Genomic DNA, 144179 nt, shown 5'->3' with positions numbered 1-144179 from the left:
ATTCACAATTGGTTGAGAGAATGGGGTCGTCGACATGTAAGTTAAAATCTCCCAATATTATAGCGGGGTGTTCCAGATTTAAGTATGTTGTTGTTAATTCTAGAATGGGTGATGCATCGGATTCCAGAAGGCCTGGAGGAGCGTTTTAGATTAGAAGGATTTGCAGACTGTCAGATTTGAATAGGCCTGATTCTATTTTGACGGGAGGTTAATTGTGAATTGAGTGATTTTTAGCTCTTTTTTGGCTGCTAGAAGGATACCTCCACCCCTTTTCTTCTTTCTAGGGATAGAGAAGATATCGTAGCTTTGAGTTGGAAGTTGGTTTAAGTAGTGCGGTGTCCGTGTGTTTAAGCCACGTTTCAGTTATGGCGCAGAAGTCAGGATTTTTGTCCAAGAGAATGTCATTGAGAATTAGGGTTTTCTTGGAGAGAGATTGTGCATTGAATAGTATCAAAGAAAAAAGAGCTAGGCCTAAAGTTTGGGTAAACGGTGAAATCATGATGGGGATAAGAGATTTGTTGGTGGGTGGGCGTGATGAAATCAAGGAGTGTTTTGCTGTGAGAAAGGTTCTGTGTTGGAGGATTGGAATTGGGAGGCCCGTGTGCATTTTGGTCTGTTTGATGAAGAATGGAAGAGTGGCTGCTGGATGACGATTGGATGGGAGGTTGCTGGATGACGATTGGATGGGAGGTTGCTGGATGACGATTGGATGAGAGGTTGCTGGATGACGATAGGATTATAATATACAGCACTGTTTGGAATTTACTCATCCATTTTCACAATTAAAGTGGACCATTTTAGAACAAATCATCTACAAATCATGTGGGGGGGATCAAGCAGCGCATCTGAATCTCAGAGAGAAATTCTGGATCTTTAAACTACAAACTAGCTCTCCAAAGAGTCTCAACAAATCTTTAGCGCGGGACTCAGTAATCTGATAAGATCGTGGTTACTTTTTGATTGTTGTGTACTTAAATGGCTGATATGACTAAATGTGACTTGCATTTAGAACAGATATTACCTAATGGGTAATCCATAGGTTGTGCTGATGCATATCAAAGGTGAGAAGGGACATCAGCAATTTAAATATCCTGATTCAAGAAGCAGCAGAATATAGGGATAGTGTCCCTGAAGAAGAGAAATTTGAAATGTGGCTCTTGAGATCGGAACACTTGACTTTATACACTGCAGCTCTGACAAGATAAGTTTTACTTGCATTTTGAAAAAATATTTATAAAAGAAGATACTGTCAGACGTTTGAACAGTGAGGTGGAAGTGATGATTACAACCAAGTACTAGCAGAAGCTGGCGGGTTAGGGAGCAAAATGTTATATCCACCAATTTATGCTGGTGGCAGACAAAGCTTTCTTAAGATTCCATACCGAGATTTCCAGTAGGAGGGTGTAGATATTGTATGCTTACAACTCAGTACTGCAGAAACTATGTATGAACTTCTCCCCTCATTTCAAAATACTTTAGTATGCAGATATTAGTGCATACAGAGGTGATTATTCCATTGTTTGTATTTACATCTATTCACATCTAGGAGTAATGTTAAATATAAGGTAGGCTAAGGATGTACATTTGTGTAAAATGAAACAAATGAGGCCATTTTTGGTTCATTTCAAATGAAAAAACAGAAAATAGCATCTTACTAAAATAGCCAGAAAGTTTTCGGCATTTTTTTTATTCATGCATTTAAAAAAAAAAAAAAAAATCAGGCCTCCATAAGAAACATAAGAAATTGTCATACTGGGTCAGAGCAAGGGTCCATCAAGCCCAGCATCCTGTTTCCAACAGTGGCCAATCCAGGCTACAAGTACCTGGCAAATACCCAAAAACTAAGTATATCCCACACTACTGATGCTAGTAATAGCAGTGGCTATTTTCCAAGTCAACTTAATTAATAGCAGGTAATGGACTACTCCTTCAAGAACTTATCCAAACCTTTTTTAAACCCAGCTACACTAATTGCACTAACCATATCCCCTGGCAACCAATTCCAGAGTTTAATTGTGCATTGAGTGAAAAAGAACTTTCTCCGATTAGTTTTAAATGTGCTACATGCTAACTTCATGGAGTGCCCCCTAGTCCTATTATCTAAAAGAGTAAATAAGCGATTCACATTTACCTGTTCTAGACCTTTCATGATTTTAAACACCTCTATCATATCCCCGCTCAGCATTCTCTTCTCCAGCTGAACAGCCCTAACCTCTTTAATCTTCCCCCATAGGGGAAAAGTTCCATCCCCTTTATCATTTTGGTCACCCTTCTCTGTACTTTCTCCATTGCAACTATATCTTTCTTGAGATGCGGTTACCAGAATTGTACACAGTATTCAAGGTGTGGTCTCACCATGGAGTGATACAGAGGCATTATGACATTTTCCGTTTTATTCACCATTCCCTTTCTAATAATTCCCAACATTCTGTTTGCTTTTTCGACTGCTGCAGCACATTGAGCTGATGATTTCAATGTATTATCCACTATGACGCCTAGATCTCTTTCCTGGGTGGTAGCTCCTAATATGAACCTAACATCGTGTAACTACAACAAGGGTTATTTTTCCCTATATGCATCACCTTGCACTTATCCACATTAAATTTCATCTGCCATTTGGATGCCCAGTTTTCCAGTCTCACAAGATCCTCCTGCAATTTATCACAATCCTCTTGTGATTTAACTACTCTGAATAATTTTGTATCATCTGCAAATTTGATTACCTCACTCATCGTATTCTTTTCCATATCAATTATAAATATATTGAAAAACACGGGTCCAAGTACAGATCCATGAGGCACTCCATTGTTTACCCTTTTCCAGTGAGAAAATTGACCTTTTAATCCTACTCTCTGTTTCCTGTCTTTTAACCAGTTTGTAATCCAAGGACATTGCTACCTATCCCATGACTTTCTACTTTTCCTAGAAGCCTCTCATGAGGAACTTTGTCAATGCCTTCTGAAAATCCAAATACATGATATCTACCTGTTCACCTATATCTACATGTTTATTAACCCCCTTCAAAAAAGTGAAGCAGATTTGTGAGGCAAGACTTCCCTTGGGTAAATCCATGCTGACTTTGTTCCATTAAACCATGTCTTTCTATATGTTCTGTGATTTTGATCTTTAGAACAATTTCCACTATTTTTCTTGGCACTGAAGTCAGGATAACTGGTCTGTAGTTTCCCAGATCGCCCCTGGAGCCCTTTTTAAATATTGGGGTTACATTAGCCACCCTCCAGTCTTCAGTCTTCAAGGAACAGGCCATGGCCTGGGCTAAGCTCAATTGTGGGATATAGCCCGGATGTCTGGTCCCGTCACTGCAGCCTAGTCCCATTGCCGAGGCTTAGGTTGGGACCAATGCTGGGGCCTAACCTGGAGACTTGGTTTCATCGCTGAGGCCTAGGCCCAGCACCAGGGAACAGGGCAAGGCCTGATCCCATTGCCAAAGCCTGGTCCCATCACAGAGACCAAGGCCTGGTCCTATTGCTGAGGCCTAGGCCCAATGCGGGGACCTGACCCAGAGGCCTCGTTCCAGCACTGGAGCCCAGTACTGGGACCAGGCCTCAGGTTTTGCTTTTGTGCCAGGACCAGGTTTTGAACTTGGCCCCAATGCAGGGACCAGGCCTTCGGGTCGGGCTTTGGCACCAGGACCAAGCCTCGGGTTGGGACCAGATGCTGGAACCAGGCCTTGGCTCGAGTCTCAATCCCAGGACCAGGCCTTGTGCCATACCCCAGCACTTAGACTTCAGCAATGGAACCAGGCCTTGGAACACACTTTGTTGCTGGGCCTAGGCTCAGCAATGGGATCTGGTGACAGGAACAGCGCTTGGGCTGGGTCCCAGAATCAGAACTTGGCCTCAGGTTGGGCCTTGACACTGGTCCTAAGCCTTGGTGATGGGCCTCAACACCAAGGCTTGATCCTATCCTAGAGGAGGCCCATTTTGTTTACATTTTGAGGTTTTTAAAATTTAGGTGGGGGTAGGCTTGTTTAAATTTTTTTCGGTTTCAAAAATAAACTGAACTCAAAAAAAATTAAAGTGACCAAATCTTATCAAAAAAAAACTGAACCAAGCTGAAAATTTTGAGACTACATCTCCCTTCCGTGGATTCCAGCAAAATGCAGAATGGTTCAGCCTGATAAGTCTGTGTACTCCAGGGAAATGCTGAATGCAGGGGGATGTAAATGTCGGAGACTATAACACAATAAAGAAGGCATGTAGTGAAAATTCTGAGGAGAGGGAGGGGGAACATGAAGGTCAAGAATACCAGTCCAAAAATGCAGGGAACATCACCCACATGGGAGACCTTGGGAGGGCATAGGTGTGTAGGGCTTCAACACTAAAGAAGATATCATTTTGTGCTGATTGCGTGAGAGCCTTGTGGCTGTTCAACTTAATTGCTGTTAAAAAAAAAAATCTCTTTTGTAATGAATGTCATTATGATTGCTAATATTGCCTATTATGCTGTTGAAAGGCATCTGGGAATTTTGCCATTTTTACAGCTGGTGCTTTCCCATCTTATTAAAAGAAGCCTACCCTCTACTACCATTCCTGAGGGCTCATTGTGCTCCAAGAAGGCACATGGCACTAAAGTCGTCCAGACTTCTAGTGATTTTATAACATTCATCCATGCATGTGCCTGTCTATGTGTGGACATTCATCCTAACAAAATTCATCTTCCGCACTAAAGCGGATGGGAGGGGGGTTATATTGTACTCTATTTATTTATTTTATTTATTTAGTGCTTTTTTTATACCGGCATTCATGACAATGTCATATCATGTCGGTTTACAGGAAACTGGGGTACAAAAAAACCTTTAAACATTGAAGTAAAAAAGTTACAATAAAACAGGGAGAAAAACACTGGGGGAAGAAGAATACAGAGCATAGGTAACACAGAAATAATGCCAGTTATTTGGCGAGTTCTGAGAGTTCAAGAAAATATTTGTTGTGGTGCATCAGCGACCTTAGCTTTAGGGAATCAGTGAATTTATGTAAAGGCTTGTTTAAATAGCCAAGTCTTAAGCCTTTTTCTGAAAGTCTGTGGGCATGGTTCTTGTCTGAGTTCGAGGGGAATTATATTCCAAATGGTTGGACCCGCTGTAGAAAAGGCCTGTTCTCTTGTGGTTATGTGGCGAGTTGCTTTGGTTGGAAGGGCATGTAGGGATCCTCTGTAGACTTCTCTGATCGGTCTGTATGAGATGTGTAGTCTAAGTGGGATTTGGAAGTTAAGAGGTGCTTGATTGTGGATTGTTTTGAGGATAATTGTGAGGGATTTGTGTAGAATTCTGTAACGTATTGGTAGCCAGTGAAGATTTTTTAGGATTGGGGAGATGTGTTCTCTTCTGCCAGAGTTTGTCAGTATTCTGGCTGCCGCATTTTGAAGCATCTGGAGCGGTTTAGTTGAAGAGGTAGGTAGACCTAGCAAAATGGCATTGTAGTAGTCTATCTTGGAGAATAGGACGGCTTGAAGGACCGTTCTGAAGTCATGAAAGTGTAGGAGGGGTTTAATTCTTTTTAGTACTTGCAGTTTATGGAAGCAGTTCTTAGTTGTGTTGTTGATGAATGTTTTTAGATTCAGATGGTTGTCTATTAATACTCCCAAGTCTCTTGCTTGAGTGACAAAGGTATTTTTGAGTGACTTTTGAGGTGTGTTGCTGTCGTCCGGTGAAATGAGGAGGATTTCAGTCTTGGCTGAATTGAGTATAAGATTTAGGCTAGAGAGGAGGAGGTTGATCTCTTGGAGGCAATTTTCCCAGTATTTGAGTGTTTTTGTGATGGATTCTGTTATTGGGATCAGGATTTGTACGTCGTCAGCGTATAGGAAATGTTTTAGTTTTAGATTGGTTTAGCAGTTGGCACAAGGGTAGTAGGTATATATTGAAAAGGGTAGGGGACAAGGAGGAGCCCTGAGGAACTCCTAGGGAGGAGTTGATATGAGGGGACTCTTTGTTGTGAGAAAAGATTTGAACCAGCTAAAGGCAGTTCCCGTTATTCCGATGTTTGCTAGTCGGTCGAGGAGGATGGAATGGTTTACGGTATCGAAGGCAGCAGAGAGGTCAAGAAGAATTAGTAAGAAGGACTGTCCTTTGTCCAAACCCATAATGAGGTGGTCAGTCAGTGAGATGAGAAGGGTTTTGGTGCTTAGTGCCTTGCGGAACCCATATTGGGTAGAGTGGAGTATTTTATGATCTTCAAGATAGTCCGAGAGTTGAGAGTTGACTAATTTCTCCATAATCTTGGCTACAAAAGGTAAGTTAGAGATCGGGCGGAAGTTATTGGGTTCATTAGGATCTAAGTTGGGTTTTTTTAGAAGAGGTTTAAGAGAGGCGAGTTTGGGCGTCTGGGAAGATTCCTTGTGAAAAGGAGCAGTTAATGATATCCGCCAGAGGTTTGGAGATGGTGTCAGGTATCAGCAAGAGTAGTTTAGAAGGAATTTGGTCATTAGGGTGGGTAGAGGGTTTCATTTTCTTCAGCAGAGTTTGAATCTCCAGAGCGGTAGTGGGTTCAAACTTTTCGAGCAAAATCTCATTGGAAGATGGTAGGAGCTAGGAGCGGAGGACGGGCATGGAGGTATAAGAGTTAAGAGGTTCGAGATTTTGCTTTGGAAGAAGAGTGCCAATTCGTCAGCTTTGGATTGTGCTTGGTCGATGGGAATGGGTGGGATGCTGGTTTATGTTAGATTGGATACGTAGGAGAATAGTGCTTTAGTGTCGAAGGCAAGGTTGTGGATCCTTTGTGCATAGAAATCTCTTTTTGATCGTATGGTTGAATTCCTGTAGAGATGGAGGGAAGATTTGTAAGCAGATAGTGTGCTAGGTGATGGGGCCTTACGCCATTTATTTTCTTTCTGTCTGAGATTTTGTTTGAGGATTCGTAGTTCGTTTGTAAACCACGGTTGTTTTCTGTGCAAGGTAGTATTGATTTTTTTGGTTGATAGTGGACATAATGCATTTGCTACTGTCTCTGTGATATTGCTCCAGGAAAGGAGAGCTGAGTTGGGATTTGAGAGGTCTAAGTGAGGAAGTTCTTTGGCTAGGTGATTGCTGAGGACATCAGAAGGGCATGTTCTCCTGTAGTGAAAAGAGGAATGAAGGGGTTGTGTATTGTGGGTTTCTTCCATAGTGAAGGTAGCAGAGATTAATGAGTGGTATCGGGGTGCATTTGGGGGTGTGAGTGTGTGTGAGGCCGGAGTTTATGAAAATAAGGTCCAGGGTGTATCCAGCTTTGTGGGTGAGGGTATCGGGGTGCATTTGGGGGTGTGAGTGTGTGTGTGAGGCCGGAGTTTATGAAAATAAGGTCCAGGGTGTATCCAGCTTTGTGGGTGGGGTTGTTGATGATCTGATTGAAGCCCATGGCTGTGAGGGAGGTGAGAAATGCCTCACAGTTGGTGGTGCATGGGATATTATCAACATGAAGGTTGAAATCCCCTAGGATAATGGAGGGGGAATCCAGATTTATGTGTTTAGCGATGAATTCTATAATGGGGAGGCGTCTGAATCAATTAGTCCAGGTGGGGCGTAAGTGAGGAGGATTTGGAGTTGGTTGGTTTTGAATAGGCCTAATTCAATTTTGGAATCAAGTTTGCTTTGGAGTTGGGATAGTCTCAGCTCTTTTATGGCTGCAATGAGAAGGCCACCACCTCTTTTCTTATGTCTGGGAAGTGAAAAATGTCATAGATATGTGTGGGGAGTTGATTTATCAGGGCTGTATCTGTTGGTTTAAACCATGTTTCCGTTATGGCGCAGATGTCAGGCTTTGAGTCTAGGAGGTAATCGTTGAGGATAAGTGATTTCTTGGCAAGGGATTGAGCATTGAAGAGAGTTAAGAAGAATAATGCGAGTCCTAGGAGTTGAGTAAAAAGTGATGTCATGATTGGGAAGAGAGTCTTGATGGAGCGTGATCGAGGTTGCATGACTGTTTTTCCAGTGGTGAAGAGACTGTGGTGTAGGATGGGTATTGGGAATCCTGATGTCATTTTGATTTTGTTATGAAGAAGAGAAAGGAGTGGGTGCTGGGCGAGGCTGGGCAGATGCTGGATGACTGCTGGAAGAGAGGAGTGCTGGATGACTGCTGGAAGAGGCAAAATGCTTTGAGAGTAGGGAATGGGTTAGGATCATAGGCTGGCACCCATGAGACCTGGGATCAAATTAGGCTTCTACCACTGACACTTGTGATTTTAGGCGAATCACTTTATCTCCCATTGCCTCGGGTACCTGTATAACTTGGAAGCTCTGTGGGGCAGGGACTCAATGTATCTTTATGTAATGTATTACAAAGTGCCATGGCTTAGGTCATCTTATAAATGCTGGAAAAACACTAGCCAAGTGCAGGAAGCCATGAGTGGTGTGGACTGAAAGGCTGCCCCTCGTGGCGTATGATCCTTATTGTTGATTTTGTTGTTCTTTCTCCCTACAAAGCCATCTTCCCATCTGGCTGACTGAAGGAAGTTGTCAGGCACTGCCTTAGTGCCTCCAGTGTTTCTTTTCCACCCATCTAGAGTTGTAATATACTAAAAAAAAAAAAAGCAACTTTATGCCCGCTTTGCTGTGTCAAATCATTCCAATACAATTTTTTGCTAGACCTCAGAAGTGACTTCTACAAATATGCATATCTGCCTCAGATTGAAATCTGTGGTAGCGCAGCTTTGGATTTTACTCGGATCCGCTAAAACAAATAAATTAAAAAAAACCAAACACGATAGATTTCCTCAACAGTGATTTATGTCTATTCTTTTTTATTTGCCAGCTCTGAGCTTTATTTGGTTCACAACGTCTGAAAATCAAGCTTGGGTATGAAATCAAGACATTTTTTTTCTGGTTCAGAACTCCAGCTGCCGGTCGAGGGAGCATTGCAAATTCACAGTGTTCAGAAAATCGAAAACAAATAGTTAACGAAAAGCGACTGAAGCGTGACTGATGGTGTTACCCTGCTGCAAGAGCATCTCCTCTCAGGCAACCCAGGTCCTCACCAGCAGTCTGACAGCGCTTAAAAAAAACAAAACACATTCGGACTGGCTACTGAGCAAATAAAGAAATTAGTCACACCTTCTTCCCTACTCGACTGGATTAGGGAGAAGGATAGCGTGTTGTCACAAGATGACCAGGGGAGACAAGCATGCATGGTGCTGTCCATTAAAACATGCCTGAGGCAAGCAGCTGTGGTACAGGCAGCATGCATGGTGCTGTCATGTTAATGCTGTGAAAAGCATGCATGGTGCTGTCCCGCTAACGCTGTAACAAGCATGCATGGTGCTGTCCGCTAAAACATGCCTGAGGAAAGCAGCTGTGGTACAGGCAGCATGCATGGTGCTGTCCCGCTAATGCTGTGAAAGCATGCATGGTGCTGTCCCGCTAACGCTGTAACAAGCATGCATGGTGCTGTCCGCTAAAACATGCCTGAGGAAAGCAGCTGTGGTGTAGGCAGTCGGGACCAGTCCCAGTGAAATTGAACGTTGTCCATGCATGGGGGTGTGCCAATACCTAGCAGATGGCACAGGCAAAGCTGCTAGGACTCTTGGTTGCTCTGGGCACACTCTCTGGCTGGAGCCTGTTGAGGCGCTCCCGTGCCAGTCGGCTGAATGCTAGGCTGCATGTTGAATAGCTGTCAGGTGCCAGCATTCCCCTTCTGGGGGGACTTGTTAACTTCCTCTCTGACACCATTAAACATGGCTTAGGGAGAGTGATTTTCCAAAGGACTTCTCCAGGTGAAACAATGTTTAATGCTCAGACCAGGCCTTTTATAAAATTGCCCGCGTAATGTGTGGGTAAACTTAGACACATATGACATGTTCGTACATAAGTTTACATGGACTGAACAGAAGAGTTAGGATTTAGGTGCATACTTTTGGATTTTAAAAAGCATGAATGTAAATTTAGACTGAAAATGTGTGTGGATAGTTTAGCAGGTATAAATTATGGAAGTAGGTTTAGTGGGATAATTTTCAAAGCAGAATTCTGTGCAATTTTTTTATTGTGTTGGGGAAAAAGAAGAACGAGATAAATCAACAGAATATACAACAAAATGAAATGAGTGATATAACTGCCTTTCTGGAACAGACAATGTCTGAACAAATAGAATATCGTGGTACCTTGTGTGTAAAATTTATGAATAGTGGAGATAGAGACAAGATATTAAAACTGGCATTAAAGAATAGGGAAAAATTGTATTTAAATCAGAAAGTTTGGACTTTTCCCGATATAACTAGGGTGACTCAAATTCGTAGAAGGAATTTCCTTCAAATGAATTCGGAAGTGAAATCTATAGGAGCACAGTGTATGATATATGCCCAAGTAATGTGTGGTAAAATACCAACAGGAAAGGTTTGTGTTCTATGAACCAATTGAGTTACACAAGTTTCTTGATGCAAGATTGCCTGATACTGAATCCTAGTCCGAGTTATATAGAAATTGAACCACAGTGTTTCCTATATTTAAAGATTGCCTAATTTGCTCATATTCAGTCCACCTTAGATCTAATTTTTACTTTATAACGGGGATAATTACTGTAATTACTCTTCCCCTCTCACCTCCCCTTTCATCGCCCTCGTTCCTTATGCAACCTTATCAAGTCTTTACCTGAAACCACCTAACATACCCCGAGCTCCTTCCCAGACCCATTTCATACATTATCCCTCCCCTGCTCAGATTGCTATTTGTTCCACATAATAGCTAATGAATATCATATATTATATCTTCGTATAGATTATCTCCTGTATATAATTTTCCCATTTAATATGTTAAATAAGGTTCTACTCTTTGAATGTTAAAGATAGTTATAAGATATCTGTATGTATTACGTTGTTATCCTGTAAACCGGAGTGAAGGCAAAACGCTATACTTCGGTATATAAAAAACCCCAAATAAATAAATAAAATAAATAAATGTTTGCTTAGTTGAATTCTTAGGTTGGCCAGACTGGAATTACTGTTGGATAGGGATATGCATTTATTTATTTAATACTTTTGTATGCCGACATTCATTAGAAACATCACATCGGTTTCCAGATAACAGTAACCGCAGCATAGGACCTTTACAATGAAACTCATTTAAAACTGGGGAGAGTGAAAACTACGTATACAAACTAAATGGTGTTAGGAAGAACAGGTGAGAATTTACAAATTTATATACATTATATACAGAAGCTACATATACTAAATAATAGATATTGGGAAGAACTGGAGTTTAAATACAAATAATACAAGGTAAATACAAAATAAGTATAGGAGACTGGGACAAGAAATAGAAGGAGGGAAAAAGGAGATGAGCGGGTAGATGTAAGGAGGGAAATAAAATATGTAACGATAAAGGAGGTTATGAAAATCGAGTTCCAAATAATAGAGTCCGAACTATATGGTAACATAAGGAATGAAAAAGAAAAAGAGAGATAAAAGGAGTAAAATATAGGAGGAAGGGGGGAGCTGTTTGCAGGAAAAGAAGATAACCTGAAACTATCAAGAGGAATGATATTTTACATACAATCAGAATTCTTAGAGCTTAGCAATGGTAAAAGGAAGGGGAGGAAAAGAGAACTGAATGGAAGCGAGAGAGTCAGGGGAATGCTTGCCTAAACAACCAAGTTTTAAGTTTTTGCTTAAACTTCTTTGGACAAAGCTCTTGGCGCAAATCAGTAGGCATAGAGTTCCATAGGGCTGGACCAGCAGTAGAGAGTGAATGATATTTCGTGGAGGTGTGGTGAGTAAGTTTAGGGGAGGGTGTGAGTAGAGTTGCTAGATATTGTGTTCTAGTGGGTCTAGTGGAGGAACGAAACTGTAGGGAGTTGTTGAACCAGAGGAAACTGGGGTTGTGGATGGCTTTGTGTATGAGTGAGAGTATTTTAAAGTGGATTCTGGAGGTGATGGGGAACCAGTGACATTATCGGAGGATGGGGGTAATATGCTCTTTTCTGCAGGTACTAGTGAGTATACGCGCAGCAGCATTTTGTAGTAATTGCAGCGGGGCAATGGTGTTTTTCGGAAGGCCCAAGAGTAAGGCATTAGAGTAGTCTAATTTGGACAGGATGAGGGACTGTAGACCTGCTCTGAAATCGTTTAGGTGCAGAAGGGGCTTTAAGAACATAAGAACATAAGAACATGCCATACTGGGTCAGACCAAGGATCCATCAAGCCCAGCATCCTGTCTCCAACAATGGCCAATCCAGGCCATAGGTCTATTCCATGTTACTGTTGCTACTAATAGCAGTGGCTATTTTCTAAGTCAACTTAATTAATAGCAGGTAATGGACTTCTCCTCCAAGAACTTATCCAATCCTTTTTTAAACCCAGCTACACTAATTCCACTAACCACATCCTCTGGCAACAAATTCCAGAGTTTAATTGTGCGTTGAGTGAAAAAGAACTTTCTCTGATTAGTTTTAAATGTGCCACATGCTAACTTCATGGATTGCCCCCAGGTTCTATTATCCGAAAGAGTAAATAACTGATTCACATTAACTCGTTCTAGACTTCTCATGATTTTAAACACCTCTATCCCCCTCAGCCGTCTCTTCTCCAAGCTGAAACGTCCTAATCTCTTTAGTTTTTCCTCACAGGAGAGCTGTTCCATTCCCTTTATCATTTTGGTCGCCCTTCTCTGTACCTTCTCTATCGCAACTATATTTTTTTTTTAGAGTATGCAGCTTGAAATGCATTCTCTTAGGGTAGAGCTGATGATTTTTTTTTGTTAAATTGTGGGTCTAGGGTGACACCTAGATCCCATACGTGTTGGGAGAAAGAGAGGGGGAAGGTTGGGGAGCTAGGGGATGGGTGATTGAGGTTGTGGTGATCGGGTGCAATAATCATGAGTTCTGTTTTCATGGTGTTTAAAGCAAGTTTAAGTTTTGTAAGGAGGGTGTTGATGGAGGAAAGGGCGGTTTCCCAAATTTTAAGAGCATGGGGAATAGTGTGGGTGATGAGAATGAGCACAACGTCAGTGTATATGAAGTAAGGGAGATTGAGATCAGAGAGGAGAAGGCAGAGGGGCCTTAGGTAAATGTTAAAGAGTGTGGAAGATAGCAAAGAGTCTTGCCCTGGATTCATGGTTTCCTATTTTGACTTTAAATTGCCTATTGCTGAGATAGGATTTGAACCAGAGGAGTGGGATTCCTGATATGCCAATATCGGATAACTTATCGATTAGAATACTGTGGCTGATGGTGTTGAAGGCTGCAGATATGTCTAGTAAAGCTAAGATGTATGATTGGCCCCTGTCAAGGCCTTTGAGTATGTAATCTGAAAGGAAGGTCAAGAGTGTTTCCGTGCTAAAGTGTTTACGGAAGCTGTGTTCGAATGGGAAAAGAAGGTGTTGTTGTTCCAAGTAGTCTGTTAATTGCCGGTTGACAGTCTTTTCAAGAATTTTTGCTATAAATGGTAAATTAGATATGGGGCGGTAGTTGGCCAATTCTAGTGGATTAAGTTTTGGTTTCTTTAGTATAGGCTTGACAATAGCTTGTTTAAGAGGGTTAGGAACAATTCCAAGAGTCATAGATTTATTGACAATATCAGCTATGTGTTGCGAGATAGTGTTAGGGATGGATAGGAGGGCTTTGGTGGGGTTTGTATCAGATGGGTGTGTGGCAGGTCTCATTTTCCTTAGTATAGATTCTATCTCAGTGGCTGCCGTGGTCTCAAAAGTATGAAAGTTAGTGTTGTGCTTTTTTGGAGGTATTTTGTCAGGTGATGATGAGGTGGGAAAACGAGTTGTGAGGTTGGTTATCTTATTATGGAAATAATGCGCAAGTTCATTACATTTGGTTTCAGCGTCCTTGCAAGGTATAGGGTTAAGTGACGTTTTTGTGAGGTCAGAGACGAATGAAAAAAGGAATTAAATTGTATGTTATGTATTCTATGGGCATAGAAGTCCCATTTAGTTTTAAGAGTGTTTTCACGGTATGTGTGGAGGAGAGTTCTGAACCTCGCTAATTGTGTTGGAGAGGGATCTTTACGCCATTTCTTTTCTTGTGTTCTGAGGTGGTGCTTTAAGGTTTTTAATTCGGGAGTGTACCAAGGTTTTTTTGTAGTTAATAAGGGTCTATTACTTTTGTATTTACTGGGCATAATTTATTAGCAATATTGTTGGTGATGAGATTCCAGGAAGAAAGAGCAGATTCGGGATCGGTTAGGTCTAATTTGTTGAGATTGTCAGTAAGGGCGTCTATAAGGTCATCTCTAGGGCAAGGTTTTCTAAATTGGATGGTTGTTTTTGTCTTAGCACGAGTTAGTGTGTTTTTTATGGAGCAATTACCTTTAATGAGTAAGTGGTTGGACCAGGGTACTGGTGTATACATGGGAGTGTCTAGGAGGAGTAGGGAATTAATGAAAATTAAGTCGAGGGAGTGTCCTGCTTTGTGAGTGGGATTTGATATAATCTGTTGGAAGCCCATGGCCTTAAAGGAGGTTAGGAGAGATTTGCAGGTGGGGGAGAGTGGAAGGGTGTCAATATGGAGATTAAAATCTCCAAGGATGATGGCTGGTATGTCAAGTGAGATGTTGGCAGCAATGAATTCAATGAGGGAAGATGCATTTGCATCTAGGGTACCTGGGGGAGTATAGACAAGACAAATTTGTAGTTGAGTAAATTTAAAGAGCCCTATTTCAAATTTGGGAGGGAGGTTGCCTAGATGTTGTGTCAGCTTAAGGTCTTTTTTAGCGGCGAGGAGGAGGCCACTACCTCTTTTTTTCTGTCTGGGAATAGAGAAAATATCATACACGTGAGTAGGGAGTTGATTAAGGAGGACTGAATCTGTATCTCTAAGCCAGGTCTCTGTTATGGCACAGATGTCAGGTTTTTCATCGAGGAGTAAGTCGTTGAGAATAGGGGTTTTTTTGGCTAGGGATTGGGAGTTGAATAGAATCAGGGTAAATGCCGTAATGCCAAGTAGTTGTGTGAGAGGGGTTAACATGATTGGGAGGAGTGATCTAGGGTGAGGGAATGAGAGGGTGGATATGGGAGTGTTGTGCTTGTGGTGGTAGTGTTTAAGTATTGGTATCTGGCGTGCATGTTGTAAGAACAGAGGGGACCTCGGGGGAGTGAGGAACAATTAAAGAGATTAAAGAAATGCAAAGTGTATTGGACAGGTAGGGAAATGTATAAAAGGGGAGAGGGAGTACAGAGGTGAGTACAAGGGAAATACAGAGGGAACACAAAGGGGCACACCAAGGGGCAGGCTCCTTAGTCGCGGTCCTTTTGCGCATGACGCCGCAGGCCGTCGGAGCCTTTTAAATAGAGCTTGCCTGGGCCAGAAGTGATGCGTTGAAGAGGGCGGTCCTGGATTGGCGGGTTCCTGCAATGGACTCCGGTGAGTGGGGCGCGACAAGGGCTCTACGGCTCGGGCCCCGATGGGCCTAGACATCGACTGTGTCAGGCCTGGTGGAAGAGCGAGTCAGCGTGTGCATCCGGCCAGGAAAGGGAAGCCGCAGGCCGTCGGAGCCTTTTAAATAGAGCTTGCCTTGGCCGGAAGTGATGCGTCAAAGACGGCGGTCCGGGATCGGCGGGTTCCTGTGATGGAGTCCAGTGAGTGGGGCGCGACAAGTGCTCTATGGCTTGAGCCCCGATGGGCCGAGACACCGACTGTGTCAAGCCTGGTGGAAGAGCGAGTCGACGTGCGCATCCAGCCAGGAAAGGGAAGCCAACTACACATTTAGTTGCTACATAACACTGAAGTGAATAAAAATAATAGCAACACTTCTTGCTTTCCTGCATCTTCAATGTCTGTAAATCCAACAAATGGACAAGTAAACAGTAAAAACATTCCAATACAATCCAAAAACCTTTTTTTTGTTTCATTTGTGGACCCCTGCAATGAATTTAAGCACATTTAAATAAACATTTTTGTTTCATTCATTTATGTTTCCCATTCAAGATTATGGCCCATCCAAGTATTTAGCAAACAGCAGGTCAGGCAGGAACTAAATGGTAACTATAGCAACCGACTCTTGCCTATGTGACATAGCAGCCTCATCAGTGCCAAGGCAGGACAAATTGGCAAGGAGACCATACAGATGACAAATCATTGTGAAGTATCTTTTAAAGTAGCCTATAGCTATCATCTGGATCAAGTGATACTGATGTTCTCCCACTGAAAGGTGTGAGCATATGCAAAGAAACTCCATTTGCTCTATTAGAACTTGCAGAGAAGGCTCTCTGTGAGTTAAAGCAAAGCTTTAAAAAGTAGGCATTGGCATTCTCAAAGGGGGTTTTCTGTTCTTCTCTACTGCACTCAGTGGTCTCTCACTCACTGTGACAGAAAGTCCGAGACAGTGGCACTGCTTTCCAAGTTCATTGGGGTCAGGGTAGGAGTGGAGTGGTGAAGTGCATATTGAAGCAATACCAGCAATTTTATGTCTCTGTCTGATGCAGCACAGTGTAGTGTAGTGCAGTCCAGTGCAGTGAAATTACCTGCAGAGACTGATGTGAAGAGAAGCACAGCCTTGCCAGCCTTCTTTGTTCTCTTTCTAACAGTTTTTTTTGTGTGCAAAAGGAGTCAGTCAGTAGTGTACACGTATGTACTGTATATGTATCTGTGTGTGAGTGAGACATTTTTGCTTACACTGTGAGAGATAGTTCTAGAAAACAGAGATTGAACTTATGCAAGCTACTAATTCTGTCTGGCACATTGGCAGTACTTGCAAAGCACTGAAGTAAACTCAGTCTGTAAATTTGATTGAGTGTGTGTGATAGACACACTCATCAATATTAGAATGATACTGTGAATGCTGGTACAATATCAATACATTATTTTGAGATATCAAAACTCCCAGTAGGCACTTCAAATTCAATCATGTCTCTGTGAGAGAAGGACAGAAGAGAGAAGCCATGGGGAGAAGATTTGCTGCAGAGTCAGCCCAGCCTGTGAGAAATATAAGCAGTAATAGTAGCAGCAAGAAAAAAGAGAGTCCTGCCCCTAAAATTAAAAAACATTTTTTAACCACAGAAAGTAAGGATTGGAAGCCAGCTCAAGCCAGAAGAAATTGAAATTAGGAGACAATGTGTAACTGTCGCTTGTTACACTCACACCTGTTTTGAAGCAAGGGCACAAGGTGGGAGAGTCATCAGAGGCTTGTGTTAGCAGGACAGAGACAAGGACTGGGGCAGCAGAATTGCTGTAACCAAAGCCAGCAGTGCATTCCTCCATGATTACCATTTCTGAAGTAATGGAGGCAGTTCTTTCAACAACTGATTCTGAGGAAGAATCTTCTCCGAGATTTCCTGAATCAGATGCTACTGAAGAGCAATAGCTGAACAAAATTTAGGACATCTAGTCTGTACCATTTTAGCTTCCAGGGAGATGATGGAGGAGAATCATAATACTGATGATGTTGAGATCAACTCCCAGGAAGAGCAGGCAGTGCAGATAGAGTTTGTGAGCAACATCCATGGCCCTTTCCCTCATGGTACACCCTCAACCTCAATTCCAGTGCCAGTATCAGCACCCAAGGTTGCAGAGAAGAGATTGTACAAGATAACTCTAGTCAAGAATCATTTTAAATTGAGAGAGGACCCATTTGCTCAATGTGTTCACTGCAGTAAGGCCAGGGCCCGTAGTCTCCTCCTATTCCACAACCACAATAAGGATTGCAAATTTCAGCCCTTGCCATGAAATTGGTCAATCTTGGCCAAATTGCCATGGGAGCTCAGTGGCCCTCTAAGAAAGGAAGCATTAGTGAAGGTGGCACATGGCTCCTCCAATGGTCCCTCTCCCTTCCCAGAAGATAAGCATTGGTGGAAGTTAGACAACATTATCTTTCCCTTATGTCCCTACCCTGGATCCCTTCATTCATCCACTTCGTTCATAAAACAGGAAGAGGAGGATGGGAGTCTTGCAGCTCCTCCAGGGTGTTCTCCCTCCTCCTCTGCTGGGCCTGAATGGCATACTTTGAACCAACATGGTACAAAGCACGAAGCTTGGACTCCAGAAGGGGAGAAGTGAACAGGGTGAGTGAGTGTTTATTTGAGCAAGGCAGGGAGGGAGCCAGGGTTTGTGAGGAGTGTGGGATGGAGGACATGGAAGAGGAAGAGTGAGGGGATGATGAGAAAAGGAAATGAAAGAGGGAACAGTGAGGGAAAGGTGGATAAGGGAAAGAGGGGATGGGATGGGGGATGGCGTGTAATTTGGAGTGTTCCCTCTGCCTACTTTCTATACCCTAGACCCTACACCTTGGGGGTCTTCCTGCCACTCTGCCTAGCTGCCATGCCCCTGATGCTATACCTTCGGGGTCTTCCTGCCGCTCTTGTTGTAGGCTATCAAAATAAACACTTAATACCTGCAGTTAAAAGATAAGGGGTCGATTTTAAAAGGAGCGTGCGCGCGTCCATGTGCACGCGGTTCCCGACACACGCACATGGAAGTGCCGATTTTATAACATGCATGCACTGGCTCGCATGTTATAAAATCTGATGACCGCGCACGCATGTGTGGGCGGCCTGTGACTCGCGCGTGCAGGGGGGAATTTTACAAAGCAACACACGGCGACGCAATCAGGCCTCCCTCAGTTCCCTCCTCCCAGTTCACTGCAATTAAGGAGCGGACTGGGAGGAAACTTTCCTACTCCTTACTCTATCCTTCCTCCCCTCTACCCCGCTCCCCTAACTATCCCTAATTTTTTTATTTTAATACTTACCGCTCATCCGGAGCAGAAGTAATCTGCGCGCGCTGGCCGCCAGCTGCCGGCTTGCACTTAGCCATATCATTGCTTGAAGAGAGATTGTTAGAACATCCCTTAGGGTGCCACAATAAACCCTTAACAAAGTAAATAGTTCTAACGATTTGTTGAAAGAATTACTTTTAAAAGTTGAACAATATTTCTTTTTTGTTGGATTTAACAACACTTTATAAAATGCCAAGGCAGAATCATATACCTGTTTATTTGCATCTGACATAACTCTATGCCACTTTTCTTCACTATTGTATAATATGTACCAGGGTGCATACTTTTGTTGGATTTTCCTTTGCACTGATTTAGTTGGGGCTACTATATCCATAGAGTTGTTGCAATGTATTATTCCACCAAATCAACCATTTGATCAATAGGGCTAGTTGGCGCTTCTATTTTATCTTTCTTCCATAAAGTCCTAAATAATTCCATATTGAGTTACTTACATATTAAGGACTATCTAATACCTCCCCAAAATGTAATGTAGTAGATAGATAACAACCTATGATTCGAGCCTGGAATGTATATATTTTCAATGGCAGATAGGCAGTTATCTTGTACCAACTGTTTAGTCTTTATAATGAAATCAATAGTATGCCCTGCCTGGTGCGAAGGGGTGGTAATCAATTGATATAAACCCATTGCAGCAATAGATGTTTTAAAATGCCTAATGAGATTGGATTCATCATTGTTGTAATGAAATGAGTACTAAAATCTCCCAAAATGAGTAATTTGTTGTATTGTAAATGCAAAGTTGCAATTAAGTCCAACAATTCATTCATAACAGAACGGCACAAATTAGAGGAATATAAACAAGCAAAACACCCATGTATGAAGTTTCAATAATGGAATTTTTACCATCCCTAATGGTTTGTTAAAGAGAGCTAAAACATCTCCTCCCCTGCTCATACTATGGGAAACTCCCTCATAGGTATAGTTTGAAGGATGTAAGTTAAAGAAATGACATCACTATCAAGATGCCCCAATTCAGTACAGAAAAAAAATGTCAGCCTGAGTATGCAATAAAACTTCAGAAATTTCTACATGCTTATGCTTAACTGAGCATGCATTAATATAAGCTAATTTTAAAGATGTGGTATTTTCAACATCAATAGACAGAACTGGGATATATGTATATATATAAGACTTCTCTCAAAAAACAACCAGAAGTATGGGCTGATGGTGCCAGAAGCCCATGTTGGCCCTGGCCAATAATCACAAGAATAAAAGAATTGAAACTATTGGCCATCAAAAGTAGAAAAGATAACACATACCTTCAGATGCCTGAAAGGTTTCAGTGATGCTCAATCATCAAACCTTTTCCATTGGAAAGAAATCAATAGAACTAGAGGTCATGAAATGAAACTCCAGGGAGGACGACTCAGAACCAATGTCAGGAAATGTTTCTTCATGGAGAGGGTGGTGAATGCCTGGAATGCCCTTCTGAAGGATGTGGTGAAGACAAAAACAGTGAAAGAATTCAAAGCAGTATGGATAAACCCTGTGGCTAGAGGATGGAAATAAAGAAAAGAGTGCATGGGGGTAACTTGCTGGTGTGGCAGTTGCTACCCTTAACAAATAAGCCTTGATATTGTTAATGCAACTCGTTTGACCCAGTATCTAAGAACATAAGACATTGCCATGCTGGGTCTGACCAAGGGTCCATCAAGCCCAACATCCTGTTTCCAACAGTGGCTAATCCAGGCCATAAGAACCTGGCGGGTACCCAAAAACTAAGTTTATCCCATGCTACTGTTGCTAATAAGAACATAAGAAATTGCCATGCTGGGTCAGACCAAGGATCCATGAAGCCCAGCATCCTGTTTCCAACAGAGGCCAAACCAGGCCACAAGAACCTGGCAATTACCCAAACTCTAAGAAGATCCCATGCTACTGATGCCAGTAACAGTAGAGGTCATTCCCTAAGTTTCTTAAATTGCTTCCTATTTGCTGTTCATCTTCAGGTGCGTCTGCTCTGTTGCAGATCTCAGTTTCATCCGCAAAAAGGCAAACTTTTCCTTCTAACCTTTGTACAATGTCGCTCACAAAGAAATTGAACAGAAAGGGCCCCAGAACCAAACCCTGAGGTGCTCCACGTATAACTCTTCTCTTTTCAGAGTAGGTTCCAGTTATCACTTTGCATTGTTGTCTGTCCATCAATCAATTTGTAATCCATCGCCACCACCTTGAATCCACTCCCAGGCTTTTCATGTTGATCATCAGGCTCATATGCAGGACTGTATCAAAAGCTTTGCTGAAATTCAGGTAATTCACATCAAGTGCTTGTCTTTGATCTAATTCTTTGGTCACCCAGTCAAAAAATTCATGTTTGACAAGACCTTCCTTTAGTAAAAGCATGTTGCCTTGGATCCAACAACCCATCGGATTATAGATAGTTGATTATCGTTTCCTTCAGCAGAGTCTTCATTAATTTTCCCACCACCAAACATAAGGCTTATTGGCCTGTAGTTTCCAGTCTCTTCCCTACTACCATTTTTGTGAAGCGGGAACACAATCACTGTTCTCCAATCTCGTGGCACCACTCTCGTCTCCCAGGATCTATTGATCAGTGGACCCGCCAGGACATCCTGGGTTGCAATTCATCTGATACCATAGTTTTATCCACTTTCAGTTTTGCTAGTGACTCCCAAATACTCTCCTCTGTAAATGGGGTGGTATGTACCCCACCCCCATTGGTACTCTTGCCAACCTTCAAGGTCATCCTTAGTGAACACTGAGCTGAATTTTTTATTTAACATTTTTGCTATTTCTTCATCTTTCGCCACTCATTGCTCTATATTTCCTTTCAGTATTACAATACCACCTCTGGCTTTTCTCCTTTCTCTGATATATCTGCAAAATGTTTGCTCACCACCAATTTTACCTCATTGGCAATCCTCTCTTCTAGCTGAGTCTTTGCTATCCTGATTTCTTTCCTCGTCTCTTTCAGCTTCTCCAGATATTCTTCCCTGTGCTCCTCTATTGGAGTTTCTTTGTAGTTTTTGAATGCTGGCCTTTATTTTTTCAGCCACCTTCTTGGAGAACCAGATCAGTTTCCTTTTCTTTATATTTTTTTTCCTTTTGTAACATAAAGATTTGTTGTTATAGCTCCTTTCAATTTGATACGCTAAGGGTGTGAATCGTGTGATCGATCGTCTTAACGATCGATTTTGGCTGGGGGGGGGAGGGAAATCTGATCGTCGTGGGGTGTTTTTTTTTTTTTTTTTTTAAATCGTTAAAAATCGTAAATCGGGGGAGGGCAGGAAAACCGGCACACCAAAACAACCCTAAAACCGAGCCCGAACCTTTAAAACAAATCCCCCACCCTCCCGAACCCCCCCAAAATGTTTTAAATTACCTGGGGTCCAGTGGGGGGCCCGGCGCGATCTCCAGCTCTCTGGCCACGGCTGCGTTGAGAAATGGCGCCGGTGGCCCTTTGCCCTTATCATGTGACGGGCAAAGGTAGCGCCGGCGCCATTTTGGTTCCTGGCTCCCGATGTCACGCGTGCAGGAGATCGCTCCCGGACCCCCACTGGACCCCCAGGGACTTTTGGCCAGCTTGGGTGGGCCTCCTGATCCCCACAAGACTTGCCAAAAGTCCAGCGGGGGTCCGGGAGCGACCTCCTGCACGCGGGCCGTATTGCCAATCTTCAAAATGGCGCCGGCGCTACCTTTGCCCTCATATGTCATACGGGTGACCGTCGCCCGTATGACATAGTGAGGGCAAAGGTAGCGCCGTGTGTCAGTGAGGTGGTTGCGAAGCACGGACTGGGTGCAAATCCCTCTTATACTCCATTGTTTCCACACAAAGAGCCCCTTTCCACCTATTTTTGAACTTACAATGTGTTATTTTTATAACTTACTTTTCCAGCCTGCCAAGAGAAAAGCACGGCTCATGGTGCATCCTTTTCCGTAGAGGTCCAGGGCAGGCCAGTTCCAGTGCAGTGAAAAGTAACAATGACGTGGATGCGCCGGCGCGGATATTACAAGGGCCTCATATACACACATGCAGCAATCAGCTTGAGAAACGAAAGAGCCAGGCTCTCCATAAACGCCACAATTTCATTTAATAGCAGCCACAATCTGGCGACCTTCACCGGGGGTCTAAAACGCAGAACGCAGGCCTTTTTTTTTCCTTTTGCATCCCCCCTTCTGTAGATAACATCGCGCAGTAATAAGATAGCCACAGTCTAATGCGTTCAGATCATTGTCCGATAGCATCAACTACTGAGCTAATCCATTCCAGGCCTTGCACTTTTGGTTTCTTTTGGAAAGCCCAAAAAAATAGGTAGCTTTCACCAGGAGCCTAAGCAAGCACTGAGCTGGCATAGGCCAGAGAACGGTCGCAGGCACACAACCTGCACATGGAGGCTTTTTCCGCTAGCAAAGCATTCTTAATGATTGTGGAGAAGATCGCGGCAGGAAAACAAAATGACCCCAAACCGCAAAAAGACATTTTTAGACACGTGAGACGCTTACCTTGGGTCTCAGAGTCTGGTGCTAAATAGCTACTGAAATAACAGTTAAGCTGAACATTTCCCCGAGCCAGCCAAGCTTGCACGTATCCCAAAGAAATCCTTTGTTTTATCTTTCTCTGGGTGGGGAAGAGAGGAGTTTGGGGAATTCTGTTTCGCAAGGGGAGATATAAAAAGGAAATGAATGGAACGATTGTAAGTTGCTAATCTGTTTTAAGCAGGGCATGCAAAAGGAGCACTTATGTGCTCTGCTGTTTTGTTTTGTTCGTCTTTCAACACAAAGGCTGAAGGATAACATCTCTGTAAAGTTTTCTGCCTCTACTTTGCATTTTAACAAATCCTCCGAAGCCTGGTTTGCAAACCGCGGCTTTCTCCAAAGTGCACCTGGTGGATTGTCGCAGACGGACGCTGCTGTCTCATCTTCCTCCTGTCAATCCTCAATCATTCCTGCCACATTTGCAGATACTCTGAAAGGAACCCGTTGCACTGAATTTCACAGCGACTGTAGCTCGTGTTATTCCAAGGTGCACAATGTACAGCACCTGCTTCATTACTCCTGCTCAGAAAAGGAGGAACGCAAAAAAAAAAAGAAAGAAAGAAAAACCTCCCCAACATAGTTTATTCAATAACTACAGACTCAGGGCTGTTCGTGCTCAAGATCTGCAGCAGCTCTTCCCAGGGAAGGAACGGTGAAGGAGAAATCTCACAGAACATGTTTACAAGGGGGGCCAATGCCAGTCCTCAAGGGCCTCAAATAGGTCTAGTTTTCAGAATATCCAAAATGAAGATGCATTGTCTCCCATTGCCTGCAGATACGTCTTCTGCATATTCATTAGGGATGTGCATTCGTTTTAACCAAATTTGACAAATATGCAACGAATAAGGGCCAATTCTTTTCTTTGGGGGGGGAGGGGAGCCCCAAAAACAAATTGAGGGGCTCCCGAATTAAACGCATCCTATTCATTATATTTGGTTAAAAAAAAAACCTCCCGTCGAGCCTACACCTAGGCCTGAAGCCAGGGCCTCACCTAGGGAACAGGCAGAGGCCCTAAGCAGGTCCTGTGGCCTAAGCTGAGCGCGATGCCGGTGCCTTGGCATAGGCCTAGGCCTAGACCTGAGATTGGGGCCTTGCCTGGGTATAGGCCACAGCTTTATTTATTTGCTTATTTAAAATACTGGTATTTATATTCCGCTTATGTTTACATTTTATATTAAACAGTCACAAAGTCATTACACATGCAAAACACCTGAGGATGGGTTTGTTCTGTACCCCCTAAGGTTTACGTAACAAATAAAGAACGATGGTGTGTGTGTCCCCCCCCCCCCCCCCCCCCTAGCCACGCGTTCCTCCCCCCACCCTTTACCTTCCAGTACAGAGCATTTGGGCATGTCTGGTTTACAAGTTATTTTACCTTTACCACAGCACGTTTCCTATTAATTACATAGGCATGTCATTTAGAATCAAACGTCTGGCTCAAGGAGATAAGATTTGTAGATATGAATCCCACCTTAACATAAAAACTCAATGTTTCCTAGTCAAATCTGTTTGGTCTAAATACTTTTCCATAACACTCATATTATGTACCATATTCTGAAGTTGCTCTAGTGTGGACTCTGCATGGGTCATCCAATTGTGCAAAATACGTTTTTTGGCAAATAAGAGGACTTTTCTGCCCCAGAACTTTACATATCTGTATTCAAATTGTCAAATAGGAATGGCTGTACTTCCAAAGTTAGGGTCACCCCGGTTACCTAGCAATGGCTCTTTGCACATCTCTCCAATAATGTTTATATGTACACAGTGCAAAAAAAACTATATCCAAAGGTTCCCAATGCTCTACCACATTTCTGGCATGTGCTAGAGCCTGTTAATGCACATCTATGCACCTGTTTCTGAGAGCAGTATGCCCGCAGGAGACACAAATTGCGTTTCTCTTAAAGAGATGTTTGGCGTAATCGTATAAACCCTTGAGAGGCAAATAGAAATATAATGATCTGTAATATCCTCTCCCAATTCCTCTTTCCAACCCCGTACTATTCTGGCGCATCACCACTTCTTTATTTATTTGTTTTTATAGACCGGTGTTCGATTTGCATATCACATCGGTTTACATATAACTTGAAAAGTGCAGGAAGTCAAGCATTTCCTTGTGTTTGGTACAGAGAACACTAGAAGCAGTAAAGTGAGGCGTAACAGTAGCATGATTAAAAAACGATGGTGGTAACAGTAATAAACAGTTAAATAACATTTGTGATCGTAATAAACAATAAACAGCATTTGTAATCGTAATAAATAATTTGCACAGAAAGGAAATGGTGTGACGGTCTGGGTCTTCTGTGTCATACAAATCCATCAACATTTCCCGCTGCTCTCCCTGCAGCGCCAAGAGATCTATGCAAATATTCATGGCTCTGTACTTGAGACGTATTAAAACTTTAACAGAAAGCTTGAAAAGTCTGCATTTTTCCCCTCGACTGTGAGCATGTGTAAGAGTAATTGCCACCCCCTCTCACACCGTTCTCGAAATACTCTAGTCTGTGATCCAGGGATAAAATCAGCATTGTTGTTGACTGGCAAAAAAATGGGATAAACCTATTCTAGGATCATCTTCGGACAGAACCACTTCCGAGTTTATATTATAGGAACTATTATAACGCTCTGTTGCAAGCGTTTTGGCAAGCTACGGTGAGATCCATGAATAATGCATCGTGGATTTGCTGGTGCCACTAAACTGCTTTCCCAGTTCACTGGACTGTAATAATTAGTATTCATAATCCGATCTACCTACATGCCTCAAGCTGCAGGCCATACTATTTTTATTTATTTAAAAGCATTTATTACCCACCCCTCCAACATTTGGGACAGGGTTCAAAAGATATTTATAAAAATGAACATAATGACAATCTAGTTGTTATGCCCGTCAGTCGCAGATGGCTGCGACCGGGCTTACTTACATCCTGCACCGTTCTCCAGCCCTCCCCGGGTCTGCTCGCGGCACAGGCCAATCTCTACCGCTGCGTTCCCCATGGCTCCTTGTGGCAGCCGAGACGCCGCCGCCAGCTACATCGTCTCCAGGCCTTCCTAGGCGTGCGCACGCTTCACCGGGCCCTCCTTTGAAGCCTCTTCGGCGGGAACCTCGGGGGCGTCCCTGCTTGATGATGTCATCGGATCAAGGTACTTAAGCTCCACCTTCGCCCTCAGCTAGCCGACTTGGCAACAAGTTCCATACATCTTTACTAGTTCCAGTTCCGTGTTCCTGTGGCTATGCTATTGGACTTCGTTGGACTTTGGACTCTGTCTGGTACCCACTCCTCGGGGCTGGCCCTGTGCTTCCTGAAGTCCTGCTCTGCAAGGTTCCCTGCTCCTCGGGGCTGCCCCCTGGAACACCCTTCCCACTCGGGAGTTTACTCTAGTGCTTCCCCGCTCCTCGGGTTTGTGCCTACGTGCTGTGTTGGACTGTCAGCGCTTCCCTGCTCCTCGGGACTGCGTCCTCCTACTTCTCAAGAGACTCTCAGCACCGTCCCGATTCTTGGGTCAGTGTCCTTGTGCTTTGCTGTGACTGTCTGCACCTCCCCGCTCCTCAGGGTCGTGCTTACATGCTACTAGGCTATCAGCACTTCTCCGCTCCTCGGGGCTATGCTTCTGTTGAATATCGGTATATATAAATAAATAATTAGATAAACACAGAGACTATCTGTGCTCCCCGCTCCTTGGGTTCTACATATATTATCATTGGAGACTGGACCCGGGCTTCCCTGCTCCATGGGTTGCCTGCGTCACAACAGCTGCACCTCCCTTGCTCCGCAGCTCCACCCCTCGGGGGTGTCTCTCCGCTATCCCTCCTGCACACCAGTCTCAAGCCTCCCACTCTACGGCCGGCCTGGTGCCTTCCCCTTCGGGGGTCTCAGTCAAGGTAGTATCGTAAGCCTGCTTGTCTACTGGGGGATTTCTCCTGACTCCTCAGGACCTCTCCACAGTCTTACCCAGAACTCCCTGCCATGCCTGACCTCGCCTCCCGACGGAGTGGGCCTGTGGAGCTCCTCCCCATAGGTTGTAACAACTCATACCTCGGGCCAAGGGCCTACAAACCCACAAACCATAACACTAGTTATCTACATTAAAACAAACAAGATAAAAAGGGACAAAAATGCCGAAGGCCAAAATAGGAAATTCAGACTGGGAAGGAAATGAAAAATCATTCCTAATCTGCTGGAGGGAAATGAAACCTTGAGGAAGGCTGTACTATTGAAAAGCTTCACGGAAAAGATGTATTTTTAATAGTTTCTTGAATATTATGTAGTCTTGTGTTAGTCGCAATGAAACTGGGAAGGAGTTCCAGAAGGTAGAGCCATAAATAGAAAATGAACATTCACAAGTGGAAGCTAGACGGGCACCCTTAGGGGGAGGAACATCGAGAAGAAACTGGCTTGAGAAACATAAAATTTGTTCAAGGGTTGAATGCATAAAATGCTGTTAATCCAGGGAGAGTTGATCTCGTAGAGCAAGTCGTGAATAGAGATAACAACTTTGGGGCAGATTTTGAAAGCCCTACGCGTGTAAATCCAGGAGGATTTACGCCTGTAGGGGGGTTACTGTTGCGTCCATCGCTGCTCGACGCCCTCACTCTGCCCTTTTTACCTCTGTGGCGACTCCCTCTGGGTCTGATGGATGGTTCGCTGCCGCAGCGTCTTCTTGCCGTCTCCATCCGGCGTCCCCGGACTGGCACGATGCTGCGGATCTGCCATGTTGCCTGATGACGTAGGGCGCGGGCACGCACGCACTCCGATTGATGTACCAGCAAGGGCGCGAACCTTAGGGGCGTCCCTCTGAGATGACGTCATGTGCTTCCAATAGAAAAGGTCTCAGTATTCGCTAACGAATCGAGTTAGCAAGGGGATTGCTGGGCATTGCTTCAGCTTTTCTCCCAAGCCACTCTGCCTCCTCAGACTTACCAGGGGTACCCACTCCTCGGGGGCCTTGCTCTCTTTTCTTTATTTCAGATTGCATATAGGAACCTGTACTCGCTCCTCGAGGGCCCATGTTCCTTAATACTCTGAAGATTCTCTACTGCCTGGAAGCTATCGCTGATGCAGACATTTGTGAGTTACCATTGCTCTCTCAGAGCTTTCCCTGGAACCAGGTACTCGCTCCTCGAGGGCCTATCCCTTTCCAGCTACTGAGCTTCTTTAAGACCTTATGTGAGTTTTGTCATCCAGTTCTGGCTATGAACACAGCATACCCTGTCTACTCACTATCTATAGTTTCTCTACAGCTCAGCAACCCTGGGATCGCTGTTCCAGTACCTGAGGGACTTCAGCCCTGCCGGGCATATCAGCTCACTACTGCCACCTCTGGTGGTTCTACTAACCTGTCTAATAAAAGAACTATCTGTGTCTGTCTCCATATCCAAGCCTAGCCGGTGGTCCCTCTCAGGATATCCTCCTGGGGGCGCAGTCATCTGCCATCGACCCAAGGATCCACCTATCTACATTCCTCTACAGCTGGGTGCCCTCTCCAAGCACTCCGCTGGTAACAGATTGCTACTCCTTCCCCATCAGGAGGCTTCAGCAACAGATTCATAACAGATTGCTACTCTGCAGTCTATACCTTAACAGATTGTTAACTACTCCCTCTACAGGAGCTGAGCATATCAGATTGTTAACTCCTCCTTCCACAGGAGCCAGTTCATAACAGATTGTTAACTCCTCCCTTCTTGAGGAGTGGAGCATAACAGATTGCTAACTCCTCCTACCTCAGGAGCCAATTCATAACAGATTGCTAACTCCTCCCTCTACAGGAGCCGATTCGTAACAGATTGCTAACTCCTCCCTCCACGGGAGCCGTTTCATAACAGTTACGCATGACGGGCCTATTTTCAAATGGCCCGGTGGCGCGCATAAAGCCCCGGGATACGTGTAAATCCTGGGGCTTGAAAAAATGGGTGGTCCAGGGGTGGGGATGGGCGGTCTGGGGGCGTGGCTAGAGGCCTCTGCAAGGCCGCTGGGCCGGCGCGCGCAAGTTATGCCTGCCTCTGGCAAGCATAACTTCTGAGACAAAGGTACAGGGGTTTTTTTTTTTGGGCTGGGGCAGGACAGGTAGGGGAAGGTGGGCGGGCCTCGGAGGGAACAGGCAGACGCAACAGCTAAAATAAAGGTCGGGGGAGGGTAGGATAAGGCTAGGGGGTGGGACGGTTAGGGGAAGGGGAAGGGAGGTTAGGTTAGGGGGTTGGGAAGTTCCCTCCAAGGCTGCTCCGAAATCGGAGGGAACAGTGGAAGGCCACGGGTGTCAGCATGCACATGTCATAAAAATCGGGTGTCCATGTCTGCACGCCGGGTAACGCATGCACATGGACGTGTGCGCACAACCTTTTAAAATCTACCCCAAGGCTATTAGTATAGATGCGTTTAAAAGAGGTTTGGACAAGTTCCTGGAGGAAAAGTTCATTAGCCATTATTAAGGGAGAGTTGCAGAAATCCATTGATTATTCTTGGGATAAGCAGCTTGGAATCTATCTACCCCTTGGAATGCTGCCAGGTTTTTGTGGCCTGGATTGGCCACTGTTGGAAACAGGATTTTGGACTTGATGGACTCTTGGTCTGACCCAGTATGGCAAGCCATATGTTCTTATGTTGTTAAGAGCATTTTTTTGAACGCCAACCATGACCACAAAAAATTCTATCTGATTATTTAGAGAAACTCTTAAAGATTGCTCTTAAAAAAAACTATTTTGCCTTTGGCAAGTCATTTTTTAAGCAAATTTGTGGCACTGAAATGGGGGAGTTTCAATCATGTTGGCTACAACACCATAATTTCTAAAGTGAATAGATAGCATGGAAACGATACATAGATCAACTTAGAATATCCTTTACTTAGGACGACTGGATTTTATATAACGGGAGTGCCGACATGAACAATCTGCAAAAATTACCGACTGTATTCCCAATAATAACCAACATTCATTTGACGCAACTTTAAGGGTGATGTTTGACCATCATATTAGGCATCATCGTATAGTACTGTAGACTTTAGTACTCTGCCTTACTTATAATCATAGGTCAATTTCAAAATATTGTTTTCTAGAATTATTTTTTGCTTCAATGAACAGTCTTTCACCACTAAAATAACATTATTTTCTCTTAATTATTCCAATTACGTATACAACATCTTGACTTATCTGTGAATAGTAGAAATCACTTTCTTGCCCATGTATTCTTTGGTCACGTTACCAATGCTTGTTTGTTGAAATTACTTTCTTGCCCATATAGTCTGTGGTCACATTTACCATTGACCTATGATTATAAGTAAGGCAGAGTACTAAAGTCTACAGTACTATGGGGCGGATTTTAAAAGCCCTGCTCGCGTAAATCCGCCCGGATTTACGCGAGCAGGGCCTTGTGCGCCGGCGCGCCTATTTTCCATAGGCCTGCCGGCGCGTGCAGAGCCCCAGGACTCGTGTAAGTCCCAGGGTTTTTTGTCGGGGGCGGGGCCGATCGACGCGGCGTTTTGGGGGCGGGACGCGGCGTTTTGGGGGCGGGCCCGGGGGCGTGGTTTCGGCCTGGGGCGGTCCGGGGGCGTGGCCGCACCCTCCAGAACCGCCCCCGGGTCGCGTCTCGGCGCGCCAGCGGCCCGCTGGCGCGCGTGAATTTACTTCTCCCTCCGGGAGGCGTAAATCCATGGACAAAGGTAGGGGGGGGGGTTTAGATAGGGCCGGGGGGGGGGGGGGGGTTAGGTAGAGGAAGGGAGGGGAAGGTGAGGGGAGGGCGAAAGAGAGAGCGGCCTCGGCGGGAACGGAGGCAGGCTGCGCGGCTCGGCGCGCGCCGTCTGCCCAAAATCGGCAGCCTTGTGCGCGCCGATCAAGGATTTTATAAGATACGCGCGGCTACGCGCGTATCTTATAAAATCCAGCGTACTTTTGTTTGCTCCTGGTGCGCCAACAAAAGTACACGAACGCGCATTTTTTAAAAATCTGCCCCACTATGATGATGCCTAATGTGATGGTCAAACATCACCCTTAAAGTTGCATCGAATGAATGTTGGTTGTTGTTGGGAATACAGTCGGTAATTTTTGCAGAACAATACATAGATGACATTTTTATGTTGAGGAAGGGTACTTTAGCCCATTTTGATGAGTTTCTGTTATGGCTGAATTCTTTGAATCATCAGCTTAAATTTACTGCAGATATACAAGAGGAACAGATTTCTTTTTTAGATATAATTATTTATAAAAATGCCGAGGGTTTCAATGCATCTATTTTTTTGGAAACCAGTCAGTTCAAATACTTTATTACAGTTTACAACTGCACATCTGAGACCTCTCAAAAAAAGTTTACCAGCAAGTCAGTTTTTCTGTCTATGGCGCCTTTGCACATCTGTATCAGAATATAAAGACCAAGCTCAAAATATCACAGATAGGTTCCTGTCTTGTGGATACCCAGTTGCTTGTATTAAAGAAAAGCTTATCAACGAACTAGATTTACTCACTGTGATTTGTTCTTCATTCCTCATTCCAAACAAGATTTTCAACACATTACCTGTGTGCTTCCTTTTTCACCGAGATCAGAACATAAGAACATAAGAAAATGCCATACTGGGTCAGACCAAGGGTCCATCAAGCCCAGCATCCTGTTTCCAACACTGGCCAATCCAGGCCATAAGAATCTGGCAAGTACCCTAAAACTAAGGGGTAGATTTTCAAAGAGGTACGCGCGTATCTTACGCGCGTACCCCCCGAAGACCTACCCCAAACCCCCCCTGCGCGCGCCGAGCCTATTTTGCATAGGCTCGGCAGCGCGCGCAAGCCTCGGGACGCGCGTAAGCCCCAGGGCTTGCATGGAGGGGCGTGTCGGGGGCGTGCCGGGAGTGACGCACCGTTTTGGGGGCGGCGCCGCGGGCGTGGTTTCGGCCTGGGGCGTTCCGCGGGCGTGGCCGCAGCCTCCGGGCCAGCCCCTGGACCGGAACATGGAGTCCGGCAGCCAGCCCGGCGTGCACAAAGTTACGCCTGCTGAAAGCAGGCGTAACTTTGACAACAAAGGTAGTGGGGGTTAGATAGGGCCGGGGGGGTGGGTTAGATAGGGGAAGGGAAGGGAAGGTGCGGGGGGTGGAAGGAAAGTTCCCTCTGAGGCTGCTCCGATTTCGGAGCGGCCTCGGAGGGAACGAAGGCAGGCTGCGCGGCTCGGCGCGCACAGGCTGCCGATTTTGGGCAGCCTTGTGCGCGCCGACCCCGGATTTTAATGGATACACACGGCTACGCGCATATCTATTAAAATCCTGCGTACTCTTGTTAGCGCCTGGTGCGCGAACAAAAGTACGCGTGTGCGCAGATTTATAAAATCTGCCCCTAAGTCTATTCCATGTTACTGTTGCTAGTAATAGCAGTGGCTATTTTCTAATTCAACTTGATTAATAGTAGGTAATGGACTTCTCCTCCAAGAACTTATCCAAACCTTTTTTAAACCCAGCTACCCTAACTGCACTAACAACATCCCCTGGCAACAAATTCCAGAGTTTAATTGTGCATTGAGTGAAAAAGAATTTTCTCCAATTAGTTTTAAATGTGCTACATGCTAACTTCATGGCGTGCCCCCTAGTCCTTCTATTATCCAAAAGAGTAAATAACCAATTCACATCTACCCGTTCTAGACCTCTCATGATTTTAAACACCTCTATTATATCCCCCTTTAGCCGTTTCTTCTCCAAGCTGAACAGCTCTAACCTATTTAGTCTTTCCTCATAGGGGAGCTGTTCCATCCCCTTTATCATTTTGGTTGCCCTTCTCTGTACCTTCTCATCACAACTATATCTTTTTTGAGATGCGGCAACTAGAACTGTATACAGTATTAAAGGTGCAGTCTCACCATTAGGCATTATGACATTTTCCATTTTATTCAACATTCCCTTCCTAATAATTCCTAACATTCTGTTTGCATTTTTGACTGACGCAGCACACTGAGCCGATTATTTTACATAATTGACATGTTTTACAGCTACTTGAGATTTTTAAGTAATCTCCTCGGGTCACTTATACACACAGAGCTAGTTTGCATGATCTTCTAGTACATTCAGATCTGACCTGGTCATCAATTCAATTAAGAAAAGACAATGTTGGATCTCATCAACCTTGTGGCACCTGTTTGGTGAGTCATGTATCTATGAATACCACCATGTATATGTAGCCTCCACGAATACTAATGTTTACCAGCGTACTTCCTGCAGTTCTTCTGGAGTAATCTATGTGATGAGTTTTATATTGGAAAAACTAAACATATGTTGAAAACACATATTATTGAACATCGTTCTAGCATTCCTACACATCGATTAAACGTGCCATTAGTAGTTCATTGTGATGAATCCACACACACATTTTGAAGGCCTTCGTTTTTGTGCTCTACAGCAACTGACCCTCAGTTGGTGAGGGGGTAATTTTGATCATAAATTATTACACCTTGAACAGAGATGGAGTCATAAACTAAACACTTTGACACCATTTGGCCTGAATTCAGAAGCTGATTTAAGTGTGTTTTTAAGCTTATATAAATGTGTCATTTTTTTGTAGTGATGTTTGAAGACATGATTTTCCTGATTGGACATTAAAAAATCTCTTATGAGATTGTCGGTGAAGATTATGGCAATCGATAACATGGCTCTTGGTGCTAAGACATCTCTTGTGAGATTGCCAGTGAAGATCAAGGCAACCAACAATATGGCTTTTGGTGCTATCGGGCATTAAAACTGTGTTTTTAGTTTTTTTGGAAATTTACTACAATTTTATTTGTGGTAAGAGAGAGACAAGAGCAGAGAAGCAAAAAGTTACATAATAACAAGGACCTTGAACTTGGAAGCTGGTTCAGCTGGAAAAAGAGAAGCCTTAAGAAGGTATTAAATTAAGTACATTGTGATATGTCCAAACTAGTAAATGAGGTGAATATTGGCGGGGCGAAGATGGGAAATCTGTAAGATAAAAAATGTGTAAGATGTGTATGATAAAAAAATGTGTATGATGTGTATGATAAAAAAATGTGTATGATAAAAAATCTGTAAGATAAAAAGATGGGAAATCTGTAAGATAAAAAATTTTTTTGGTCTTTGGATATAAGATTAATGAACAATATTATAATAATCACAACTACAGCATTTGGTGTTGTCTAGCATTTAAATATCTGCAATGATAGATGAAGATTGCCATTTTCTATTGGACACTGATGTCAGGACGTTGATTGACATTTTGATGCCTTTAAAATGAGTGCTTCTACCCACTGTTTCCAGTTCAAGAAACGGTTATGAGACGCTGGTGTCCATTTTGATGGTACAAGTCTGCTTAAAGATAAGTACTTAAACATTTCTCAATATAAAGTTGCATTTTATTGAATGTCATTTATAATGTTTTGTAGAGAATAATCCGCTGGTTGAAGTGAGGATTCACATTTTGCAACAGACAGCTCCTGATGAAGCTCTGTTGCAAAACATCGGCCGCTGTGTCTGTTGCATAAATTTGATAGGACTATTGCATTTTGCTTTTGTTTTTAAGCTGCAATCAAAAAAATATTTTCTAAGAGACTTTAAAATCTGTTTTTAGCTTCAATGGTCAGAAGGGATCCCCGAACGAACCTGTCCCGCTGCTGCAGCTAGTTCAAATGGCCACTGACAGACCAAGGCTAGCGCTATAATTATTTTCTTCTTGAAATGGATTTTAAAGATGCCATGGGGTAAGAGGGTCCCAAAAGAGGGCTTGGTGCATCAGGAAAGGGCACGGGAGTTGGGAGGGTTTCCATGAGGCAGAGTCAGGACAACTATTTTTAAAGTAAAAAAAAAAAAGTTCATTTTTCTTTGGTTTCATTTTTAAAGTGAAATGAAACGAAATGGGAAATGCTAGAATTTCCCAATTCCTCGATCTAGATAAACACACTTCATGCACGCAGCCCTTCCATGTTAGCTTGGATGACACAAGAGAGCAGATGACTGAATTATGTGCAAAGCAAGAACATAAAATCATTTAACGCTGGTTTATTGTATTTGATTTGATTTTTGGGGTGGGGGTGAAATCTGTGTTTTTCGCTCTTGCTCTGAATGGGACTGGAAGAGGAGCGGTGTCTCAGAACTGCTTCTGAAAACTTAGAGTTAGGTGAGAGAATTACAGAAAATGTAAACGACTGTAATCTAACCCTGACGATGGTTCCTTTGAGGGCTGAAATGCCGATGCAGTCATTGTTATAATTAGAGCTTTGATTTGATTTCGTTTTTTCATTTATACACTGCTATTCCAGAAAAAAAAGAAACGGTCTTAAAACAAAAGAAATTTGACAGCAACCAAATCATTCCATAAATACATCAAATTATTCCCCAAATACATTAAATCGTACCCTGGCTAACACAGATATATCGCCCTAAATTCAGCAATTATAATAGAATCTAAAATCAATCCGATGACAGCAACATATAAAACAGCCAGTATCACATTAAAATCGAGTAGGTAACAGAAATGAGAATAACTTAAAATATAAAAGCTATCATAATTAAAATCATAAAGCATCATATTACAATCCGGCAAGTAATGGAAGTGGGAATAACTTAAGATTCAGTAACAGCCATAATTAAAATCGTAAACCATCCGCTATAGGCTATATACCCAATCAGGTAAAGCATGATTCATGTGCCCGCTGCTCATTACATTTTTTTCTGTGCTGGGGTAATTTTGTCTTTTCTTCCCCCTAGATTACCTTGAAAAGGGCTCTCTGCTGCTGCTGCTGATGCTGGGAGGGCCATTTTGTGCTCGAACAGCAGAGCAGTGATGTCAGCAAGCGCCAGCCTCATCGCGGAAGATGGAACATAGTGACATCATTCATGGCTCTGCCGCTGCTGCCATAAAAGATATACTCCTAGAAACGGCTGGGAGCCCTCTTCAAGATAAGCTGGCTCGCAAGCCATTCTGGCCTAAAACTGATCGCCCTCTTGGGTGGGCACTAGCACCGGACTGCACATTAGGTTTTCTTGAATTGTAAGCATGTAGATTGTTAATCTTAAAAAGACTTTATCACCTCTTTCAGTTCTCCTGGACTGCTTTAACTCCTCTTTCTCACATCACCTCTCCATATGTATTCTCTCTCTACCCCCCCCCCCCCCGCCATCCTTTTTCTCCACTGACTCTCAGGGTATAATTTTTCATTCATAGTCAGCAGAATGGGCTCCACTGTTCACATAAGTGGTCCTTTCCTTCACCTTCAGTTGAAGGAATAGGCCCCATTGACCAGTTTAGTAGCTAACATGATTCTCTCTCTTACATGTATGTATGTATGTATTTATTTATTTATTTAGCAGCTTTTCTATACCGATATTAGTAGGCACATCATATCGGTTTGCATCAAACAATAGATGGAAAATACAATGAACAGGGAGTGGGGAGGGGGACAACATAAGGTAACATGGTGCAACAACGGTGCTGTAACTAGAGAAGCTATAATGGAGAGCCTGAAAAGGAGAACTGGAGAGGAAACATATTAACGTGATAACTTAGAGGGAATGAAATTAGCGGTAAGGTGAAGAGGTGAAGTGATGAGGTACATGGGTCTAGTCTGGATATGCCTGATGGAAAAGCCAGGTCTTTAGCATTTTCTTGAATTTGAAGGTGGAGGTTCGTAGGTAGGGCATTCCAACGAGTGGGGCCAGCAATTGATAGGGCACGATCCCTTGTTGAGGTGAGGCGAGCATTCTTGAGGGATGGGATGTGCAGGGTACCTTTAAGATTTGCTCTGGTTGGGCGGGAAGAGTGTGTGAGTTGGAAAGGTTCATTGAGCCAGGTGGAATTGTTTTTGTAGATGGATTTGTGAATAATGGTGAGGATCTTAAATAGGATGCATGATGGTATAGGGAGCCAGTGGAGGTCTTTGAGGATGGGGGTTATATGGTCGGATTTGTGTGCATTTATGATGGTTCTAGTGGTGGCGTTCTGTAGTATTTGGAGTGGTTTGATTGTGGAGTAAGGAAGGCCTAAATACAAGGAATTGCAGTAGTCCAGTTTGGACGAAAGGGTTGCTTGGATGACTGTTCTGAGATCGTGGGTATGGAGTAAAGGTTTGGGTTTTTTTTATGACATTGAGCTTATAGAAGCCTTCTTTTAAGACAGAATTGATGTGTTTTTTTAGGTTTAAGTGTTGATCAATTAGGACACCCAGGTTTCGTACTGGAGGCTGTGAGGCAAAGGAGCTGGAAGCTGGGTCATTAGCTAGGGAGAGCTTGAGTGTTTGATGGTTGTGGATGAGGAGCAGTTCAGTCTTTGAGGAGTTGAGAGCAAGGTGTAGGTTGGTGAGTAGGGAGTTAATGGAGGTGAGGCGTTTCTCCCAGAATTTTAGCGTTTTGGATATGGATTCTTGTATTGGTATGATGATTTGTACATCATCTGCATAGATGTAGAATTTGAGGTCGAGTTCAGAGAGTAGCTGGCAGAGGGGCAGGAGGTAAATATTAAAAAGGGTGGAGGAGAGGGAGGAGCCTTGAGGGACTCCTTGGGTGAAGGAGAAATGTGTGGATTCTGAGTTGCCTAGTTTTACAGAGAATTCCCTGTTAGCCAGGTAGGATTTGAACCAAAGGAGGGCTGTGCCAGATATGCCAATGTCAGTTAGTCAGGAAAGGAACAGATTGTCGCTTATCGTGTCACAATCTGCTCCTTTCCCACCTAACTTGCAGTATTGGAAGTAGCTATGCGAAGAACTGCATCATATCCCAGAGGACATGATGTCCCCTTTTGTGGTGAGAGCTGTGGAACGATAATAGAGCTACTATAACTTAACCAACAGGAAGATTTCCTTTTAGTTTATCAGTAGACCTGCTGCCTCCTGATGAGCAGGTTGCTGCTTCAAGTCACTGCTAAATAGTTACCTCAATCGGGTGCCTGTGGATTTATATTCTTTTTTTTTTTCTAACATTTCTTTATTGAAAACCTTTTTCCATTATAATAGACACAAGCGCAAAGAAAAACAGGAAAGTATCAATATACAATTACACAGTAGTTCTGAGATAACCCGGAGAGGCCAGTTCTTGTATGTTATCTTCACATATAGTCCTACTGGTTTCTCCTTCTGTACAATCTCCCGTCGCCCCTCCCACCCCCACCCCCAACCCTCCCATGCCTCCCTTCCCCTGCACTGATGCTAGCAATCTAAGTCCGTCGGAGAGTCGGGCTGAGCTTTATGTCCAATAATGTCATGGTATGCTTTAGGGATGTGAATCGTGTGATCGATCGTCTTAATGATCGATTTTGGCTGGGGGGGGGAGGGAAATCTGATCGTCATGGGTTTTTTTGCAAAAAAATCGTAAAAAATCATAAATCAGGGGAGGGCGGGAAAACCGGCACACCAAAACAACCCTAAAACCCACCCCGACCCTTTAAAACAAATCCCCCACCCTCCCAAACCCCCCCAAAATGTTTTAAATTACCTGCGCCATTTTGGTTCCTGTCACCCGACGTCACGAGTGCAGGAGATCACTCCCGGACCCCCGCTGGACCTCCAGGGACTTTTGGCCAGCTTGGGGGGGCCTCCTGACCCCCACAAGACTTGCCAAAAGTCCAGCGGGGGTCCGGGAGCGACCTCCTGCACTCGCGCCATATTGCCAATATTCAAAATGGCGCCAGCGCTACCTTTGCCCTCACTATGTCATACGGGTCTACAAAAAAAACCATGCAGGAGGTCGCTCCCGGACCCCCGCTGGACTTTTGGCAAGTCTTGTGGGGGTCAGGAGGCCCCCACAAGCTGGCCAAAAGTCCCTGGGGGTCCAGCGGGGGTCCGGGAGCGATCTCCTGCACTCGTGACGTTGGGTGACAGGAACCAAAATGGCGCCGGCACTACCTTTGCCCTGTCATATGGTAAGGGCAAAGGGCCACCGGTGCCATTTCTATTAACGCAGCCGTGGCCCGAGAGCGGGAGATCGCGCCGGGACCCCCCCACTGGACCCCAGGTAATTTAAAACATTTTGGGGGGGTTCGGGAGGGTGGGGGATTTGTTTTAAAGGGTCGTGGTGGGTTTTAGGGTTGTTTTGGTGTGCTGGTTTTCCCGCCCTCCCCCTCCCCCGATTTACGATTTTTTGACGATAAATCGGGGGAATTGCTATTGTATCGCGGCTCTAACGATTTTTGACGATTTAAAATATATCTGACGATTGTTTTAAATCGTCAAAAAACTATTCACATCTCTAGTATGCTTGGGATGGGTCTTGGCGAAAAGTGCGACTGTTCTAATCCATGGGCCACAATATCCGAATGTTAGTTTGAGAGATCCAATATTTTGCTCCTAGCCCGCTCATGGATAGAAAGTAGATATGGTTTCCAAATGTCTAGAAACCCCTCAAATCTCTTTGCAGAAGCTGATGTTTTTGCCGATAATTGCTCATACACAGCTATTTTATGAAGTCTAGACCGACAATGTAAGAAGGACAGGGCCTCTTTGCTAAGCCACTGCGTTAAGATTACTTTAGTCGCCAATAACAAAGCTTTACTAAGGAAAAAGCGCTATGCTTGAGACTGCAGCTTTGGCCCACATCCCTGAGAAGATGCAATAAACATAGCCTAGATTGCACAGGTAGTGCCCGTATGAGGAGACATCACAGATATTTCAGGATCTTAGTCCAAAATCGCTGAATAGCTGCACAATCCCAGAGATTACGACTGAATGTGGCAGACTCCGCCCCACATTTCAGACAGGACACTGAAGTGGCCAGGCGCTATCCATAGGCCAGGGAAGGTGGAACATATATTCGATGCAAAAGTTTATATTGAGTTTCTCTCACTGTGCAGCTTGCAATGCTTTTGAAACACAGGGGTAATTGGGTTGTAGAAATCGGATGCCCCAGATCTCGAGTCCAATTGTACGCTAATCGCTTTATACGATCCTTAGGGTCTAAGGGCTTCAGCCGTTTTACCATAGATGAACATGTCATACGTACCAGCAGACTCTTTAAAATGAGTTTGTTAGTATCCCCCCACCCTCCGGACTCCCCCAAAAAACATTTTAAATACCTGGTTGTCCAGCAGGGGTCCCGGGAGTATTCTCCCGCGCTCGGGCCGCTGGCTGCCAGTAAACAAAATGGTGCCGATGGCCCTTTGCCCTTACATGTGACAGGGTATCCGTGCCATTACGGCCGGTGCCATCTTTAAAAATGGTGCGGGCCATCCAGTGCACCTACCATGTGACAGGGGCCGACCAATGGCACCGATAGCCCCTGTCACATGATAAGAGCAAAGGGCCATCGGCGCCATTTTGATTAGTGGCAGCCGACAGCCTGAGCGCGGGAGAATGCTCCCGGGACCCCCGCTGGACCACCAGGTATTTAAACATTTTTTGGGGGGGGTCCGGAGGGTGGGAGGATACTAACAAACTCATTTTAAAGGGTCAGGTTGTGTTTTTCGGTTGTGTCCTTTTTTCCCGCCCCCCCCCCCCCCATAACGATAAGAAAACCCACTAAATTAATCATGGGGTTTCCTATCGCTATCGGGGACCCCTGATATCTGACAATAAATGATTCACATCCCTAGTAGCTTGCTTGTTACGGCGGTTACTACCCCAAACCAAATAAGCCTGATACTTCACTTTCAATGCATATCCAGCATAGCTCTCTGCTTCAACGGCAGGGGAGCAAGACTGATACTTCACTTTCAATGCAAAGCCAGCATAACTCTCTGCTTCAACGGCAGGGGGAATGAAGAAAAGTGGATCTATATTCAGGCAACAATCAACAAGGACTGAATTACATAGCCTGGATAAACAGATAAGCATGGGTGTAGCTTGCTTATTGCGGTGGTTACTACCCCTAACTAATTAAGCTATTTCACTTAGATGCAGTTCCAACACTGCTCTCTACATTAATGGTGGGGGTGGAAGGGAAATAGAATAAAAAAAGGTTACTAAGAGCCAAGAGAAACAGATAAGTATGTGAGAGAAAAAAAGTGCGAAAAAAAGTGCGAAAGCTTGCTGGGCAGACTGGATAGGCCATTTGGTCTTCTTCTGCCGTCATTTCTATGTTTCTATGGGATCAGGCAGTCTCCTCCCAGCTACGTGTACCCTTACATTGCCTACAGACTCTTCCTGTGGGTGCTAGCTCACTAGGTATAAGCTGTGGTTGGGTGTAGATGCCAATAAAACAGACAGGACACTGGACGGGTGTTCTAAAATTAACTTGACTCTCTAAGATAATTAACTAGTACCATACACACTTGAACCTGGTTACATCCATCTCCCAAAGTTATTTTCAGTTCTCTCTCTCTCTCTCTCATGGTCTTAATTTGGTCTTCCCTTCCAGGACATGGAGTGGTAAAGCTCTTCAGCGGGGCCTGGAACTCTTATTTCTTCAGAGTCCTCGTTCCCCACAATACCTGGAGGTCCGGATGTACTTTGATGTCTCCAAATTTATATTTCTGTTTCCCAGGATGGAGATTCCAGAGGGATTCCATAGCCTTGCCTCTGAATATCCCTCGTAACTTCATCGCATACTTAAATAGTCATCTCTTTCAGTTTTGGGCCCTGTATGTTTAAGTCAATAAGAAGATATGAATAATGTATGAATACATAATATGGTAAATTTGCTTGTGCTTGGGACTGAGCACATCTCAAAAGAAGAAAGCCCATGTGATTTTCCCCCGCTAGTGGCGAGAGAATAAATGCAGCCGAGGACAGGCACAGTTTTTACCGCTTAATCCAGGAGACCCGCAGGGCAAGTTTTCCTGGCCCACCAAACATTCCCTACCCACAGCCAAATCAGCCTATGGAGCAAGGTTTACCTTTTATTTGTTTTCTGGTTCACACGCCAATGGGGGCATAGGTTTGAATGCTGGTGGGGTTGCCAACCCCTACCAGCATAACAAGTCCTACACCGTGAAGCAGTGAACGTCAAAGTGGCGGTGGTGTCCTGAACCCCCACCAGCAGATGGAGGAGAAGTACTGGCGGCAAAGTGAAGGCCACAATGCTAGCAGGGTCCCCACTCCCCACTAGGAGAAGGAGGCGAGCTGCTGGCGGTGGAGTGAAGGCCACGGTACTGGCGGGGGGTCTCCAGAATTTGCCAGCAGAAGGAGGAGGAGAGCTGCCGGCGGTGTGCTGAAGATTGCCGTGCTGGTGGGGGTCCCCAACCCCCACCAGCAGAAGGGAGAGGACTCTGCCAAGAATGCGGTGTTCAATCCCCGTGCCAGCAGACGGATGGCCGCCAGTGAGGACGTTTCAGTGGGGTGAGGGAAAGCTGAGGGGAGCAGAAGGGAAAGGTGGTTGAGGAGAGGAAGGGGCAGGAAGCGTAAACGAGCTGAGCATGAGAGGAGAGGGAGGGTGAGAGAAGGGGAAGGGAGTGTGTGTGAGGAACCGAAGGAGAAAGAGTGTGAGTGAGGGGAGGGGATGAGAGGAAAAGGGTGAGCAAGAGCGTATGGGGGAGGGGTAAGTGGAAGAGAGTGCACCAAACACATGCCTCAGTGCCAATTACCTCCCCCCAATTCCCACAGGAGCAACGCTGAGGAAGGATGAGGTTCCCTGGGTGGGGCAGAGTTGCCATTTTGCCAGAAGTATTTTTACTGACTCCCTATCTGCCGGACCTCTGTGGGAACCCTGACCCCCCCCCCCCCCAACACACACACACACACACACAACACTCGCCTCCCCCAGTCACAACATTTCAAATCACTGAAAGGGCCAAGGGGGAACAGCTTACACCCATCCCCCACCCTCCACTCATCAAACCTTAAGGAGAACCCCCTAACCCGGCCCCTTCAGTGACTTATAATGTAGCAGTTGGCCCTTTGCTTCAGAAGTTTTTGGGACCCCTGGCTTAACCACTTTGAAGTGTTTTTGTTTTGGCTGATTGGTAGAGCAATTTTCTGGTCGCTGGTTCGATTCCTTGCGTGTCCTCCCCAGTTCCGTACCCAACCTTGCACGAGGACACCTGGGCAATAATAAAGGCGCTCGCGTGCCAGTAGTTGATCGATCTTAAGAGGGAAGGTAAGAAAGAGAAACAAATCTCCTACCAAAGTGCAACTGAATGCATATATTTGGGAAGAAGGAAAGCGAAAAGTACATTTTAAAGGTCAGATCACCTCTCCCAGGGAAGGAGTTTTGCCAGCTTTACTTCAAAATACTGGAAGTAGCACACGAAGGCCTCTGACAAGAGGTGAGAGAAAAAAAAAACAAAACAAGGTGAGAAGCGCGACTGGGAAAGATAAACACAAATAATTTATAAACCGTGGGCACATCAGGGGGGAGAAAATCCTTCAGAACCCAGGCGGCAATTATATCCTGCCGTCCTTGGTTTCCAGCGGAGGGGAGGGGAGGTGAAGCGGTGGCTTATATTTAACGCCACAAACGAGTGGAAAATTAGCAGGGAAGCGTTGTGTTTCATCTCTGCATCTGCCACTGATACGCTATTTAACCAGGTACTGTACAATCCTAAGGGTGAAGCGCATCGATCCCTATCCCATAATAACATCATCCAGGGCCCATTGATCTATCTGCTGAGAGCAATCACAAATTGCAGCATTATTTCTTCAGTTGAAGCTCCGGTTTTCTTTCGCACTTGTTTTAAACGTAACCCCCTCTTACTCTGAAACTCGAGCCAAATCAATAGGGTCTTTCTGCAGCAAGTAGACTGTTTTGCCATTAGCTGTGCTATGTTGCTCTGTGATAAGACTGTGAGCATAAATCCAGCCATAAAGGAAGGTTCCGGTTCTCCTGAACAAACGGATTCCTTCGCCGCCTATACAACGCCCGAGTACGGAGGATTTTTCGAGATTCAGCAACAAGAGTTAGGAAATTCCGTGGCAGGTCTTTCAAAATTATGCAGCACTTCTCTGGCAAATTTGCATAATTTTGTATACAGATTGTTACCTCTGACTATGCAAAAAAAAAAGTAATTTTCTAAATTGAAAGCCATTCGCATTTATTTTAAACTATATACAAATAAAAAAATGTATCAGCGCAGAGGAAACATTTTCGTTTGATTTGTTCATTTGTTTTGAAGGGCACCTTATGTGTTTCATTAGTTTCAAATGATAATACAATTTTTGTTTCATTAGTTTAGTTCGTTTTTTGTTTCCCATTAAAGTCAAATAGGGAAGCAACACAGCCAATTTTGGTCTACCAAATTGGGATTTTCTAATCATTTGTAATGAAACTGGAGGGTAGACATCATGAAAAGGGTGAAGGCATGCAAACAAATCAAGACTAAGTCAACGTGGCATCAAAAGGGGCATCAAAGGTCCAAGGATTAGGGATGTGAATCGGGCTTCGGACGATTGAAAATATCGTCCGATTGAAAAATGGCGCTGTCCGTAATGGATGGCCGGCGCCATCTTTAAAAATGGCACCGGCCATAATGTTTTGGGGGGGGGGGGGGTCAGGAGGGTGGGGGAAGCTAAGGGGTTAGTTTTAAAGGGTCGGGGTGGGTTTTTTGTTTATCGGCTCAGGCGCAGCCGATAAACAAAACCGCGATCGGGCCGGACGAAAAAAAAACCACGATGTGAATCGGAACCGGAATCTGAGCCGATTCCGGTTCCGATTCACATCTCTACCAAGGATCCTCAATGGGGCAAACTAGTACCAGTAGTGATAAGAATTCTCCAGTAGGCTCCATCAGAGGAACAAAGACACGGCAAGATTGGCAATATGATCCCAAAGCTCCAAAAGAGGCACCGACAACAATGACACGGACTCTTGAAGGCTGCATGAGAGGCAAAGTGGCATCAACATCCTTGGCTCCATGAAGAGGGAATGAAGCAGAAAAGGTGGAAGAAAGAACACCAAAGCACCGCTCCAAGGACAAAGCAGAACAAGGAATGGCATCCACTCACAAAACATCCCCTCACAGTGGCAAACACACCCCAAGGAGTAGAGTCTGGGGTATGACAGCAAGTCAGAGTGACAGCAAGACCCTTAAGGTGCAAAGTCTGTATGGCATCAATGCGGAGTGGAAGACAGATGCCTAAGGTGTAGGATAAGAGGTATAGCAGTAAGGCAGAGTGGCATGGGAGATGTCTGTCTTCCTGCAGAAGCACTTGCGTTTGACAAAGTTCCTCATGAGAGGCTTCTAGGAAAAGTAGAAAGTCATGGGATAGGAGGCAATGTCCTTTCATGGATTGCAAACTGGTTAAAAGACAGGAAACAGAGAGTAGGATTAAATGGACAGTTTTCTCAGAGGAAGGGAGTGGGCAGTGGAGTGCCTCAGGGATCTGAATTGGGACCCTTACTTTTCAATCTACCTTATAAATGGCCTGTGACCGACGGCCCGCAAATGCGCAGTAGAGCACAGCTCTACTGCGCATGTGCGGGCAAGGACGTCGGTCAGAAAAAAAAAATGGCGGTGGGGCCGCTGCTTCTCCTCCCCAGATCTGCCGGCAGATCTCGGGGGGGGGGGTGTCACTCCCGCGCCCCCCCCCGAGATCTGCCGGCAGGAGCGGGAGGAGTTAATGGAGCCGGGTGAGGGTTGCGGGAAGTCGCGCTTACAGCGCCGGGAGGAAATGGAGGTGGGTGAAGGGAGGGACTGAGTGGGAGGGAGGGAGAGGGGGACTGAGTGAGTGGGAGGGAGAGGGGGGACTGAGTGAGTGGGAGGGAGGGAGAGGGGGGACTGAGTGGGAGGGAGTGAGGGAGAGGAGGGAGTGAGGGAGAGGGGGGACTGAGTGAGAGGAGAGGGAGGGTGGAGAGGAGTGGGTGGGGGAGGGGGGTGGTGAAGAGTGAGGGGAGAGAGAATGAGGGGGAGGTGAGAGACAGAGGGATGTAGCCCGTTTTAACGGGCTTTACGGCTTGTATATTTATAAATGATCTGGAAAGAAATACGAGTGAGGTAATCAGATTTGCAGATGATACAAAATTATTCAGAGTAGTTAAATCACAAGCGGATTGTGATAAATTGCAGGAAGACATTGTAAGTCAGGAAAATTGGGCATCCAAATGGCAGAGGAAATTTAATGTGAATAAGTGCAAGGTGATGCATATAGGGAAAGATAACCCATGCTATAGTTACACAATGTTAGGTTCCATATTAGGAGCTACCACCCAGGAAAGAGATCTGGGCGTCATAGTGGATAACACATTAAAATCATCAGCTCAGTGTGCTGCGGCAGTCAAAAAAGCAAACAGAATGTTGGAAATTATTAGGAAGGGAATGATGAATAAAACGGAAAATGTCATAATGCCTCTGTATCGCTCCATGGTGAGACCGCACCTTGAATACTGTGTACAATTCTGGTCGCCGCATCTCAAAAAAGATATAGTTGCGAAGGAGAAGGTACAGAGAAGGGCAACCAAAATGATAAAGGGGATGGAACAGCTCCCCTATGAGGAAAGACGAAAGAGGTTAGGGCTGTTCAGCTTGGAGAAGAGACGGCTGTGGGAGGATTTGATAGAGGTGTTTAAAATCATGAGAGGTCTAGAACAAGTAGATGTGAATAGGTTATTTACTCTTTCGGATAATAGAAGGACTAGGGGGCACTCCATGAAGTTAGCATGGGGCACATTTAAAACTAATTGGAGAAAGTTCTTTTTCACTCAACGTGCAATTAAACTGTGGAATTTGTTGCCAGGGGATATGGTTAGTGCAATAAAAACTTGTTTACTTAGTTTTTGTTCAATGTAAAACTTCTTTTTTATTCTGTTCTATGTAAACCGCTATTTGTAGCGATAGTTACTGTTCTTTGTGAACCGGGGTGATATGTATATTATACAGGAACCTCCGGTATATAAATTATTTAAATAAATAAATAAATAAATTAGCTGGGTTACAAAAGGAGTGGATAGGTTCTTGGAGAAGAAGTCCATTACCTGCTATTAATTAAGTTGACTTCGAAAACAGCCATTAGCTATTTGACTTAGAAACAGTAACATGGGATAGACTTAGTTTTTGGGTACTACCCAGGTACTCGGAGACTTGATTGGTCTCTGTTGGAAACAGGATGCTGGGCTTGATGGACCCTTGGTCTGACCCAGTATGGCATGTTCTTATGTTCTTGCCACTTGTCAGATTTAGTACAAGACAATGATCTGTCATCAGTATTATATTTCTGACAAATTATATTCCCTACTTTAACTTGATCTTGCTGCTGAGTGGAATTTTGGATTTCTTGTGAAATTTTTGTCACAGTTAGAACATGGGTCACACCAAGAACTTAAAAAGCCCAAGTGGTCTCAATAAAGCAATAGAATGGGTGGCATTTTATTATTTATTTATTTATTTATTTATTTAATGTGGGGTTTTTTAAACCGACATTCGTTTGCACATCACATCGGTTTACATGGAACAGGTATAACAACAATCTTTAAGATTTACAAGGAACTGGTAGAACAGTACAATAACATAATTAAGGCATGAACATAAGAACATGCCATACTGGGTCAGACCAAGGCTCCATCAAGCCCAGCATCCTGTTTCCAACAGAGGCCAAACCAGGCCACAAGAACCTTGCAACAGGGAAAGATAATATCTCAAGTCCATAACAGAGGATTGCAACAATTATAAATAAGGTTGATAATTAGACAAGGTGTGCAAAAAGTAAAGGGGAATGGCAAATAGAAATGTTACATGAGCAATGGAGAATCACAAATAAGGTTATATACAAATGGAAGTCACAGAAAACCGACAATAGCCCTCACTGCAGAACGGAGTTGGGTGGACCTCAAAGAGAACTTTACTGATCATTAAGGTTCAGTTCCCCTCGAGGGACACAGGGAACTTAAGGATTAAAAGGTGAATTACGGTTAAACAGAAGTGGACGTTACAGAAAATAGCTAGCCCTCCTAGAGGCATAATATAGTTGAATACTATGAAAGCCTTATAAATAATCTCTCTCTCTTTCTCTGTCTCATTGGACGTATTATGGATACTACCTATGTAAAACTCCATATTACTGCATGGTGTAGTAATTCTAAAAATTACCCTAAACACGCCCCTTTCTCTTAGCATTTTGATTAATCTAGGGGTCAGCCGGCTGCCCAGTGGCTGAAAATGGATTTCATAGTTTCTGAAAAATTCTGATTGGAGTAGTTACTGTTTGGTACTCTATAAACTGTTGGGCAATCTCGTTACCCTTCTATATTAGCTATTCATATGATGGATTGTACAGTTTGGATTCTCTTCATATTTCTTCTTGCTTTTAAATGGTGTAATGAGAAGTGATCACTTATTACTGTCTGAATAATACCTTGCTTTCTGTAAATACATTGATTTTCCTGCTTGTTGACTACAAATGGTATTATATTTGTATTTCAGCTTCTGAAGTTGTAGCAATAAAGGAATATTTTCCCATTGTTGTGCTGTTCTCTATGTCTTTGATTTTTCATTCCAGATTGGGGCATTTCTGCTCCCTTAAAGGTGAATTTTCAAAGAGTTACTGTTATGAACTCTCCTGTAGCGGTGCTACGGGAGGCTCCTTACCTCTTCCTGGAGACCGCTCTGAAGCCGGGGTCTCGCCTATGAACTGTCCAGGATTTGCTCCAGGGTCTGGGAGGCCTCTATGTCCTTGGAGCCTGCCTGAGGCTGCTTGTGTTTGCATGGACTTCCTGGTTTGAGCCACGCCCTTCTCCCTAGGGGCCGGCCCACAGCTCTTCTCCGTAGTTATAGGGCCAGTTAGGTGTGGGCCTGCCAAACTCCTCCCAGGGAGTCGCCTGCCTGCAGCCCTATAAAAGGACTTCAACTTCCAGTCAGCCTTGCCTTGCATCGGAGTTACTTCAGTCCTGGAGGCTCCTTCCTGCCAGTGCTCCGACAGGTCCTTGATGGTCTTCGTGGAGCTCCTCATCTCGTCTGCTTCTTGCCATGTCTTGTGCCATGTCTTCGTGCCTGAGGTCCCCGCCCAGGTCTCCTGATGTCTCTGCTTCCTGATGTCCCGTTCCTTGGTGTCCAGCTCCTGTGTCCCTGTGCTCCTGAGCCTTCCGTACTGCCGGCCGTGGATCTCCAGATGACGCTGCTTCATCTTGGGAGATGCCGACAGTGGACTCCGGTCCCTGCACTCCTGAGTTTCAGGTCCTGCCAGCCTTTGTGGAGCTCCGGGTGACTTATGGCTCCGTCGTCGAAGTTCTGCCTCGGCTGGATTCTTCCCTGCGCTAGTCCCATTCTCAGTGTGGTCTGTGACCAGCCTCCTTGGGCTGTGTAGGGCGCACAGTGGGACAGGGTGGTCCGCGACCAGTCCCGCGGGTAGACTGTGTAGGGCGCCCTGAGAGACAGTGCCAATGTCCTTCCGCCCAGCTTCTCGTCTCGTGTGGACTTCGTCGAGTTCCTCGCCTAGTCTGTGATGCCGTCGCATCAACTCAAGTCTTCGTCTGTGATGCTGTCGCATCAGTCCTTCGTTTGTGATGTCTTCATGTCAAGGCCTCCATCTGCCCTCATCCTCAGGCCGGCCTGCTGCTCCATGCCGATCCATGCGGCAGGTCCGAAAGGGCTTGGAAAGGTCGGAGGACCATTCCCCTACCAACATCATCTTGTTGTTGGCTCTGTGAGCTTGCAGGCCTGGCAGAGGGTAAGACCGCGCTGGGGCACGCCGTCAACCCTTGGTTCAGTCCTGGATTCGTCTGGGGTCGGGTCGAGGCCCAAGGGCATACTAAACCCATCCCACCACAGTTACATTTGTAAAAATGAGCATGTACACATGTAAGTCACCTATACTCATGTAAGCACCGTTTTATAAACATTGAAATGTACGTGCACACTTTAGTTTTAGCGCGCATGTAGAAAAGGGCAGTCTAGAGGGGTTCTGGGGCAGGGCCAATGGTTATGCACGTACGTTTCTGTTTTATAAGAGACTTAGATGTGTACATATGGCAGCTTATTCACGCAACTTTACACCTGCTAAGTATCTTGCATAATTGATATCAGACTTGTTTACTGTGCACAACTGGCCGAGTGGGAGGTACTGGTGAACTGAAGAGAGTTCAGGCTGAAGAACCAGGAGGGAGTCAATGATCTGGAGAAGGAGCCGGCAAACTGATGGGGGAACTGGGAAAACTGGTAATCCAAATTGCCTGCTATATTTTAAAATATATCAATTGGTGAGCAAGTCCTACTTTATTTTCGTGCATAAAACATATGCGCCTATATTTTTTAAATTGGTAGAAAAAGTAGCTGTGCTGAATGCATTGAAATACTTGCTTTCAGTATATTGCATGTATTTGCACGTAAGTTGTTTTTTCTTTAATTCTGTTCCATTCTATTCTACTCTGCTTTTGCAGAGATGTTAATTATTATAATTTTTAATGTTTATGTGTTATGAAAACATTTTATGTATGAAGTTGTTTAATTGTAAACCAGAGTGAAGGCATTCTGCTATACATCGGTATAAAAAAAAAGAATCTAAATAAATAAATATTGTATAATATGCATGTATATGTGGCCTTGCAGAGTTGTTTGAAAGTTATTCTCATGGCTTCTTCTTTTCACATTCCTAAGAGTTGCTTGAAGAGTCCCATTTAATAAGTGGTGAACTCTAACATGAACCATGAAAAGAAAAACATTCCACAATTGCCTTATTTACCTGATCTACCAAATCCAAACCCACCAGAAGCCTGAGGTTAAAGCGCCAAATTAGATGCTGAAGACGCACACCCTCTCTGCTTAAAGCTGAAGAGATTTTAGCATGATAAGATATAAATCTTTGCCTTACAGAAAGGCTTAAGCATTGGGCATCAAGAAATCATTTATTCTTGTATGTATCCTGGTTTTCCCAGGTGGGGATTTGAAGTGTACCAGGAGTATATATAATTTCAAATAAATGTTAAAAAATTAAACTTCTTGAGTCTCCAGTTTTGGGAACAGTGCAGCGCTATAACAATAGCAATTAACTGACTTTCCACACAATGGCTGCTGTATCCTATGTGCTTTCTTTAGTTTGAGACAGACAGTGTGCGCTTATAAAAAAAACAAAGCACAGTTCAGTGGCTGCAACAGAGTTACATAATCAGGGTCTTTCCTTGTCATTTCAAACTATCAAGAAACAAAAAGAGTGCCAAAGATGTTGGCTCCAATTCATTTCAGATGCAGAAAGAGGTAATGGTCTTAAAATACAAAACTGGCATTTGAGCGTGCCCCCAAAGCACACATGTTTCTGATCCACAGCTGAATGAACGCTCTCCAGCAGTATCCAAACCAATTAGCTTCAGTAAACAGTAACAGCTGAGACAACCCTGCAGGAGTGTCAGATTTTCACTTTCATGCTCGATAAGCAGGATTTCTGAAGACTTCAGTCCCAACCCATACATGCTTTCCATTCGTTAATTCCCTCAAATGGTTGTTGGGCAAGTTGGTAGACATGCCATAACAGTTCACCACTTTGAGCGTCATCAGGCTTGACCTTTCCCAGGAGGTTCTTATTGCTTAGACAAGAGCAAAAAGATAGTCTTTCACCCACTAAAACGTCGGCTCAGTGTGCTGCAGCAGTCAAAAAAGCAAAGAGAATGTTAGGAATTATTAAGAAGGGAATGGTTAATAAAACGATGAATGTCATAATGCCTCTGTATCGCTCCATGGTGAGACTACACCTTGAGTACTGTGTACAATTCTGGTCGCCGCATCTCCAAAAAGATATAGTTGCAGTGGAACAGGAAACACTGGAACAAGAGATGCTGGAAGGCAAACTAGACACACCAGAGTGTACGACACGATTGCCAAGGCGAGGAAGTGGTGTCAGACCACTTCCTTTAATACAGCCATCAATCAGGGCACGCCATGGAGGTGGGATCTGCCCCTGGCCCTTTAAGAGGCCGGACAGTCCCCGCGCGTGTGCCTAGGGGCGGGGCTGATGCCACGGAGGACACCGAGCCCCGTCATGAGGCCTGGACAGGAGCTTGAGCGCGGGGGAGCCGCGGATGCTGCGAACTGGCTGCGGTGTGTGTGAGCCCGGAGCTCGTGGACAGACGGCAATGGTAAGCAGTCCCAGCCGCGGAGCAAACGAGGCTGGGAAGCACAACATATATCATGCTAAATTTATTTAGAATAATTCTCAGTGAAGTATATGCTGTGTTGGAATACCACAACTCTGTGAGACATTTTTATTGGAAAGACGAGTGATCAAGACAGCCAAGGGTCCTGAAGGGAATCCTTTCCCTTTGTCGGAAGAATCCCTGAGGTGAAATCTCTGCACTCCCTTGCAGTGGATTCCCCTCAACAAAGAAGAATCTGGGATGGGGGCTGTATTTAAAATGAACAATTCTTGCATAGGGAGGGTAATTTTATAACTGTGCATGGTGCATTATGGATGTCATTGTCAAGCTCCTTAACATTCCTCTCCAGCCATTGGAGGTGAGTCTCTGCATCGCCTCCATCCAGGGGGATCATCTTCCAGGACTCATCACCCACCAGACAATGGCTGTTCGTCTTACCATGGGCTCTCTCCACGAGGAGGAGATGTCCTTCTATGTTCTGAAGCGATCAACCCATCCAATTATCCTGGGGTTGCCCTGGCTCCAGGCTCACGATCCCAGTTCGATTGGCATTCCCTGCAGTTGGTGCAATGGGGCTCCAAATACCAGACAACTTGTTTGCACTCAGTATCTCCAGTGGTTCCTGTTCTGAAGTCTGTTACGTTACCTGGTTGGCCTCCGTAGTATACTGACTTCAACGATGTCTTCTTGAAGCAGAAAGCGGATACCCTGCCTCTGTTACGCAAGTTCATTTGTCCTATTGAACTCCTGCCGGGCACTATGCTTCCTAAAGGCAGAACTTACCCTTTGTCTCAACCTGAGACTATTGATAAAGCCTTCACAGTATTCAACTATTTATAAGCCTATAAGAGGGCCAGCTAATAGCTCAAGGTGAAATGTTAGTGGTGGTTTAGGGTTTAGGGGCTAGTTTTTTTCATGCAGAGTGAGACGTACAAACAGCACAGTACACAAAGATGAGATTTCGACTATGTTCTCTCACCCTAGCTTGATGGACTCGAACAGGATACAATAGTACAAAATTTCATCTTGGTGAGACTTTCCTCACTCCAAATGGCATCAAATCTTCTCCGAGGTGATCTGTGCTGTTTTTGCATGTCTCACTCTGCATGAAAACGGTTCCTAAACCCTAAACCACCACCAACACCTGACTTCGAGCTATTAGATGCCCCTCCTATAAGCATATAAATAGTTGCATATGTGAGGGCCTCCCCAGAGGCACACTCTTTCTCTCTCTCAGAAATGGCCGAAATGCAATTTGAAAAATTATAGTACAAATTGCATTACGGCCATATTGCACAGCTTAATGCTAGGAAAAAAAGGTGTAGTTATTTCTGGCATTAAAATCATGCGTTATGCTATTGCACGGTGTGATACTGCCTCTCATTTTCATACATCCCACCCAAACTCCTCCCTAATCCCAACCCTTCCCAAAAATTTGCATTTGTGCCGTGCCGTGCATTATTATCGCATGCGTTATGGAGTTAGCCATGCGTTAACGCTATAATGCATTTTGATGAATGACCCTGTTAGCCAGATAACTGCCAATATTCGGACTTAACCAGATAAGCCAGACCAGATAAGACGTTTCTGGCTAAGTGGCGATTTCTCCTGGGATATTCATTCAGCAGCATACTTGTGCTGCTGAATATTCCATGTAAGTTAGCCTGATAAATCTTATCCGACTACTTACCTAGACGAATGGTGTTGAATATCTACCTCCAAGTGATGCAGTTGCAACCTTTTGTGTTGCATCATTAGATCAAAGGCACAATACGATAGTATTCTTCCAGACAATTTAAGGTTAGGTTCACTAAATGGGAACTGTTTATAAAGATTCTTGTGAATTCAATAAAAAAATATATGAACACAGATATAGAAAAGTTGTGTGAAGGGGTTCGTTGTTAGCCATACACTGAGAGAAAAAAAAATGACAGTTATTTTATTTTTATAAATGAGGGCCTATCATTTTAAATTAAATCCTTCGGTGCTTGGCCCAGTCGTATCGCTCGCATGCTAATTCCCCGGCTCTGTGTTTGAAGAAGCAATTTCACTGTGTAATTATTTATACTATGCGAATGAGGTATTCCTCCCTTCCCACCCCCTCCCTGCAAGTTTGCATGCCTGGCACATGCCATCTTTATTAACGCTTCCTGGGTCACGAATGAAGTAGCCAACCTCTAGATTAGTTGGCATTGATTACGGCTGGCAAGCCAGACCACCGGGAGAAACCGCAGACGTGTTTTGCAGGGAACAGTTTGAACGCAAATGCAGTGCCCAAGATGCTTGGGCCACAGCTGAATTGTCTTTTAAAGGCCCAGCTAATGAGATTCGAATTAAAGAGCCAACTAGGAAATTGTGTTTAAAATCTATTGACTGGTGACTGCTGCACAAAGTCCGTATTTTAAGTGCAGGGGGAGCAGATGGCCCAGTCTCTTGCATTTTTCTGAATGCATTTGCTGTGTTGACACGACGTGCTTTAATGTTTCTGTAAATAGCAAAACAACTTCGCTCAGGGGATAGGAAACCATCCCGGAAATTCATGGTGGATTTTATAGTGAATTTAAAATATCAGGTTCACTCTGAGGTCACGGATCTCCATTTTACATCCAGCAGATGGCTGTGGGCATCACACCAAAGCAGTATTTTTTTCTGAAGGCCATAATCTCTCTCTTCTCTCTCTCTCTCTCTCTGTTAAAACTGAGATGAATTGAGTCTACCTTCTTAGTCTGTGCAAACGCCTAGAGATGCACAGCTAAAGCAAGAACAATGAAACCAGGGGATTTCTTTTGCCTTTGCAGAAACAAATACATAAAAAAAAGTTGCCTTCTGTGAATTTTTGTCAGAGAGATTACAGGGACATTTTTAACGACATAAGTGGAAAATGTTCTCATGTTGTGGCGTCCACGTCCTTTCATTTATTTATGTGGGCTTTTTTTTTTTTAACTTATTGTATTCCCCCATCCCGCATTTCATTACTCCATTTCGTACATCTCACATCCCAGATGCCATGCCCAGGTAACAAATGTGCCCTCACTGTCCCTTCAGACTTACCCTCAGCACTCCTCCTTTTGCCAACAGGGGTTACCAGAGTAGTGACTGACTAGGGACATGCATTTGTTTAAAATGAATGAGTAAACCATGACAAATGAGACCATTTATTGGTTCATTACTAATGAAACAAACCAAAAATAACCTCTGATGAAAATATCCAAAAATTGTCAGGTATTTTTATTTTTGTGCACTTAAAAGAAAAAAAGGCCTCCAGTGAGACTAGGCCTCAGCCTAGTCCTGTCATGGGGGCCAGGTCCTGTCACTGAGGCCCAGACCAAGGCCTAGGTTTAGACCCAATGTTGGAGCCATTGTTGAGGCCCAGGCTTGATGTCAGGGCCTTCTCAAGGAGGGGTCCCATTGCTGAGGCTCAAGCCTAGGCCCAGACCTGACACCGGGGCCAGGCTGAGGCCAGGTCCCATTGCCCAAGACCCAGGCCTAACAATAGGGCCTGGCCAGAGGCCGGGCACCATCGCCATCACTGAGACCTAGAACCAGGCTTGATGGCAGGGACGGGTCTATGACCAAGTCCCATTGCTGAGGTACAGGGACCCAGCCCAAAGCTGGGTCTCATTGCTGAGGCCCAAGGCTGATGCCAGGTCCATTCACTGAGACTAGGGCCTAGGCCCATACCCAAGGCTTCTTTTGTCTATCTTCTACTTCCTTCAGGCCCTCCTAACACTTTCCCCATCCTGGGGTTTCAAAAGGGATTCCCAGTCACTCCTGCCACTCCAGTGCTGCATTCTACCCAGCATCCCCCTGACTTCCCCTCCCCCAATCTCTGCACTGACCACCCCCTGAATGACACCACACACATAGCTTTAGCCATACAGACAGTGGGAGGAGCTGGATATGGAGACAGGGCTGAAGTACAATTAAAGTTTTCCCTTTGAAATCCACCATGCAGTTTTGGGTGCTTACTTACTTTGCAACTGGCCCTGCTTCACTGCAGAAGTGCATGGGTCTTTCCTCTCGTGGTGTCAGCGCCAGCCCAAATTTCCCAAGATTAGTAACTCTGCAAGCCTGCAAGCTCACTATGGAGATTTGATTATTATATCTAGTGCTTTCATTTCAAATTATTATTTACAAAAATTGATTGCAATTGTAGAAAATACTTCTGCCTGTAATAATAGATTGATAGATTTTTTTTACTTTCTTGGCATTGAAACTCATGCTAAAAAGTGGCTAAAAGTCACCCTCCACCACCATGACTCCCAGAGAAGTCTTCGATTCCAAAACCCCGGCCTGCTCTCCATCCCCCACACAAAACTAGCTCAGCTCACCACAACCAGAGAATGAGCCATCACAGTTGCAGGCCCCTCACTATGGAACAAACTGTCTACCCAACTGAGACTGGAACTCTCTACCCAGTCATTCAAAAAACCCCTGAAAACCTGGTTATTCCTAAAAGCCTACCCACCTCAACCTAATCCGCTCTACCTCCTCTCCTTCCCTACGTCAGTTCTCCCCCTCCCCCTCATTCTCTTCCCCCTTTGCATCTCCTTCCCTCCCTCATCCCATCCCCCATTTCCTCCCAGCCTTTCTTCCCTCCACCTCTCCTTCCCCACCTCTTCCCCTCACCCTCCCCTCCACCCCCCTATTAAGTTTCCCTCCCTTCCCCCAGTTTGCAAATTACACCCCCCTCCCCTTCCCCTCCCCCTCCTTTCCTCCCCCCTGCCGTTCTCCTCTCAATATTTCTACCATGCTTTGTAACGCATAATGTATTTATATTCTTGTAAAAACCTGTTATCACGTTATACTGCTATAATGTTATTATGTTATAATGTTATGTTCCAATGCTACTATCTATTAATAATAAGACTCTTTAGCCTTTAAGTTAAATGTTTTCAAGGTTACAATGTATCAACCCTAAGACACCTTAGTCTTACTAGTTTCCACAAGTTCAAATGTAAACCGATGTGATACTGCCCAATGAATGTCGGTATATAAAAACAAACAAATAAATAAATAAATGCTTAATAACTGGATGGACAGTTCCTTCCTAGAAATACATGCTTGGTGGAATATAGGATGTTTGATGTACAGACATGAAACAATTACAGCCATAAAATGTAATTGACACATGTAATTGACAAATGTCGAAGAATTTGGAAACCTGTAGATCATCCTGTATCCCAGGTGTTATAATAGCCAACATTTGTGTGGTCTCGTTAGATAAAATGCACGTCACGATATTATAGCGGCATCCATCCAGAGGAGTTAATGTTATGATGCCTAAGTGGAAGTTCCAGGTAAAAATCAGTAGAAATATATGAACACTAATCAAGCTGCAATCTGATGACATCACCACATCATGAAGCAAAACACAGTGAAGCATTAGAAACAGCAACACGAAACAATGGAAGAAAGGTTGTCGGAAAATCCATCAATAAATAAAACAGGATGGACGGTAGCAGCAAAACGTATTTCCTCAGTGTAACCGAGGTGGAAAAAGAACAGCCTATGATCAGGCATCTCTGATCCTGCCACTGTTACAGACTGTAGGATATATATCAGAGGCCTGTGCAGAAAACATGTTGTAGACACATAAGTAGCATTTTAGGCGTGCTGAGCATGTCCTCTGCAGGTACTTTCAGGTCATTTAGCTCCCCAATGCGTTAGCATGACATTAGTTTACTGCATCGGGGGTTAATTCAATTTTTAGCTCATCGGTCAAGAAAATGTGAGCTAAAATGTAGATCAGCCGATTCTACTCAACGTTTTATTTCATTGAGCGTAAGCAAAACAAAGATCCAGCAATGAAACTTAATGGAAAAGCAATCCAATTTATTAATGAGGAGAGGTATGGCCTGAGACTAACAGGGAAGCTGATGGAAGAGACTACGGTAACTGCAGAAAATATTGCAGAATGTTGAGACTGACATATGTGATTAGATTCCTCAGGTTTTGATTGACGGACAAGCTTGGCGTAAAGGACATTGTAAATATATTAAAAAAGTATATCATATCTAGATAATAATCAGTCAGCTCACTAGCCCCCCCAAAAACATCATTATGTTGGATTAATGGGGCCTTTAGGATGCCAACCAAAAGCTACAGGCAAAAATTCACCTTCACCTGGATGAAAACAAATTTGTTCTGTCGTTTAGAGCTTGTGATGTTTGGCTTCTGTGGCAGGCTGGATAAAGACTGCTCCAGACACAGCATATAGACCAGTCATTAAGCAGGGTTTCCCAAACCAGTTCGAGCAACCCCACTAGAATTTTCAGGTTATCCATAATGAATATGCACAAGATAAATTTGCATATACTGGAGCTCCAATGTATGCAAACCTATCTCATGCATATGGATTGCAAATATCCGGAAAACCCAGCTGGCTGTGGGGTAACCAGGACAGATTTGGGAAGCCTTGCAGAGGTTTGCAGAAGAGCTGGAATTCATAAGAGAGAAAGCCAGAAATACTGCCAAGGAGCAGCTCAAGCCAGATGGGAGGGCATTTGCAGGGAAAGGCCATTTGAAGGAATCCAGGGATGAAGCAACAGAATGGAAATACACAGTTAGATTTTTTTTTCATGCTTGAGCTGTGGGACTTTGTATCCTGACCTCACTCAGATTTGGACCCAGGAAACAGCAAGGAAAGCAATCTATAAACGCCGTGAGGGTGAACAAAGTAGAATAGATGCCAGATGTCCAATCAAATTGCTTTATTCAAGTGGAGACGAAATACTATGAACAAGTCCGACTCTGGCTGAGTTTCACCCCTTACAATTGGGGCTGCCTCAGGGGCTACAATAAATAAATAAATAAATATATATATAAAAGGAAGTTAAAACCAATAAGAAACATTAAAAACAAGACAGCATATAAAATGGTAACATTTAAAATTTAATATGCAATTAATAGTGCAAATTGAAGTAATTTGGATGTACTCACACTATGGGGTACATTTTAAAAAACAGCGCGCGCGCGTACTTTTGTTCGCGCACCAGGCGCGAACAAAAGTACGCTGGATTTTATAAGATACACGCGTAGCAGCCCGTATCTTATAAAATCCGGGGTCGGCGCACACAAGGGGGTGCACATTTGTGCAACTTGCACGCGCCGAGCCCTGCGAGCGCTGCCTGTTCCCTCCGAGGCCGCTCCGAAATCGGAGCGGCTTCAGAGGGAACTTTCCTTCCACCTCCCCGCACCTTCCCCTCCCTTCCCCTAACTAACCCACCCACCCAGCCCTATCTAACCCTCCCCTACCTTTGTTGGCAAAGTTACGCCTCCTCGAGGCAGGCGTAACTTTGCGCATGCCGAGCCGGCTGCCGCGCGCCATGTTCCAGTCCAGGGGCTGGTCTGGAGGCCACGGCCATGCCCCTGGAATGCCCCCGGGCCGGAACCACGCCCGCGTCCCTGCCCCCGGATGATGCGCCGGCCGCGGACACGCCCCTGACATGCCCCCCCCCTAGAAAGCCCCAGGTCTTACGTGCGTCCCGGGGCTCTGCGCGCGCCTTATATGCATTAGCAGAAGAACAAATAAAAATTAGTAGAATCCAAAATATATGAAAAATATAAATGAACTCATTCAGAGAACAAATATTGATATATAGTCAAAGGTTCATAAATTAATTAAAAAGAATAAATGGTATATCTGTATGCGTCTTGGAGCTCATATATTTTGGATTCTACTAATTTTTATTTGTTCTTCTGTCACTATTAATCGCATATTCAATTTTAAATGTTACCATTTTATATGTTGTCTTGTTTTTAATTTTTCTTATTGATTTTAACTTAGTCTTATTTATTTATTTATTTATTTATTGTAGCCCCTGAGGCAGCCCCAATTGTAAGGGGCGAAACTCGGCCAGAGTCGGACTTGTTCATAGTACTTCGTCTCCACTTGAATAAAGCAATTTGATTGGACATCTGGCATCTATTCTACTTTGTTCACCCTCACTCAGATTCAGGAATATGTTTTACCTTAAATAAATAAGACAAGAAATGAGATCTCTATGTCAATATTCAAAGCCTTTGTGCACGTAATTGATGAACACAAAAGTCCAGTTTTGAAATTTTAACCTCCTGCCCCCAACCACATAAATTTTGCACGCACAAAAATTATCTGGAGAAAGAGGGGCATCAATGGGAACGTTCTGGGCCGGGGTTAAACTTTAGCTGGTTTTGCATTTATTGAAAGCTCGCCAGCTAAATTTAAGCGCACAAGTCTGGCTGGAAAATATCTGTCCTGACTATACCCAGATAAAGTTAATGCATGCGAAGTTACACAGACTTGTGCACTTGAGAGTTCTCCAGGAAAAGCTTCAGGCAAAACGTTCCTCACTTTTACCACTCATCAGCTTGTAGAACATATGAACTTGCCATACTGGGTCAGACCGAGGGTCCATAATGCCCAGCATCCTGTTTCCAACACTGGCCAATCCGGGCTATAATCCAGGGCCTGATTGGCGCGCTTAGAACCACGTGGCTCAAAGCACGTGGTGGAGGAGGGAGGACGAATCTGAACAGCCGCAACTCCTGTCGTCATTCTGCTTGCAGAGAGTGAGTTACGGTAAGCCCCAGGTTCAGCCGCGATCATGGGTGTTAGCTCCACCTCCTCTCCCGGCACACAGCTTCTTCACCGGAGCGACCCGGGAAGCACAGGCTAGCCGGCACTTTCTCTGCAGCCGCGGGGCACGGGACCCTCGTGGCTGCCTCGAACAGCTGATCATACTCCTCCTGCTCCTCTGTGATGACCACTGCGGCTAGATTGACCTCTCCTGTCATTCCCACAGCTGCAGCCCAGCCCGGGATGTCCCCACACTCTCCTATTGTCGTCCTGCTAGCAGCTCGTGAGTTAAGGTATCGGGAGGGGAAGGGAGGGAGGGAGGGAACGAGTGAATGAGCGTGGACGGCCATGGGGGAAGGAGGGAAGGACTGGGAATAGTCATTAGAATAATTATGGGTGGTGGGGGGGGGAGGAGAAAACTAGCATTGATCCATGGATAAGGCGCCCCTGTTTTTTAAGATTAATTTTAAGACCTAAATTTCTCGACTTATACACGAGTCTATACAGTAAATTTCAAGTTATGGGCCTCTTACACTTGACATAGTTTAGGACTTCAGCATTTCTTAATCTGGTCTTGGGCTCCCCCCCAAAATAGGATTCTTATAGTCCTCCTGAGATGTCCTAAAATGCCGGTGGACTGAATGCAAACCTAGTGGTTATTAGGTGGTGTATTGCATATACATGTATTTGTGCAATATATGGATCACCCCCCAAAAATTACCTTGTCATGATCCTTGTAGACTCCTCATATCTGAAAATTTGGTGTGGATTGAATTGTGTGTGTGTATTTATGGAATATGTTGGTCTGCTAAATATGGCCTTCATGGAGCCCCCTGACACAGGATATAGATAGAGGAAAGGTAGTCCAGAGAAGGGTTACCAAAAACCCCCTAAGAACGTAAATATGTACTGTATATCCTAGAGGAGAAGAGAGACTGGGGGATATGATGCAGAGATCCAACTACTTCAAAGGCGTAAATAATGCACCTTTTGTAGTGGAAGAGGAATTTTACAACAAGAGGTCAGATATCAGGCTCAAAGGGAGAAGGCTCGGGAGTAACATTAGAAAGTCTTTCTTTACAGGCGGCAGGGAGGAGGCATAGAACAGTCTTCAGGGAAGGTGTTGGAGGGGGCCACAGCAGTAATGGAATTCAAGAAAACCTGCAGTAAGCACAGAGGAAGAAGCTGTGAAGAAGTGAAGGGAAAACCAGAGAGCAAATGGGGGTCTAGGGCGTTGCATAAGGAAGCAAACTGGGCAGACTAGAGAGGCCTTACAGTTACCGTACTTGTTTGCCATCAGATTCTCTGTTTCTGTTTTATATCAATAAGCAAATACTAGAGAGGCTCAGTTATTGTCATAAAACAGAAAAAGACCATTTGGAATAGCAATATACAACTGATCAGGGAAGAAACTATTTTCATGAGTTTGAAAGGAGGTTTAAGACAATAAGATTTAAATATTAATGAATAGATGGAAACAATTAAAATAAACAAAACATTAATTTTATTGAGGTAAGAAACGGAACCAGTAGATTGCTAGAAGTGTAATTACAAAACTGGAGTTCTTAGAGCTGTGTTTAATATAGAAAATTATCTACTTGAGAAATTACAAAAGAGAGAGGAAATAGTAGAAGTATTTACTGTTTATTCGCAGGGTAGGGATGTGCACTTTGTTTGGTTCATAATAAACAAAATCCATTCGATTTTCATTTTCCATTGAAGTCAATAGGGGAAGCAATACTTAGGCCCCATTAACTGAAATGGAAAACAAAACACAGGCCAAGGCTAGGGCCTGGTCAGGGATTTGGCCCTGAGACTGAGTCCTGTAACCAAGGACTTGGCCCAGTCCAACTTGAGGCCTGGTACCAAGACTTAGGTTTGGCATTCGGAAATTGTCTGAGGCCTGGTCCCAGCACAGAGGCCTAGGCCTGGCACCAGGGCCTGACCTGAGGCCTGGTCCTGTTGCCTAGGCCTGGTACTGGGATCCAGCCCAAGGCCAAATCCTAGCACTGAGGCTGAGATATGCTGCCATGACCCAGCCCTAGGGCTGGTCCCAGCATTGAGGCACAGCACCTGGACCAGCCCCCCCCCCCCCCCCCCCCAATGTATTCTATCACCAAAAAACGATGCTATCTGCTTAAAGGATATAACTGTGGTACCTTCCTCCCAAGAGGTTGGCACCATTTTGATGTACAGCCATTAAAATATGCCTTGGTGTCAGGCTTATCCCTTGGCAACAGGACCAAGCCTCAGGCAGGACCCTAACATTGAGCCTAGGCCTTGGCAATGGGACCAGGCTAATCCTCGTCCTGCTGAAAACTTGTTTTTTTTTAAATGCACAATATGAAAATATCAAAAAATCTGGGGTATTTTTGTATGAAGCTGTTTTAGGTTTGTTTCATTTGGAATAAACTGAAATTGGCCTCATTCATACCATTTTATGCATTCATTTTAAATGAATGCATATCCCTGCCTTAGAGTACAGTTTTAGTGGCCTGCAATAAATGGGAATTTGCATAGGTTGCAATACTGTTTAATGGGCCAGCAAGAGAGAAGTAACTGTATATAAACCTTCAAGACCACATAGATGCTTTTTTCAAGTGTGCCTACAAGGCAATGGCATAGCCACGGGTGGGATTTGGTAGGTCATGGCCCACCCAATCAGTGTTGCCTGGCGTCGAGAAGAGGAAGCACATTACAGGGCCATTGTGAAGCTGACTCTGCGTGGCCTGAGAAGAAGAGGCTTGACACAGGGCCAATGCAGAGCTCATCCTATGTGGCCTGAGAAGAAGAAGCCTCATACAGGGCCATCATGGAGCTCATCCCACGCAGCCTGTGCAGCGGTTGCCTAATGCAGGGCCGGCGCATAGCTCATCCCACATGGCTTGAGAAGGAGACCTGTTGGGATGCCCAGGAGAGAGGGAGAGCCCTGATACAGTGTGTAGGAGTGAGAAGCCTGTGTGTATATGTGTGAGAGAGAGAGCATGGGAATGAGAAGCCTGTGTGTCATGTGTGTGAGAGAGAGAGAGACAGCATGTGGGAGTGAGACTGTATGTGGAGAGCCCGTGTGGGTGAGAGAGAGAGAGAGAAAGAGATCCTGTTGATGTGTGAGAGAGAGCAAATATGTAAGAGTGAGAGCCTGTGGGAGAGGGAACCTGCATGTGAAAAAGAGTCTATGATAATGGGTGCCTGGGTAAGAGAGAGTGTGTGTGGGAATGGGATCCTATATGAGGGAGGAAGGAAAGAAGACAGGCAAAGAGAGAAGAAACAGAAAGAATAAAAGAGCCCTTGAAAAAGACAGACAAGGGGAAAAAGAGACTGTGACCAGCTGATTAGAAAAATGAGATCAGACAACGAAGGTAAAAAAAAAAAAAAATTGCCTTTCAGCGATTGAAATATGCTATCTTTGATAGTGTGTATTTATTATATATATGTATTTCACTTTTTCTTCCGTATTCCACTGTTCACAGAGTTTCTTATTCTGTATTAGATAATTAGCTAATTTATAGTTTCTTATTCTGTTGCGCATGTGTGACAGAGGTGCAGTATTTTGGCTAGCGTGTAGTTTCTCTTTAGGGATTTGTAGAGTCCGGCTTGTTTGCCCTGTGGGTGGTGTATTGGTGTTCTAGGGCCTGGTGTAATGTTTGCCTTGCTGCCTTTTCATAGATAAGGTTGCTGCTGTTTGAGTCCTGAGAGTCACTGCTGTTATGGTATGGTACGACAAGGTTCTAGATGGTTTTTTTTATATTTTGCAGGGTTCACAAAGTGCTTGGCAGTGCTTGGCAGTCCCCTTTTACGAAGCCCCGGGACTTACGCGCGTCTCGGGGCTATGCGCGCGCCGGCGGCCTATGCAAAATAGGCGGGCCGGCGCGCGAGTGCCCTGCGCGCGTAAATCCGGCCGGATTTACGCGCGCAGGGCTTTTAAAACCCAGCCCATTGAATGGGAGAAAAACGTAGTGAATCAGGCCCTTAGTCTGACATTGGTGATGACCTGCTTAAGCATGCTTCCTTTCTTCCTTCAACCTTGTAGCAGTGGCGTAGCCAGAACTGAATCTTTTGGGGGGGCCCAAGGTTAACATGGGTGGGCAGCAGGCATATAAATTTGAGCCCTATTAGTTGTGCTCTTATCAATAAATAATACCTTAGGGGTAGATTTTAAAAGCCCTGCGCACGCCGGCGGCCTATTTTGCATAGGCCGCCGGCGTGCGCAAAGCCCCGGGACGCGCGTAAGTCCCAGGGCTTCGTAAAAGGGGCAGGAGGGGCATGTCCGGGGGCGTGTCAGAAGGCCGGGGGCGTGTCTGGGGCGTGTCCGGGGGTCAGGGGGCGGTCCTGCGAAACTATGATAAATGGCCGCCGTTCCCACCAAGTAACAGTGCACCAAGGGAGGAGGAGAGGGAGGTAAGTTCACCAGTGTGCGACGTCATCGGCTGACTCGGCACGGGGACGTGAGCGCTACCTCATCACGTTGATGGCTCTTTAGCCCGAGGCATGGCCTGCGAGGAGCGTTCAGCTTGCAGAGAGTTAGCCGAGACTTTCGTAACTGTTTTGGATAGTGATCAATGCAGTGTTCATGCAAAAATGGTCACCTATGACAGATCCGGGATGCACAGAAGCCACCAGCATTCCAGCCGCTGATCAGATGAAGGCTCCAGGAAACACCATGGAGCCATGAGCAGTACCGTACCTTTGGATCTAGACGTCGCTGCATCTGCAGAGGCGGGGCCTACCAGTGTTACAATACGAGGTGAAACAGCTCCCCTGGGATACCAGGAGATGACCACGCTGGAGGGCGCCAACTTTTTCACTCTGCAACTGTCACAGCCTCTTCGGCTGGAGTGCTGTGGCTGTTTGGGCCTGTTATACAAAGAGGCTAAACTAGCTAGCACACTCACCGCTCCAGCCATCCTGGGTCATCAGCTGGTCATGACATTAGAGAAAATGGTGAAGAAAGAACGTTCTACATTGCTGTCCAAGGCCTCTGAAGGGAGCAGCAAATGCTCTGCCAAACGAATTAATGGCATCAGGCTGCCAATTCCATCCTCTGGTGGCAATCCAGTGGCTACTGCCATGGAAGAACAGAGTAAGCAGTTGAGGGTCCCAGGTCCAGGGCTCTCGGAAGAGTGAGACCGGTGGGAGGAGAACCTGCTGGGCCCAGCTGGAGTGAGCAAATGGAGGCGAACATTTTGTCTGAGGAGCCAGAGGCTGCCTCTGAGGAACATCGGGGCTAACCAGTTTTGAGGAAAACAATGGGAGGGATCCGGTCCAGGAGTGCATGCCAAAGTAGTGGTTAGTGCAGTTAGTGTAGCTGGGTTCAAAAAAGGTTTGGATAGGTTTATGGAGGAGAAGTCCATTAACGGCTATTAATCAAGTTTAGTTAGGGAATAGCCACTGCTATTAATTGCATCAGTAGCATGGGATCTTCTTAGTGTTTGGGTAATTGCCAGGTTCTTGTGGCCAGGTTTGGCCTCTGTTGGAAACAGGAGGCTGGGCTTGATGGACCCTTGGTCTGACCCAGCATGGCAATTTCTTATGTTCTTAAAGTATCAGGCCATGGCTGGGTCCATTCATCAGATGCCTGGTCCTTCAGTTCCAGATCCTCTGAAGGATCCAAAATTCTCAATGTGGTGTGGTCCAAAGAGTCCAGGCACGGGGACATGGCAATTAGTGCACAGAGTGCTCAGGAGAGGTTCTCAATCGTCACTCCTGAAGTGAACCTTTTTGCTTCAGAGCCGACCACCTACAGGTACTACTGTGAGCAGGCCATGAAGGGGTGTTTGGCTGCATTCAGTTCCAGGATGTCCTTGGGGGAAGCTTCCCAGACTGGGGAGAGCTTACCTGGCATCTGACCAACAGGATCATCGCTATCTATCTTACCAGTCACCATTAACCTGTCTCTCCAGTCATTAGCAGTATCCCATCCTAGTATGAGGAGCGGTATTCAACCAAGTGCTATCCCGGGATGTGGGAGACCAGGCCTGGGTAGTGGCCAGCAGCTGTCCAGCAGTCAGGGATCTGGCCAGGAGAGAGGTTGATATGCAGGAAAGTAATATCTGATTTTGGACTCGGTTATCTTTATGTACCCATGTGCGTAATGGGTTATGTGGAGGACAACCGGGATGAGTGGCTCAGAGAGGATCCCAGCTTTATATGGGTCCGCCCTGATTAGGAAAAGAGAAATTTCCAAGAGAATGAAAGGAATGCAACTGGGCCGAAATGTCAGAAAACATGCAGTGGTTTACCAGCACAGGGTGGGCATCTCTACCAAATGCCACACTGAATGTTTGTTGCCATGCGGGGGAGTCCGTCCTTAAGCCACATCCTGACCACTTTGAGCCTTGTCCCATTTCCGCCCATCTGCTCCTGTATAACAATGAAAGGGCATTTACCCTTTGGGAGGGAAGAAAGTTTTGGTTATGGCCGAGAGCAGATCTACAATAGTATTGTATGACCCTCACAATTTTATAACGTATGCGTATCTCCACCCCGCAACATATGCGCGAATGAGGCTTCCGCATGAATACATGCCATGCATGGAAACCACGTCCTATCAATGCATTCAGTGCGAGCACTCTTCCCACGCACGAATATTTTACGCTTGAAAGTAAAGTAAAACTTCCTCTTGTAAATCAGCCAATTTTACAACATGCGCCTGTAAATGAAGTTAACAAGTTTCCCAATTAGTCCACCAGTTTGCCCAGTCCAGGTTATTGAGACCTTCCTGGTTCTTCTGCTTGAACTCCCCCCCTAGTTCACCCAGACCTCCCACCCACCCCCCCAAAAAAAAACCGTTTAAGATCACGTACGCCAGATAATTAGCAGGAGTCAAACCAGGCGAGCAAGTCGGTGAATGCACGTGTGCAAGTGCTTTTTAAAATGGCACCTTTGGTGTGCAAGTGTTGGCCCTGCCTGCGAATGCTCCTAGATTGCCCCCTATTTTTTTTTTTTTTTAATGCTGAGGCTGAGGATCGTGGCTCAGTGGGAGCGCGTTTCAGCTGATGTGAAATACGACTAAAGAAGTCCTGACTGAGCAGTCTTGCAGAAGCCAGAAGGGCTCCGCGATCCATACCAGACGCCCTCAACCATCTGAGCTTCGCCGTCCTGACTGCAGAATCCAATACGCTCTGTAGGATTTATAAATAGAATTCTGCCTTCCCAAAGCAGTCAATAAAAGCATCCTTAACCCGCTGTTTTCTTGTCTCAACAGTATTTTTTTTTTTTTGCTGATAAACCTTTTTATTATTATTATTAGGGATCCTGTACTGGAAATTGTTAACTGGCATCCACTTTCATGTGTCAGCACTGGGCGAGCTGCACTGAGCTGAGCTGTAGTAAGGGTCAAAAAAACAAAGAGTTGATAAGGGAAGACATTATCGGAGGCGGCACCGTGTCTGCTGTTCCGGCCCTTCTTAGACCTTTCTGGAAGATGGCGTGGTGAAGTCCTCGAAGCTGCAATGAAACCATTCGACAAGCATTGTGAGACAACGAAAAAAGGTGGAACCGTGTGCAACATCACAACAAAAGTAGGTGGCTTGACCCCAGATCCTAAAGCCTGAGCCCTGGCAGAATTGAAACCTGCATGGAACAGACGAAGGGGAGGGAGAAGAACATGGAATAAGACTTGTGTCAGCACCTTAGGCAGACCGGGGGGTGGGGGAGGGGATGTCCCTTTCTGCTGACGTCTTCTCATTTTTCTCCCATTCCTCTTCCTCAGCTCCCAGTCTCACGTTAACAGAGTGCAGGCAATTCAAAGGAAGACCAGCAAAATGGGGGTCTGGCTTGCCCCGTGCCCCACCGAGGCCTCGACGCAAAAAGGCGCGCCAGGCTGCGCGCACATGCCAGGGCGCATTCTTGTGTGCTCAGAGCTGTACGCTCGGTGTGCACGCGGATAAGCGCACCTCCGTGCAAACTGACACACACACAGCCCCATCCTCAATTCAGAGAAGCTATGTAGGCTTTGCTCCTGATTGCTTAATGCTGGAAATGTAACCCCTGGTCAGAGGTGGAGTAAAGTCAGTCTGTGGGACTGAACCTGGTATCAGGATCCTGTAATCAGCATCTCTGTGTATAAACTAATGTGTGTGTTTTGTGCACCTCCGTTTTAGCAGCATAACTTATGCCCCTGACTCAAGTTTTCTGTGCACAGCTCTCGGGAGCGCAGCTTTTACGCACAACGCCCCTGGTGCTCCAAAGTTTATAGGAGCACTACGTTTATGAGCAGAAATCATGGTTTATGCTCCTAGAAGGCAATTTTCAAGCAGCTGGCGTAGGATAAAGTCTGCGGCTCCTTTTTACCTGCAGGCGAGAGCCAGAATTTTAAAAGCCAGCTTTCCCGTAGAAATCTTTGAAAATTCTCGAGCAGGGGCGGAAAAGGAAACCCCCACTGCGGCAGGGATGGGCAAAGCTAGGCCCCACTCGACAGCAGGCGTTAACTTTGCACGTGTGGAATAAACTTGCGTCCTGTCAAAAATCAAAAGAATGTGCGTCAAAACTTATCCCGCCCCCAACTCTGCCCCCAGCATTCCTGCTTGGAATGTGCAAACTTGTGTCGGGTGCATGATGTTTCGTGCATCTCCGCCAGGGCTGGCACTTTCAATGAGCCACTTAGGTGCACAAAAATCAGCTTGCAACCGTGGCTTCTGTGAGCAAAACACCACGAGGTCAGTATTCAAAATGGTTTGCCCAGCTAATGTTTGGGACTCAGCTGGATAATCCTGGGGGTTTAAATACGTTCCCTCCCCCCGCTGTCTGGATATGTTTTAACCGAGTAGGTCAGTACCCAGCTAACACATATCTGCCCCAGGGAGGGGGCCAGGGGCCAAGATTAAACTAAGTCGGGTACAGCTGAATATCGATGCTATCCAGCTAATTAAACCTGGCCGTGTTCAGAGCAGGTCTAAAGTTACCCCATTATGAGTACCCAGCAAACGTTAGCCTTAACTAGCTCTATTCAACATCCCGCCCCACTGAAAAATTAAAGCTGATGTGGGACACGGAGTCCCACCTCTCCCCCCACCAGCCCCTCAAAAAATTAAAAGCCTAAGGAGCTTCCCTGCCCACCCTGATTCTGAAAAAATATATGTGACCCTCCTAATCCCCACCTGCACCCCCAGCCTGCAATCTCCTCCTGCTGCATCCGGCACAACCCAAAAGTCTCTTGACCACCAGCAGGACGGTCTCATCATACCACTCCCGGCGGTGTCCAGCATCCACCCAGTGCTCTCACTCTCTCTCCCCCTCCCCCATGGGCAGACTGACCATTTGCACAATAGGGCAGGGCCCGAGGGCCAACAGCGCTCTCCCCTAGGTTTGGATGTGTGTTTAGGGGCCAATGACCTTTACTGCCCAGGGGCCCAGTCTGCCCCTAGCTCCTCAGTCCGCTTCCCCTCATCCCATCAGAGTTTACCGAGAACTGGGCTCTGCCTCCACCCTCTTATCCCAGGGATGTAATTGCCAGGTTCTTGTGGCCTGGTTTGGCCTCTGTTGGAAACAGGATGCTGGGCTTGATGGACCCTTGGTCTGACCCAGCATGGCAATTTCTTATGTTCTTATGTTCTTATTTGATCAAACTGCTATGGTACAGGACCTGCAACCCTACAAAGAGGAGGCAAAGCCAACCAACTTGCAATGGCCGGAAGGCTTTGATGCATTCTTAGATACAATCGTAAGGGAAGGAGCATGGAAGGTTTCCTGCCATTGGCTGCCGCTGACCTGGCTGCACATTTCCCCATGACGGGGAAGGCTTGATCTCCTGTAGTCAGTCAAACTTACCGGGTTGATGACTGGGAGATATGCGTTGCCTCAGCTAGAGCAGTGTAGACAGGGTTAACTAGACGGACTGGTGTGGGAGTGAGGGGGCTGGCCAAAAGTCCCTGGGGGTCCAGCGGGGGTCCGGGAGCGATCTCCTATGCTCCTGACCTCGGGGGACAAAAAACAAAATGGCGCCGGTGCTACCTTTGACCTGTCATATGACAAGGCAAAGGTAGCGCCGGCGCCATTTCTACAAGCACCGGAGGTCCGAGAGTAAAAGATCACACCGGGACCCTTCCTCTGGACCCCAGGTAATTTAAGGCATTTTGGGGGGGGGGTTCGGGAGGGTGGGGGATTTATTTTAAAGTGTCGGGGTGGGTTTTAGGGATGTTTTAGTGTGCTGGTTTTCGATTTTCACGATGTTCACGATTTTCACGATTTTTAAAAAACCCAAACGGCAACGATCCGATTCCCTCCCAGCCGAAATCGATCGTTAAGACGATCGATCACACGATTCACATCTCTAACGTATACAGTTCCTGAATATAATCTGCTTTGAAGTGCACAAAAGACAGAATATAAATTAAATAAATAAGATTATAGAATTAAAGATGGGCCAAAGCTCTGTGCTAGATGTTCAAGCACCAAGAAGATTGTTTTGGATTTGATTTCAGATTAGCTTGAGGATGAAAGAAGTATTCAGACTTTGTGTGTTTTAGATGTCAAAAAAACCCCTTACAAATGGCCTTTTACAGCCCTTTTAACATGTCTCCTGCATTTGCTTCTCCTCCTCCTGGCCCTCACCCTTCTCTGCGCCTTTCCCAGGCTCGGCTCTGACAGGGCCCTACACTTCCCACTCACATCCACCAATCTTCATCCTGCTTCGCACACTTAGTCGGAATCACCCTGAACATTTTGTTCCCGTAGGCACAGAAAGAGGGAAGAGCGTTAAGCAGGTCTTTTATCTTCCCACCCTCTCTCCTTCCTTCCTTGTCCTTCATCATTCCCTCCTTCCCTAGCCCTCATCTCTCTTTCATTCTTCAGTTCTCTCCCTCTTACCATCTCATTCTCTCTTACTCCACAAACCAGATCAAAATCTCCCTCCCTCCACATTGACTTTGCCGCCTCTCCTCCAGTCCACAGTGGGTGTAAAAAGGTTTCAGAAGTGAACCCCTTTCATGGTGCTGAATGCAATCAGCCGCTGCCCTTGACCTTGACAACACACTCACACCATGCATTGCAATACTTCACTTCTAACTTTGACAAGAGTTTTCTTGCTTAATTCAGTTTTTGGCTCCATGTTTAGTGTCACTAGGGCCATCCTTCCACAGACTTCCCACAAGGTGCCATGGGTCGCCCCTTTAACTCCTTGGTTTGCCTCTGTTTACCAGCAGATTTTAATTATTGGCATTGGAAGCTTAGGAACGATAGCTGCCATTAGATTGAGTACATGACAAATGAATGTTGATATGGTTAATCAACCGGGAATCCATTTATTGTGCCCTTGCCCTTCCTCAGAACCTGTCAGAACTAAGCTAAACACAATTTGTTATGGGAAATTATTTGAGGGAGGCACTGTCAGATAGGTGGTTCCTTTAGCAATCGCCTAGTGGGGAGTATTAAGTGTGAATGGGACAGAGGAGACCGTGTGAGCAACTACAAATGCTGCAGCCCATACATACACAGACACACAGGCAACACATTTCCTGTGGTTTCTGTGTAATTTATTCTGTAATATATGATTACACCAAAGGATACAATGTGACCCACATTTGGCACACTCTTCTGATACTTATTTCCCTTAGATTTTTCTCTCCCTATTACCCTCTTGGTCTGAAGTCCTTGCACTGTGGCCAGGAGTGAAGTCCTTCAGGGACACCTCGTAGAGTCTGAGCTCTTCTTCACTACCTCAACATCATTTGGTGTATCCGCTGTTGGCAGCTGGGGATGTGGTTGAAGAACTGGCTTGCTTCCCAAAACACCCTTGTTTTATAGAAGTTTGCTTCATAGGCTAGACTGCCTCTTAGTTCATTGGTGGCTATTTTGGTAGCCCATAAGTGGTATCTTGTTGACTTCATAATGATTGGTGAGGTCTTTGGTACCAGGGTGAAATGTCTGTTATCTTTTAGTCCCACATCTACCTCTGTTGGAGTTTGGGCTTCCCCCTCATTCCTGTTTGTGCGGTACTGTAAGGTGCTGGCAATTGTCCAATGATGACTACTGGTTTTTATCAGGATTTCAAGTTGACTGATCAAGCTTGTTTGTCACTTCTTGTAGATAGTCCCATTGCAGAAAGTCCCATGCAATATCCTTATCAAGGCCTACGCCTTCAGCCTTTAGGTGCAAGGATAAACAAACCAGTACCCTGACCTAACTTATCCTATGCAAAATCTATTGTTTATTCCAACCACAAGCTCTGTCATAACAAGTTCAGATTTGTTTGGAGGGAGTTAAACTTCACCTCATTCTGAGAAGGCTTAGTAAGCTGGATCAGCTATGTTTCAGAGGTCTTCGTAGAGGGTTACAGGGAAGTGTACAGTCAGCTTACTCGTGCCACACAATAGAGACCATTGTTCTAAGCTGTTGGTTGCCGCTTCCTATCAACTCAAGGCAGAGGTTTGAGAAGAATGTATAAACTCTTTTCTACTTTAATAACAATTAGAAGTTATGCAAGAAGACAGACAGTTCATATGGTATTCAGTACAAAGCCTGGACTTGTCCAAGAGGTTCAATCAATAAAATAAAATGATGGATGGCAGTCAATTAACAGATATGCCCATCATATAAAATACTGAACAAGCCATGGGCTGGCTCTTTAATCCTTCTGCAAACAATGCTTGTCAGCATGTAAAAGATTTGCAGAACAAATCTGGTAAGAGGTAAGAGGAAACACTCAACCAGCTCGATGGGGGATTGGCATTTTAAAGCATCAATAGGATAACTGTGTGCTCCTAAAGGTGCACCCTATGCACGATTAGTCTGCTGATATATTGACACCACAGGCTGGATTGCCTGAGGTGAATAGCCAAGACAATGTAAGGTGAACAAATAGGTCCAGGTCATAATGGACAGGCCAGGGGTAGATTGGCCTATCGGGGGATCGGGCATCCCCCTGTGGGCCGATCACTCCAGTCACGTGGTCTGCCCTGGGCTGGCCTGGGCGGCGAATACCCGGGCCGGTCCGATGTCATGAATCCGCCGCTGGGACAGGCCGTGCCAGTCCTGGATTCACCATCTTACATCTGTGGACTTTTAGTTGCAATTTCTCTAAGAAAAGCAAAACTACAAATCCAGACATGCAAAGAAGGGAAAAAAAAACAGGACTGGCTCAGCCTGCCCCATATGGTAGGGAGCTATCTGATCCCCTTAGGATAGTGGCTGTTCCTTGAATGTTCCTAGTTTGTTATAAGTTAGAATATTTAATCTGAATTAATCAGTTCACTAATACATCTAGCTCTCGACTTTGGCCTCCAGAACGTTATAAATGACTCCACTCTAAAAATGTATTGGGCAAATTAAGCATCTGTTCAACAAATTAGTCTGACTTATTTTGCAGTCCTGTTTCCTCATATGGCTACTTTTCAAAAGTGATCAACTCAATTGTTTAACATTCTCTAAGCTTCCCCACTGGTATTGTGTTGGTTTGAATTAGAGATGTGCAATGTGACCAGATAAGATAGATTCATGTCAGACGAGACAGAGACATGCCAACTCTCATACATTAGGCCTTGAGTCATGCCATGGGAGGTGGACTCAGGCACTCAAGCTGTGAGCCCCTTCTCCCTTCTCCATGTTCCCCTTTAACCCTTCAAAAAACCTCTTCCTCCCCTTCACTTGAACTGAGCCCGTGGCTCCCCAGCCTCCACTCACCCCTTCCAGCTGGTCTTCATTGAACGAAGGGGCAGGAGAGATCCCCCAACAGCGTCTGCCCCACTGTCAGTGCCTCCCTCTTCGCAATGACGTCGGCTGGTCCTGAGACTGCTGCCGATGCTTCGTGGCTGTAAAGCCCGTGGCTCTAGAACAAAACGGCGCCGTTCTCAAAGTCAGCCGCTGCCATTGTGGAACTGGGAGTTGGTTTCGGTGGAAGCGGCTGGGGACCGCTCCTGCCCCTATCTACATTAAAGACCCTGCGGAAGGGATACGTGGGGACCAAGGAGGCCCCATTTCAGATCCAGAGAGAGTGGGGAGGACTGGGGAGCTATCGTTTTTCTATTTTTTTTTTTTTTAAGAACCATAAATCAATTTTCAGTTCATTCCATTCACAGCAAACCGAAAGCTGGCTTAGTCATTATGAAATATGCATTTATTTGAAATGAATGCAGATCCCTACCCACTACCATCTGGGCATGTTATCTGTTTGTTGTCCTTCTCCATCCTATTTTTTAGTGCACTCTTAAGTAAATGTATTTAAGAACATAAGGAATTGCCATGCTGGGTCAGACCGAGGGTCCATCAAGCCCACCATCCTGTTTCCAACAGAGGCCAAACCAGGCCACATTTTGTATTGTCAGTCTGAACCTCCAGACGTTCCTCCTTTTCGGCTCGTTCAATCCCACTTCTTTCCCTGACGTATCCGACATATTTTCTTTATTGCCTTAACTACTTTTCCTCCATCTGTACCTTTTCTGTCCTGACTGCCTTTCTTGCTTACCTTGGCCTTTCCAGATACTTTCCCCTGTCCTCCCCTTTCCGAGATCCCTTCTACCTTTTCAGTGCTAATCATTTTGCCCTTACCTTTTTTGGTCACCTCTTTTGAAAACCACATTTGTCTCATTTTCCTCTTACCTGGGTCTATTGCTTTAACGTAAAGATATGTTGGTCTTGCAATGTAGATTGTGCTTGTATTTCACAGAGATCTTCCTTATTTATTTATTTGTTTTATTTAGGCATTTTATATACCGTCATTCCAACAGAAGATCACAACGGTTTACAAAATCATCATTCATATTCTAGGTCAACACAACATTTAAAACATGGTATTTAGGGGCTAAGACTGTAGTTTGTGATTCATAAGTTCCTCTTCAATAACCTCCATGTATTGGTCAGTTTCTTAATCCGGTCAGGCAAGGCCAGGGGCCAATCAGCGGTGGCAGCTGAATATCCCATTTTAAGTTAGCCGGATAAGTCTTATCCGGCTAACTCAAGTAAACGTTTTGGTTTTGAACGTTGGGCGCAAGGGGTTTTACATATAACTAGGCCCTATGCCCTCCATATGGATTTTCAGCCATCCAGAGTGATGTAGCTAGTAATTTCATTACACATATAAATATAGCCACACAAAAAGAGATGTAGCGGAGGGCACATTAAAGATTCACATACATAAGCTGAATTTTCCAAACGTTCTGCTTCCAGGCAGCACGCCAGTTGTGCACGTAATTTTGCACACCCATTTTTCAACAGAAGTAAGGTACGTGGAACATCCATCAAAGCTTAAAAATGTGGTGTTCTGTGATTTAAGTAGCTTCACTTCTCTCTGTATTTTTATAGATTTTGACTGTTTTGATATTATAAAGCATATTGTAACGCTGAATGATTTATGTATTGGGGTTTGATTGGTTTTTAACTCATTTTTGATTTTTCATTTCAATCTGTGGAGGCGTGTATTTCTATATTGTAGCAACTCGCCTGGAGCACACCGGTTTGCATTTAATTGAATAAATGCATAACTAAATAATGCACAGAACCCTACAGTTAGAGGCAGTGTTTGGAAAAAGTACCCCTTGGTGTCTACCTCACTCTGTTTTCCCTGTGCTGCAAGTCTGTTGATTGCATTGGTGTGAATGGATGTGATAACCCCCTGTGCTTCCTTCCTTCCTTCCTCCATGCACCTTGCATTTCAGTTATTCTAAAGTATGTTGTTCATAACTGCTACTGTCCTCTTTTTTTCTTCTTTCGCCGTCCTTCCTGAGCAGACTTAGAAGATCGCATGGCCCTATCCCGGTCAGGGGACTCATTACTCCACGTCTCTGTGATAGCAACACTACCCAGATCTTCCTCCGCCATTAGCTCTAACAAGCCTGGGATTTTATTACTATTTGCATTTTTATGACTATATTTATTACTGTATTCATTTTTATTACTATTAAATATCTGGTGGCTGAAGGCAATGCAGCACACAGGGCAGGTGTAAACAACATTTAACCATTAGGTGCAGGGCAGGCCGGAAGAGCTGCAAGAGCACAAAATATTGTTCTGTTCTTTACACTTTCATCGCACCTTTTCAATCCGGAAGGACGGCCTGAAGCAACTTACAACAGTTTGAAATACAGTTCTGAAAAATGCATGCGCTTATATTGGAGACCTGGTAACCCTCACAGAAAGGGGCTGAAATTGTACAAATACAATTCATAAATACAAAAGGGAGTGGACTTTCAAAGGGGTTTGGTGTGCAAACGTAGCGTGTACACACGTGTTATGGTATTGTATAAACTTCGAGAATATGCATGTATTTTCAGGATTGCGTGTACATTTTACCCGGGGGATAAAAAGGAAGTCTACTGGTGTTCCGGGGTATGGTTCGGAAGTACGTGTGAAAGCTGCTGTTTTGTAAGAGATACACACATATGTATTGCCAAACTTACTGGTACAATTTTGCACCTGCTCATTGACTCTCACAAGTGAAATTGCACTTGCCTGTTGTCTGCAGCTTTTGGGCGAGAGGCCTGGATGACCTGATAGGGGTTCAGGGTCTACTTGAACTGTTGAAGGTATCGGCGGACTGGTGATTCCAACAGGTAGATTTTAAAAGTGTTGCTCGTGCAAAAATGGTCGCATACACACAGATTTTAAGAACCCCAAATTTTGCAACAGCTGATCATGGCACAGGTTACCTGCGTAACTTTACTGCTGGTCCTGAGGAGGCGCAAGTCTGAAGAGTTTGAGCCAGCGGGGTCCTGAACACAGGGAGAGGGAGGGAGAGAGAGAGAGGGAGAGAGAGAGAGATAATCTGACACTATATATCTCCCACTTGCAACTCAGGGTGGGAGTCAATTTTACAATGGTCTGCCTAAGGTGCAAGAATCTGTAGACCCTTGTAACACTGCCCCCCCCCCCCCCAAACCCATCCTGAGTTGAAAGCGCCCCTCTTATAGTGGGAGATATATAGAATTTCAGATTGTCTGTCTTTCTTTCTCTCTCTCTCTCACAGACCCTTATGCAGGGATATTTTAAATGATATGTGTATATCTTGCATACACGATATAAAATTAAGCGTATTTTTGCTCGTGTGCCCCAATATGTGTGTTTATGGGTGCATGCACACTCCTTTTAAAATGTACCCACAAGTACATGCACAAGTATTTAAATTCAGAACACTGTACACGCATATATTCAAATATTCCTTCCTTAATTTTAAATCTGGGTTATCAGGCATGAATTATTACAATTATTTCATGCATAAAATCTACGCATATATTTAAAAAAAAAATGGGTAGTGAAATTATGCATCTTCCTGTATTACAAACATGCACTCCTACTGAAACATACACATATAACATATAACATATAACATACACGTGTACCAAAAATGACAAGAGGCAGGTGGCACCTTACAGACTAACCAATTTATTGAGGCATGAGCTTTCAAGAACAGAGTCCACTTCATCAGCTGCACCTAGTGAGGGTTTTATTTATAACAGGAATATTAAGAACCGTGGTCCCTGCGGGAGGCAGTAAGCCAATAATACGCAAATAGGCCAAGAGTAAAAAAAAAAAAAAAGCTTTATGTTTTTACTCATGGTCTATTTGCATGCGAACCCACATTAATTAATTAAAACAAGACAAAAAAAATAGTTCCCTGATGTGGCTGGGTTGGCCGAGTTGGTTGGCCCGGCAAGTTCTTCCCTCCCTGCCCAGCATCCTGAACCAATCCTGAAGTCAGGCCCAGAGGGTCAGGCAGTCCAGGACCAAATCCGGGGTCCTCCTCCCTCCCTGTCCCCTGGAGTCATGCAAGTCAGTCCAGCAGGTCAGGTCCCTTCCAGTCCGTCCTTCCTCTCTTAAGATACAAACTCCTGAGCTCTCCAAATCCCCCCTCTCCACCCAGGAACTCAGTCAATTGGTCCTTTCGCTGACTCATGTCTGGGAAAGGACCAATCCCTTTCAGAATGTGAAAAGGACGTTCTTCTGGAAGGGGACTGGTCCTTTCACTGACATGTGACAATGGAGGGATCAATCAGCAGACAGCGTAGGATCCCTCCTCTGTCACATGGGCTGGCTTGCATGACTCCAGGAGAGAGGGAAGGAGGAAGGGCCTGGACCTGATCCTGGAGTGCCTGGCCAAACCTCAGCATCAGTTCGGGATGCGGGGAGAGAGGGATGAAGGTACTTGAAGGCTGGCTTCAGGAAGTTTAACGCCTGCCTCTGAGCAGGCATTAAATTTCCCATGGTAGAAGGAGATGCACAAGGCAGCCTTCCCATTTGCTCACATCTCTTGCATTGCAGGGTAAGCTAATTAGGCTATTACCCTGCAATGTGCATGCCCCTGTGCTAAGCTTGCCACAGGTAATTTCGGCGCTAAAGCTTAAAAATCATTTTCTTCCATGTGCCTCCCTGGCAGAGAGCAACTTTTTAATAAGCGCATGTCGTTGTAAGGTGTGCGCACGGACTGTTCCTTGCAGCCAATTCTCAAGGCGCGCACGTGCAAAGTGCCTTGCTGTTTGGGAATTAAACAGTACTTTTCTAAATGCACACCCCTGGGAATGCATTTTATTTTTTTAAGACTTGGTTAAAATAACTCGCGTTGTGAAAGCTCACACACACTTTTAGCTGATCTGAGGAGGGCTGAAGAACAGTTTTTACCCAGGGCAATCTAGCTGGGCAAATATCTATTGATCCGGCTAGATTCCTTTCAAAATTGGCCTGAGAAATACTATCCATCCTTTGGCTGCCCTAAGTCCTGTCTTATACGTGGCAGGCCTGGCCCCCTTCTCCCTAGCTTTTTGCATGGACGTTGTTGACGTACCAGGTTCCATTTTACTGGCGCTCCAGCGGTGCTTTGATTCTCATCGGAGATGCATTGCGTCTGGTGGGCTGTGCTGGCCAACGGTAATACGGTTCCTGTTTGTCTTCGGCCTCAGCAGCCTTTGTTTCCCCCTCCTCTTTGTCTCCCTCCGTGCGTCTTCTGCATTATGAACTTTCTGAAGAGAGCGAGGGTCAAAAAAAAAAAGAGAGCCACAGGGAATCCTGGACAGCACCGCCGGAGCCTCGGTATTTCTTCGCCCTCCGTTTTATTGGTAGCTTTATTTCTTCAGTCCAAGGTGCAGGCCCCTTTCTGAAGGCATGCGTAGTGCTCCCTCTGTTACTTTTTTCCGTTGCACTGCGCAATTGCTTCTCGGCTGCTGCAGTCACCAGGGAGAGGGCACTAACCTGTCAGCACACTGCAGAGACAGCAGTGACAAACTGCAAAATGGTCACCACCAGTCGATATCTGTCTAACGCTAACACAATTAGGGGAGCCCCAGCTGGTATCTCTCCAATAAAAGTCACGGTGCAAAAAAAAAATAATCCGATTGCTTGCCTGCGACTCCTCCGCAGCCTTGCATCTCCTGGTCTGTGGCATTTACCCACCGAGGGGGAGCACTGACATGCACGAAGCTCGGTCTGATGCGCGTAAACGGTCTTTTGAAACCCAGCGGGGGAATTGTGCAGGCATGAGTGCGCGGGAAACTCGATGGCAGGCATTCCTTATACCCACCCTTGCAGCGCAGGTGTCCTGCGGGAGGGCGTTGGGAGCAGGGAAAAGATTCAAGCACGGAGAGGATAACTCCCAAACAACTAAACGCTGCCGCATAATATAGGCGCACATATGGCCATGCGTACAATGTTTTACCATTGTATTTTATAACCCACGGGTATCACATATGGACGTGTGTAACCCCAATTCAGGATGTGAGCTGAATTCTGATCTGCTCATATGAATCCCAGGGCTACGTCCCAGTATTGCAGTTACTGTTCCTTTTGCTCTGGGGGGTGCGTTCTTGATGTCCTGGGGGGGGGGGGGGGGGTATCTGGAATACCTTCCTTGCGTGTTGCTGTATCTCTTTGAGGCAGGTACCCTGACAGATCAAACTGAACTCGCTGGTTGGGTGTGCGAAATAAAAGTTCACTGTGATTTGTTGCAAAATAATTAAGGCTAATAAACAGTGACTTGTCCAGTTACATCCAGAGTTCGCTGTCACCTGAGAGTACAGATTTGAAGTCTCTCAGGTGCCCCTCAGTGCTGGCATCATGAGACTTGCTTATTCTCCATGGGGTAGAATGGTAAGTAGCCCCAGTTTGCCCAGGATGCCCTACATGTGGCCGGATCCCCTCCCAACACTACCTGAGGGCCACTGGTACTCCTGATTATCAAAACCTGGCAGTATCTTCTGCCCCACGGTGAAACCTCCTTTGAGAGTCTCCAGATGCCTTTCGCTGTTCCTCATTTCCCCTCTCCTAACTCTCTTTCAGGCCGATACAGTAAGGACGTGTAAGAAAGAGTGCGGCAGTGCCGGGCGCACCCGCGTTTGCCGCGCGCACAATTTGGTTCACATACCGCTCGATACAGTATTCAAATGAGCCGCAAATGCAAGTGGCGTCCAAAGTGCGTCCATGAAGCGGTAGGCGTGCGCAATCCATTTTACTGTATAGGGCGGTATACGGCGCCTGTACAGTATCCTGGGTGCGCTGGTACCTGTCATTTCAAATGTCATTCCACCAGGAAAGTGCATGGTTCTTTCCTACAGACCCCGCTGCCTTGAGCGCCCGGCTGGATGTCCAAGCCGGAAGTCCGAAGTCGCAGCTTGGACGTCCAGCCTGGGCGCTCAAGGCAGGGGGAAGGCCCATGAACGTCTGTCGGCATTAAAGCGAGTACCACACACTAGTTACTCACCAAAATACTCTTTCTTCATGTGCAGCACCAGCTCCTTCTCCAGTTCCAGGACTGACCGCACCGGCTGGAGCGTGGACTGGCCCGCGGCGGGCCGGCGCCGTCAGCCTCAGGGTCGCCTGGGGCCCTGTAGCGCGAGTCCGAGTAGCTGGAGCGAGGGCCGACGTGCCGCTGGTCGAAGCCCATGCCGATGCTCATGCCCCTTCCCGCTGCCTTGAGCGCCCAACTTGGAGGTCCAGGCGGGCGCTCAAGGCAGCGGGAAGGGGCATGAGCGCACGCCGTGACCTCGGACGTCCAGCCGGGCGCTCGGGTCGCGGCGTGCGTTCATGCACCTTCCCGCTGCCTGCAGGGCCGCTTCTGCCCAGATCCCACAGTCCAACTCGGCAGGAGCGGCCCTTTTGCCTCCACATCAGGTAAGCTGCAAATTCCTGACTTGCTCCCACCAGCCCGATCTCCAGTAGGGTTCGTGCTAACGTGGCAGCTGCACACGGCGTCCGGGCCAGGACGGCTCCCGATCCCAGCTTTCTTTCCCTCGGCTGAGCGGGACAATCCGGGCTGGGGCTCGCGGATTCGACGCTTCCAGCTTCGAGGACTCCGTCTCGGTTTCTAGCGCTGGGGTGCGCCTTTCTGTACGGGCTTGCTGCCGCTGTCGTAGCTGGTCAGGGCGCGGCGTGCGTTCATGCGCCTTCCCGCTGCCTTGAGCGCCCGCCTGGACCTCCAAGTTGGGCGCTCAAGGCAGCGGGAAGGCGCATGAATGCACGCCGGGACCTGAGCGCCCGGCTGGACGTCCGAGGTCACGGCGCAGGGTGTGTAGGGATAGGGCCTGATACAGGAGCTCGTGCCCACTGCAAGTCAGCGGCGACAAGGAGCCCAGACCCACGAGAAGGCCAGAGGAGCCCCCGGAAACGGTGTCCGTTCTTCCCTACGGAACCGAAGTACTCTGAGGTTAAGCGCGGTGGTGCCAGGTTGGGTTACTTTTGTCCCCCTTGTGCGAGAAGCATTTATTTCTGTGGATTGGGTTGGTTTGGGACTGGGCGGCTCAGTTCGCATTTTTTTCTGTGGCTTGGGTTGGCTTGGGACTGGGCGGCTAAGTTCACCACACTAACGCCAGGGTCAGGGTAGGCGGTAAATTTGCAGGTTAAAGACGCGGCAAAATAGCAGGTTAAAAAGGCGATAATCTGGGCGCACGTTACTGTATGGGAGGGAATAGCTAATCCGATCATTGACATATCATATACATGCGGCGGGCGGAAAGGGATACGCGTCGATTTCAGTAAGTGGTAAGGACGCGTAAAACCGGATACTGAATCGCGGGTTAGACATACACGTCCAAAATGTGCGTCCAAAGCGGGTTAGAAACAGGGTAACTGCGGCCGCGCTTTACTGTATCGGCCTGTTTAGTAGGTGACCTCCCTGGAAGAAAGGCCCTTTTTGGAAGCCAGTGGTTAAGCTTTCCCACATGAGGGTAAGGAAGGGTGGCAGAAACAAGAAACTTCCTTTCCTGCTCTCGAATGGAGGAAAATAAACATTTCTCTCTTCTCCTTGGGTTCACAGATCCCTCCTGGCCTCCAGAGGCAGGGGTAACAGCCTCCCAGAAAGGCACTAACCTCAGGCCTAGATTTATAGCAGAAATAGAGACAGCGATAAAAAAGGGGCGTGGTTAAGCTAATTTCCCTGCTCCCACATACATGAGAGAGGGAGAGAGAGAGAGAAAGAGAGAGAGACCAATATGTAACATTAGTATTTATACCACTGTAACAGAGGACGCTTTTAACTCTGGGTGAGGTTTGGTGTAGGTTTGGGGGATGGGGGAGGGTTGTTTTACATACACAGTAGGAGGTTCAAACCGAAAATCTTCAGTGATGTCAACTTTGCTGATCATACGTCCTACCTACCTCATCACTCCATTCCTACCTCATCCCCTCAAACTTCACCCCGAGTGGAAAGTGCCCCCTCTCACAGGGATATAAATAGTGAAGTTACATATTGGCTCCTATCTCTCTCTCGCGTGCGCTCTTGCTCTCGCTCACTCGCTCTCACAGAAAATTGGGGAAAACTCTTTTCCCCTCAGCCCTGTATAAATGCTGGCAAGATTGGCTCTCTAGTCTCTACCTCCAAGATGTAACTAGGGCCTTCTAGTGGAAACCCAAAGGGTCTCTACACACATATTATAAAATGCACATATTTTTACCCTGCAAAATATTGCTGCTCCTTTTTACACACACCTATTTGCATGCAAAAGTGAAAATCTATGCTTATTTTTGACTTTATAAAATGCAGAATATGTGGGTAGAGGCTACTTATGCGTGTATGCTGTGTGTGCATTTTCACACACGTTTACAGGTGAATTTTCAAAGGAGTCACACATGTAAATGTAAAATGTAAATGTAGTGATTTTCAAAAACCCACTTACATGGGTAACGTGCACTTACATGTGTAAAACTGCATTTTGAGGGCCGGATTTTAATACCTACGCGTGGGCATAGATTTGTGCACGGACCCCTGCGCACATAAATCTACGCCCGATTTTATAACATGCGCGCGCAGCCGCGCGCATGTTATAAACTCCGGGCTCGGCGCACGCAAGGGGGGTGCACACTTGTGCACCCCCCTTGCGTGCGCCGAGCCCTAGGGGAGACCCGTTGGCTTTCCCTATTCCCTCCGAGGCCGCTCTGAAATCGGAGTGAAAAGTGCCCCCTCTTACGGTGATATCGGAGCGGCCTCGGAGGGAACTTTCCTTCCGCCCCCCCCCCCACCTTCCCCTCCCTTCCCCTACCTAACCGGTCCCCCAGCCCTACCTAACCCCCCCCCGACCTTGATTTTTGAAGTTGCACCTGCCTCTGGGACAGGTGTGGATTGCATGCGCCGGCCGAGAGGCCCTATGGAGGGCTCTGCCCACGCCCACCCTGCCCATACCCCGCCCCCACCCCTTTTTTCAAGCCCCGGGACATACACGTGTCCCGGGGCTTGTGCACGTACCGTGCATAGGGCTTTTAAAATCAGGCCCAAAGTTTTGAAAATCAGGCCTAAAGTTTTGAAAATTCGCCCGATAGTTTTGATTTTTTGAAGGAAAGCACATAAATCTGCATGCGTAAAGTCACAATGTTCTGAGCAGTGTGTAAGTCTGGGCACGGTTCAGGACAGCCTACAAATCTTCCAAACGGGCTTTCTGTGCATAAAATCCGCTTTGAAATTTCAGGCTAAAGTCTGGGGGTAGGAAATACCCCCAGACTTTAGTCTTATGCAGGCTGTTTGAAAATTTCCTTCCCTGGGGGAAGTATTCAAACGTCCCATGCTGGTGCCAACACCGTGGGTACTTTTTACCCCGGGTTTGCACCTATAATCAAAGCAAATGGAGGTGCACGCTTTTGCGCCGACTAATGGCCCCTCGAAGATTTATCTCTCAAGTGATAAAACACACCTAGGGTGGATTCTAGAAAACTGAATGCATTGTTCCAACCCCTATCCTCTCTCTCCACCCGCTACCCCAGGGGCAGCTCTTATCAATGCAGGCAAAATTACCCAGCAATGAGGGTAAATGTGCCCACATTGAGGGTGGGCGATAATCAAAGCCCCCAAGTCAGGCAGGCGGCATGCTGTTTCTACCAATGGAAAGGGATCGTGCCGTTGCCCTGTAAATCACCTCTTATTTTTTTTTATTACATGCATAACTGCTGTGGAGAGAAAATGAAGCATAATGTTCCAAGACCTGTTCTTTTTGTGGCTGTTGTCGTCCTAGAGTAGAACACTCATTCTCTGTTGATACTCGCTAGATGTCTGATGCTATTATGTACAGAAGGGGAAAGATCCCTGGTGGCATGAGTCACTCATCACACATTCTTCCTGTGCCTCTTCTCCAGATGGCGGCAAATCTAATGGCACAGCTCGGCAGCAGCCAGCCACTTCTCGTTTCTAAAAGTCACGGCTGCGTGCCCGGCCTTTAATGCCTTCAGCATTTTTTTTTCCAGCTCCCGCTTTCTGCAGTTTGGTAGCACCACTGGTATTTTTCAATCACAGGATGAATTGAATGAAATCCTAGAAAAATCTCCCGCATGGCTTCAAATGATCTGATGTATGTCCAGCAGCACAACAAGATTACAAAATATGGCCATGTCAGCTCTAAGAAATAGCATTGCAGGGTTGGTATTTGGGAATTTAGGTGTGTGCGGTACAACATAGATATGGTGATAGGGATTGCTATTTGCATAAAGCAAATTGGGCCTTTTAAAAAAATAAACACCTAAATCAATTGATGGAGAGGGGAATTAAGTGATCTGACGGAACTGCAAACTATTTTATTTTCACTGTGAGAAAAAGTACTGCACCGAATGGCAATGAAGTCTTACAGCATGAGGATGGGTGACTCACCTGTGATTTTTTTTTCTGTCTTTTTTTTAAATTATTTTTCGCTTTTATAGTTTCTTTTCAATATGCTGCTTAACTAGCTACTCTCCCTTTGATGTAGACTGGCACAAGTTGAAACACAGTTGCACTGGAACAGCTTAAACATTTTTCTTTAAAGAATTTTTTTTGTTTTTTCACAAATCTTTTTTAGGTCATGAATTATTGACTACGACAGTCATTTTCAAGCACGTGCGCACGTCCCTCAGCCCGCACACAGGGACGCAGCGATTTTATAATTTGCATGTGTATATGCGCGCGTGTTATAAAATAGCCTGACCATGTGCACCTATGCTCAAAAGTTTAAGTGGGCACATGCAAAGGGCACACAAATGCCAATTCTGCTTCGTAAATCGGGGGGGATTTTAAAAGAGGTACGCCATTTCCAGTTTTACCAGTTTGCCCCCAGTACACCCAGTTAAGAGAGAGGTCTTCCAAATCCCCCTCGTCTAGTAGCCTTCGCTTCCCCCATTGGCTGGCCGGGGCTAGGGAGGCCTGAAGGAAGTGGCCCGAAGGAAGTGACTCCTGCAGCCAGCGAATCCAGGCCGCAATAAAATTGAAAACGGCAAGAGAACTGTGATGAAGAGAGGCAGGCCTGGGGATTTTCTCTCCCCCCCACCCCCGATGCATCAGACAGCCGAAATAAAAATAGACGTGACCGTCAGTCGCACCGCAGCCAGGTGGGGCCGTGGGAGACTGGGGAGCTCCCGGCAGCCTGAAGATGCCCTGAAGTGCCGTGATAGTTTTTTTTCTTTTTAATAAATAAGTGCCGTGACAATGCGGCTGGTGCCAGACGGCAGCAGCAGCACCGGGGGGCCACTGCAGAAATTAAAAGGTAAGACAGCATCGGGGCTATAAGGGAAGTCTTGGCGCGATAAGAGTGAAGGCCAAGGCAGCAGGACTCCTGCAGCCAGCGAATCGAGGCCGCAATAAGAGTGCCTGAGGGCAATGCAAGTTTGTAAAAGGTTATACAAATAAAACTAGCTACTAGGAAAGGTTTAAAATCATGGTAATTATGTTGGTGAGCATGGGAAGAGTCGATCCACCTTAGTGTCAGTTCTCGGGAAGCACCCTGGTGAACCCGGCACCAATAAATTTAATAAACTTCTTCAAATTAATAAAAATTAATATTTTGACAGTATTTGTCTTGTTTAAGGGTTACTGAGACATGACCATATCTGAAGTTTGCGATCAGAAGTGATGATTTTTAATTGTTATCCCACCCATTTACCCCAGGGGGTCCCTGGGATTAAAAAGTGATTTTAAAAAGTCAGAAAATGGGGGTTGGTTGGCGGTGGATGTCAGATGGGATCATAAAAACATGATTTTGACCTTTGGTTTGGGGAAAAACTGTATAAGTGTCAAGTTAAAAATATAGGGGTAGATTTTAAAAGAAGCGCGTGCGGCCTACACGTGTGCACGCTACCCGGTGCGCGCACATGTACGTCCAATTTTATAACATGCGCGTGCAATGGCCGCTCTGTTGGAGGCCCCTGGACCTACCCCCGCCCTGGACCGGCCATGCCCTGGCTACCCCCCATCCCTTTTTGCAAGCCCCAGAACTTACACGCGTCCTGGGGCTTTACACGCATCGCCGGGCCATTTGAAAATAGGCCCGGCGCGCGTAACCCTTTTAAAATCCGGCCCATAATTAGCTTTAAAAGTGTTAAAATAACTAATGTAGTTATAAAAAGACAGGACCCTTACTACATTTATTGGAGAGCTAACCTGAAAGTTTGGTGTGTTTTGGAACTCTACAAGTGGAATGTTTTATGGGTTTCATTTTCGCATTCATTTTAATGGGCAATCTAAAAAATGGTCAAAAAACAAGTTCCGTCCAGCTCTCAGAGAGGAAAAAAAAACTACTAGCCCATCTCTCAGTGTCTATGCAAAGCAGCTGCGTGATCAGATCTGTATAACAACACCACATTGAAGCAAAGCACAGAAATATTTGAGAAGTGATTAACCTTAAAAGAATGTTTGAATGTACTCAAATTTCTTTTGCAAACTGCTTTCCTTAGTCAAGGAGTTTCTTAGTCAAGGAGTTTTAAAATAGTTCCTTGGTGGATAAGTAGGGGTTTTTTGAAGTAGTTGAAACTTTCCTGAAAAGACGTTAGAAAAGTAAGAATTTCTATTGAGGATTTTTAGAAAGCAGGTTAAGCAACTGAGCAGCAGAGATGAGCTGGATACTGCAGAGGGAGCTGTGCTGGAGACTTGAAAAAAAAGACCAGGTTGCAGGTTCCTGTCACTGAGACCTAGACTGAGTGGAAAAGCACCCTAGGAAACATTAGTGTTATATGTGACAGTGTGTGGAAGTGGTGTTTATTATAATTCTAATCCTTTCTGAGGTAAGGAATTAGTTAAAATTATGTTAACTTTCTACAGCTGGTCTGCGGTATTTTGCCAGCTTTCATAGGTAAGTGGATGTGAGAAAAGTGTATGTCTGATAGAGATGTGATTCGGCTGAACCTTTTGGTTCGGCCTTCGTTATCGGCCCGCTGCGGGAAATTCCCGCGGTTCGGACCGATTTTTTTTCAGCTCTCCTGATCCGAAAAAACCTCCATCCCAACCCTTCAGATTTAATTAATTACAATCCCCATCCTCCCGACCTCTCCAAAACTTGCCTAAAGTCGTTGGTGGTCCAGTGGGGTCCTGGGAGCGATCTCCCCCCTCTCGGGCCGTCGGCTGCCACTAATTAAAATGGCGCCGATGGCCCTTTGCCCTTACCTGGTGACAGGGGCTATCGGTGCCATTGACCAGTCTCTGTCACATGGTAGGAGCAATGGATGGCCAGTGCCATCTTAAAAAATGACTCGGGCCATCCATTGCTCCTACCACGTGAAAGGGGCCAGCCAATGGCACCGATAGGCCCTGTCACCAGGTAAGGGCAAAGGGCCATCGGCGCCATTTTGATTAGTGGCAGCCTAGGGCCCGAGAGGGGGAGATCTCTCCTGGGACCCCCGCTGGACCACCAGGGACTTTAGGCAAGTTTTTGGGGGGTCGGGAGGATGGGGATTGTAATTAATTAAATCTGAAGGGTTGGAGTGGATTTGGGGTTTGTTTTTTTTATTGTGCCCTTTCTGTCCCCCCCCCCCCTGAAAATGATAAGAAAACCACATAAAATTTTGTGGGTTTTCCTATCGTTTCGGGGCCCCCTCGAACCACGATGAAATAGGAAATATCGTCTATATTTCCTATTTCGACACAAACAAATGCACATCCCTAATGTCTGATGGTCTGATTCTGAGTGGATTTAACTGACATTCATACTACCTCAGACAAAAATATTTCAGAAAGTCCCCCAGACTTCAGATTGTAGGCACTCCACCTGTAGATAAAGGTGTTACTGTGTGTTGATCACAGGACCTGTAGTTAAAGGAATCTCTGTGTTGTTTCCTTAGAGGAAAAACATCTTTGAAATAATTTGGAATATAAAAATCCTACAACTTGTGCCTGTCTTTATTATTAAATAAGTGTGGAAAGTGTGAGAGAGAGAGAGTAAGTAAATATTTTCCTACTTTGTGAGTTCTCTCAAAGCCAGCATCCTTAGGGTTGAAATAATTATCTTTTGATTTCTATTAGCAAGCACTCTAGACTCAATAAGTTGACACACGCTAGCAATATAATAGACTGCGGAAGACTGGCGGCGTAAGGCAGTCTTTATTATTCATTTGGTTTGAGTTAGCGTAGTAGGTGATCCACTGTTTCCCGAGACTTCGTGGTCAAGTGTGGTGTTCCAGGTCCAGTCTGTCCAGGTCCAGGTCCATCAAACAGCGCAAGCTATTCTTCAGTCACAAGCCACCAAAGCTTCACATCATTCCTGGGTCAGCGCTCTCATCCAGCATTCACAAGCAGCGCTCTCAAAATGTATTACCCAGAAATCTATCAAAGATACGTGCACACCAGCGAACTGTGACACAAATTTTGGTAAATTGCACTAATGCAAACATACATGGACAGACAAGAAGCGATAGTTATCCATTAAATTAAACCAGGTTACCAGAAATGCTTCTACAGGAATCGGTGTCTATTTAAAACACTGTGTTAAGAATTAGAATAAGAGTCACATATACAGAATTGTTTTGTGCATCAGAAGTGAATCATTGCTCATTGAAAATATTGACACTATTCAAATGTTTATTCTGTGCAATAATTACACTTGTTTCCAGAAGTGAAGAACCTGGAAAACTGTCCATTTGCCAGTAAAATAAAATTCTTTAATTTGATTACAGAAGTGCCTCTGAAATCATTTGTCTATTTTATTTTTCTGAGGAAGATACTCTGGGTGTTAAAACCATTTCCATACCATCTTTTAAAGTGGAAACCCCAATAGCCTTTCCATCTGGCTACCCATGTGACAGTGCCCGAAATAGTTAGATGCCCAAGGATGTTTACATATGGTCTCTTTCCTACTTCAGCACTATTTGAGCATTTGAGTCTGTTGATGCCATTAAATAATCCTGAAGGCCGATTATGGTAGCTCTAAACGTGCAATCGATTTCTGTAAGACCCATACTACCTTCAGCTCTAGGGAAGTATAATTTTGACATACCCTGGTTCTTATAGATTACCCGATGGGTGTGGAGAGGGTTACATGCTTTAACATTCAATTCTTCAAGATATTTATGTGGCCACTCTACTATTCCAAAGCTGTATGATAGTGCCAGAATTGCAAGCTGATTAATAGCTTGTATCTTATTCCACGCTGTTAAGACTCTTCTCGATATCAGCTTCACTCTCCTGTAGTACACTTTACTGATCTTTTCTCAGTATTTTATGATGACGTTTTCCACCTTCCTCTACTTCTAGATATTTATATACGCCTTCCTGTCCCAGATCCTTTATATTGCAATCTTCAGTCAGGAAAATGTTTTCAGTTTTGCTTAATTTTCCTTCAAGAAAAGTTGCCTTAGCACATTTGTCAGACCAAATATCATCCTGATGTCATCTGAGAAACTCTTCACCACATGAGTTGTTCTGCTACATGGGCATCACAGGACCTGTAGAGTTTCAAGTCATTTACAAACAGTAGGTGAGAGATCATTGGCATGGGGATTAGTAGATCTAGGATTAAGGCTAATTCCAACCCGCGGAGTTAATGAGAGTACTCAGCAGATTTAATGGCCGATAAAACAAAAGTGGAAACAGGGAATCTTGAAATATTCCTCACTGGATTTTAATGTTAGGAATGTCTTAAGCCAGTTGTTACGATCCTGTCCGCGGACCCCATCCTGCAGACAGTCTCTCACCTCTTTCTCTGCCGGGCCTATCGCTGCTGCTCCTCTTCACGGCCATGGGCCGCCCTTTGCGCTCCTGTGTGCGGCCTGCTGCTGCTTCCCTCCTGTGCGCTGGAGCCACGCCGCCGACTCCTCCTATGGGGGAATCCCCTCGTGGGGATTCTTCCCTCTTTCGCAGCCCGAACGCCGCTGTCGGAGTCCCTCTTCACGGCAGGGAGCCGCCGACGCCTTCTCTTCTTTGGGACCGAAGGAAGCCCCAGTGCAGCTCCTCTTCAGCAGCAGGAGCTGCCTCCGGCCTTCTCCTCCTGCCTCCGTGCTCCAGGACGCCGCCGCGGACCTCGGCTCCACCCCCTGCCTTCGGGGCTCCCTCTAGGCACGGGCGCGGGCCTCTCTCCTCTTCTTAAAGGGCCTCCTTTATATAGGGCAGGACCAGGATGAGCCCTGAAGACATCATCCCTCCCGATGATGTCTTCAGGGCTCTTCCTGGTCCTGCCCTATATAAAGGCACTGCTTCAGTTCCTCAGTGCCTTCAGATGGAGTTACACACTCCATGGAGCTTCTCCTTCGTCCATGGAGTTCTACTGATTCCATCGTGTTTCATCTTGCTGCTCCTGTCCGGAAGACTTCATGTTCCATGTCTTCTTCTTCCTGATGTCTTTGTTCGACGTTCCAGGTTTCATTCCTCGTCGGATCATCCTCGTAGTATGTTCTGGCCCTTGGCTTCCCTTCCCGTAAGCCTCGGGGTTCCTCGTCCGTACCTAGATGTCTCTGACGTTCCTGATGTCCAGATGTCCAGATGTCCTCTGGTTCAAGAGATCTAGATGTCCAGGTGTCCAGACATCCTTCATGCTGATGTCCGTCGTCCTCTTCTCTACGACCCTCTGATCTCTACTTGTCCAGTAGTTCTCTCTTCCCGGGTCCATCTGTCCAGATGTCCAGAGACCCTGACATGCAGTTGTCTTCTCATTCTGAGATCCATATGTCCAGGTGTCCAGATGACCTGCGCTTGAGGCATACCCTCTCATATACCCTCTTCTCTCCCGCCTTATCTCGATCCAGAAGTATCCGCCAGCAGCCTTGCCGTCCCCAGGATTTCATCCCCAGTCGACCTTCTCAGGAGTAAATCCGTCTCATCCGGTGTCCGTCTTCAGGTGACTGGAATCCTTTCCGGCTGCCCAGACCCTCTTCTCTGTCCTATGCTTGTCCCGCTTTCCACGTGGTCCGCGACTAGCCTTCCAGGTTGTGTAGGGCGTGCAGCGGAACAGGGTGGTCCGTGACCAGTCCATGCTCGGCTGTGTAGGGCGTCCTGAGGGACAGCACTCTCCCTCATCTTCATGTGTATTGTCTTGTCCACGTCTTCAAGAGTCTCATCTTGTCCAAGTCTCCAAGAGTCTCATCTTGTCCAAGTCTCCAAGAGTTCCGGCTCATCTCATCCAGTCCAGGAGTCCCCTTCTCGTCCAAGTTCCAGGAGTCCTCGTTTCCCTATGTACTCTGATTCTGTTACTCTCTCGGGTCCGGAATCCCCTACTCCGGTACCTTGCCTCATTGTTTCCAGCCCTCTACCTCCATTTATCCTCACTAGTACGTGTTGATCCACTTCGACCTCCTCCTGTGTTCTTGCTCCGCCCATGCCTGTACTTGCTCACCTCCCTCGGGGTGTGCCTTGGGGCTCCTCCCTGAGCCACCTCGGGGCCCAAGGGCTCACACTCTCCCAGGAGCAAGTGATCGCGCCTCTACGCCCTTCCCAGGGCTCTCCGGGTGCGTTCGTATCACCAGTCCAATAAAAATATGTCACTTACAGCTTTGATTGTTGATGTTAATTTAAGGTGAGTCCTTGATTCCTGGAGACTTTACACAATTGTGAACCGAATCATTCATTCCAGGACATTTTCTTTAATTATAAATTAGAAGTGGATGAGCTAACTGTGATCCTGTTTTTATTTTAGCTCAGATGGGATCATCCCAGTTCAGATTTTTGTTTGACTTTCCCTGCCAGCCATAACTCAGTCTGCATGATCCCAAACAGATTTTTTCTTTTTGTTTAAATCTCAGATTTGCTCAGACAGGTTTGGCGCTCTCCCCATCTCACTCAGCCTGGGGACAGGACAGAGGTTGGAAGGACTCAAAAGAGAGCAGTCAGGATGGGGAACACGAGGAGATGCTATGTGGAACGTGCCTTGCACAAAGCCGGCCCCCAGCTATCCATGCCCTGCAGGCTGCCCATTAATGACCGCACTCCAGGGTTCATGCTGTAGTTGGGAAGAAGAGGCGTGCATGATTACACAGGTTCTCAGAAAGGAGGGCCTACAGGTTTTAAAGAGCGACTGCTGGTGTGTGTCTCTTCTTGTTGGGGCGGTGAGGTGCTAAGAGTGGAGCCCAGGAGCTGGCTTGGATCTAAACATCAGGCAGTGGTGAACTCTTCCCCGTGGCACACCTGATCAGGTCTGAGGGCACGCCGGGTATGCCGTGGCACACTGGTTGGGAAACACCGCCCTGCTGTGCCAAAGCTGGATTTTAACGGTTAGTGCAGTCTATAAAAAAAACCAAAAAAACCTGCCAAGGCTCCCACAGGAAATGTCCTCACTTTACAAGGAGTCACCTAAAGGTTGCCTGCAGTCACCTGCAAATTGCCCATAGAGATCCCCAGAAATCTGCACTCACTTAGAAGTTTGTGCTGTAATTATGTCCCCATTTGCACAATAATCAGAGCCTCTCTGAGGGCAGGCGATACTGTGCTGACTGTAAACAGACACGGAGAGGTCCAGATGCTCCAGAATAGCAGCACTGGCAGAGCGGAATAAGCCACAGCTGTTCCAAGTACAGTCAAACCTTTACTGTGAGGGTTTCCGTTCATTTCCAATAAAGAGTTGACATATTTATTTCTCTGAACAGCAGGTATTCTGTCAGACCCGAAAATCATTTATAACTGTAAGCAGCGATGTTTACATTTTATTCTGTCACATTAGTTCCCATTTACAAAGCAGATGGGGCCGTGCTACGCCCGACACCGTCCACTTAGAAGCGGTCTGCCCCTCTGGCTCGGAGCGAGAGGCCTCTGCAGGAATCCCCCCCCCCCCCCTCCCATCAATTGTAATGGGACAGTGTTTGTGTACTGGGGGAAACCCCTCCACCAGAAAGGCACCTCCGTGGTTATGTGAAGCGAGGCGCAGCACACGAGCATCAATCACTCGTGAAAGGAAACTGGAGACACAGCGTCACTGCCCAGATCCCGAATAAAAAAGTATCTCATCTTCTTTTTATTGTCACTGAATGCTGTAGGACAACAGGACGCTTTGTATTTCAGCACTGCTTTTGTCTAGTAGTGGCAGAGGCATTTCGTCTCTTCGAGCATGCATTCATATCTGGGAAGGACACCTGGTTTCCAGCATGTTTCCTATGGCAACAGCCAGTGGCAGCGCTTGAAAATTGCAAAAAACATTTTTAAAAATTATTGGGATTTTACTTAGTTTTTTGTTTGTTTTTTTTGCAGGATATCTTTGCTCTAGGGACAGAATCGCTCTATTACCATGCTATTGGGGTCTTCGTCTTCTCTAACCAGTTCAGTAAGATAAGATGTTTCTGACCCAACACCTATAATGTAAGACTTCCAACAAAATGCAAAGCTGTTAAGCCTTTATCATAAGCTAACATGTGGAAATTTCCAGCAGTGGATGTGGTTAAGGGAGTATAGCTATCGGAAAGTGTCTGACATGGTCCATCCCCCCGGGGTGGGTCCTATATTCTCAGTATTATATAATTATCGCCACGAGACACTAGAGGGAGTTGACGTCCCATGGAGAGTGGAGAGAGGTCCCATGGAGAGTGGGTCCCATGGAGAGTGGAGAGAGTGGAGTGGAGAGTGGAGAGTGGAGAGAGTGGAGTGGAGTGGAGAGTGGAGAGTGGAGAGAGTGGAGAGAGGTAACAAGGCCTGCGGTCTTGGAGGGGTTTCTCTAACTTCTATGGTTTCTCCAAGTGGCAAGGTCAGTTGTCCTTCCAAATCAGTCAGAGAGAGCCCATTTGCTCAGTTTCGCTGCCATCTTGGTCTTCCTTACTCAGACACCGAAGCCTGACCCTCTGCACACTTTCTTTTTGTGACCACGGACCTCTCGGCTGTGCTAATGCTCTGCAGCAGAGTACTGTACCTGTTTCTGTGGAGGAGAATTTCGAGACTACTCTGTGGGTGCAAACTGTGAAAAGAATCCACAAAAAGGAGACGAGACGGGAGCCTTAACTGAACGACTGAAGCACTTGCAGATACTCAAGGGATCTGTGATAGGGATGTGCAGCCTGGAAAAATATGTTTTGGTTCATTAGTTCGTTTTGTAGGTAGCTAAATTCATTTCATTAGCTTTGGAATGGAAAAAAATGTTTGTTCATTCATTGCATTCATTTTTTTTTCATTGACTTTACTGTAAAATAAAAATGGACCAGAGCCCAAGCCCGATGCCAGGAACTAGATTGGGTCCCATCACCAAGGCCTGGGCTTGGGCCTAGGTCTGAGGCCTGATGACGGGGCCCAGTTGAGTCCAGCTCCTCAGCACATGCCTGGGCCTGGGTCTAGGCCTGATGTTGGGCCTGGCCTGAGGCTGGATCCTGGGCACCGAGGCCCAGGTCTGACACAGGGCCCGGCCGAGGTTGGGTCCCAATGCCAAGACTCGGGCCTGGACCTAGGTCTAGCCTGAAACCGTGGCCCAGTCAAGGCCAGGACCCTGTTGCCAAGGCCTAGGCTAGAGCCCAATGCCAGAACCCGGCTAAGACCAAGTCCCATTTCTGAGCCATGGGATTAGTCCCAGAAGCAGACCTAAGATCTAGGCCCAGGCTTATGCAGGAACAGACACCAAGGGCGAGTTCCATTGATGGGGCCTGGGAGCAGACCTTGCTGCATTTTATTTTCTTGATCCAGTGATTATAGATAACTTCCTCCATCTAGAGGATGCACCACAGTGACTTTAATGCAGCGCCTTCCTCCAGGGTGGATGATGCCATTTTATTATATGTACAAATATACATCTATACAACAAAATGTTGCCAACTACCATGGAGTGAGGTGCCATAGTAACATAAATTCAGTGCAGCCTCCATGTCAAAGAAGTCATTTTTATTTGTAGGATCAAGAAAACATGATGCCAGAAGGCCTGATCCTGGGCCTCTGGGCCTAGGCAAGGATCTCAACAATGGGACCTGGCCTAGGCTGGGTCTCAGCATCTAGTCCGGGCCTAGACCTGGCTCTCAACAATGGGATAGGCCCCTGTGATCAAGCACCAGCATCAGGCTCCAGTGTCCAGCCCAGGCCTGGGCCTTGGCAACTGGGACCTGGCCAGGCCTCAGCATTGGGACCCAGACTTGGCTGGACCCCAGTCTAGGACTGGGCCTCAACAACTGATACCTGGCATTGGGCTAGGTCCTAGAATTCCTCCTCCTCCAGACCTGGCCTCAACTGGGACCCAGCATTGGAGCAAGGCCTAGGCCTCAGTGACTGGGACCCAGGCCCTGGACCCCAGTGTTGAGCCCAGGACTAGGCCCAAGTCCAGGCCCAGGTCACAGCATTGGGATCCATTCTTGGCCGGTCTCCAGAACTGGACCTGGGACTAGGCTTTGAGCCCAAGCGTGAGATCAGCAAAGGGGACCTGGCCTCAGACTGGGCCCTGGCATTGGATACAAGTCTAGGCCTGGTGATCAGCAACTGGGATCCCACCTTGGGCTGAGCTCATGGTTTAGGCCTAGGCCTAGGCCCAGGCACAGAACTCGTGTTAGTACTCGGTTTCGACTAGGCCCCCATGTTGAACCCAGGCCTTGTGCTGGGCCCTAGCAATGGGATCCAGCCTCGGATCCTATCCTAAGTTTGGATCTCAGTGACTGGGACCTGGCCTCAGACTGGGCCATGGCATTATATCTGTCTAGGCTAGAAATGAATGTGGAATGAAAATGAACGGGACATATAAGGTTGCTTTATTCGTGTGGCCCCTTTGTTTGTTTGTTTCAGAAACCCATGAATGAAACAAATAGGGGTCCATTCATAATGCCCGTTAATTTAAACAAATGCGCATTCCTAGACTGTGTCTGCTGCATAGGCAGGGTCTGAAAGCAAGTGAGCCCAGAAGAATCCCCTGGGGAGTGCCTGTTCACCTTGGACCTTATTGCTTGAGATGTCCCCCTCTGGAAGAATCCTGATCTAGGACAATAACCAGTCTGCAGTATGCAAATGCAGTGCTAACCTAAAAAGAGGAGGTTTACCAAAAATCTGCAATAAAAAATGTTAATAAAACAGCAAATTCCAAGTATGAAAATGTGGAAAGGTCAGAAATCAGATAAAAAAAACCCCAGAATATTCTAGAATTTATAGCCTCATCATACCTGCCCTTTCAATAGCTTAAAGTTGGTCACATAGAGTTACATAAAGTTAGTCATGCGGCTTGACCAGAGTTAGCAGCATAAGTTAAGCGGCTCGGAGTTAGCAAAATAATTTATGCGGCTAACTCCACTCCTCCCAGAAATTTCTCCTGCCTGCCCCTGGAATGCCCCCAACTTATACGGCTAAATCTAGCTGCATAAATTTGTTATGCAGCTAGAATTCAGCTGCGTATGGCTTTCAATATCACCGGTTAGCCATTTAGACGGATAACTTTTCAGGTGTCCGTCTAAATGGCTTTTGAATTTCGACCTCAATATGACAAGTCTAAATCAAAATGCCTAGCAAAGATAATGCTTGAGTTTGAAATTGCACACCAATAGAGTTCACTATTATTTGCTTATACAGACCATGTTTCAGGTGAAATACATTCTGATAGGACAAGTGGCACAACCATGGGGAAGAGTAAGCACCACACTTATGCTTAGATTTAATCTGACTATTTCTCCCTATGTCTTCCGGGAAGAGTAAGCACCACACTGCTTAGATTTAATCTGACTATTTCTCCCTATGTCTTCCGTTGGAAGCTGCTTGCCTGAAAGCGGAGTCTCCTGATCTGGAGAGCCTAATGAGTATCTTGATATACAGATGCTGAAGGCCATCTTTTCAAACATGTATTACAAGGACAGAGCAAGCGAGAGGGGAAAACAGTCCTCTAGAGGAGTGCACTAAATAGTCTATTCCTTGAGAAGGATCTCTGTTAAGACTGAACAGATGGGCACACTGAAAGGAGCAGAAAGCCGCAAATGTTTGTGAAATGATTTGCTGGTTTGTTCTTCTGCTGATCTCCTTCCTGGAGCAAGAGTAGCCCAGGTAAACCCAGCAACCTGGACTCTTTTGATTCAACCATTTGTCTTTAGTTGGTTGCAGCAGTAGGCGTTGTAAATACCCTTTAAATTAACTTCACTTGTAACGTTTCCAGTTGATATTGGTGCCTCGTGGGAACATTGTAGAAGCACAAAGTGTGGTTGGTTCTTCAGGGCAATTGCACAAACATAAACCTGTGTCCTTTAATTTAGGACAGAAAACACTCGCCAAGTACAATTCATAGCACCAAGACCACAAGAATACTTTAAGTGCAGCCTTGGAAAAAGTAGACCGAGCTTTCAACGTCAACAAGCATTCTGATAGAAATAAATGTTCGCAGTTTCATACTTGATTAAGAGCGCTAAAGAGGCAGTCTAACCACTTAGAGAGAATCTGGAGGAAAACAGAAATGCTTATTTACAATGTATTAGGTTTTATTCTTTGGAGATTAAAAAGGCAAAAAGTGAATTTATTTCTAAGGAGCTAAAACATACAGAAAACTATCCAAAATGATTATTTCAGCTTATTCGACGGTTTTCACAAAAGATATTCATCATCCTTTTTTTTTTTAACTCTAAATAAAAGCAGAGTGTTTTGCTTTGTGCCTTGTAGTCAAAGTGGTTAAGATCCAGGAAGAACTGGGTTCAGCTCCTGTCTCTGGTACTGAACCAACGACGGTGAAGAGAGAGAAGCATCCGAGGCTGGGCTTTGAGGCCATCCATCAGGGTTCACCTGGCTATTTCACAGGTCTTTTAAATTCCATTCTGTCCTGCTAGAGCAGTGGTTCCCAAACCTGTCCTGGAGGACCCCCAGACAGCCAGGTTTCCAGGATATCCACCATGAATATGCATGAGATAAATCTGCATGCACCGCCTCCATAGCTGTGCTAGAGCATTAAGATCAGTACAATTAGACTTCTTGAGGTCAATATTCAAAGCCATTTGGCCATATAATAATTTTTTCAGCTTACTGTAGCTGGGCCCTGGAGCAAGTCTGAAGTTATCCAGCCTTGTGTGGCCCAGATAACTTTACCACTTAGCCTCCTGTCTTCAAAAGGTATCTGTTAAAGTGGCACTGTTTAAAAAGAAAGTTAAGTGTGAGCCTGGGGCCTGATACCCACCCCACCCTACGATATACCTAAAATCTGTGTTGCAGGACCCCAAATCAGTCCGTCCCACCCTTCCCTGGTTTTGTTTTTTGAAAAATATCCCACTCCCTCCTGCCCCTGCATCCCACCCTCTACCTATTCACAACCTCTTTGAAGATGGCTCCCACCCCCCACCCCCAGATCTCTGCTCCGCCTCCCTCCGGATCTTTAGATCACCTGCCGGGAGCGAGGTATTTTCCTAACCTGCTCCGAGCGAGCGCTTTCGGGGTTGAACTGGCAGCGGTGAGCTTCCAACGTCTTGTGAACTGGCAGCAATGCCAGAAGCTTAACCCTTCCTGCGTAGCCTCCTGTCAGTTCATTGCTGGAAGTGCCAGGATCAAGAATGAAAAATACCTCACTGCCAGCAGGCTATGTAAAACTCCAGGGCAGGTGCAGGGATCAGGGTGGGGGCAGATGGGAAGGGGGGCAGAAGGGAGCCAGCCTTAAAACCAACCAGGGAAGGAGGAGGGAACCCCATCTGTGGTCTCACAACACAAATTTTAGGTATTTTGGAGGGGTGTGAGGGAATGGGGGTGCTCTCGGTCCAACAGGGCCATTTTTTAATATTTGGAGGGGTCGGAATCAGGCCCCAGGCCAAAGCGTAACTTTTTTTTTTCTTTTAAACAGTGCACAGTTTATAAAACACTGCCTATCACTTCCCCAAAAGTATGCACATAGGGGCAGATTTTCAAAGGGTTACGCGCTTAACCCCGAAAAACCTGCTCCTGCGCGCGCCGAGCCTATTTTGCATAGGCTCGGCGGCTCACGCAAGCCCCGGGACGCATGTATGTGCCGGGGCTTTGAAAAAGGGGCAGGAAGGGGGAGGGGCCATGGACATGACGCCGGACCGGGGGTGGTCCAGGGGCAGGACCGAGGCCTCTGGCACAGCAGCTGTGCTGGGGGATGGCGTGCCGGCAGCTGGCTGGTGCGCGCAAGTTACACCTGCCAGAGGCAGGCGTAAATCCCGCAATAAAGGTAGGAGGGGATTTAGATAGGGCTGGGGGGTGGGTTAGATAGGGGGAAGGGAGGGGAAGGTGGGGGAGCTAAAGAAAAGTTCCCTCCAAGGCCCTCGGAGCAGCGTTGGAGGGAATGGGGAAAGCCATCGGGGCTCCCCTTGGGCTCGCCGCGCGCAAGGTGCACAAGTGTGCACCCCCTTGCATGCACCGACCCCAGGTTTTATAACATGCACGCGGTGGTGCTATTGGGCACGTTACTGGCGGTGGCGCTATTGGGCACGTTACTGGCGGCGATAAGGGGCCTTACCTTTTTGCCGTCAGCGATGTCTTCGCTGCTTCCGCCGTGGTGCCGCCCCGACTCCTCCCCTTCCGGTGTCGACTCCGTTCTGATCTAGCTATCGCACGGGAAAAGGGACTATTCGCGTGCGAGAGCTATAGAAAATGACCCCCTTACTTCTCAATCCATAATAGAACATTGCTTCCTATCCTATAACTTTTTTATTTCCTCAAGAGTCACTCATGAGGTACTTGTCAAATGCTTTCTGAAAATCCAGATACACTACATCAACTGGCTCACCTTTATCCACATATTTATTTATTTTGACAAATTATCGCCTATTCACAGCTCTAGGTGGTTTAGAAAAAGTTAACATTCATAAAATATAAAACAAACTATTAAAACATATAAAAATTTAAAACAAATAAAAGTTTAAAACAAAAAAATCAGAATATAAAACATAGCAATGGTCTATACCATACATAAAATGTGAATGTTATACAGTCAGAGGAAGACAGTTATTTAAGCTCCTGTGAACTGGTTGCATATATTGTTCCCCACATAGGTATGCCAGGAAAGATAGGGTTTGAACATCTTTTTAACTGTTACAGTGCAGCCGGTCAAATGTAACTCTGTCGGCAGTAGGGTTCCAGGGCATGGACCAGTCATGTTTAATCACGCCTTCAAACAAAATGCAGCAGAGAAGCGAGCTAAGCCTTCCACTGGCTAAACCCATGTTGGTTAGACTAGCGGGTAAATCTTAAAAGCATATGCGCGCCACAGCCGGAACACATGCATGTGTATTGGGTTTTAAGAAGCACTCAGGCATGCAAGTAAAAGTTTTTTTTCATACAGGGAGCAGGGCATGGGCATTCCATGAAATATGAACGAAACCAGCGTGTAAATAATTACGCACACCAGCGCTCATTGGGGGCTCTATCTGCATAACTTGACTTCTGCTATGGACGGCATGCAAGTCATGAAACAAAAAAAAAACAAAACAGGCTAGTCAGGGCTAATAGGGTAAAAGAAAGGCAAGTTAGCTTGGGGGTTTAGGAAGTCCTCTCCTTTACTGGGGCGAACTGGGAATGAACTGGGGGAAACTGGTAATTGCATCAACATGTGTATCTACTAAAATCCCCCCCCCCCGCCCACTTACGTGCTTGAGGTGGCATTTGCACGCACATGTGTGCGTCAATGAATTGTGTGTGCACATGTACAAACGTATAGCCGATTTTATAACAGGCGCACATATACGCACGTATGTTATAAAATCGTCACGTCCATGTGCGTGAGCCAGCAAACGCATGCAGGTTTTAAAATTCACCGTTATATTTATGTTCAGCACTTTTGTTCTTTATAATAGTTTCAATCGTTTTTTTCCGGCACTGACATCAGGGTCACTGGTCTGTAGATTCCTGGATCACCTCTGGAACCCTTTTTAAAAACTAGCATTACATTGGCCATCCTCCAATCTTCAGGTACCATAGCTGATTTTAATGATAGATTACAGTTTATTATTATTAATAATAATAATAATAATAATAATAAAACATCTACAATTTCATTTTATAGTTCTTTCAGTTCTCTACGATGTATACCATCCTGTCCAGGTGATTGCTAATCTTTAGTTTGTCAATTTGCCCTATTACATCTTCCAGGTTTACTGAGATTTGTTACATTTCCTTTGAGTCATCACCTTTAAATATCAGAACCTCTAGTAAGGCACGGATATCTGCCTTACAAGGGGTTCTGTTTTCACTGATATATATATTGACTACTCCCTTATAAAGATATCTTTTGATTAATTATTGGTATCTGCTTTATATCCTTCTCTAAAATCCATCCAGACTGAACAGAAGTGGTCAACCCAGAAGGAACAAAACATTCCCTTCTGGGTTGAAGAAGGAGGGATTGTGCTGCCGTTGACATGAACTGGACTAAGACGAGGCAGTGTGATATAAGCCATCAATCTAGAAAAGTGGCAACAAGGCTGAAAAAGTGATCAGAGTGACCCTCCTACTGGGAAACCTGAAGAGGAATAAATCCGGGTTTCAGAATATGGATTTGCATAGGTCTAACACCCTAACCTGTACTGCCGAATTATAATCAAATATCACTTCACAAAATAATTAATAGCAACGTCCTAAGCTTCTGAATTTTGACAAAAAGAGAAATGTATATTGGGAATATTTCAAAAGACAATTTTATCAAGCGGCTGCATCCCCATCTTGAACAACAAGGGGTGATTAAATATTTTGGTTTTCAAAGGCAAGATAAGAGGGCAAGAATCTCCTCGTGTGCTGCCTGGGTCTTAGCCTGGTAGCTGAGTTCAGTTAAATTAATAGGGGCCGCCCATAAATGATGTCACACTATTTTGGCATGAAAGCAACCCCCCACCCCCCTCTCGTCGCCCTTCGTCACAAATCTCCAAACTCCCTTTCAATGATAATGTCACAAATTTCACCCCCCTCCCCCTTATATTAAGCTGAAATGTTGAACTGCAAACAATTATCAATCTGTGTTTTACTCAAGCAAAGTAACATCGGGGCTGTACCCGGTTCAGGCATTCATCACGCACCGCAGTGGTAACCCCCCCAATCGGAGTGGGACATCATTTATGGATGACCCCATACATCAGGGTGGCTTGCAAAAGCCAGCAGTTCCTCCTAGCTGGGAAAAGCCGGTTAGCAGGCCACGGACTTAACTGAGCTGCAGTCACTGAGCAGGGAGCAATCATCAGCCCAGCTGAGCTCTATATATTCTTTTTATTTAGACTTGATTTCCAATTCCCAGCCAAACTCTCAAAGTGGCTGCAATGATCTCCTGCAGCGGAAAACTCTTTCCACTGCAGGAGAAGCATTGAGATTTGAGTTTTCGGCAGAGCTCTGGTGCCTCGGGATAGCTGGACCCAGTGGCTGATTGGAGGCAGAGTTTGTTCCCCTCGGAAGGAGGCAGAGTTTGCTCCAATAGAGCAACGAGGAGATGGAGCTTTGACCCCCCCTCAGGATGGCTCAGGGCACCAACAGCATGGAGGATGTAGAGTCAAGGAGATGATCATGGTGATATCTTGTGAGGACTAACACCCGCAAGTTGTTAAATGTGCTGTGGTGATATCTTGTAGAAATGCATAGTTGAGTAATTTAATTAAACATGTACAGACTTGGGGGGTTTTCCTGGGGTGAATGGAGGGAAATCTCACCCATTAACTCCTTCTTTCTCAGGCGGAACCACAATGCGCCAATGCCAGGCTGCTCCCAGACCCAGGCTTGCCCTGACAAGTTATTTGGGCATGGGGGGCATTTCACAGACTGGATCCAGCCTTGGCTTGTGAATAGTGGGTCAAATTTTTCTGGTGAACCTGTGTTACGATCATTATCCCCCAAGCTAACTAGAGGCTGTATATGTATCACTTTGCCTTAAAACATGTTAATGCATTGTTAGTCAGTAGGTCCCATTAATCTCAATGGATCCTATTAATTAACTATGTGTGCTAAGGAACATTAGTGCAAGCTGGCAACTAGATGCCAAGGCCTAGCTCTCGTTTCTCAAACTCGTGTGTTTCAGACAGTATATTATAATAATGATAATTTATGTGCTGTCTGCCACCTCACAGCATCTTGGCACTATGAAGAAACAGTGACGTGACACTGTGGAAAGGTTTTTTTTTTTTGGGGGGGGGGCGGGTTAATACATTTTTGGCCACACACGCCAATGGGCCCTTTTCACCTGCAATTCACCGTTGCTCTCCAGTGCCCTCCAGGCACAAAATGCTTATCATTTATCATCACGAAAAGTCAGGGGCTATGCTTCTTTAAATTCATATCTATTGGCAAACAGACCGTGCTGGAACATAATAGAGAACCCAGGCGCATAAGAAAATGAAATAAATGTATGCAAATATCCAGACAAATAACCTTTTTTTTTTTTTTTTTTAATGATCCTTTCATTCAGGGCTGCTTTATGCTTTCTGTGAATTGGTCAATTGCATAAAATTGCTGAGAATAATGATCTCGCTGGAAATTTTCAGATGGCTTAAGTGGTCGAAAAGAACCCATGAATAGGAACAAAAGAAGCCTCCATTTACCAGCACGCCATAATTGCTCTGTTTCTCCTTCAATTACCATTTGCCGCTCTTGTTTGATGTGCAGGGCTATTTAAACACCAGAGAGGCACAACTTCATTATTTGTGACTATTTCATTCTCGTAATGAAACTCTAAGCTGTGATATTAATTCCGTAGTGGCGTATCGGTCAGACACGGAGCGCCGAGGGCTTAAATGTTCCTATGTAAACTGCAGGAGGTGAGGAGGATCATCATCTGGGAGAAGATATTCAACAGGGTCTAGGGGGTAAGTTTGGGAGTGCCTAGACCTAAGCATTAAACAAAATGTCCCCTTGTGATGCTGCCTCTTCTCCACCAAGGTGGTTATATTTAGCTGCTCAAGACATAGGCATTCCCAGAGACCTGTGTTTTTTGTTTTTTTTGGGGAGGGGGAGGGGGCGGGGGACAGGGACAGAGGAGGAGACCTAGCTGACTGGAGTGAGATTTCAGCACTACCCACTTAAGGTCTCCCCTCCTCTCTGAATACAGGGAGAGCAGGCCTAAGCATTGCTGGCTGTTTTGGAGCCGGCTGGATTTGGGTGAATTTTCCGGGTGAGGCTGAAATTGCACTCAGATCTAGCTGGCTATAAAAAAAAAAAATAGCCTGCCCTCTTTCCGCTGACCTGGGCGCTACCGAAAACCAACCGCGCAGCTACGTGCATCTCTCACCGTGGTGGTGCTGGGGAGGGGGGGGGGGGTAGCAAGGGTGAGGGCCTTCCCTGAAAGATTTGCCGTACGCCCTTCCCCCTGTCGTCACGCCAGTGTTTAAAGGCGGCGCCGGCGCCCATGCTGGCGACACAAGTCCGGCAGCCAGAGAAGGCGGAAGCAGCAGCACAGCACAGGAGGGAGGGTTTTTTCCTGCCTGCTCTGGGCCTGCAAATGCCGCCGGCTGTGCTGCTGGATATAGCGCGCTGCAGCGCCGCCGCCGTTCCTGACTCCACCGCCAGTGAGCGCGATTGGTTAGAGGGACGACAGCAGAGGGGAAGGGGGGAGAGGAGGAAAGCAGGAGTCCTGAAGGGAGAAGGGAGGGGAGGGAGTGGGAGTGGGACAGGAAAGGGATTAGGGGGGAAGAGAGCAAAGTGAGGGCAGAAGACAAAAAAGAGGGCAGAGGTTAGGCATGTGCTGAGAGATCAGGAAAGAGAGAGGGGTGGAGGTGGTGAGAGAAAACAGGATATAAGGAGAGATGAGAGACAGGGACTAGGAAAGGGCAAGAGGCTGGGGGCTGAGAGCCGGGAATGGGACAAGACAGTCCGAAGGAGATGGGGGCACCAGCAGGACAGGAGAGACACAGAAACAGAGAAAAGAGCAAGAGAAGGAAATGACAGAAAAGGTCAAAACTAGTGACGCAGGCTTAAGCACTTCAAAAATAAATCTGCTACCATTTACACAAGGCAAATATATTTCTAGACAAAAGGTTACCAGAGGACAAAGGTCTTTGTTATCATTGGCAGGGCTGGATTTAGCCACTGGCCGCATAGGCAATGTGCCTTTGGGTGCCAAATTGTGAAGATGCCCCAAAACTGGGATTCCACCCATTAAACTCTGCTTTCCGAGGGGCACGCGAGGAGGGGATCCTGTTCCCTCTGCCTCCGCCCGTGGGCGCCATCATCTTAAATCAGATCTAGCCCTGATCATGCTGCAGGTGGCCAAAGACCACTGCAGCCTGGGCCTCAGACCTTTCTCTGAGCTTTCCAATTGTTTGTTCTGAGTGCAGAGCTCATTTCTGTTCCCCAGCCATCTTGGGCCTTGGAGGATTTAGTTTCTCCCCTCCATTGGGAAGAACCCTGTCCCGTGGCCCTTGGACTGTGCCGGAGTGGAACATAAGATCATAAGAAATTGCCATGCTGGGTCAGACCAAGGGTCCATCAAGCCCAGCATCCTGTTTCCAACAGAGGCCAAACCAGGCCACAAGAACCTGGCAATTACCCAAACACCAAGAAGATCCCATGCTACTGATGCAAAGGAAGGAAGGTAAAGGATTGGCCCCGGGATTGGCCCCGGGATCCTCGTGTGCCCTTGCCCTCCGGGCCCCTGTCCCGGAGAGAGGGGGGGATTACATATTTATTTATATTTTAGCTCACATCTTTTCGTTGGTAACTCAAGGCAAGTTAGAGTCAGGTGCAGGAGATTTTCCTCGTTTTCTAAGGCTTTGCAATGCTCACATTTCGTGTCTATGTGGGGGGGGAGGGGAGGGGAATGCTTAGTAAGGCGATGACTTTTAAACAACCTCTCGGGCGCGCACGGACTCGCGCATGCCGGCTCACGCCAATGGGCCATTTTATAACATACGTGTGCGTGTATGCATGCATGGTTCAAAACTGGCTGCACGCGAGTATATGTACGCAGAGTTTTACATGGATGCATCCACGTGCGCGCAGATGCCACCTCTACCGCGTAAGTGGGGGGGATTATAGTAGACGCGCGCGTCGACACAATTACCAGTTTCCCCAGTTAATTCCCAGTTCGCCCAGGTAAAGGAGAGGACTAGCTAACTTGCCTCCCTTTCCCCCTGTTGGCCCCCAACCCTTAAAACCCTGCTCACTAGCCTAGAATTGTTTGCTCCACGACTTTCGCCCCATTCACAGCAGAAGTAAAGTTACGGAGTAGGGGACCATAGCGCGCGCTTGTGCGCAGAAACAGAAACTCGCTGGTTTCATTAAAAAAAAAAAATCCAGGGACGCCCAAGCCCCGCCCAAACCACAGCCTCGCCCCGCCCCCTTATTAAAAAAAAGGTTTTGTGCGCGCACCGGGAGATGCGCGCGTGCTTGCATGCCTTATAAAATCTGCGTGGCGTGCGCCGGCCCGACTTCTGGGCGCGCCTCCCAGCTTTGGTGTGAAAAGGGCTTCTTAAAATTCCCCTTTAAGGCTGTACCTGAGGCCTTGGAAGGGTGAAGTGACTTGGCCGAGGTCACAGGGAGCATCGGTGGGATTTGAACCCCCGCCCTCCCCCGATGCTCAGCCCGCTGCTCTCACCACCTGCCCCCTCTCGGACCGATTATCCAGCATTTGGGTGTTTTCACACATCATTCTTATTTGCTTGCAGAGGTCACTGGCAGAATTTCTATCCAGTCCCAATAATGTACTCCCTTTAAACCAGTCTTTCACTGACGCATCTGTTGCGCTTCATTGTTCGGTCTGAAGTGTGCTTCAGTCTTTTTATTGCTCATGCATGTCAGTGCCTTTTAAGTATTCATTGCTGTCTTTTACAAATAAAGTTCTTTTTTTTCCTAGCACATTTACTTCCCTGATCTCACCATTCTGATGGTTTGCTTCTCATCTGGTAATTTTTGGTGCCTCTTTGTGCTTTCTGCTTGGATTTGTCTAATCCACTCTGCAGCCGGTCCTGCTTTGAGACGGACCTCCTGGTTCCGGCGACATTCCAGTTTGATCTAAACTGGTTCACCCATCTCTAATCTAACGGGGGGAAACAAAAATCTTTCTGTACAATTAGAGGATTTCTCGGTGAGCACCGGCAGCAAAGTTCACCGTCTGGCAGAGACCCAAAGCAATATCCCTGCATGGATCCTTATACACGACACACACTACTTCTGGGGCTCTTTTATTATTCTGAGTTCTCTCAATATTAAATTGCTGTAACTAGAAATCATTTCTTCAGAACTTTCACAGACCTGCACCACACTGAGAAGGAAAGTTGAATAGAGGAAAGTAATACTCTGTTGATAATTTTGCATGCAACGGTACATTTTCATTGCTCAACTTAAGAAATAGGTAAACAAAACACTGACGATATCTAACTGGGCACCTAAATAATATCTTTTATTTATTTATTTCTTTATTTAAAGCTTTTTATATACCGACATTCGTTTGCACATCATGCCGGTTTACATAGAACATTGTTAACTGGAAAAAAAAGGAGTTACATGGGACTGGTTCAGGGTTAAAACAGGAGTTAAGAAACAGGAAATTTAGGAGAAGAGAAAGAGTCATATAATAACTCTATGAGAAAGTGCAGTAATATAACTATGGGGCAGGTTTTCAAAGGGATACGCGCGTATCTTATGCGCGTACCCCCCGAAAACCTGCCCCAAGCTGCCCCCTGCGCGCGCCGAGCCTATGTTGAATAGGCTCGGCAGCATGCAAGCCCCGGGATGTGCGTAAGTCCCGGGGCTTTTCTTGGGGGGACATGTCGGGGGGGGGGGGATGTCGCGGCGTGGTTCCTTCCCGTCATCTGGGGGCAGGGCCGCGGGCGTGATTCCTTCCCGGGGGCGTAGCCGAGGCCTCCGAAACTGCTCCCGGGCTGGGGAATCTTGTACCGGCGGCCGGCCGGCGCGCGCGCGTTACGCCTGCCTCGGGCAAGCGTAACTTTTATAATAAAGGGCTGGGGGTGGGTTAGGGAGGGGAAGGGAGGGGAAAGTGGGGGGAGGCGGAGGGAACGGGCAGCGCGCGCAGGGCTCGGTGCGCAAGGTGCACAAATGTTCACCCCCTTGCGCGCGCCAACCCCGGATTTTAAAAGATACGCACGGCTACGCGCGTATCTATTAAAATCCGGCGTACTCTTGTTTGCGCCGGGTGCGCGAACAAAAGTATGTGGTCGTGTATTTTTTTTAAATCTGCCCCTATATGAGAAAACTGCCTATGTGGTAACATAATGGGGGGTAAAACAGATTGTGAGATTGCAAAGGGCAATATAACCGGCATGAACAAGGGGGGGGGGGGGGGAATGAAGGAGGAGCCACTTGAGGTGCTGTAAGGGCAATGGAATATGCTAGAGTGGGGGGGGGGCATGAAGGGGATAAATGGATGTGAAGGTTTGGGCTGAGAGAACAATCTGTGAATGAGGTGGATGGTGTTAGTGTTAGGCCTGTTTGAAGAGCCAGGTATACGAATAATCTCTTTAAAGGCCTCACACACCCTATTTGTATTTATTTATTTATTTGCAATCACTTGTATACTGCAATATCACAAAATATCAATTCGATTTACGAACATAAAAACATAGACATAAACTTTTTTACATAAAAAAATGACAAAAACAAACATCTTGAAATACCATGCCAAACTCTTCTGCATATTAAAACTGATAACTCTGTCATGTGCTCCTATGATAATATATTGCCTAAATAAATACCTGTGAAACAACCAGGTTTCTTAAATGTGGAAGTAGTTGATTCAGTTCTCAGCATCTCTGGCATATGTGATAAATATATAAAATCACAATCAGTACTGCTGTGCTGTATCTTTATTACAGATGACCACTATATATTAAGAAATTGATACACAATTGTCTTTTATTCAATTGTCGCATATACCCCCAATTTTAACAAAGATTCATAATACAATGCATTACCTCATATATGATGAACATAAGAACATGCCATGCTGGGTCAGACCAAGGGTCCATCAAGCCCAGCATCCTGTTTCCAACAGTGGCCAATCCAGGCCACAAGAACCTGGCAAATACCCAAACACTAAGAAGATCCCATGCTACTGATGCAATTAATAGCAGTGGCTATTCCCTAAGTAAAATTGATGAGGATAAATAACAATAAAAATCCACATTCATTTACATTCACACTAATTAAAACATATATGTAGTAATTAACATAGGTCAACCAACTATCCAGTATGACATAAACACAGCCATGTACCCTCAGGGGTCGATTTTAAAAGCAGCGCACGCGCGGTTCCCGCTGCGTGCAGGGGTGGGAATTTTTGCAAAATACGTGTGGCGGCGCAATCGGGCCTCCCCCAGTTCCCTGCCCCCCCCCCACCTAATCTTCCTCCCTCTTCCCCTCTCCTCCCCACCCCCTAAACCTAAGCTAACTATCCCCACATTTTTTATTTTAGTACTTACTGCTCTGTAGCAGAAGTAACCTTGGCATGCTGGGTGGCTGCCGTCGCACACTTCCCTGTCCCGGCCTGCCCCCGGCCAGACCCCGCCCCCGCCTCGCCCCTTTGGAGAGGCCTGGCACTTCGGCGCCTACTGGGGTTTACGCGCGGGGCCGGGCTCATTGTAAAATGTGTGCGGCACGCACAAGGCCCGGCCCCGCGCGTAAACCCCGAAATTTACATGCAGAGCCGATTTAAAATGTACTTGTCAATGGGTAGTTCCTTTGCTGGGGGAAAATCACTGAAATTCTGCTCCCTTCCTGCCCCACCCCCCTCCAGTAAACATGGGCACGACCCAACCATATTTGATTTGGATTCACCATGGATTTGACGATTTAGGAGAATCTACGTTGAACTGTGACTCGCCAAAGGAAGGGCGCACCTGCTCAAAATCCAGTGCAGATTTGCCTTTGCAAGGAATTAGCACTGGATTTGTTTTAAGAAAAATGTTGTCAATCCAAGTCAGCGAACCTGCAAACTTCTTGAGAGCTCTTCAGCCTTATCTGTACACTTATTTTTGGGTAGCTCTGCCTATCAGGGTCACATTAGGAGAGTCACTTTCCCGTCCAGGGCCTTGGTTTTCCCTGTAATTAAATTTAAAAAATGAATGAGATGGCGTACAGCTGCAGTATGGGCCTGTATTTCAAAAGCATTTACACACTAAAAAATGGGTTTTACACGTGTAAATGCACGTTACCCGTGTAAGTGGGCTTTTGAAAATTGCTATATTTACATGTGTAAATAGTTCTGAAAATTACCCCCTAAATGAGAAAGGAGTTCATTCATGCCAGTCATGGCTTGCACGTATGAGTTTGAGTTTTGAAAAACATTTAAACAGCTCTACAATCCTATTAGGGGGGGGTGGAAAAAAGATGTTCTATAAATGCAAATCATTGTTAAAAATGGTTGTTATGATAAGTAAACAGCTGGCTGTCAACATCTGTACTGATGAAGTTTTCTGAATATGTAATCACGTTTATTTAAATAACCGTCTTCCCTCGTAACGTCCAAGTGTCCATGTGGAATGTCACTGTGATACGTTGTCACGTTTTACTGTATAATTCCTCCAGCCGCAATAATTTCACACATCTGTTTCTTATGTTAATTCCACTAATTTCCTCCCGGAATATTAAAGGAGCACTGCAACGACCATTTTGCAGAAAACAAAAGAATAGTCTTATTTCTCAGAGTGGTGAAATGGTGAAACATCTTGCAAAGGGGAGAGGGTTACGTGTGCTGCAAACCTGAAAGAAAACTGGAGATTTTTTTTTTTCTAGAACAGAGAACTTAAGTTTTGCATAATTTCTAAATAAAGGTTCTACTCATCATATTTGGTTTCAGAAGTTTTTTATTTTTACCCCACAGTTCTGCAGAATTGGTTGCGACTGGAGGTGGGGGTGTGAGGGTCAGGGAGGGGGAGGGGGAATTATTCAGGACCTGGCTCCTGTGGAGTTAGGGATGGGCATTTGGGAAAAACGAAATAGGGAATTAAATGAAATTTCCTATTTCCTTTAATTTTGTTCTCATTGCAAAATAATTGAAAATCCCATGAAATTTTGTTGGTTTTCACATTTCATTTTGAAAACAAATTTGATCCATTGGGCCTAGGCCTAGGTCTGAAGCCGGGACCTCGCCTAGGGAATAGGCTGAAGCCCAGAGCAAGGGCTTCAGCCTACGCCCAAGTGTGATGCTGGGGCCTGGGCCTGGGCCTGGGCCAAGACCCCCAAAATGGGAAAAATGTACCTGCTTCATTGGGGATCCAGCATTGTCCATACCCAGGCCTGATATCTGGGTCTGGTTCAGAGATCAGGCCTGGGACTGATCTCAGTCCCAGGCCTCAGTCTAGGCTGAGACTCCGTACACTGGAGTCTCAGCCTAGACTAAGGCCCAATGCCAGGACCTGACCCAAAGGCTGGGTCCCAACGCCTGGTCCTTGGCCTAGGCTGGGACCCACGAATTCCGTGGCCTGGTCCCAACACTAGGGCCTCGACCCAGACCCAGGACCGACGCCTGGTCCTGATGCCAAGGCCTTGGCCTTGCATAGGCCTAAGCCATGGTAGGTTGCTGCAACCTCATCCTATGCTCTATGCAAGGCCCAGTCTTAGGCGTGGGTCTAAGCCTTGGTGTTAGATTCCCCCCCCCCCCACCTCCCCCCGCCCGCACCAGGTAAGTGGGAGCCGGGAGGATCCATGGCCCTGACATTTTTTTTGCGTGGGAACCTTGGGAGGCTTCAGGAGACCCTGTTTCTTTTTTTTTTTTTTCTTTGTTTCTTTTGCTTTTTTACAAAATAAACATTAGATTAAATGAAATTTGTGAAAACCCAAACCCCCTAAAATGAAACAAAAAAATGAAATGAACATTTTTCTTCTTCTGTCCCTGTCTGAGTTGCACCTGCTGGTTTATGTATAAAAAGTTCATCTAAGGATACATAAACCAGCAGGTGCAACTCAGACAGGGACAGTTCTCCATGGCCACAGTCCAATTTACAACCCACTAATCAACCCACATTTCGGCGGAAGTGCAAACTGCAAAGATGCTTTCTAGCAGCAGGGTCCAGCTGCTGAATGCTGAAGAGTTACCTACTGGGAGAACTGAAGGAAGCCTTCCAAATGGGGAGCTTGGGGAAGGATTGCCTCCAGGTTTCTGCAGAGTGATGGGAGTGGGTGAAGGGGAGAGCGGCTGCCCTGTCAGAGAGAAGAAAGGCAAGGTCAGAACCCTGACGTGACAGCGGCAGAGCCCACATGAGCCACACTGCCACAGGTGGGACGTACTCAAGGACCTGGAAGAAACCAAAATGAGCCTGAAAACGTACCTGGAGAAGGAATCCAGGAAAATTATCTTCCAGGCAAAACAGGAGCACCTGGAGAGGGATGAGAACAGAAACTCCTTTTTTCAAGTAAAGTCCATCCCACACTCACACACACACACTCCTGACAGAGCTGTACAACAAGAACAGAACCCTCAGAGGTGAGAAAGCCTTGGATAGCGTCCCACACTCTTGGATAATAATTTGCCTTAAAATGTACAAAGTGAACCCTGCACTGACTGAGTACATCAAGTCCACCGTGAAAATGTGGTAGACTACACTCCACCTGAGTTATGAAGATGAACAATTCACCATTCCCAAGATTAACATCCAGCAAGGAACATTTCAGGATGATTCCCTGTTACCACTTTTGTTTTGTTTGACATTACATTTGTGGAGTACTCTAACACCTTGGGTTTTGGAATTAGCCTTAATCCTAGAGCTACCAATCCCCTATCAATGACCTCTCACCTACTGTTCGTAGATGAAAGTCTGTAACCCGTATAATGATCATTCAGCAGAACAACTCTCTGTAGTGAAGAGTTTCTCAGATGATGTGAGGATGATGTTTGGCCTAGAAAAATGTGCTAAGGCGACTTTCCGTAGAAGAAAATTAAGTAAAACTGAAAACATCTCCCTAAGATTCCAATATAAAGGAACTGGGACAGGAAGGTGTGTATATATAAATACCCAAGAGGAGAGGAAGGTGGAAAAATGCATCATAAGTTACTGAGAGGAAAGATCAGAAAAGAGTACTATAGGATACGGAAGCTGATATTGAAAAGTGCCTTAACAGCACGGAATAAGATACAAGCTATTAATCAGCTTGCAATTCTTATACTATCATACAGCTTTGGAACAGTAAATTGGCCCCATAAATATCTTGAAGAATTGGTTGTAAGATGAAAAACGTTCTTCCATGCCTATTAGGTAATCTATAAAACACAGTGTATGCTGAGATCATATATCTGTAGAGTTGAAGATGGTAAGGGTCTTACTGAAATGTATTACCTATATAGAGCTACTACAATAGGCTTTCAGGCATACTTAATGGCCCAAATAGTACTGAATTGTGTGAGCGAGCATCATCAGTTTCTGCCCTTAAGTTTGGAAACTCAGTGCAGTAAAGGGAATAACTGAAAATCCACCAGCACACGAAGAGAAAGAAACTACTGAATTAGTAAAAAATTAGAAAAAACTCTGGTATAACATACACTCCTCCCTACCAATTTGACAACATTCAAATCCAACTCAAAGACAACGTTAAAGATCTGGGTTTCTGGCTAGATAATGAGCTAAATCTTAAAAAACACATCGCAACAAAAACAAGAGAAGGCTTCTTCAAAATTCAAATACTCAAACACCTAAAACCGCTGCTTCACCCCCGGGATTTCAGAACCGTTCTTCAAACCCTCATCTTCTCCAGTATAGACTACTGCAACTCCCTTCTAATTGGCCTTCCCAATGCAACCTTAAGACCACTGCAGTTACTCCAAAATGCAGCTGCCAGAGTCCTGACTGGTAAAAGAAAATCCGACCATATATCCCCAGTACTCCACAACTTACATTGGCTACCTGTTAAAAAAAGAATAGAGTACAAAGTCATCACAATTCTACACAAGACAATTCACAAAGCAGACTTCACTGCCCTGGACAATATTATACATCTGCATAAATCATCACGTACAACAAGATCTACATATAAAATTCAACTGGATGTCCCTTCATTACCACAAGCCAAACTTTCCTCCACCAGAAATAGAGCCATCTCTATAGTCGGTCCAAAATTATGGAACTCATTACCTCTACACCTCAATTCACAAGAAAATTTTAAATCTTTTAAAAAAGAACTTAAAGAATGGCTACTCTCACAGTCTTACAATGACTGTGCACCCATTGATAACAGAGCATAAATCCTTTTCATATCCACCTCTTGCTCCTTTTTATTCCAGCAATCCTTCTGACACTCGCCCCGACTTGCAGAAACCTTCCTTCTCATTAACGGCTTCAACCGTCAACCTCAAGCGTTGCATACATTCTTATCTAATGTTCAATGTACTTATTAACTTTTATTAAGTTAATGCTCTGTTTCAATCTCTGTTTTAATGTTATGAATTCAAATGTAACTGGTTCGTTGTAATGTAAACCGGAGTGAAGGCATTGTCAGCTGTACCTCGGTATATAAACAAATGCTAAATAAATAAATAAAAAAAATAGTAAAAAAAAGAGAAAACATCTCTTTAAAGAAAGATAACTGGCAGAAGCATAAATACAAGATATAACAGAATTAGAAAAGGTACAGGGAAGGACTACCAAAATGGTAAACGGAATGGAACAACTCCCCTATGAAGAATGGCAAAGGAGGTTAAGACTCTTCAGCTTGGAGAAGAGATGGCTGAAGGGAGATATGATAGAGGTATAGAACATAATGAGTGGAGTGGAACAAGTAAATGTTAATCAGTTGTTTACTCTTTCAAAAAGTATGAAGACCAGGGACACACAATGAAGTTACTAGGTAATACATTTAAAACTAATAAGAGAAAATATTTTTTTACTCCACACATAATTAAACTCTGGAATTTGTAACCAGAGGATGTGGTGAAAGCTGTTAGTATAGCTGCGTTTAAAAAAAGGTTTGGATAAGTTCCTGGAGGAAAAGTCCATTATCCATTTTTAAGGTAGAGTTGCAGAAATCCATTACTTATTCTTGGGATAAGCAGCTTGGAATCTCTCTACTCCCTACAGAAACCCCATGTGACTGAAGATTTGTCACAGCACAGCAGTAGTTATGAAGAATTTAACTCAGTCAAACCTATAAATGAGAGATTAATAACTGCAGCACAGGATAGTGGACTATGGATGATATGGTTCACAGCTAGCATAGAAAAGGGTAATAAAACAGACAAATGCAGATTCAGTGGAAGAGAACTAGAAATGGTTACACATCTCGTTGCTGGATGTGATGTGCTGATGTCAGAAGGTGTAACGGAGTAGGGAATCAGCTGGATGGGGGATTTACCCAGCAGGAGCAGAGCCAGACTCTAGGGCAAAGCTAGACAGAGTCTGCTGCCTGACCAGCCACCTCCCCCTTGGAATAACACCACAGGTTCTGGTGACTGGCAGGACTTTGGCTGGAACTGGAGACAAGCTGACTCTAGAGGTAGGGCAGGCATTGAAGACAAGACAGGCACAGATGATGAGACAGAAACTGGAGACAAAGCTGGAACTGGAGGCAGGGGCTGGAACCGGAGGCACAGGCAGGTACTGAAGGCAGGCAGGAGATGGATACTGGCAGGGGCTGGAGACAGGGCTGGAACTGGAGGCAAGGCCTGAGACTGGTGACAGGCACTGGAATTGGTGGCAAGGCCATAACTGAAGATAGGTACTGGAACTGGAGGTCCAAAGGGAGAAGGGCTTTTTTTTCATTACCAAAAAGGATGGGTCTTTACAACCTTGTATTGACTACCGTGGCCTAAATGCCATCACTCGCAAGGACAAGTAGCCTCTGACCTTGATCAACGAACTATTTGATCACCTCCAAGGGGCCACCATTTTACTAAATTAGACCTGTGAGGAGCCTACAATCTGATCCGTATATGCCCAGAAGATGTTTGGAAAACCGCTTTCAATACCAGAGATGGGCATTTTGAATACCTCGTAATGCTGTTTGGCCCACGTAACTCCCCTGTGGTATTTCAATGCATGATAAATGAGATACTCTGTGACCTGCTGTATATGAAAGTCATTGCCTATCTGGATGACATACTTATCTTCTCAAAGGACCTCGCCACTCATCGTCAGGATGTCCGCACTGTGCTTCAGCGCCTGCGTGATAATCGGGAGATAGCGACCCACGTTCTGTTCTCCTCCCACCATGATATTAAATATAATTCACTGAGCCCCCACAAGGAACCTCAACTATACCATTTACACCTTCCCCTTACCCCTGGACTACCCCTGGAGCATGGAATTGTCTTACCCGCTCTGACAACCAAGCTGTTTATATATGCTTCCAAGGTTGCTGTCAGAGCAATGCTGGAAGGGTCTGGGAGCAGGTAAGACAGTCTGCAATTGCATCAGAATCACCCTGAGAAAGAAATGATCATGTGCATTGTCTTGTCTTCCAGTTTTTCCTCCCAGCCTGGAACTGACTAAGTGCTGCATTTAACGGTGCACTTGCTAACCCCGCGAACCACCACCCTTACGTCCAGTCTCGGGCCAGCCACACCATTGGCTAATGCAGAGAAGCTGTGTCGGGACACCATAAGGTCAAACGCCACTCTCCAATACAGCAAGAAGCTGCTAGCCATAGTGCAGCAGAACGCCGCTGACTCTAGTGCCCTGTGCTTCTCACTAAGTGCACGCATGCGTCTCTCCTCAGCCTTTAAAGGGACTGTGGCAGGAAAAGCCCCATGGCCCCTGGAGATGATGTCACCAGTGTTACCCTATGAAAGGGCAGTCCCAAACAGCAATTCACCTCAGCAACAGGTCCAACTACTTGCTAAGTAATGTGCATTGCTTCCCAGCATGTCTTCAATCTTCGTTCCAGCATTGTCTTCAGACCTCATCCTGCTGTCTCCAGTTTCACTTTTGTCTTCATCCTTGTCTGATCCTTCCATGTTGTCCTCCTGTACTTTTCCTCGCCTACCCACCCTGCCTATCTATTCCTCTGCTTCTCCACTGGGATGAATGTCTGGTTTGACCTTGGCCTGGACCTCAGATATGCTTGACTGCTGCATGCCTCTGACCATTGCCTGGTCCTCAAATATGCTTGACTGCTGCCTGCCTCTGACCATTTCCTGGACCCAGGATGCCTCTGACAGCCGCCTGCCTATGATCTAGCTTACTATGGACCTCTTCTGCCATCAGCAGAGACCGCACCTAAGTCCTGCCAGCCCCAGCGCTCAAAGGCTCAACCCAAAGGGAATGACAGCTGGTGTAGGTGAAAGTCCTGATGAGTCTCTGCCTTATCTGAATCCACCTGCCAACGATGGGAATCTGCAGTGCTCCTTCATGAAGGTAGAGCTAATCCTCCCTCGGCCAAGTGTCCACAGATGCAACAATTAGAACAAGTGGAAGCCCTCACTGTCCTAGAGTTGGACATTCCCTTGGTACTACAGGAGGTAGAACTGTTTGAGAAGGAGTTTAGACATGGAAGGTGATCCAGAACCATCTATAACCTGATTTGTATGAAAGAAATTAGGGAACTAATGAGCAATTTACCAGAAGACTACTGTGTGGCACTTATACTAAAGCCTGAGAGAGAAAGTGAAGGCCACACAGCTGTGTCTGAAATCTAATAAGAAGGGAAGGGAATGCCACTGCTTTCACAAGCGTTTGTAGTGTAAAAGGAGAGACAGTGAGAAAGAGAGAGGGAGAGAGAGCTCGAGCTCTGGACATGATGGTATGGCTGATCCTTTGAAAATGTAAGCTTTTTATATCTATGTAGTAATTGTTATTATCTACCATTACTTCTTCTTTACAATCTAATTTTATTTGTTCTATCCTCCTATTGCTCAAATAAACTTACTTTCTTACCTGGAACCGTTATGCACTGAATCAAAGTTTGTGTGTGTCTCTTTGTATTGGGAATTAGCTCTGGGTTCAAGCCCCCAGGTATAATCCCAGTAATTGTGTGTGGCTATTTGTAGAGGGTATAAGCTCCTGGGTTCAAGTCTTCAGGTATAATCCCAGTAATTGTGTGTGTTTATATGAGATTAGCCCCCAGGGTCAGAGCCCCTGGGCAGGATACCGGTGTGCATGGTCTAAACTCGTAACAGTGGCAGAAAGTTTTATCCAGGAGACTGACCAACCAATGCAATGGTGATCCTATGGAGCAGCTTAGGACACAGCCCTAGCCTCCCAGTAAGTGCACTCATGCATGCAAGGGGCCTCAGCAGGTACAGGCACTACCTAAGGGATTGCATGACAGAAGAGAAATTCCTGAGGCTGTCATAATAACATAAGAACATGCCATACTGGGTCAGACCAAGGGTCCATCAAGCCAAGCATCCTGTTTCCAACAGAAGCCAATCCAGGCCACAAGAACCTGGCAAGTACCCAAAAACTAAGTCTATTCCATGTTACTGTTGCTAGTAATAGCAGTGGCTATTTTCTAAGTGAACTAAATTAATAGCAGGTAATGGACTTCTCCTCCAAGAACTTATCCAATCCTTTTTTAAACACAGCTATACTAACTGCACGAACCACATCCTCTGGCAACCAATTCCAGAGTTTAATTGTGCGTTGAGTAAAAAATAACTTTCTCCGATTAGTTTTAAATGTGCCACATGCTAACTTCATGGAGTGCCCCCTAGTCTTTCTACTATCCGAAAGAGTAAATAACTGATTCACATTAACCTGTTCTAGACCTCTCATGATTTTAAACACCTCTATCATATCCCCCCTCAGTCGTCTCTTCTCCAAGCTGAAAAGTCCTAACCTCTTTAGTCTTTCCTCATAGGGGAGCTGTTCCATTCCCCTTATCATTTTGGTAGCCCTTCTCTGTACCTTTTCCATCGCAATTATATATTTTTTGAGATGCGGCGACCAGAATTGTACACAGTATTCAAGGTGTGGTCTCACCATGGAGCGATACAGAGGCATTATGACATTTTCCGTTTTATTCACCATTCCCTTTCTAATAATTCCCAATATTCTGTTTGCTTTTTTGACTGCCGCAGCACACTGAACCGACGATTTCAATGTGTTATCCACTATGATACCTAGATCTCTTTCTTGGGTTGTAGCACCTAATATGGAACCTAACATTGTGTAATTATAGCATGGGTTATTTTTCCCTATATGCATCACCTTGCACTTATCCACATTAAATTTCATCTGCCATTTGGATGCCCAATTTTCCAGTCTCACAAGGTCTTCCTCTAATTTATCACAATGTGGTCTTTTCTGCAGGACTTCTTCTGGTGTTTGTCCACCTGACTCATGTATCTATCTTTCCACTGCTGAGCATATTTCAGTGTCCATAATTTGGCCTCAGCATGGACATTTTCAAGGTGCCGGGATCTAAATTCAGAGACGGCATCCCAAGGGAATATGTAGCCTGTCTGTCGATGTTGTACGCCTGTGAGGAGCCATCCAAGATGGTTTCTCTTTACTAACAGCAGCCTCATAGTCTGGAAGGAGGCAGGGCCCCTCCGCAGCTTGCTCCTCGACTATTCCCTACATTGACAGAAGAGGAGCAAGATAAGGATAGAACATTTTTAAAGTAACAGTTGTCTAAGTTACAGGCGATAAAGCTTATGCATACAATTTATGGAGCCTTTCATATTTAATCACCATTTTATCATGGCTTATATGTTGTGACTTTTCCTATAAAAGATATTTTGAATTGGTAAAAGGCAGTTGAGATTTGCTGTGCCCTGACTTTCCCTTGCTCTGTGAGGGGGGGGGGGGTGTCTAGGCAGGGCCCTAGCCAGTCATTCCCCTTTCCTCCCCAGAGGTCTTCCTGAGCAGTGGGAGCTCTTTAGAGGTAAGAGACTGTTTCTGTGGCTAAGGAGCAGTATTTCAGTCACAACACTAAGGAGCTAATAATCAATGGCGGCCTCGGGGCTTGAGTGCTCCTGAAGAATCCTGCCTCGGCCCTTGAAATACTGTCAGTGTGCTGCCCCAGTCTCAAGCGTTCGGCATGGGATGGAGACTGCAGCAGCATCGGCCTGGGAAGAGGACCTGAGACCCGGGGGGAGCACTGTGGATATGAGGAAAACATCTTTTCGCACAGGTTCCCGAGGGCGAGCAATTCTAGGATTTCCCTGCCATTTACTGAGCTGCATTCGGGCATTACTGCATGCATGGTGCCGGTAAGTGCCTTAACAAACAGGTAATGCCTGGTACTCCAGATATCACGTGTTATCCACCCCCTTAAAAGAAACAGCACAATGTGGGTCTTAAAATGGTTTGTAGGGATGTGCAACCTCAAAAAATTGGTTTCCGTTTGTTGATTTGTTTCATGGTGCCTTCATTTGTTTCATTGGTTTTGAAATGAAAAAGTAAATATTCATTCATTTGTTCCAATCATTTTTCATTTTACATTGAAGCTGATGTAAAAGACAAAAGGGCCAGGAGCTGGCCTGAGGTCAGCTCTCATCAAAGAAACACAGTTCTGACGCCGGGGCCCAGCTGAGACCGGGTCCTGTCACAAACTCAGGCCTGAACCTATGCAAAGGCTCAACACTGGGGCCTGATCTAAGGCCAGGTCCCAGTCACTGATGCTCAGGCCTAGGCAAGAGGCCTAGGGCCAGTCTAAGTACTGGGTCATGTCTGAGACCATGAGTCACTGAAGTCCAAGCTTGGGCCTAGGTCCAAGCCCAATGCTAGGACCTTGTGAAGTTGCATTCCAATCATCAAGACCTGATGCTGGGGCCTGGCAATGGGCCTGGACCTGAGCCTAAGCATAAGATCTGATGCTGGGGCTCAGGCAAGGATGGGTACTGGTCAATGAGGCCTGTACCAGGGTTCAACAATGGGGCCTCACTCAGGCCTGGGCCTAAGTACAGGATCTGAAGCTGGGGCCCAGATGAGGACAGGTATTGGTCAATAAGGGCTAAGCCTAGGACCTGGCCCAAGGCCAGGACCCAGTTGCTGAAATCTGGTCTAGAAATGACACCTGGGTGCAGCCAAGGCCAGGTCCCTGACACTGGCCTAGGCCTAGATCTATAGTGCTGGGGCCCGGCCTGAGGCTTGGTATGGATTGTTGAGGCCCAGGCCTAGGTCTGGACCTGATGCCAGGGCCTGGCCAAGGCCATATCTATTCACTGAGATCTAGGCCCAACACTGGAGTCCAGTACTAGTCTAGGCACAGACTCTAGGCCCAGGCATGGAGGCACAGGAGCAGACCTTCCAACGTCTTATTTTACATAACATAAGAACATAAGAACATAAGAACATAAGAACATGCCATGCTGGGTCAGACCAAGGGTCCATCAAGCCCAGTATCCTGTTTCCAACAGTGGCCAATCCAGGCCATAAGAACCTGGCAAGTACCCAAACACTAAGAAGATCCCATGCTACTGATAAAATTAATAGCAGTGGTTATTCCCTAAGTAAACTTGATTAATATAATAGTGAGATGTGTGACTGAGAGGAACCCGATCGGGAGACCACGCCCCCCCCCCCCCCCCCGACGTCACTTAGAGCTTCGTCGGCAGTTGAAAAGCGCCTCACCACCAGGCACCACGAGCCGTGCGTCGCATGCCGAAGGGGCGCGACAAAGGGGAAGAACCCTCGGGGGGGGGGGGGGGGGGGCGTGGTCTCCCGATCGGGTTCCTCTCAGTCACACATCTCACTATTTATATTAATCAAGTTTATATTAATCAAGACAAAGGGTTCTCCCCTTTGTGCACCCCTTCATGCAACCCTTTGTGCTTCATTTAAAATTTCTTTCATTTATTTTTTCTGTTAATTAACCTTTTTTTCCAAGTTTTTACCTTTATGCTTGTTAACAATTTTAGTTCATTGTATTAGACTATGGAAATATATTTCCTGCATTTTCTGTTTTAATGTAAACCGGTATGATTTGCATTTGATGTAAGAATGTCGGTATATAAAAGTTTAAATAAATAAATAAATAAATAAATAAATAAATAGATAGCCGTTAATGGACTTCTCCTCCAAGAACTTATCCAAACCTTTTTTAAACCCAGCTACACTAACTGCACTAACCACATCCTCTGGCAACAAATTCCAGATCTTTATTGTGCATTGAGTGAAAAATAATTTTCTCCGATTAGTCTTAAATGTGCTACTTGCTAACTTCATGGAATGCCCCCTAGTCCTTCTATTATTCAAAAGTGTAAATAACCGATTCACATCTACTCGTTCAAGACCTCTCAAGATCTTAAAGACCTCTATCATATCCCCCCTCAGCCGTCTCTTCTCCAAGCTGAACAGCCCTAACCTCTTCAGCCTTTCCTCATAGGGGAGCTGTTCCATTCCCCTTATCATTTTGGTTGCCCTTCTCTGTACCTTCTCCATCGCAACTATATCTTTTTTGAGATGCGGTGACTATAAATTATGTCCTCTACCTGGAAGAAGATTTGTAATGATGTTAATGCAGTGCCTTCCTCTAGGGTGGATGGTGCCATTTTCTTGTCACTGCTCATCTCTTTCAACATCTAATCTTAATCCTAATTTAACCCAACAGACCCCTTTAAATTTACATATGTAAAGGGACACCTGTTTGAGCGGTGTGCTGCATCTGGGAAGTTTTAATGCTGGGGTTTATCCGGAAGGGGGTGGGGGTGAGGAGTTGGAGCTTAACTTCCTGGGCCTTGCCATGGACATGTCTGTGGATGCTTCACTCCAGTCGTGAACCACTGATCTTGTTTGCTCTGTAAGGGGTTCCTCAGGAGGGACCATGAGAGACACAAGGGAAAAATAAAGAAAAATACCAGATAACTCTCCGCTCACTGTCCTATGATCCAAATGCAAAGAAAGTCTCTGAATCCAAATTGATGTTCAGCAAAAAATGTACTTTAGTTTAGACATCAATATCCAGGCAAGAATTGTAAAGATCCAAGCAGAGATAAGAAAAAGCAAGCCTCTCCTCCCTAAAGTTCTTTTCTCCCCTGCACCATCATCCATGTCCAACAATTCTTCCCCTCGAAATTTAGGAATATCCCCATTGCAATTCCAGCATACAAACTGCTGGGGGAAAAGATGACGAGGCCCTGGTTCCAACAACTAGTCTTCAGAATCAAAGCAGATCCAGCAATTCCTACTGGAGAGTCCAAAAACGTCCAAACTCTCTTCACCCCTGGCTTCAATCTCTTAGCAAATGCTAAAAGAATCAAAGCCAGCCCTTCCAGATGCTGGGGGCGGGGAATCCCTTCTGTTAGAAATTGGTTCTACTCGAAATCTAAAAAGAGCAAAATCCTCAGATCTCCAGCAGCTGCACCTTGGCTCTCCTCCAGCTTCCCTCCTCCTGCGCAGAGCGCCTGGCGTATGGCAAAGATTATCTCTTCATCACTCCTTGTGGGGAGAGGCAATGACCCAAATTACATGCCCTGGGGGGATATTTATAGCCCCCTAGAGCCTCCCACAAAAAACTGGAGGATCCCAAAAATGCCTAGGCTAGAAAAATCTGGGAGAAAACAGCGACGGGCAAAGCCTGGTCACACATATAAGTTAAAAAACTCAATATATAACCACCTTAAGTTCTATCACCCCCAACCAAACATTTTTGCACCCAGTATCCAAACCTCACACCCCCACTCAACATTCTACCCAACCTAACCCATACCCTAAAATAAATTAAATTACAATTAACTCAACTAAAAATAATAAAATACACCATAATCAGTTCTATATCACCTATAGCTAACCTACATTTATCCAGACCTGCAACCCCTCAAGTTTGCTAGAATTCAGAATTAACATTCTTTCAGATAACCACCGCCTCGCTGCCTGCAAACATGAGAGGTCTAGAACGGATCTAGAACGGGTAGATGTAGTTATTTACTCTTTCGGATAGTAGAAAGACTAGGGGGAACTCCATGAAGTTAGCATGGGGCACATTTAAAACTAATCGGAGAAAGTTCTTTTTTACTCAACGCACAATTAAGCTCTGGAATTTGTTGCCAGAGGATGTGGTTAGTGCAGTTAGTATAGCTGTGTTTAAAAAAGGATTGGATAAGTTCTTGGAGGAGAAGTCCATTACCTGCTATTAAGTTCACTTAGAGAATAGCCACTGCCATTAGCAATGGTTACATGGAATAGACTTAGTTTTTGGGTACTTGCCAGGTTCTTATGGCCTGGATTGGCTACTGTTGGAAACAGGATGCTGGGCTTGATGGACCCTTGGTCTGACCCAGTATGGCATTTTCTTATGTTCTTATGTTCTTATCTAACTGCCTCATCCCTATCCTGTACCAGCGAGGCTACCACCTGAATATCATCTCCTTATATGAATGAAGTAAAAGATATTAATCAACTATCTCATTGCAGCTAAATATCTCCTTCCTTTCCTGCAGGGTATGCATGTTTACATCTTTATTTTTTTTTATTTATTGACATTTGATTTTCCACTTTTTACCATGAATGACCTTGAAGCAGATTACAATAGAAGTAACTTAACAGACAATATCATTTGGGTTAGCTATATATTTAGTGTCAGATTCAAATTTGGCATCCTCACAGTTGGCCTGGTAATATGACTCCAGCACTTGGTAACTAATAGATATTGTTCTGTCCCCAGCAGTGGGTACATTTCGGCATCTGTTCATACATTGCAGTTTAACTATGTCTAGTGCAGTCCTTATTTGTAACCCATGATAAAAGCCTGTGAGCCCTGCCTTTAAGGGGAGTTTTGCCTTTAAGAGAAACTCCCTCCCCCCTGCTTCTCTCATTGGGAAGAGTCTATATGCCCTCTCAATCTAACTTGAGTCTTCTTAAGTGCCTTATTGGCTCAAGGAACTGCCCTTCTTGCTCCCCCTGCGTCACATGGATCCTAGGCTCACTACCATTGGATCTCGCCCACTAGCCCCAGCTTGTGGGGACGTTTCCTGTAGTCACTCTCCAAGACTGTTAGTCAGTCTAAGCCAGGCGGCTTCAAAGCCAGAAGTGCCTGCGACCTCTGTAATACAATTAGCTTTTTTACATTTCTTCTCACCGCTTTAATTCTAAAGACTAATCAGCTTCAGAACCCCTTGTCTTCTTACCCTGAATCCCAAGAAACTCCATCTCCCTTCTCCTGCCTATCTCCAGCATATGTGTTTGGAATGCAAATAATTGTAAGTAATGGAAAATTATCTGTACAATAAATAATTTCAAACTTAAAAGATCTTTGCCTGAAGACTGGTTAAGAAGAAAAGTTAGCTGTCTGGAGGAGGGAAATTTGTATATTTCTTATTGAGCCAGCACAGATATTATTTAAATTAGCTAGTTTGATCAGTGGACCTAAGGTGTCTGCTGGGATGTTCTGGCTAAAAAGCAATGCTGTTACTATTTTCCTGAGGTGAGGTAGCTGGGCTCAAGACGAGGGTTAGCAGTAACATGTTCCAGATTTTTGTGCATAACAGCCGAAGGCATGAAGTCTGCTGCAGAATAGTCTCAGAGGCCAGAAATGGGTTGCAATAAAAGGCCAATTAGGAGGATCAGAGCTTCTTGTGGGGATGTAAGAGAGAAGAAGTTGCGAGTGGTATTCTGGGGCCTGTTTGTTCATGCACTTGAAGACAAAGCAGACTGTATTGAACTTTATCCTGCTTTTAACTGGGAGCCAGTGTAGTTGATATAATATAGGTATTAGGTAGTCTGCTGCTTTGGCTCCTACCAGGATTTTTGCAGTTAGAGCTGGAGGTGCTTCACACTGTAATGTGAGTTGCTATTGAATAAGGAGTTGCAGTAGTCTATTATGCTGGTGATTAATGCATGAATCAGTGTAACCAGATTGTGTTTTATCAAGGTAGTTGCGTAACTAGTGGATCTGGCATAGATGCATAAATGAAGTTCTTAGCATCTTGTAGATGTGTGTTTCCATGCTGAGGTTCTGATCGAGATGAACCCCTATGCTTCATACTGATTTCTTAGGATGCAATGGGGTACCTGACATGTAGGGCAATGATTGTAAGGGATGACCTTGATGGCTGATCCAAAGGAGTTCAGATTTGGAGTGGTTCAAAATAAGTTTCTGGTCACTAAGCCATTGAGCTAATGCCACAAGACACCTACTGAGATTTGCAATGCAGGACATTTGGTCGGACCTGATTTTGACCCAGAGCTGAATGTCATCAGAAAAAGGTGGCACTCAATTTTGAAAGTCTGAATAAGATCATAGATTGGGAAGATGTAAATCTTGAAAAAGACTGGGGAAAGGAATGAGCTATGGGGCACTCCACATGTAGGAACTGGATTTGGAGGGTTTGTTGGGCCAAGTGACCGATCATGGTCTGTTAGAAAAGATTCAAACCTAGAAAGGGCAGTACCTTTGATGCCAATGTCTCTTAAATGCCAAAACAGGAGATGGTGATCAACCGTGTCTGCCCCCATACATTTATTATGAAGACTATAGACCAATTTAGTAACTCCTCTCTAAACCGACTGTTCAGCTTATATCCTTTGGAAGGTGCAGTCTCCAGAATCGTACGCAGTGGTGAGTCTAGTGAATACATTAATTTACCCACCAATGAAGTCAAGCCTATAGTTTCCAGTTTGCTCCCTATTCTCACATGGTGAAGAGAGATGATGTTTGCTCTTCTCCAGTCCTGTGGAACCTCTTCTGTCTCCAAAAACATAACTGCCAGTTTTGTTGCCGGAACCTCTCTGAGCTTTCTTAATATTCTAGGATGTAACCCATTGGGTCCCTTAGCTTTGTCCATGCTCTAGTTTAATAGTTTGGTATGAACCGTCTCCTCCGTAAATGGGGTGATATTTTCTCCTCTGCCATACGCTGACCTTCAGTGATCTTTCTCCAATCCCTTCATTAGTGAACTCTGAGCAAAAGTATATATTCAGTCATTTTGATTTTGCTTTTCACCATCCACATATTCCTTCTTTTTACCTTTCATTTTTATAATGCCACATCTGCCCTTTCTTTTTCTACTAACTTGTCTAAAACATCTAGCCACTTTGGTTTACTGTATAAGCTAATTTTTCCTCAGTTCATGCATTTGCCGTCCTGACTATCTTGCCTGCTTTCCTCAGCCTTTCCAGATATTTTCTCAAGAGATGGCACTTGAACAATTGATGGCTCAGATCCAAAGAGTCCCCCCCTACTACCACCTCTTGATGATTATCATATTGGCACAATTATAAGCCAACCTGGAATAAAAGATCACCTTATATTTGGGCCAATACAGTGATATCTAGCCACTGCCACCAAGAGCCAGGCCATTTCAGCACCAGCCTTTGACCTAATGGAATTAGTTGATTTGGTGGTGGTCCGTGGTTCAGGTGGGATGGGCACTGTCAGGCTGCTATGGTGGCAGTCTTCTGCAGTCTGGTGGGATGAGCTCTATCAGCCAACTCAATGGCAATCTGCAGTGGCTCAGCAGACTGGGCATGCCAAGTTCCTCTGCTGGCAATATTTAACTTCCTAGCATTGTGGGCTGCATCAGGCCACTCCAGTGGCAAAATTTCAGCAGAACTGCCATTTGGCCCCTCAGGTATCAGTCTTGAGCAGTCTAATTAAAAGGCTGAGGAGGGGAAATCATAGAGGTCTATGAAATCATGAAGAACTAGAATAGATACATTTAAATTGGTTATTTACTCTTTCAGATAATAGAAAGACTAGAGGGCACTCCATAAAGTTAGCATGTGGCACATTTAAAACAAATCAGAGAAAATTCTTTTTTACCCAATGTACAATTAAGCTCTGGAATTTGTTGCCAGAAGATGTGATTAGTGCAGTTAGTGTAGCTGGGTTTAAAAAAGGTTTGGATAAGTTCCTGGAGAAGTCCATAAACTGTTATTAATCAAGTTGACTTAGGGGAAAGCCACTGCTATTACTGACATTAGTAACATGGGATCTATTAAATGTTTTGGGTACTTACCAGGTACTTGTAACTTGGGTTGACCACTGTTGGAAATAGGATGCTGGGCTTGATGGACCCTTGGTCTGACCCAGTATGGAAACTTCTTATTTTCTTTTATCTGCTGGGCAACTCTAGTGACAATCTTCAGAGGCCCAGTAGGATGGGCTCCACCAGGCTAATCCACTGGCAGCCTTGGGCGTTATTAGTTCAATTGGGCTACTCCAGTGTGGGACATTGGCAAATAGAATCGGGGCATAGATCCTGTGCTCCAGTGTCCAGCAATGGCCCCGATTTCCCAGATCCTTTTTATGAGCTCCTTTGTCATTTTTTAATTCTCTTCTTTTTGCTGTTATCTTTCACCCACCTGTTGTGAAAAGCACGTTCATCTCTTTTTTTCCTTTTATTTACATAAAAATGTATTGTTCTTCTAGCAGTTCCTTTTATTTTGGCCTACCACATTTCTGTATCATTTCAATCTTCTCACACTTTTGTTTCCTAAAAAAAAATCCTTCCCTAGCATCCCAGCTAGCTGAGCATCCCTTTCTGACTGGACACTAATTACAAAGGAACAAGGAGGTTGGTAAACCAGATTAGGAATCCCAATCCAAAAATACCGGAAGACTTTACTGAATGTTTAGCTGCAGAAACAGCACCGTTGGGTTGTCCGCGCTCTTTAATTCAACCAGAACTCATCGATAGGCCGGACTGCGTCCACCACCGGGCAGAAAATGGTTGCTGCTAACAGTGTGACTATTTCTTTTCTATTAACTAGTGCAGAGCCAGGAAGGTACACTTAAAGGAATGAAAGACAGAAGTATCTCAGGTTAGGACATGTTCATGGTCATGGACTGAATGGTGGAGAAGGAAATAGATCCAGTGGGCGTAATTTTAAAAAGGATTTAGCATGCAGAAAGCTGGGTTTCACGTGTGTAGATGCACTTTACCCTTGTAAGTGGGCTTTTGAAAATTGCTACAATATAGGCCAGTGGGTCGTCCGTATGTAGCAGACCTTGAGGTCATGTGACCAGAAAGCCCTTAGTTTTTTCCGTTATTGAAGGACAGAGCAGTGCAGTTTAAGAAAGGGGTAGGAGCCCCTCCTCCCCTTGAGGGTGCTGGGATGGCCGGCCCCCTGGGCACTAACAAACGCTGCTTGGAGCAGTGAGCTCAGGTAGAGGGGGGGGGGGGGGGGGGGAGGGGGATGAGCAGTCAAGCTCTCAGTTGGAGTTAGGAGCAAGTTTAGGAGTTGTTGCCTTCGTTGGGGTTTGGGCCTACCCTGCAGTTCAAGGAAAAGGTCAATGGAGTGTCCCTTTCAGTCCATTAGTTGGCTGGCTGGGCTCTTCGTGGTAGCAGCCTTGTGAGACACCTGAGCCACTCCTGAGAATGGGGGGTGGGGAGTCCCGTGTTTGGGGTGCTGAAGGATAGGGAAGACCTGCCAGTTTTTTGGGATAAAGAAACAGTTTGGTTAGAAGATCTGGGAGGAAGAGCTTTACTTCCCCTGAGAAGTAAACATTAAGAGCTGTGAGTTCCAGGGATCCCTTTCAGCTTGGAATTCAAACACTGAAAGCGAGATTGAGAAGGGCTGGGGATAACTGTGAGTAAAACCAAATTAGAGTTACATCTGAGGAGCCCACATAAATTGAGTCTTCACCCCAGGAAGAGAGATAATTGGGAATGCTGCGCAGAGACTGTGTGGTAGATTTTTGCCCAGCTGGAAGGGGGGGGGGTTCCATCCCAACAAGGATATCCCTGCCCACGTGTGAACCTCCTTAATTCAAGCCCTGGATGGTGAGAGTTTCTCTTGCCCCTGGACCAAGATAGAGAGACCCTTGCACAGATAGAATGAGAGAGCTGTCTGTGGCAACAAAGGGATTACATTGGATTGTACCATCACTTCATCTGATTACCCATCAGTAAAAGCTTTGATCTTGGACACTCAACCCAAAATCTCCTTTGCAATCTTTCTGGCATCCACAGTGTTGGGAAAAGTTTACCTCTCACAGTAGAGTTACCCCTGACACATTGGACCCTGAAAGCAAATCTTTCCCTAGGGGGCAAGAGAGGCAGTGAGAAAGCTAGCCAGTGAGTGTTCTAGCCCCAAAGAAACTTAAAAACTTTAATGGCCACAACAGTGTGCAGGCTGCACCCGGGGATGGAGTTACCCCTAGGGTATACACATATAAGTGCACTTTACATACATAAAAGGCTTTTTAAAATTGCTACAATAGTGTGTTATATTTACATGTGTAATTCCTTTGTTGGGACCTCGACGTAGGTTGTGGACCCTTGGCCTGAGTTGGGATTGACGCCACCTGGGAGGAAGACCAACCACAGGTTCCGAACGTCAGGAGGCGAGGCTGGCGGACAACAGGGGGCCGGCTGGCTGAGGCTTCACCACTACCAACCCCGTTCCCCGCAGGTTGAGCCCTTGGGTTCCGGGGGGCCGGCTGGACTTAGGTGGGGCCCCTATGATGAAGTTCCGACGAGTGACGATCCGAGTCCTGGGCAGGCGGTGAGCAAGAGGCATGAGGTCCGGTCCAAACATCCAGGGCAGGCGGCGAGCAAGAAGTGTGAGGTCTTATCCGAAGTCGGGGGGGGGGGGGGGGGGGGGGGGGGGCCCAGGAAGCAGCGGCGTCAGGAGACGGGTGCGGAGGCCGGTGAGTGCAACACCCTTTTAAAATTACACTACTGTCTCCAGGCTAGCAGCTCTGTTCTCCAACCACCATGAAGTACTGCAGCCATGTTTCTGCTTATATTTATTTTCATGGGAGTACAGCAATGCACCTAAGCCAAGAGCTGAGACTGCAAGATCCCAACTGATGCCAAAGACATTGTTATGCACCAGCCTGAAATTTTTAATGTACGTAAAACCACCAGCTTACTCTTCTGCACCAAACTTGTGAAGTGTTTTATCTATGAATGTGCTGCTGGAAGAACGCAGGGAAGGTTACCAAAAACAACCAGATTACTGGCAATTAAAGCATCTCATAGCATTCATTCTAAGTTTGCTAACTTGGTTGTATCTCTTTAAAAAAACAAAACAAAGCAGTACGGATTACTTAAAATAAAGGAAGACAGAGAAGCATGTGGGCAGCTATGTAAAAATGTATTTATAGGATGTACAGTGGGGAAACGTTACTGACTGCTGGAATGTGTTATTAGGTACAATATTTCCAACTAAATGGCTCAGATTGTCATTATCCTAGTAGGAGGTTACTGTCTTTTTCACCTTCAGCAAACAGTTTATCTCCCTGTGCCTCAGTTATAATCCTGGCTCTGTCACAGAGTTTGTAATAGAGGTGGGAGCAGATACAGAGGAAAGAGGAGGAGGTGTTTTGATTGTATACAGGGAGAGCTTGGGCTTGACACAACTCAATTGTGAGGTCAACCCACAAGCTTCATTAGAACTGATTTGAAAACCCCAATTTTGGAGCCCAAAATAGTCTGCATTGCTTCCCTCATTAACTGAACGAATAAAACAAACGAGTGAAACATTTTCTGGCACCTGAATTGAACCCTCCGCAGCCGCAAAAATGTCCTTTTGTGCAAATTTTTTATAAAGCTGAGTTCGAATCTGCGCGCTACAAGCCAGTATAATGCAAACATTAGGATTTCTTCAGTGCACTATCTTTCGCTGTGTGCGCACGATTCCTGAGCACAACTTAGAAGGAACAGTGCTCCAAGGCCTCAAGACTGTGTTAAGAGGGCACCTAAGGCACCGTAAAAAGGCAAAATGGCATCCAGAGTTCTCCAAGGCACCTTGAGAGGAGAAAAACAGCATCAAATTTGCACAAAAGGACATTTTTGCGGCTGCGGCCTTTCAAAAATTAGAGGTAGCAATGTCTTTGATTGCTTTTCCCACCTTCTGAAGAGGTCTACCCACAAGCTTCATTAGAACTGATTTGAAAACCCCAATTTTGGAGCCCAAAATAGGCTGCGTTGCTTCCCTCCTTAACTTAACTGAACGAATAAAACAAACGAGCGAAACATTTTCTGGCACCTGAATTGAACCGAACGTATGCGGGTGACCTATGAAAGAAACAAATGAACTGAAACAAAATGTTTGCCTGGGCACACTTTATTTAAGGCTGCAAAGAAACATGCGGTGAGGGAAATCATTAACATCTTCTGTTTTGACTTGCTACAGCAATATAATGAACTGAGTGGATCCTCCAAGAAACAGCATTTTTCACACAGACTGTCTGCCGGAGCATACAACTCATCCCACATGCTCTTTTTTTTAAACGATTAAAGCCATGACCTCTGTGTCTGTATCTTATACTTCTCCTGATGTTGTTGATGCTGAGATTTTGGCCCAATTATTTTGTGGAAAAGGTTGAGAAAAATCCAGGCTGTCTCTCCTTCCTCGTCTCCTCCTGCAATCTCAGCCTCCCTTCCTTCTGCATCTGTACTGTGGGACGAGTTTCAGCCCATTTCTGTCGCGGAAGTAACTAGGAATTTGACTGCATTAAAACATACGGCTTCTGCCAGTTTTTCACACGGTCCATCGTCGTTGAGATGATTTCCACTTCTGTTAGATAGTTCCAGCCGCCTTGAAGGAAGATATCGTCAGTCTTCCCTAAAATTGCAGCACTCCATATTCAATCACTGTCTGGACAGCAAAGTTAGCCGGAGAAGCTTTAAGGTGAACTTTAAAAGCCTGATGCTCGCCAAAATTAGGGGAGGCACGGATATGCTGGTCCGGCATGCGCCGAGCGGATTTTAAAAGCCGCTGGAATATGTGCGTATCTGCCACTGCGTGCACCAATGAAAAGTTTCCCAAAGGGAGCGGGCGGGTGTGTGGTCTTTGCGGGGCATGGGCATCCTGGGATTTTATCATTAAATCTATATAAATAAAAATGTAAAATAGTTTGGACGTAATCGATAATCTCAGAAACTACTGCACCAATTGCTTTCAAATTTAGACACAACCTTGCTTTCACTTTCGGCAAGGTTCTTCTCTATCTAGATTACATAGATGTCACACAGTTACAGATAAAAACATGTTTTTACATGTGTGTGGGGAAAAACAGCGACATCTGTTGGACAGACATGCAACACACGCTATCTACCTTGGGAAATGAAGCTGCTGTACTGCGCATGCGCGGGCGGGAGCGCACGTCGCGCACAGCGGGACCAACATGGCACTGGGAGGAGCAGCAGCATCGGACTGGCGGCGATATCGGGTGTGGTGGTGTCGGCCAGCCGAACTTCGACACCTGGGAGGAGCAGCGGCGGCGATGTGGTACGGCTCACGTGCACGACAGGGAGGGATCCTCGCTGACCTCGCGCCTTCGGGAGCGGGCCACGCAGAACCGCACAAGAGGGAGAGGGATGGGGGGATCAGCTGGGAGGGCATTGCGAGCGGGAGGGGATCAGAGTCAGGGAAGGAGATTCAGAGAGGGTGTGCTGTCACTGACGAAAGGGTAGGGAGTAGGTGGGGAGAGGTGACAGTGATGGGAGGGAGAATGAAGGGGGCGGTGAGTGTCAGCGGAGAGGCACAGAGGGGAGAGGTGAGTGTGAGGGGTGAGAGTTGGAGTGGGGGCAGGGGAGTGAAGGGGGGGTTAGTGACCAAAGGGGGAGGGGTGAGTGTGAGGGGAGAGAGTTGGAGTGGGGACAGGGGAGGAAAGGGGGGGTGAGTGACCAAGGGGGAGGACAATGTGTGACTGAGGTAAATGAGCAAGGGGAAGGGGGAGGGGGGGAAAGGAACCTGACTCTGCCACTGCAACGCGTGGTGGGCCACCGCTAGTTTTCACATAAATACTTACGCATACTGGTGCACACTGGGGTCTCCTGCCTCGTAGCTTTACTTCCGCTATGGATGATGGGTATGTTGTAAAACAAAAAATTATAGGCAGATCAGCAGGGTTTTACAGGTCAGGGCTAACAGGGGAGAAGGGAGGCTATTAAACTAGGAGGGTTTGGAAGTCCTATCCCTTAACTGGGAAATCTGGGAACAAACTGGGAACATGGCAAATGGTGTTGGTGTGCGTGGTTTGTAAAATCCCCTCACTTGCGCAGTAGAAGCAGCATTTACACGCAAATATGCGCGTATCCACTTCAAATTGTACATACATGTGCATGCAGTCAGGCTATTTTATAACATGTGCGCATATACGTGCATATGTTATAAAATAATCTTGTCCCTTGGCACGGGCCGACATACGTGTGCACATGTGCACCTGTGCACCGGTTTAGAAGTTACTGTCCCTGGAGATATTCCCGATAGTGCATCCAAACTATTGAAATCAGCTGGCTATCCTAAAGTTAGCCGGCTAATTTTAGGACAGTTTTTAGCACAACCAGATGTAGCCTGCTGAAATAGCTGCCTAACTCCACTCCTCCCAATTATGCTCCCATAATGCCCCTAATTATAGGGTCACTCATCAAAATGTGTTAACGCCCTAATGCATGTGATAATTGTGTTACCACACGGCGCAAATGCAAATTTTTTGAAGGGAGTGGTGAGGTGATTGGGTGGGATTAATTAAAATAAGGGATGATATTGCACAGTTGTTAATGCTGGCATTAAGCTGTGTGATATGGCTGAAATGGCTGTAATGCTCTGGGCTGGAGGAGGGAGGGAGTAGGAGAGAGAGAGCCTCTAGGAGGCTTTCACATTATTCAACTATTTATATCACTATAGGAGGGCCAGCTAATAACTCGAGGTGAGCTGTTGGTGGTGGTTTAGGGGCCAGTTTGACATGCAGAGTGAGACATACGAACAGCACAGTACTCCTCGGTGAAGATTTGCCATCATTTGGAGTGAGCAAAGTCTCACAAAGTTGGGATTTCAACTATGTTCTCTCTCTCTCTCTCTCTTTCCGTCATTAGTTGGCTAAATTCTATCCAGATAAATGCCCAAATATTCATTTAGCTGGACAAATCAATTTTGGCAAAACTTGGGGGAAAAGAAAACTGTTCTGGATCAGATTTCCATGATGAATTGTCTGTTCTTGATCCATGTCAATACGGCTTCCATAAATGTCATGGGACTGAAACATTACTGCTTTTCACCTTTGAGATTTTAAGATAAGGGTTAGAATAGATAGTGGGAAAATATATCTGATGATTCTCCTCAGTTTTACTGCTGCCTTTGACACAGTCGACATTGCTAGTTTGCTTGCTTGGCTGCCTGAAAATGGAATGAAACGACACGTAAAAAAACGTCATCATAAATTAAATTCTTGTAATCAACAACAAAAATAGGCTTAGGAGAAAGACCTTTGAGGTCACATATATTGGAAACATTTCTTCTTTATTTCTTAAAAATTAATTTCTTCAAAACCACTTGTTTATCATTTTCTGAAAACTGCTTTTCTATGTGAAAACTTCTTCTGATTATATTTTAAAGAACCAGTAGTACTTACCTGGAAGCACAGAAACAAAGAAACATAGAAATGACGGCAGAACAGGACCAAACGATCCACCCAGTCTGCCCAGCAAGCTTATGCCAGTATCCGCCGCGCTGTGCAGGTTACCCCCCGTGCTTATCGGTTTATCAAACTATAAAAGTCGGGGCCCTCGGATGCTGTTTGAATCCATTTTCCCATAATCGTTGCCGAAAAGCAGAGACAATGTTGGAGCTGTGTCAAAAGTATCAGGCTGAGGGGTCCGATGACTTTTCAGCGCCCGCTTTCTTAACGCACGCATGGCGCCCGCAAGGGGGGCGCCATGCAATATGGAAATTAGGGGGTCGCGCTAGGAAGGAGGCGCTAGGGTCGCTTGCGCGCCCTTAGCGCCACCTTCCTAACGTGACCCGCCGCGGCTGCCGGTTATGAAGACCGACGCCGGTAAACTCGGCCTCGGTTTTCATAAATGGCCGTCTGCCAGTAATGAAAATGGCCGCTCGGCGGTCTGCCGAGTTATTATTATTATTTTTTTTTAACTTTTCTGTACTTCTTTTCAATGTGCTCAGCTATTAACGCCTGCTCCAGACAGGCGTTAATATCTGAGCAATAAATGTGCTTCTGAGACGCACATTTATCTTTTTGCATTGGAGTGAATGAGTAATAGGCCTATTGCATTAGGGGGTGGATTAGCACCTATTTATCCCGCGTCCGACTGAGCGTTAAATAGTGCGCTCGGCTGAGCGCACTGTATTGTATCGGCCCCTTAGTGATTAAGGGTAGTTAGCACCGCATCAGCAAGTTTATTTATTTATTTATTTATTTATTTATTTATTTAGAGATTTTTATATACCGCAGTACGTAAGGATATACATCACCGCGGTTTACAATTAACAATAAATTAGCAACAGGCTTTACAATTGACAGTATTAATAAGTATTAATTAGTATTAATTACAAATAACAGGATTGACGGAATACAGGCTGTACAGACCGTAGGCCATCCATTAGTAGAATGTTTAACATACAAAAATGAAATTGAAGTAACTAAAAATCATTTATGAACCCACACTAAAACCATAGAGCATATAATACAATAACGGTGCTGAGAGGGAATACAAGTTCTATATTGGACAGAGGATAATTCTATTATATTAAACCAATTAAAATATCATAATCAGGGATAGAGCGGGCGTATGGGAGAGGAAGAATTTTGGGGAGAGATAGTGGGTAGTAGGGACATGGTGTGGGGAGTTAAAGGGGAGTAGCAAATTGAATGGCATTTCAGTTTAATTGGAAATCATTGTGTGAACGCAAGTTCAAATAACCACGTTACCCCCAAGTTTATTTGTTCCCCAAACCGTAAAAGTCGAGGCCCTTGTTGGCTGCTGTCTGAGTCTAATTCCCCTTTTCCCACTACTGTTGAAGCAGAGAGCAATGTTGGAGTTGCATCAACAGCATGAAGGCTTAATTGTTAAGGGCAGCAACTGCCACACCAGCAAGTTGCCCCCATGCACGCTTTTCTTTATTTCCTTCCACTAGACTTTAGGGATCCACAGTGTTTATCCCACGCCCCTTTGAATTCCTTCACTGTTTTCATCTTCACCACCTCCTCCGGAAGGATATTCCAGGCATCCACCACCCTCTCCGTGACAAAATATTTCTTGACCTTAGTTCTGAGTCATCCTCCTTGGAGTTTTATTTCATGACCTCTAGTTCTATTGATTTCTTTCCAACGGAAAAGGTTTGATTATTGTGCATCACTGAAACCTTTCAGGTTTCTGAAGGTCTGTATCCTATCTCCCCTGCACCTCCTCTCTTCCAGGGTATACATATTCAGATTCTTTATCCTCTCTGGATCCCTGCCTCGAACGGACCTGCCTCGACCTTCCTATTACCTCTGCTGGTCCCTGGCTGATTACCACCTCATCTACTGGGAGTCATCTGACGGAGGCCCGCCTAAGACCAGCTGGCCCCGGCACCCAAGGGCTCAAACTATGGGAAACCTGGGCTGGTATTGGCGAAGCTCCAGTCGGCCTCTGTCTCTCAGCCAGCTCCACCTCCCAACAGTGGGGACCTGTAGGGCTGGCCGTGCGGGTAGCATCAACCCAACCTCGAGCCATGGGTCCACCTCCGGCACAACATTTCATAGTGAAAATATATGCATATACTTTCTCTTTTAAAACTGGTGCAAAGCCACTGCCATTAGCAATGGTTACATGGAATAGACTTAGTTTTTGGGTACTTGCCAGGTTCTTATGACCTGGATTGGCCACTGTTGGAAACAGGATGCTGGGCTTGATGGACCCTTGGTCTGACCCAGTATGGCATTTTCTTATGTTCTTATGTCCATGGGTAAAAGTGCTTTCAGACTCTGTCCCATTGCAGACCATCTGAAAAATTCCCATTGAGTGGATAAATATTCCAGGGGATAAGGCAATCCAATTCGGAGAGGGGGAATATACAAATCTTCATATACAGTTTTCTTTCTTCATTATTGTTAAATTTTATATTTTCTTCAAGTTGTAATATTCTCACAGCTAGAGTGAAACCTCTTATGGCAGGGGGGGAGGGCGAGGGGGTGTGAGGGGGACTGTGGCATTGCCATAAAAATGAACCAGAGAAAGTGCATAGAAAAAGATCCTTGAGGAGAAATGGTTATGACAAGAAGCTGGAAAGTGAGGGGGGGTCAGAGGACATGAAAGGAAGTACCACTTTAAGGAGAGTGCAGCAGATGCCAGAAATAGCCAATCAACAGAGGTAGAAGTAACCAAAAAGGTGACAACATTCCATCATGTATGAGTTACATATAGAGTGCGATTGTAAGGAAAATGACAGTGATGACAGGAGATTGATTAGGGTCTCCACAGTGACCAGGGTAGACAACTTCCAGTCCTCATAGATACCAGTCCACTTAGATTTTCATGACATCCCTGAAGAATAAGCATGAGATAAATCTGCATACAGTTGAGACAGTATGCATGCATATCTGTCTCATTCGTACTCATGAGATGTATCCTGAGAGCTCCAGTGGACTGGTGTCCATGAGGACTGGGAACGCCTGTCTCTGACAGTGACATAGTAGGCATGGGAAAACTGGGCAGACTGTGTGAACCAAGAGATCCTACTTGCCAGCAGTTAGTACTATGCTACTGTGTTGATATGTTTTATAATTTAAGCTGCTCTAATCTTCTGCCAGCCTGTGGTGGTGCCATGGATTTTCTGGGGGTTGCCACATGGCTTTCTGTGGTTTCATTCATTCCATGGATCAGTGGATAGGAAAAAATGATTAGGACTGTAAGCCATCACGCCACCAAGAGCATGAACAATGACGCTTACTTGGGATTCAGCAATGCACTGGGCTGGCTCAGCAGTGGTATTTATTTATTTATTTATTTAGGCGTTTTATATACCGTCATTCCCAAAGAAGATCGCAACGGTTTACAAAAGCAACATTCACATTATAGGTCAACACACATCAAAACATGTTAACTAGATTGTTAAAATAGTAATTTGTGATAAAGATTCGTGAGGTTACTGGGGAAAATACACCTCTGCCAATAAAGTCTATAGAGACTGGGGACAAGATATTGATATATCTGTTCCGAGTCCTTGTAGGTTCCAGCTAGATTCTGTTCTAAACTTCTGCAGAGAGTTGCATTTTCATCAGAGTGAGGCCAATCCTACAAGCTCTACAGCACAGCCTTCAAGAAAGGAAATGTTTGGGTACTTGCCAGGGACTTGTAGCCCGACTTGGCCGCTGTCGGAAACAGGTATACTGGGCTTGATGGACCCTCGGTCCGACCCAGCATGGAGACGTCTCGTGTTCTTATGTTCTTATGCCTCTGCCCCAGGACCTCTGTTTTACCAAGTGGCTTTTATCAATGCAGGGGTTGCAAGTGAGAATACAGAAACAATGCATGGTGAAAGCAGCAGGGCACTCGAAATTCAATTGCAATGCGATGATTGGCCTTTTGAAATTCACCCTGTTGCCTGGTGCAGTCTGACTGAGTGCTCTTCCCTTTCACTTGGCTTTGACCTCTGTTTCGGTAATAAACACTTCCCAGCTCTACGCTCCTTTTCATTTTTTCCTCCTTTGGCGAAGGGATGAAAAACTGTACAAGACTGAGTTTGTCACATTATCTGCGGTTAACAAAACATATTTCATCGCTGAAATTGATTTTGGATCCAGGATATCTGTGCCATCAGCTAACAGAGCCGAGAGATGCCCCAGCCGTATTACTTGTGGGTCTGCGTGCAGTGAATCTTCATTCAAATAAATAAAGAAGGGCGCTGTGACGGGCAGCTCCTTTATTATTGAAAATTCCTTCGTGCTTTAACATTTAACCAACACGGGGGAGGGGCAGTTTTGAAAAGGGCCAAGGAGACAGCATTTCCCTGTGCAATGGGCTGGGGGTTGGGGGGGCTGCGGGTACAAAATTAGATGAGCCTCAAGGAGGGAGGGGGGCACAAGGCCAGGGTTTCACCACGGGTCCCTAATACCCCTTGCACCAGACCTGGTTGCTTCTACCCCTTCCACTGCAGCCAACTCCATCCTCACCATGCAAGAGCAGCTGGAGCAGGAAGGCTGGAGAACGGGGGTCCAACCTCGGGTGGGAATAGGATGCCCTCTCCGAGGGGCTCGCTGCTCACTTGCTGCTGCCTTGTCCCCCACGGCAGAGCCTCTCCTGCGGACTGTTTGTACCAGGCAGGACACAGAACAACACATGCAGTGTAAGATTTCAGCAGAATCAGGGCATTTGTTCGGCACTAGTGGGATGGGCAACATTAATAAAGTTGTCACCCGTGAACCTTTAATTTGAAAATGATTTAAAAAGTCACATACGTTTGTTCTAATATTTCTCAAACACCAATAAAATATTTCAAAACAGAAGACACATGAAAGAACACCCCAAAATTAAATTTAAAATAATAAAAAAATAAATAATTACAAAATCTCCAGCTCTCCATACCATTAGATAAATAAATACCTCGCATTTTTTGATTTTCCAGAGATTGTTGTGGATTTGGGTGAAGAAGGCCACACAATCTTTATCCTCTCTCTCTCTCCTTCACACACATAGGCACTCTCTTTCTCATACACATGCAGGCTCTCACACACATATGCAGATTCTCTTTCTCATATATACATGCAGGCTATCTCTCTCATTCTCTTTCATGGACACATGCAGGCTCACACTCTCTCATGCACACATGCAGCTACTCTCATACAAACATGTAGGCACACTCTCTCTCATATACATACAGGTGCTCACTCTCATGCACATATTCAGGTTCTCTTTCATACACACACACAGAGACTCTCTCTCATGCACATATTCAGGATTTATCTCCCATGTACACTTGCAAGCTCTCTCTCATGCACATATTCAGGCTCTCTTTCATAAACACATGCAGGCATGCTCTCTCTTTCATACATATATGCAGGCTCACTCTCATGCACGTATTTAGGCTTTTTCTCTTTCATACACACATGCAGACTCACTCTCATGCACATATTCAGGCTCTCTCTTTCATACACACATGCTGGTGCTTTCTCTCATGCACATACACACACACACACACACAAACACACAAACACACAAACACACCTCTCAGGCTTCCTCCTTTATTCTAGGCCTTGGCCGAGCCCGCACTGCACATTTACTGCTGTAGGGGGAAGTGAGAGGAAGCGGCCCAGCAACTGCCAGATGAATCCTTCTTCTGAGCCTTTAGGCCTTCCTTTGGGCTGTGCAGACACTTCCCTTGGGCCGCAACGGGTTGGGCTCCATGTCGGCCCTGCTGACACCTCCCTTGGGCCGCGTCGAGTTCTGCGGCAATTCCTCAGCAGGAGCTGAGATTACCATGTGACCAGGGAAACCGGCTCACCGGGGAATGCCCGATCTCCCGATAGGCCAATCTGCCTCTGCTCACCATCATTATACCTATGATAAAGAAACATGCAACCGTTTTCCTAAAGCCTATGTTGATGGTTGTGCTTTCCACAGGGATAGTGACCATGAATTAGAAGCTGGAGTAGGAATAGCGAGGGAGGAGACTCACCCCTGTGGTCCCATTACCTATGATCTGGGATCCAAATCACATCAGTATGCAGAGCTCACCACAGCACTGTACAACTTGGTTTACAGACCATTGTAATCTGCACAGATTCTGATTGACTATGTCAGACATAACTTCATGACACATCTGACTAACTGGAAAGCGAATCAGATGCTCAATTCTAAAAAGAAACCCATCAAACACCGCAAATTGATTCTAGCCTTAGATCAGTTAGTGCAAGAAAAAGAAATAACAGTCTACTGGGAAAAGGTAAAAGGTCATTCTAAAGTCACAGATATCGACAAGGCCGGCAACGACCTTGCAGACCAACTTGCCAAGGAGGGAGCCACATCAGATAGGCTCTGGCAAATGAAGGAATCTCCCACAGTAGATGTGACACCAGTCCCCAGGCATCAAGCTAAACAGGCCGCTAGTCCCACACCCCAATGGTGTAGTGAAATGCCTGCCTTTGACCTAGTGAATGCCCAGACAGGAGATCCTACCCTGGGAAAGTTCTATGCTTTCATTCAGGGTCCTGATGTGAATCCCCTCACCGAAGCAGATTGTCAGACAGATGAGGAGTTAGGCTCCTCTATGCTTCCAGAAATCAGTTTCAGATAGTAAAAGACTTACTGATCTGAACCAGTAAGAAGAGGATCACACAGTGGGTAGTCCCACAGTTCTAGAAGGGGATCATGCTGCAGCATGCCCATAATGAGCCATGTGCCAGACATCGGGGTGATCAGATCACTTATGATGCCCTGAAACAAGAAGCCTATTGGCCACACATGTACCAAGATGTAAACTCATACACAAGAGGTTGTCTCACCTGCTGCAGGTTCCAGCCCACTTCACTCACACACAAAGCGCCCTTACAGACCCGAGGTATTACCATGCCCTAGTCTGATATTCAAATAGATTGGGCCGAGCTTGTTGTCAGATCCTCTAGAGGTAACAAATATATGCTCACAGTGACCTGCCTGTTTACTAAGTGGGTGGAGTGCATACCTGCCCCTAACAACACTGCTGAGACCACAGCCACCCTACTCTTGAATCACGTGTTCAGTCGTTGGGCTCTGCCTATGGAAGTAGACTTGGACCAAGGCCCACATTTTACTGGACAGGTAATTAAACATATGTGTAAACTGTTGAGCGTGAAAAGTAAGTTCCACATAACAGATCACCCTCAGTCATCAGGACAAATGGAGAGAAATCAGGAAACCATAATCAGCATTCCAAAGAAGTGTGTGTCTACATCAGGTAAGGACTGGGTATCAAATTACCCCCAGTGTTAATGGCTATCTAAGCCACCCCACACCATTCTACAGGGTTCTCCCCATTTGCAACGATAACAGGAAGAGAAATTACCTCACTTATGCATTTGCTTTACAGGATGCAGGATGCTAATTTGGCAAGTGCTCCAACTGCACATGAATATGTTACTCATCTGCGGGAACATTTGCAAAGCACTTTTGCCTTTGGCCAAAAGAATTTGGAGATGAATGTTAGAGGTAGAAAAGCCTATTATGATTTAAAAGGTACCTCTAAAGAATATGAAATTAAAGACAAGGTCTTTTACTATAGCTATAGTAAAAACAAAGCCAAAGAAAGCAAAATTTTGCCTAGCTGGAAAAGACCTTTTGTAATTATGGATAAAGTCTCACCAGTTGCGTATCTTATTTGATTTAAGACAAATCCTGATGGTGAAGATGTCCTTGAATGGGTCCACATAAACCAGCTCAGACCTTGTCACCCTCGTAAATTTGTGGCTCAAAATGCTGTGCCCAGTGACACTGACACTAACTATAAAGCAGGAGAGTAGTTCTCTACTGTTTTTTCAGATGAAGAGCCAGTCCCTGAGGGCGATCATCCTAGTGCTGCTGGCGATAAGAGCAGAAGCTGCCAAGCTGGTCGAGCCCGGTCCCTCCTCCTGCATTGTGATGCAAGATACCCCTGGCTTCCTCATCACGCAGTCCCAGATTGTCACCCTGAAAGTCTTTGTGTCGCTGGACCCCCAACATGTGATCCAGAAACATTTTAACCTCACTAACATGCATTTGCCTGCAACTAAAGCTTAGTTCAAGTATCACCTGGAATGTGCAACCCAGAACGTCCAGAACAT

This window comes from Rhinatrema bivittatum, chromosome 3, assembly GCF_901001135.1.
Source record: "Rhinatrema bivittatum chromosome 3, aRhiBiv1.1, whole genome shotgun sequence".
Taxonomy (NCBI): Eukaryota; Metazoa; Chordata; class Amphibia; order Gymnophiona; family Rhinatrematidae; genus Rhinatrema; species Rhinatrema bivittatum.
The sequence above is the reverse complement of the archived record's forward strand: the minus strand, read 5'-3'. Positions refer to the sequence as shown.